This window comes from Xyrauchen texanus, chromosome 37 (genome assembly GCF_025860055.1).
Source record: "Xyrauchen texanus isolate HMW12.3.18 chromosome 37, RBS_HiC_50CHRs, whole genome shotgun sequence".
NCBI lineage: Eukaryota > Metazoa > Chordata > Actinopteri > Cypriniformes > Catostomidae > Xyrauchen > Xyrauchen texanus.
The window spans coordinates 33,867,218-33,998,064 of record NC_068312.1 but is presented as its reverse complement, the minus strand read 5'-3'; the positions used below and the strand labels follow the sequence as shown (position 1 = coordinate 33,998,064).

Sequence of the window (130,847 nt, the reverse complement as noted above, 5' to 3'; positions counted from 1 at the left end):
AAGTTTAGTACATCCACTCATTCTCCAAAACCATGAACAAACCTACACAAGGTAACAGAAAATACACAGATTATATTAATAATACAGGTTCACTTACAATGAAATAGACATGGTTTGTGCCTATCACATTGGGTTTTGTGCCGTGAATTATTGGCTACTGAGAGCACGAAAGTGTTGAATTCAAGAGACATTTAGAAATCAAACACTCAAACTTTAAAGAATATAAATGGAAATTCCGCTGTTGTTTAAGCATTTACAAAATTGTCCTATTTGGTTTATTTCATGTTAATATTTTTTGCATATTTTTGGGCCTATGCAGGTCATGGTTTTAATTAAGAAATTTCAGTGTTAGATTTTAAGGACATTTTTGTTCACTATTTTATAAGAAACAATTCTGGTATGGTGTTGGGTCACCGCTTGATGTAAATCTGGATCCTGAAGCAAAACTGTCCATAAAGATGACACTGCATGAGTGCGTTGCTTTTCTGTAGCAGACATTTTTTTGTTTTCTTTTGTTATTAACAATTTTATTGATTCCAAAGATAAAACATACAACACAAACCACACAAACATGCACTACTGTGGTCACTAACAACTAGGTCATTAAAATAAAAGAAATACAAAAACATTAAAAAACAAGATAAAAAAAAAGAAAAAAAGTCCAGTAGAACCGATGCAAAATCTTACATTTCATCTCTGGATGCAGACTTGATGCTTTTTTGTATCCTAGCCCACACTCCGTCCTCCAATACCAGGTTCAAATCCTTCTCCCATAATCTCTTGAGAGAAGACGAAGCTCCATCCCCCAGACTCTGAATTAATAGGGAGTAATACTGTAACGTTTGGTGTCCTAGGAGTCAAGAGACACAGGAGTAGGAACTTTATTCACAAAGCTGGAGTAGAGCAAACACTGGAGTAGAGCAAACACTGGAGTGACATCAAACATAACAATACATGACTACAGACATAACAATCCAAACGTAACAATCTAAGGACTGACAACAGCCAAGCAAAACTAAAGGGTATATATACACTTGGGACTAAATGAGGGAATGACACACAGTGACTTCTGGTAAATGTAGTGAGGGAGAGAACTTCAAAATAAGAGTCCTTGAACGTGGAGCAGACAGACTATGACATTACCCCCCCTCTTTTAATGGGCGACTCCTGGCGCCCAAAGACAGATGACGGTAGGGAAACGCAGAAGAAAGATCCCAGGAGGATGATCGGGGCCAGGGGGGCGGCTTCAGGGCTGGGAATGGATCAGGAGGCATGGGAGGCGGCCACAGGATAGGGACTGGTTCAGGAGGCCTGGGAGGCGACCGCAGGACAGGGTCTGGAGAGAGAAGGTCAGGACTGGTTCTGGAGGTCTGGGAGGCGGCCGCAGGGCAAGTACTGTTCTGGAGGCCTGGGAGGCGGCCACAGGGCAGGGACTGGCTCAGGTGGCCTGTGTAAGGCGGATGGAACCACAGGAGGAGGAGTCTCTGGGGGCGGAGCCACTGGCAGAATAGACTCTGGGAGCGGAGCCGATGGAGGCGGAGCCATGGAAGACTCTGGGGGCGGAGCCAAGGGAGGCGGAGCCGTGGAAGGCTCTGGGCTTAGAGCCTTGGAGAGCACTGGCAGAAACTGAAGAGAAGGTGCCCTCTTCCTTCTCTTTTGGCCAGCAGGGAGCGTGGTTACGTGGACGATCGAGGCTACAGGTGCTGGCTCGCTGACCATGGCAGGCATGGGCTCTGGCTCGCTGACCGTGGCAGCTACTGCTGATGCGGCAGTGAATCGACCACTGGAAACCTCCAGTGAGGACCCGCCGGAGGCATCCGCTCCTTCAGCGCACTATTCAGACCAGCTCTGAAGAAATAGACCAGAGAGTGGTCCTCATAGTGCACCAAATTAGCAAGATGGAGAAACTCACGCACGTGATCCTCGACTGGACGATCTCCTTGTTCGAGGAGGAGGATTCTCACAGCTGGTATATCCATAGTATTGGTCAGTCCTTCTGTACCGTTTGGTGTCCTAGGAGTCAAGAGACGCAGGAGTAGGAACTTTATTCACAAAGCTGGAGTAAAGCAAACACTGGAGTAGAGCAAACACTGGAGTAGAGCAAACACTGGAGTAGAGCAAACACTGGAGTAGAGCAAACACTGGAGTAGAGCAAACACTGGAGTAGAGCAAACACTGGAGTAGAGCAAACACTGGAGTACAGCAAACACTGGAGTACAGCAAACACTGGAGTACAGCAAACACTGGAGTACAGCAAACACTGGAGTACAGCAAACACTGAAGTACAGCAAACACTGAAGTACAGCAAACACTGGAGTGACATCAAACATAACAATACATGACTACAAACATAACAATCCAAACGTAACAATCCAAGGACTGACAACAGCTAAGCAAAACTAAAGAGTATATATATACTTGGGAAACGAGGAAATGACACACAGGTGGGGATAATGATGGAGTGATTAGGGCTGGTGCCACAGCTGTAAATACCTGAAGAACTGGGATCAAGGAATTTTTAAATGTTGAAACAAATTATCAAAAGATCTCAGTACTCCACTCTCATAAAGTTAATCAAGTGTAGTAACCTCCCTCACAAACCACTTTGACCAGCAGAAAGGGGACTTATTAATATGTAATTTAGGGTTCAGCCCTATGTTTGAGGGAACATTTAAATAAATGTCCGAATTACTCTGGACACTTTTGTCCAAACCACGTTCAAATGCAAGATAACAGGGTGTGACTTAACTTCTCTGGTTAGTTAAATCCTGTGTCCTGGGCCATCCTTCTGCTTGTGAAGTTTCACACTGGTTCCGAAACCCGGTTCAAATTACACCCCATGGAGTCCTCCCAGTTGGCTGAGATCCTCTAGTCCATCGCCGGCCTACATCAGAGCCACAAACAATCCCTGCTTGAGCTGCGCCAAGACCAGGATCACAGGTTTTTGAGATCCTGCAAGCTCAAGCAGAGGAATGACATGCAATCCGGAGCCTTCTCGGCCAGGAAAGAGCCCCGGCCGCGACCCCGGACAACCGCAGCCCCCTGTCCCCACCAACGCTCCTGAAGATGGGGGAGGAAGATGACGTAGGGGCTTTTCTAGACCTGTTTGAGTGGACTGCTGAGATCTGGACCTGGCCGCGTGACCAGTCAGCGGCCAGGCTCCTTCCGCTCTTGTCCGGGGAAGCCCAGCTTGCTGCCCAACAACTGCCGGCAGCTAAACTCCTGGCCTATGTCGACCTGAAAAAGGTCATCCTGCAGCGGGTGGGTCGAAGTCCGGAGCAGTGCCGACAGCTCCTCTGGTCACGGGAGGAAGCTGCCCAGCTCGCGGAGGACCATATGGTGGCATACCCGAGGACTCTTCTTCTCTCTCTCTTACCCCTCCCCCTGTGTGTGCCCCCCTCAATTTACATTTACAATTATTTTCAATAGTACTCAAGCAGTAGCTCAACAGATAGAATGTTGCACTTGTAATATGAAGGACTGGGGTGGGGTGTGAATCCTAAAGACCTAGTTGATTAAAACTCCAATGAGCATGAACTTGCTTTTAGTGCCACAGAGTGGACATTTCACCACAGAACTGCCGCAAAACATGTAATGAATTACATAAAACAATTTAGCAAATATGCCACCACAGTACTATAGTTTTCATGAGATCAGAATGGAAAATGTAAAAATAATGACTGTTATCAAACAAACAGATAGCCCCACCCTAAATGCAAGCCATTGGTTGAGTCAATGTTGCTGTGTCAGGCTGGTCGAGACACTCAAACAAAAATGTTTTGATAGTGCCACAGGGCCAACACAAAAAAATCGGTTAAATTTACCGTAAAATCCCGGCAACAGTGGTTGCCAGAAATGTATCGCAAAAAATACGATGACCATGTTTCAGGTTATACAGGATGTAATGCCTATATTTTATGGCTAGTAAACAATTTAATCAATTAACCTTCTGGAACTATAAAAGTCTGCTTTTCACTTTAAAATGTATTTTTAATCACCATAGTAACTACAAAAAGGTGACCAATGAACTTACTTACTGTAGCTTTACATTCTTTGATGATTAAAATTACAGATATTTTACAGTGAACAAATGGCTTAATTATAGTTGTCTCTATATATTAAGCTGGGATAGAAGTATTTTAGCATTGGTAAGACTACACACTTCAGCTTTAAACAGAAACATATCTGTAATTTAACTGTTTTCAATCTTAAACAGGGATGCTTTGCTCCTCTGAATGAATTAATTTGTGCAATGACCTCTCATTTCATGCAGTACCAGCATTATCAAGGGGAATAAACCAACCTTTTCATCAAATTTGATGTCTGTTCCTTTTTATCATGTCATGCAGTCCAACAGTGAATTATGATTTATTATGACTCTTGGGTTATTTGATTTTGCCAGTAAAATGTTTTGCAGAATTCATGTGACGTCTCCCCTGAAGGTCGAAATGGGAGACTAGTGAAGCATATTCATGAGATAACAGGAGAGAAATGCCACACTTATATAGTGTGTTTAGTCTCGCCTGTGGCTTATTGAAACTTTATTAACCTCGAGAAAGCATTTTAATGTTTACCGCCAATTATTGTTGTCTTTTACATGCTTTTACATTGTTATTGGCACTGACAAAGTCACACCACAGTGACTGTTATGTGCTGTTTATTTGTTTGTTGTTTATCTTTAAAAAGTACCTTGGTAATATCATTTGTTTTTATCGGTACTATGGTGATACTCACATCGTTTTTTGGATGCTATCATGATGGCAATATGCAATGGTATTCTTCAAAGTACATTGGAGTTTTAGGTAAATGGTTACCATAGTAATAACCATAGCAGAGATAAATCACAAATTCGATCTTTTTAATATCTCAAATCTCTTTAATATTTCCAATACAACAATGAGATTCAAAAGAAAGCAAATGGAGCACCTCCTGATCTCAACAAACTGTTAAACTGTGCTCAGATTATCAAAGAGACCAAAAGTTGGCAATCAAAATCAAATTGCCTTGTTGTGTAATTGTTTTATGCATTGAAATACTTTCGAAGAACAGTGAAGGAGGGCCATTTATGTGCGTGCACTTTGCCACTTTTACCTTCACTGCCTCCTGGTGGTTGGAGGAGGACTGTCAAGTAGTGATGCTGGATTTATTTTATAACCTGTCTAGTAGCAAGATGATTTCCATAAAGCTGGGTAGACACATGGCCTTGTGATTGTCATGGTAACACAGATTTAGACATAGATTACTAATCACAGTATAATATTTCAGTCTGGGCTTCATTTATTTATCATGCAAAACAGAAGTGTAGGCGACACTTCCTCTGGCGTCTCATCATAGGCATTGTAAGTGAAATGATCGGTTAACATGTCATGAAACAGGAATGAGTATATGATCGTTTTAAAACTGGCATACATAAGCATAAATCATATTTTTACAGTAATGTAAATGAGTCTGTGAGGGATGGACTTAAATTGTTTACCCAAAAATGTAAATTCACTCATCCTTTACTCACCCTCATGCCATCCCACATGTATATGACTTTCATTCTTCAGCTGAACATAAACAGGTCCATAAAATGCAAACCAACAGGTCCAAAACATTGGAGCTCAAAAAAGCATATAAAGGAAGCATAAAAGTAATACGACTCCATTGGTGTAATCCATGTCTTCAGAAGAGATATGAGAGGTGTAGGTGAAAAACAGATCACTTTTTAAGTCCTTTACTATTAACTTTATTATTAATCTCCACTTTCAAACAGCCATTCTAAGCGCTCTTTTCTAACAGTTATTTTTTTATGTCGATTCTTCAAATTCTTTGTGCATATCGCCACCTACTAGGCAGGGAGGAGAATTTGTAGTAAAAAATGACTTTTTCTTTATCTGTTTCTCACCCACACCTATCATATCATATCTGAACACATGGATTTAACCACTGATGTCATACGGGTTACTTTTATGCTGCTCTTATGTGCTTTTTTGCGCTTCAAAGTTTTGGACCCTGTTTACTTACCTATATTCTAAAAATCATCATTTGTGTTCTGCTGAAGAAGAAAGTCACATCCGGGATGGCGTGACAGTGAGTAAATGATGATGAGAGAATTTTCATTTTTGGGTGAACTATAATGGCATGCACTGTGTAAAGCTGTATAACGCTCCAAGATCACATTTCATTTTCACAACATGTGCTTTCTGGAGTTTGATGTTTGCTTACATTTTTTTTAAAGCTGACATTTTTTTTATTTCTTTTTTAATGTTTTGACTGCAGAATGAACAAAAACACTTCATTTTTGCTACATCAATGTCCAGTCAAAAGGAATTTTTTCAATCAAACCATAAATAAATAAAAAATCCTTAAAGGGTGCCTTTAGTTTAGCCCCATTGTACCCTAATACTAATTTAAATCCTTTGTTCATATGTCAATATGAACCCTCTCAATGCATACTGTATCGCTGATAAACACATATTAGCAAAGCAAAAATATAAAAGTCTATATTCCCTCTGAGAATTTAAAACAATATACATTTTACTTGGTGTATACATTTTTAATGCTGTAATAATACAGTTTGTACTCCAGTACATTTTTGGATGATTTATGTTATATTTAATTTCAGTTTTAAATACAGTCCCAGCATTTTTACTGACTGTCCCTTTAAAAAGATACACAACTTTGCCTCTAAGTGCTTACCACATTTCAACTAAATGGGCACACTTAATTCTGAGGGGGTAAAAGCACAGAACAGTGTACCAGAAATTTTTGCAGGATCTCATAAAACAAGTGTAAATGGTATGACATATTTTGGAACACATAAAAGCTAACACACACCCAGCACACATGTAGATATCAAGCCGTGGCAAACCCCCATGTGAAAATTGATGGCTACATCCTTGAAATTTGCAGAAGCCACTATAAAAAAGTAAGCAGCATGCATGACAATGGCTCTCTCTGATTTTACTGCAGGCCAATCAAGCCCCCTGAGGGGGGCATCTTTTTTTTACCCCAAACCACTGTGCTTGGATTCTCCACTGACTTCACATCTGGCCCCTATAAGCCACTGCAGCTGTTAGTCAAATTATGTGTGCAGTTTGGATGGTCCAAACCGCAGAGCGCAGCCCTCCCCAATAGATGGGGGAAGGGGAGGGGGGCAGGTGGTCTCTCTTGGACTGACTCTGATGAAGGATCTCATTAAACTACCACCAGTCGTCCTTCATTTGCCCTGTTGCTGTAAAGCATTTAATTTCAACCTTACATCTACTGTTTAATGCTCATTTGAAAGTTAGTTCTGTGCACTGTAGGTCTAAACGCAAGACAAACAGGCCAATACCATTCAAATAAGATCTTTGAGCAGATTTACATTGGAAACTTGATTTTTATATTCTCTGAAGATGATGAAATCTCACCGCCATGGTGCTAGGTTGTTGCAGGAGGTTGCCAGGGTGTTGCTATGTGGTTGCTTGTGTGTTCCGGGTGGCTTCTAGGTGGTTGCTTATGGGGGAGGAGCTTGCTCCCAAGTCTCTATGATGTTCTGGTCTCCGGACAAAATGCTAAAATGTTACTATAACAATTATGGGAAAGGAGAAAACGTACCTCTTTCGTACCTCTTTGGTTACAGTGAGCCACTTAGAGTAGAAGTGAATGGGGGGCAATCCTTAAACATTAAACCAATAGCCACAAGTCACAAAATATGTGTGTTAACAAGATTTTAGTGTAATAAAATCGCTTAATAACCTTTCTGTGTAAAGTTATATTGTTGTTGCCATGATGACTTAATCCCGTAAACCCTAAAACCCTAAATCAACCCTAAAAACTATGATTAAAACTAATTTACAGCTCAAGTTACCCATAGGCTTTAACAGAAGTATTAATGTAAGAGCTTTTATAAAATGATAATCTTCACATTTCTGCCTTTAAATCTTAGAAAAAATGGCCTCATTCACTTCCATTGTGTCACGATCGGCCACCGGAGATCGGGTTCACCTGAGTTCTAATCTCCTCCTTACCCACATACCGGGGCTTGATTAAGGTACAGCTGGTCCTCATTCAACTCCCTCTACATAAGCCACGCGCAGTGGCATTCACATTGCGAAGTCTTGTTTGTTCCGGCTACACTACTGAGCGTTCTAACTACTAAACCTGATTCATTCTCTGCCTACGGACCTTGCTTACCCCTCTGACTACGATTGACTGCTACCTACCTACCTGAAACTCTTGCCTGCCTCTTCGTATTGCCACTTGCTGCCTGCCCTGACGTTCTGCCTGCCTCACTACACACTCAGCCTGTCTACGATTGCCCTGCTTACCCACTGCCTTGACCATTGCCTGTTTATCTCTGAGTTCAATAAAGAAACTGCTGATGGATCCCAACTTACCTGAGTCTGTGTTACACATTGTAAGTGTCTCAATGTAACCCGTGTTTTTATTTTTTTTTAAAGGAAATGAGGGATTATTTTTGTGGTATTCAACATTATGCCACAAATGCTGTAAGGTGAGCTTAACTTGTATTGAACCTGAAATATTCCTTTAATTTTAAGTGAAACTATATTATGTATAAAAATACAATACATTTTATTTTACTGTAAAATATTTCCTGAAATAATGTCTTTTTTGAGCATTATAGTTTAAATGGCTTTATACTGTAATTAATGTTGAAACAAGAGAATACATATTCTTTTAGAGTAAAATATTTAGAAAAATGTTCATACTGAAAAGTATGAAAAATATACAGTTACCAAGAACATTGTCAATTTATTTTATCACAGCTGCCTTTTTTGTTTTTACAGTGTATGACTCGAGTCCCTCCTTCAGTGCAAGTCAATGAGATTTTTACCTATTTCATTGAAATTAAATAAGTCAGATAACACAGAAAAGTAATAGCTCACCTTTCCTCAACAAGCACGATTTGAGGCATCATTCATGTGCATAGCACAAACGGTGCGGGACCATTTACGTTCTGTTTAATGTAATATTTAGGGTTAGGGATTTGTTCAAATAACTAACCCTAAGTATGACCAATGATAACAGTGATGCTTGCTTCAACAAGCACTAATAAAGAGCAGGACATGAAATCAGACATTTTGTTACATGCTGTGTTTTGCTGTTTTATCATGCTGGAGTTTTCATGTGCTGTTTCATGGCTTTTTGCCATGCTGCAGAAAACATTTGTAAAACTTCAAAGTGGAGCTCAAACAGTTGCCAAGCAACAATTCTTTTTGTACAGTACCCCAACAGCAGGTTGCACAGCATTGTTGTCAGTGTGGGGTGCCCTCTGGGAATTACTTATTCTGTTTGACAGAATATTCGGAAGAGGAAAAAACTGACTGAATTTAAAATCCATGTTTCAATAGTCTCAACAGCAATCATGAAGATTAGCTTCTACATAGGTTTATTTGCTACATTGCACAACATTATCACACAGGATGTTGCAGGTTTCTAAGAGTTCCAGTACATCAGGATCAGCCGCATTATTTCGACTCACTGACAAACGACATCTCCTATACATTTTTGCATCATCTCCAATGTATTTGCCTTCCCCTGTGGTGGGACCAGAAGTTTTTGCAGCAGCATCGAGGGAGACATGGGTTCAGATTGTACGTTGAATCCAGGAAGTAATCGTGGTCACATAATCAATGACGAGAGCAATTCGGAGGTTGTTTTTTTCCATCTAACATCACATTTTACTCCACTGATGGTTAGGTTTAGGTTTGTGGTTGGGAGGTACAGTAATGCATTCATCTTCAATGTATTACAGCCTGTACAGCTGAAAACAACTCACTTTACAACACGCTTTTGGAGCTCTTCCATGGACACACGATAGGAGAAAGGTGCCATATGCTGTTCCTGGCAGGCTACTCAGACTTACAGGCTCCATGTGATTTGGATTAGGGTGGGGTTAGGGCATCTGCTGCCTGCCAGGAGCAAACCGAGGCCCATTTGTACAATGGGCCAGTGGACATTTCACTTTGAAAATGGAGCTCACACATGCCCATACACCCAGCAACACTTACCGTGTTGGCCACTGGGGGCAGTTTTTCAAATTTCAGTAAGCACAGGCCAATTTTACCTATAGAAAAGTCAACAAACTGTATTCGATTTCCCTCTGAGATCATTCTGAAGTATAACCATGTTTTTTTAGAAACTACTATGGAAATCCATGGTATTCTTTGAAGCACTTTGAAAGTGCCATATAAATAAATACCATGGTATGTGAATATGGTACTCATACAGAGCTGTGGTAGATGCTACAGTTTAATGCTAGTTGTCACACTTTTTACTCCAGTGAAAATGCTCAGAGTAGGTTTGTGTTTGAAAATCAGTTTCTGTATTGGCAGATGAAGTCTTCACTACAAAAAAAGGTATTGAACATTTCCACCATTATAGCCCAGGAAAAAAAGTTAATTTAAACATTTGAGAAGAATCTTTTTTTGAAGTGAAGAACCCAAGTGCAATATTATTAACAAAAAGTGAGATCCAATAACCCTAACTATTAACATGAACTAAACAAAACATAAATGACTTGACTACAACTTGACTATAACTTGACAATAACTTGATTATAACTTGACTATAACTTGACAATAACTAGACTATAACTTGACTATAACTTGATTATAACTTGACTATAACTTGACTATAACTTGATTATAACTTGATTATAACTTGACTATAACTTGACTATAACTTGATTATAACTTGACTATAACTTGACTATAACTTGATTATAACTTGACAATAACTTGACTATAACTTGACTATAACTTGATTATAACTTGATTATAACTTGTCTTGACTATAACTTGACAATAACTTGATTAGAACTTGACTATAACTTGACTATAACGTGACAATAACTTGATTTTAACTTGATTATAACTTGACAATAACTTGATTATAACTTGACTATAACTTGACAATAACTTGATTATAACCTGACTATAACTTGACTATAACTTGACTATAACTTGACTATAACTTGACTCTAACGTGACAATAACTTGATTATAACTTGACTATAACTTGACAATAACTTGATTATAACTTGACTATAACTTGATTATAACTTGACTATAACTTGACTATAACTTGATTATAACTTTATTATAACTTGACTATAACGTGACAATAACTTGATTATAACTTGATTATAACTTGACAATAACTTGATTATAACTTGATTATAACTTGACTATAACTTGACTATAACTTGACTATAACTTGACTATAACTTGATTATAACTTGATTATAACTTGATTATAACTTGACTATAACGTGACAATAACTTGATTAGAACTTGACTATAACTTGATTATAACTTTATTATAACTTGACTATAACGTGACAATAACTTGATTATAACTTGATTATAACTTGACAATAACGTGATTATAACTTGATTATAACTTGACTATAACTTGATTATAACTTGACTATAACTTGACTATAACGATTATAGATTATAACTTGACTATAACGTGACAATAACTTGATTATAACTTGATTATAACTTGACTATAACGTGACAATAACTTGATTAGAACTTGATTAGAACTTGACTATAACTTGATTATAACTTGACTATAACTTGACTATAACTTGATTATAACTTGATTATAACTTGACTATAACGTGACAATAACTTGATTATAACTTGACTATAACTTGACAATAACTTGATTATAACTTGACTATAACTTGATTATAACTTGATTATAACTTGACTATAACTTGATTATAACTTGATTATAACTTGACTATAACTTGACTATAACTTGACATAAGCATGACAACGTTACCAAACATGCAATAGGCCTACTTGACAAACGATAATGGAAAGCATGAGGGTTTAAATACATGGACATGGGAGGACACATGACAAATATAACCAACAAACAGACACAACTGATAATAAGATAATCAACCAATAAACCAATGAAAACAAGACACATGGACATGGAGGGAAAACAGTACATCACATGACCAGGAAACAGGAACTAAACTTTTCAAAATAAAATACATGATATACATGAACACACACATTAAACATTACAGCTATCACGTACCAGATGTCTCTAATTACAATATAAAATATCAAAGGATTTCCTTCTGATATCATTATCGTACCATGGTACCTTTTTGGGGTAGAAAAAATATTTTGCTAAAATTATGCTCAAAAAGATGCAGAACTCAAGAGATGTGTTGGTATGTTGGTCGGAGTTGCAACAATTTTGATGCAAAAAGTGCATTTGCAAATGATTTTGCCTTCTAAACCACAACTCAGCAATCTTTGAAATTCAGCTCACAACACACTCTAGCTTTTCTGTAACTGTCCCACCCGTCATGAGACAGCTATTAGCAGAATGCAGAGACATAATATCCCTTTTGTCGCAAAATTGTTACAGCTGTTTTAAGTGGTCTTTTCAGTGTTCTTGTTAATTGAAACATATGCTGAAAATGGTGTTTTCAACATAGAAGCAACATCGAAGTCTAAATTCAATCGAGTGAAAATGAATAAACGCACAGTTAAGAGGACCGTCATGAGGGAGTATGGGTAACCAGCCCATGTGACTCAGAGAGAAATGATATGTCAGCCACTGTTGCTAAATCTTACGATGTCACAGGTGGTGTATACAACAGTGAGTGTGCCAAGCAAATACACTGCAAACTGCAACAGAGCAAAAATCACTTTCACACAAGAGCACAGCGTACACAATGTCAGCAGAATCCACTCCAGTTATTGATTCCACCAGAATGGACACATATGATTGAAAAGAACAGATGGACACCAATCTTACACAGTCTTACAAATAAAGGTAATTCAACAGCCTAGTCTCATAGAATGAATGTTTCTATAACTACATTTTTGCAAACTGACTTTTACGCGCCACATTCTATGTTTAGCTGCATTTTCCTAGTCAAATTAACACTAACCTCCTGAGACTGAGTGCATTTTCTATTTTCCTTTTTGATTTGTAACTATTAGAACCTAATAAAGATGCAAATAAAAAAAAAAAATAGCAAATTAGCTTTCCTAAAAATGTATGTCCCCATATGAGAGCGGGACTAAGTTGTGAAATCACAACTGTTCTCAGAACAGTTCTAAATGCACCTTATTTTCATCCTAACTTAATTTAAAGCCTCTGAAAGCTTTTGAACCCATTGATTTTCAATGTGATTTAAAAAATGATACATTTTAACACTTGTATTACAGACACACCTACATTTACACACTTATTTCTAAATGATTTGCTTCCACTGTAGTTCACCTGATGGAGTGTTGGACTCTGAATTCAGAAGACCACAGCTCGAGACCTGTGTGTCACAACAGTGTCATAGAAGTGACACGAAATGGCAAAGTTCCTTCAGAAAATGCGCTTTTTCATTTCTCATTTTGTTTTTGGACACTATTGGTTAGGTCCAGGCATTGGTTTAAAGGAAGGATGTATGTTTTGTGTAACTCTCATTTTATTTGAAATTGGTTAGGTTTAGGTTAAAGTATTAGATTAGGGAGGGATGTTTTACTCATTTAAACTACTCATCTAATATTGACCTTAAAACCTTGTCTGATTACGACACAATTTCACTCGCTTTTGGCACCCCCTGCTGGACATTTCACTGTGAAACTTCAGCCAAATGTGTAATGAAGCACTTAATTTAGCTTTTGCTAAAATTTTGTCACGGTCATGTAATGTTCATGAGATCAGATTAGAGAAGAAGATACAAATTTAATATTTGCATGCATGCATAATGGTTTGCAGAAGGGGTCATCGCTGGTAGATCATGCATTTGTTGTTGTTTTTAAACTCTATCCCCTGCCCCCTCTCCAGAGCAACCTGTTCCACTCACACAAACAGGAAACAGTGTGAGTGTGAAACTGGTGTAATGAAGTCATTTGCACTTTTGTCAGTGTGCATGAATACAGATGTCTCTTTCTGGAGACGTGGACATCTGTAAAAGAGAGAGAGAGTTGGCTGTGCCAGGTCTTGGCATTCCACTGTTGAATCTGGATTGGCGCTGGCGCTTTGCTGAGAGCGTCTCAATAGAAACAAGCTGCCTGCTGGAGCTGACTCAAGTATTGCTTAAAGCTTTGAGATCATTGCAAACTCCCCAGGATTAAAAATACTAATAACGTTTTAGTAGAGGGGTTTGCTAAGGCAAATATTACTGTAACTGTCACTCATATTTAGGGTCAGGTACCGAAATAAAACCCTTACACTAAGTATTCAACTTTTGCATGTAACTTGTCCAGCGATTGTGCTACAAACATGAATGATACCTCAAATCACGCATCATGTTTATCTAAACAATATGACTTACTTTTCACTTGGCGAATGAAAAAATTGATAAAAAAACTTACGTTGAAGGAGGGACCCGAGCCCTATCTAGAGACCAGAATGACTTAGAGACCTGGGGATGGACTCCTTTGACTTAAGAAACAAACCAGGACTCCCTGGCAGACTACGCAGTCTACGTAGGGGACCAACTCCCTGGAGGGGCACCATCTTACACTAGGAAGGCACCAGAAAGTCCACCGTCTGCCCTTACTCACACGTTATACATTATTCTAGGACCCGAAAGCAATTGCAGAACACAGATGATCGCTTCGCGCTCATATCATCTGAAACCCCCCCCACCACCCCGCGTCCACCTGGAATTCTGCGTAGAGCATCAGTTTGGCCAGCGGTGGTCCTGCACTCTAGCAACCACATATCAATGCCCTGGCAACCCGATTAAACCCTAGCATCTTGTTGGCGGGTTTTGCATAGGCAAGCATCATTTCACGTTCTTGAAAATATAACATACAAATCTGGTTTCAGATTTGATTGTGACTGTAAACACTATCAAATACGGTTTCAGACAGGTTTAATGCCAGCCTGGTTCCATAGAGTCACATTCTTATACCTAGAATTTTGCTAAATAATTTTTACCTGTCTTGTTGTACATATCACAGCAGTTTCCAGATAAAATGAACACTGGAGATGCTGAACCAGCAATTACTTTTATTTGCACACAAATCATGAGTAAAATGGCAGATTATCAGTTTGTAAACACTTCACTTGTTCCACACATAATGCTATCTTAAGACATCGTTTTGCAAAAATTTTGTCACAGTCAAGTGAATTTAATATAATCAGGCTGTTTCACGTTTATGTTTCTACTTGATGTTTTATAGTATAACAATTATTTTTGTTAAAAGGTTTCAGCATATTTGCTATAACTTAAATAATCTGTGGATAGATGCAAGTAAAAGAATATAGTTCGATCTCTAGTTTTAAAATAAAAAATACTCACATAATCTTTAAGCCCATTTTGTGGCACAAACAACATTTTTTCTGCAACACAAGGGCAGCAGTAACAATGTGCATTGGTATTGGTGTGTGCATGTGTGCCAGTATATATCACACTGCAGTCCCCCTGGGGCCCCAAACCGTAAGATAAGAACTGAATGAGTTTAGAGATCTCAGCATCAACACCAGCTGCTGTTCCAAGAAACACACACACACACACACACACACACACACACACACACATATACATATATACACGCTCATGCTTGTGGTCTCTCTTTCACCCATGCAGCCAACACCCAGAACTCAGCCCACGCCATGCAGCGTTCATGCTCACCACCCGCCCTCCCTCTGAGAGAGAGAGAGAGAGAGAGAGAGAGAGAGAGAGAGAATAGTCTGGCTGCACAGTTTGCAGCTCAGTGTCCCTAGGGGAGTATAATCTGTAGTTAACCAGTTCTGAATACTCTCACTGCATCATAGAAGTCTAACTCTCCCTCAGAGCGGACACTCTTCACCCCTGCAGGGAAAATGGTACGAGAGAAGTGTTTTTTTAATTTAAAGATTTTATAACATGATTATAAAGCATTTATGCCATCTTAATAATGCATTATTACAGTAAGTTCCATTACATTTATTTGAACATATCAAACCTGTACAGTGTTTCCTACAGGAAAAGTATTTGAATTTCTATGCTATAACATGTTATAACATGAATTTCTATGCTATAACATGCTATAACATGAATTTCTATGCTATAACATGTTTATAAATAATTTTTGCCATGTTAATAAAGGATTATGCATAGAGTTAGTAAAACAAAGGGAACCTGTACATTGTTTTCTGGAGAAGAAGTTTTTTTTTATTTAAAACTGTTGTAACATGATTAGAAAGCATTTATGACATGTTAATTAAGCATTGTTAGCGTATAGTTCTATTAAATTTATTAGAAAATAAAATTCACCTGTAGAGAGTTTCCTGGGGGAGTATATGAAGTATTTAGTTTAAATATGTCATTAAATGATTATAAATCATTTATAACATGTAAATAAAGCATTGTAAGAATTACATTAAATTTATCTGAAAAAACCCAAATTGCACCTATAGAGGAGAATTTGAAGCCCATTTTTATAAAGAATTGTATATGCATTATAAATGTATTATACGGCATTCATAATCATGCATCTCATATTACACCTTACAATAAGTTAAATCTTCTCATAAATAATTATAACTACAGTTATAATACATTATAAGACTTCCCCTATTCATAGTTATACTTTAGAGTATAATGCATTATATCATAAGCAACATCCAATTTGAATGCAGCAGAAGTTAATAAAGTTTACCGTATAAGTGCAAAAGTGTCATGCAAAAGCAGCGTAATATAAACAGTCAAAAGTCTTTATGACGTGATCGTATAATGAGTGGTCTTTGCCAGCATTAAGTAAAGTTACAAAGTTACAAAAGTTACAAAAGCTGTATCTTCTCATATACAGCCATAACATAAACTTGTAACATACATACAATATAAGTCAAACTTATTCAATCAAGGTTATTTATAAGATAAGTATCCAAATAAGATGCACATACATTAAAGTTTATTGAGTCCAGTATAGGATCAGTTTTATTTTTTTGATATGTTTACACCCAAGAAGATTTGCTACATTTGTGACATATAGATTTTCTGATATACTCTTAACTTTGTAGCTTTACACGTATTTTTTTCATAATATCTCAAAATGTACATTTAATGGGTGTTATTTTGTATTGTGTTTATGTGTATGTATATAACTTTCATGAATTGTAATGTCTTATAACCACTTAAAAATATCTTATGGATGTTTATAAGAAGACCTTGCTTTTGTCACTTTTGTTAAAGCATATTATATACATTATAACTTCTGCAGATAAAATTAAGTGTGCTTGTGTTATAATGCATTATACTCTAAGGTATAACTATGAACAGGTAATTATTATAATGTATTTGTAAAGGGATCAATGGAAAGGAGGAGGTCGAGAACCGGCTTGACAATATAAATAATAGTTTTAATGATAAACTTAAAAGACAAACACATACATAACGGACATGTCCGTAAACGATCTCTCTCTCGTTGCACCACCGTCTGTCATCGGCCTTTATCCCTCTCGGAGTCTTAATTAGCCTGATAAGGGACCGGGTGTGTGTAATCACAACCCGGCCCAGCCCTCCGCCCTGCCACAGTATTATAAATGTGGTTACAATTATTAATGAGAAGTTATGACATATTATAGTAATTATGAGACTTTAATCATGCATAATAATGCCTTTACAATGCATTAAAAATATGGGCTTCATAGAAAGTGTTACCGAAAACGTTATTACTTATAGGTTGCTGTTTCATAAGATTTCATGGAGTTCTCATTTATGACTCCTTTAAGTATCAAGATTTTCTCAGATGTTTCTCCTAAAATTCCCTATAGGACAAATAAAAATGGACATGAATGAGACAACTGTAGATGAGCAGTAAGGGTCAAAGTTATGTTGATATAGCTCAGATCATTTAGCTTCTAATGAAAAATATTCAAGTACATATTTCGATCTATGACATTACATTGCAGACTTTGATATCTTGGCAGATCTGAGCACAGTTTAAGACATTGTTGAGATCTACTTTCAAACTCTAGAGTAGCAGAAGACAGAGTAAGCAAAAGTTTCTATTTGGTTTCCATTTAATCTCATTGATATTCCTCGTGGGATTTTTCTTTTTGTTTTAGTAGTTGCAATGGTGTTATTGCAACTGGTGTTAATGGTGTGAATTGTTAGATATACACACAACTGAAAATATATTATAAGCATTCATAAATGATTATCTCTATTTAGAACAACATCTATGCGTTATGCAGTCCATTTGTTGCATCAAATTAGGCATGCGGTTAATTCTAGAATAGTTTTTCACACTCTGAACATAACAAAATAATATGAACACAGAACACTAATGAATATGTCAAGACTAAAACACATCCTGACCTGTTGTGAATGAGGCAATATTCTGGCCAGAGTGAGCGGAAATTTGAGTGAGTCAGACACAAAAGCAAATGATGTCAGAGAAATCTGACAAGGTAATAATGAAAAAGGCACACATAATTAAACAGGAAGTGCCTGTGCAGGATTCTCCTGCATTGTGCAAATGAGTGATTTTAGCAGTGCTTGCAAGGCAACATTGTTTTGATATTACTCAAATATTCTAGTTAGGGTTTGTTCTAAACGTCTAGATCAAATGACAGCCTCAGTCACCATTCACATTCGATGCAAAAAAAAAGATGCAATGAAAGTGAATGGTGACTGAGACTAACATACTGCCTAACATCTCCTTTTATGTTTCAGAGAAGGGGTACATGCATAAGGGTTTGGAACAACATGATGGTGAGTAAAATATGACAGAATGTTAATTTTGAGGTGAACTATCCCTTTAAGTGTTGAAAAGTGCCTAAGAAAAGCCCAGTGGTGCGTGTGGACTTGCATGTTGAGCAATGAGACTGTCATATGTAGCTCTGCAGCAGTGGAGTTTTATGACAGATGCCTGCGAGTCCATACATTAGCAGGGTTTCATTTCAATTTAACTTTCACGTCCATGTGTCTTACCTAAACTACTGGGCCTTGAATCCGACGAGCTTCTTAATCAAAACCAGCCCGAACTTTTACAGCAAACATGTCATCTTCTGTCCAAACCTGCACCCTTGATCTCTGTCTTTCTCTCTAATGCGCTCCTTATTTCAGTTTTGGCCCAACTTCTGGAACTTCTGGAAAAATGCACACCCCCCACCCTCCTCAAAGCAGCTCTCTCTAATCTGAGTCCAAAAGAACTCATCAAAAAGCCAGTGGCTGACCCATTTCCCTCCCTCTTCCAAAGACTCTCCAGCACCTTAGTGAGCACATTTACCAATAAACATAATGAAGATGTGGAACCAATATCCACTCTAAAAAATGCTGGTTTAAAGATGACCGTGCTGGGTTATTTGGGAACCCATTTTTGGGAAATAATTGGACAGAACACATGCTGGATTATTTTTTACTCAGTCAAGCACCAACTCTGGTTATACACATAATCCAGTGTGCTGGGTTGTTTTTTGACACAATGATGAGTTATTATATACTAACCACATACTGAAGAATATTAATTTTAAATAATAATAATAATAATAAAGAATATTTATTGATTACAAATAATACCAAAGGGCTTATTTGTAAAAAAATAAATAAATCTAAAACAGACAAATGTAATTAAATAAATACAAATAACAATAAAATAAATGCAGCAGAATAAGACTGATACACTTATGGAGAGTTTTCCCTGCAACATATCTATGTTTAAATAATTTTTTAAAGGGGACATGTCACAGAAAACAGAATTTTTTATTTTTTAAGTCTAAATGTACAGTATCCATACTCCATGTTCACAATGCAAAGCTCCCTTCCCAGTCCACACATACCAATTATGAAAACTAAAGTGAAAACTAAGTGAAAAGCTTGAGAAATAATAATGTAGAACATTTCCACATAGAAGTCTTAAAAGTACAATAGCAAATATAGCCTCTTTAATTTAATTCAGTTTAGTTTAGTTCAGTTTATTGTCCAGCCATGGCTGAAAATTGATCGTTGGTCTCGACAAAACACCAATAATTACATTTACTACTACTACTAATAGCTATTTTCTTTCAAAGGGTCATAAAGAAAGTGGTAGATTGTCATTTTTATAATTATCAGCGATGACTCTCATTAAATATTCATTACTGCAATACAGCAATTTGTTTTACTGTATCACAAAAAATAAGAATAAATATAATTTATTCCACAACATTATTTAAATAAATGTAAATAAATAAATACACATTTAAATACATTTAAATAAATACATATTTAAAAAGTAAAAAGGCAATAAATAAATAGTAATGCAAACCTGAATTGAGTCAACAATATTTTATGGGGGCTAAAAAATGCAATTGAATTGTAAGTGAAAGGCAAATAAATCAATAGTAATTTAAAACTGATTTGAGTCCACAACATTGTAACTGAATTGTAAGTGAAAAGAAAGCAATGTAAAAAAAAATGTAATACTGTAAAAAAATAAAAAATAAGAGTGTGCTTCTTTTAATAATCCACATGAATCAATTCAATATCATTGAAATGTATACTGTATCATTGTTGCATTACGTCAGTTTTGTATGCTTTTGATAAAGCATCTGCTAAACAGGTACATTTAAATGAGTAAAACTGTGGATTAATCAATATAAAAGACAAGACAAAGATTTAAAAACAAAAAAAACAAAAACAGGCAATAATAACATGTCCTCACAGTGTTTTCCCCTGCTGAAAATAAAGTTGCCTGATACTGTAATTCAGTAGGATAAATGGATTGGTCTCCATGGAGACGACTGGCAGGAGTTGTACTGTAGAGGTATCGCAGTCTTCACCCAAACAGATGGGCGGTCAGACAGCAGGGAGCAGATCAATATCCATGTGCTCTGCTGAACACAGGCCTCTCTTGTCTGTTGGATCCAAATCAGCCTGAGGGCCTCCACAGCCTCAAACAACTGAAAGTCTTTGTCTTACTCAGAAGTGTCCATTTTCCTTAGAGTGGACACTCTGGTGAAAGAGATGTCTATGATCCCTGGGTCATGAAGAGACTGGCGGCTGTCTTCGGAGGACACTATATGCTTTTAAAGTCTCACCCTGATTAATAATCTAACTGATGAGTGTAAAGCCATCTTGAAACAACAATGACTGAATCTCATAGAGTGTTAAATGATTCCCTTTATGGGAACTGGTAAATGTACCAACTGTTCTGGTTGCGCTATGTGGCATGCTGTTCTGTAGCTTTTACACTGAGTGTGACTGTGGTGTAAAATTATGACAATAATTCATTTAAAGTTATAGTCTGGGTTTTGTACAACATAATATCAATGGACAGATCAGTTGACATGACGTGAAAGTTGACTTGTCTTGCAGTGTGACATGCTTTAGGACATCCTCCTTTTTTAATTATTATGCATGCATGTTTTATGAGCTCAAATTAAAGGGATAGTTCACCCAAAATGAAAATGATCTAATTATTTACTCACACTTATGCCATCACAGATGTGTGTGACTTTCCTTCATCATTCCTTCATCTGTTGAACTCTCAGCTAATTATTCTCAGAATAATTTCTCAGCTCTTTAGTTCCATACAATGCAAGTGAATGGGTGCCAAAATTTTGAAGCTCCAAAAATCACGTAAGTCATTATAAAGTAATCCATAAGACTCCAGTGGTTAAATCTATATCTTTAGAAGTGATGTGCTATAGGTGTGGGTGAGAAACAAATCACGTTAACCTTTTTTTTCTTGTGTTTTTGGTGATTCACATTCTTCATGCATATTGCCGCCTACTGCGCAGGGAGAAGAATTTAAAGCAAAATCTGACTTAAATATTGATCTGTTTGTCACCCACACCTATCATTTCACTTCTGAATATATGGATTAAAACACTGGAGTAGTCTGGATTACTTTTAAGATGCCTTTTGGAGTGTCAAACTTTTGGCACCCATTCATTTGCCATTGTATGGACTTACAGAGCTAATATTCTTCGTGTTCTACATTTACGTTTACATTTATTCATTTGGCAGACACTTTTATCCAAAGCGACTTACAAAAGAGGAAAACATAAGCGAATCATCTTAAGGAGACAGTGGTACGAAAAGTGCCATATAACAAAGTTTCACTATCATCCGAATAGTATACAAAACAGATTTAAGTGCAACAAGATATGTAAATATTTTTTTTTTTTTTTTTGTTCTGCAGAAGAAAAAAGTCAAACATCTGGAATGGCGGGTGAGTAAATGATGAGAGCATTTTCATTTATGGTTGAACTATCCCTTTAATAGAAAGATTACATGGAATATTTGTACTTTTAAAAGTTAATTTATCACACCTCATTAGCATTTAAAATGAACTCATCAAGGAAAAAGGTGATTACAAATGATTAAATTCTCAAAAAAAGAAATAATGAGCAGTTACAGGACCTAAGACGTACATTCCCTAAATGTATAAAACTTAATTTTGATTAAAAAAAAAAAAAAAAGGTGTTGACATATAAATTCCCTGATAACAACAAGGCATTGCACCAGGATGAACATTAAAATGCTTGGCTTGCTGTACGTTGCAGAAAGGGCGGAGTTATGGCTATTACACTGATCTGACAAAACAATTGAAAATAATTGAGAAACTTCAGTAAAGACAGCACCTTACAAATATGAGTCGAATGCTTTACTATCACCCCAAGCTGTGTGAATATGAGCGTGTTTGATTTGATTGATCAGTTAGCTTCACTGCTGCGTTCCCAATACAATATGACAAATTGAGCGTTTTGTGACGCTACAGCGTTACTCGTTGGAAAATGTAGGTCAACACTGGAAATGCTACATTATTGTGAAAATAGCTTAGCTACTGCCATGCGACAGAAAACTGCACTTAAGTTAGTTGCATTGCATATTTTGGTTAACTACCCAGATAGCACTCGTGCATCTCTGAGGTCACAATCTAATTAACCTCTGATGAAAATCTTAAAAAGATAAAAATTTCTGATTTTTATGTCTTTCAGATGTAAAATCACACATCAAATAGACAGCTTGGTGATTATGAGTGCTTTCAGGGTACTCCTCAACATTCAATGCGAGATGCTACCATTAGCATCTAACTAAATGACATTAGCCTATTTAACTTTTAAGTTCATACGTTGAAGTTAACTTTGAAAAAAGACAAAAGAGAACCACCCAAAGTTCTCCTTTTGTAGCACAAGGGATTGATTGTGCAATATTGGATGCTTTCTTGGAAATATCCATTGGAAATAATACACAATCCATGCCATACTATTTTCAACGTAGGACTATGATTTAGAACACACTTATCCTAATTTCACCCACTATATAGAACAGATAGAATTCAAATTGAGATGTAGCCAGAGACCATGACTGTAGAGTAAAAATCCAATAATAATTTACTTAAACCATAAAATTACACCCACTCTGTGCAATGGTGTGGATAAGAGAGATTTTATGGTAAGATTGTGAGTGCGGGTTTGTTCACTAGCATGCTTGTGTGCCACTGTGTGGGCGTTCTTGGAGAGAGTGTCTATGGGTGAGATGTTGCTACGATATCGCTCCAGGCCGGGGTTGAAAAGCCATGGCAGAAGGTCATTAGATTCTAGTTTCACATTAGCATGCACTGAATGGGATTACCCAGCCAGAGGAGCTCAGAGGAGACCAACACACACACAAACACACACACAAACACACACACACACGTAGCCTACAGGCTTTGCTGCTAACAGAGCAGCCATTAGCTGAACGCTAGCAAACAGCCTAGCTCTCTGTCTGTCTATCTGTCTCTTTTTCATTATTTTTTTTCTCTCTACATGTTCCCTCTTCACTGTCTTTTCTCTTTCTGCCTCACAAACACACACACACACACACACACACACACACACAGTTCTCTGAAGTTGTTGCAGATCTTGAGTCCCTAACGTTAACTTGAGGTAACGTTCACGGCATGACTATTAATGGAGTCTCTGTTGACTGCAACACCTTCAGAGAGAAGCTCCATCAGGTTTAAAACGCACCTACAGGGACATTTTTATATATTAATCATGTTATATTTTGTGCTCTGGACAGCTCTTTTAGAGTGAATAAACAACACCTGTCCAAAGCATGTTTGGGTCATATTTCCCCTCAAAATAATTGAAGGAAATAAATGGGAAATTATATTTAGCTTAAATGTAAGCCTATTTTAGAGCCATTAAAGGGATGGTTTACCCCAGAATGAACATTTTTAATAATTTACTCACTCCGCATGTTGTTCCAAATATACATACCATACTAAATAACATCTTAAAAAAAGACTTTTCATGGCTATATTCTCTGTGCATAGCTTTCGCATTTGCTGTAGCTACAAAAAGCAATAAGTCTTAACCAGGTGATGTATGTATAATATGGTGTAAACAGCAGTAGAGAGTATCACACAGCATTTCTGCATAATTCTGCTGTTATACTGTTAGAATGATTCATCATCAAAGACATGCATCCAGGAACACTGCCAATTGACAGAGCATCTGGGAATACATGCTCTTTGCTTTAAGCACAACTAAAGATTCCATTGATTTTCATGACCGAAATAAAATTGCACCAGAGTTAAGAGGGCAAGCTTTGTAGTTTTATCAATGATGAGTTTTCATGTTTATACAGGTCATCCACACTGAATATAGAACTGAATGCAGAAACATGTTTATGGTTTATTATAAATTCATAGATAAATATGGCATCAAAAAATATTCATACACATTACATCGTCTCTAAATAACTTTATTAGAATGACCCGAGCTGAGTCATATGTCCCGTCCAAGCCGGGAAATTACACCTCAACACTGCCCTCTAATGAAAATAACATTATATCACAACAACAAGACACACTACATTAATCTCATTAACACATAAGCTTGTGATTTAAAGGGGTCATATCATGAGTATGTATAATAAAATAAATCTAGAAGAAATGAAAACCAATGAGATCAATGAAATTGAACACCTAACTGTCTACATTTAGACTTCAGTAACATCTATTTGTTGTCCAGAAAGTATTTCTGAACAAACAATACAATTATTAAAAAAATGGAATCATTTAATTAACACAAGTACTGTATTCTCACACGAGAATTCACACTTGCATCGTCAATTTTTAATTATTTGCATTGCAAAAATCAAGAAATATACGCTATGATAAAATAAATCGATTATAAATTCCTACTGTAAATAAAACAATTCTATTAACAAAATCACTACTCGACAGACAGGATATTAAAAACCCAGTACAAAGAAAATAAATAAACTAATTTAATAACCAGTGAAAAATAGCTGCATTTCTAAAGGATCTTGCAGTGATTGGGAAAAGCTAGCTAGCTCTGATTATTTAAACCTTAAAAGCCATCGCTGTTTCATCTTTCTGTGCGGCTCCATTCGGTCGGTGGATCTCGAGGACCTTTGGGTTTCTTTACACGGCAGTTGAAACCTGAAGCGAAAGACAAACCCATGAAACCCATGACACCAGTGCATAGGTTAAACAGATAAATCATTTAGATGTTAGATTTAGATGGATCTTGGATGAGGATCATATTCAGGAAAACTATATGCACATTTTCTAAACAACACAAAACTTGCTGCCATGATGTTAGGCTGTTACAGTTGCTAAGGAGTTCTGAACGTTCAATAAGTGCCTTTAAAAAAGTAAGCAATTAACATGTGAACTAAAAAGTGCGTTTGGCAACACAAATGCTAGCTCACAGAGTAACTAGAATAATTACAAGAACACTAATTTTCCAAAAGACATAACAATACCCCAATAATGCAATTACTTAATCTATTATATGTGTAAACAGTATATGGGTTACCCACCCAGACTGCCAGGGGCAAACGGGCTGCTGGTGTCCTTGATTGGGTTCGACACATATTCATAATCATCATCTATTAAGGACTGGCTTGCAAGCTTTTCAGCTAAGAGAAAAACACAGTTAGAGATGTTAACAAACAGAGAAAAGTTTGTGTGTGAGATAGAGTGAATCTGAGACAGTGATCTAACACTTCCTGTTTACTGTTTGATCCCGTTTCACACTCGCTGGATCGATAAGGAGTCTCCAAGGAATGTGAAGAGTCCTACACCATCCTAAATCCTTTGTGACTCTGAATTTGAAAGTACTTTATAAGTTATAAGTACATTACATGTAAATTTATATGTTTTGACATAAACATCTTTAGTTTGTTGAATAAATAAAGGTTTGCAAAGCTTAATAACTTGACAATCAGCGTTTATCTCACACAAAACTAAATCAATTATGATTTTTTTTTCATAATTTTTTATTAATTTTATTTAGATAAAAATGACACTATTCAATATGATGGAATTTTGTTATGAAATTAAAACGACAGTATGGATGTGCTTTTATCGTGTGGACGACCCAGGCTCGATTTCGCCTTTTAGTCCCACCTTTTCCCATCCTGTTTTCTGTCTCCACTCTTAAAGGGATAGTTCACCCAAAAATGGAAATTGTCTCATCAGTTACTCACTTTTGCCTGAACCTAACAAACAGCGTTTTAAAATATATATGAGAAGTTAAAAAGACATCCGTACCAAATCAATGCCTAAATCTGACCATTAACGTTTTAAAATGCAGAAGTGAAATGGAAAAACCACATTTTATGAAGCTACCACCCCGTTTGGCGTTACTATGACTCTGTAAAGTGTCAGCTTGTGGTCATGGTGGGACGTGTCCTCCGACACACGAGTACAACCTATCAGATGGGCTACCACGCAAGCTATCTGTGTTGGAATAAATATATACAGTATATGTAGGTGAGTCTGTAATAAAAGCATTAAAATGTGTTGTTTTTCAAAAGATGCATTTGAGTAAAAGTGCATGGTCTAAGTAATAGAGAAAAAAATAAGTATTTAAAAAAGTCATTATTAGCCATTACAGTCATAAATTGAGTAAAAGTGAATAAAACACACAGTTGTTGTTGTGCCTCTAGTGTTCATTTCTCCTGGAAACTGCTTGGAATTGTACCTGGAGACACGTATTTTAACTTGTATTAAACAAGTTATGCAAAAATGTATAAAGTCACGTTTTCACTATGAGACCAGGTTTACAAAGGGGCAAGCCATTAAATATGTCCCACCGCAACTTCCTGTTTGACTAGGACATACATCAACACTGGAAAGAAAACTTTGCATGTCCAGCCAATTCCTGGGGTCTTTAATTGTCTAGTGACTAAAGTGTGACAAGCACATTTTTAAAAGTACAAATATTCCTTGTAGTATTTTGCTTAATATGAGGAGATAAAAATGGCATATATGATATTTATTCAAGAATTACCATGTCAACTACCCAAATAATGTTTAGTCAAAAACTAAGCAAATCAAGTCATCTCTTACCTGGCAATATCTCATAACCTTCATGGACTGTCCTTTTAGGCCCCACCCCTCCTGTCTGATTGGCTGTTGCTCCTTCATTCACAGGTGTGGTTGTATGGGGCATGAATGTTACAGGTCTGTTTTTAGGTTTGACTGTGCTGTAAAGAGCATTGTTGTTGGTTTTCTCTAAATTAGCATTGTCATAGTGATGGACGGTGAATGAAGGGGGGGCCGAGGTGGGCGGCTGTAGTTTGGGTTTGTTGACGACGGCATAAGTGTCGTTCATCCTGATCTGGGGAAGAGGATGAGAAAGCCGAGGCCTGAGAAGGGGATTTCTGTAAAGTCAGACAGAAATTTATACATTAATGAGTTTTCAAAGCAACTAACAATGCACTTATTACAGGAACAATCCCCCTAGTTCCTGGTAAAAATTTTAGCTGGGTTCGAACCTACAACCTTTCGAATAGTATCCCAGATCTTTAACTACAATGCGAACTCTGCTGGGGGAATAAACAAAAAAATGATATAAAACAGCATTCCTGGTCACCACAATATGTTGTGTTTTAAATGCTGGTCCACAATACAGGATCATGGTGTGGTGGTGTAGCAACAAGCCTTTTTGACTAGCTCAACCCGCATTTCCACAAAACCATACTGGTCTAACAGAATTGCTATGCTGATCTACCAGCACTAAGCCAGCACTAAACAGCATAAACCAAACTAGGTCACCATGGGAACTGCATGCTGGTTAAGCTGGTCTGGTACATCAGAATACACCAACACAAGCGGTAATTATTAGATGGCGTTTACTAAGGCAAAAATCACTGTTACTATTGTTCATAGTTAGGCTAAGGGATTTAAACAAACATTTAAATCTAAGAAGTAAATTTAAAGGACTAGTTCACCCAAAAAGGAAAATTCTCTCATCATTTACTCAACCTCATGCTGCCTTTATAAGCTTTTTTAAGCTTCAAAGTTCTGGCCACCAATCCCTTGCATTGAATGGACCAACAAAGCTGAGATATTTTCTACAAATGTTAATTTTGTGTTTGTGAGAAAGAAAGTCATACACATCTGGGATGGCATGAGGGTGAGTAGATGATTTTAATTTTTTGGTAAATTATTACTATAAGTGCGTAACTCGTCCAACACCGTTTGTACTACGGACATGAATGATACTTCACACCTTGTGGCGTGTTGAGTTTAGGTGTGCAACTACAATTCTAAGTGATTGAATTTTCCCCTGGTGGTCATTTAATCTGATCCCAAAAACATTTTACAGAAAAAAAAAACCTGGTTTAAAAACAGCATCTGCATTTTCTTTCAACTTCATGTCATTTATTTACAGCAGCGTCTAATGACCAAATGTCCCCATTTGTCTCTTATAAAATATGTTACTGACCCAAGGGGAAATGCAATAGTAGAACATGATGACTTAAGAATGATAAAATAGCTTGTTTGCTCACTATAATCTCTGCATTGAACTTTACATCTTTTTATCAAGCATATTTACAAAAGTCATATTCATCTGTATGCAAAACAGATGACCAAAGAACAAGTAATAGCTGAAAGCATTATTTGACTCTCTAAAAGCAAATCAAGGCGGCACAAAGATTTCGCCAACTACACAAACCCTTTATCAAGTACCCAAATAAATAGTCAAAGAAGTAAAAAAAGTACACATATATACATATATATATATACACATATATATTATACACACACACACACACACACACACACACACAGTACTGTGCAAAAGTTTTAGGCACTTGTGAAAAATTTCAAAGTGAGGCTTTCTTAAGAAATAATGACATAATAGTTTTCAATTATTACGTAATGTCATGCAAAGTCCAGTAAACATAAAAAAGCTAAATCAATATTTGGTGTGGCCACCTTTGCCTTCAAAACAGCACCAATTTTCCTACTCACACCTGGACACAGTTTTTCTTGGTTGTTGGCAGATAGGATGTTCCAAGCCTCTTGGAGAATTTGCCACAATTCTTTTATTTATTTAGGCTGTCTCAATAACTTCTGTCTCTTTGTGTAATCCCAGACTGACCCGATGTTCAGTGGGGGGCTCTGTGAGGACCATGCAATCTGTTGCAGGGCTCCCTGTTCTTCTATTCTATTCTATTCTTTTCGTTTCTATTTGCAAAAGGAATGTTTGGGAGTATAAAATGACACACTAATGTAGCAGATATAAATAACTTTCTTAAGACAAATGTTTCACAAAAACATCTTTTGTGCCTAAGATTTTTGCACAGTACTGTATATATATATATATGTACACCGATATGCCACAATATTAAAACCACCTGCCTAATATTGTGTAGGTCCCCCTCGTGCTGCCAAAACAGCGGCAACCTGCAGATGCTATTCTTCTCACTACAATTGTACAGAGCGGTTATTTGAGTTACTGTAACTGTTGATTTCCTGGTGTTTTTATACACAAAATTCTCTAGAATTTACTCAGAATGGTGCCAAAAACAAAATAAATCCAGTGAGTGGCAGTTCTGTGGACGGAAATACCTTGTTGATGAGAGAGATCAAAAGAGACTTGTTCGAACTGGCAAAGTCTACAGTAACAGATAATCGCTCTGTACAATTGTGGTGAGAAGATTATCATATCAGAATGAACTCCTTTTGTGTTCCACGGAAGACAGAAATGCATTCAGGTTTGGAACAACATGAGGGTCAGTCCATGAGAACAGAATTGTCATCTTTGGATGCCCTATCCCTTTAAAAAATACATTTTTGAGACTGTAATTTCACTTGGTTTAATATTAACAAAAATATGATGGTACTAGTTGCTTGTCTATGTACATATGCCTCTAAACCTGAAACATTGTAAACACCATATGGAACTAAAACATAAATTTGCATTGGACTTTTTCACGCCACTGGCTGCAAGAATATTTGGCTATACATTTGATGACTCACGAGATTAGCTAACATAAACGCTGATGTAGTAATGAGTCAGACGAGGACAGTTGAATTGCTCTCCGCAGTGTATGAAACAGAACTGACGACCACAGCTTGAATATTGTCAGCGTCCACCTGCGTAACGCACAGTGCAAAAGTTCCCATGTTTTTGCCCTGGTTGTCAATCTTAAATTGGTCTCTGGCTGTGTTCATAGATCACAGACGACCGCAAACATTCAAGAGAGGTTAGAATATGTGGAGCGAGGGTTGTTTGTGGTCATACCTTGTTTTTGGAGGTGCGCTGATGCTGCTTAACGATCCTGATTTCAGCGTTGGCTTTGACGGGAGCGCATTGATGTACAAAGAGCCTGAAGACTTACGTTTTATATATGAAAAACAAGAAGAAGAAAAAACAGAAACAAAATGTGATACACGTACAGTGTGAAAGAACTAAGACAGAGCGTCTGTGTTAATCTGTTAAAGGATGTGTGAGTATTTGCATAGAGGAAGCACAGAGCGAGCCGGTTTCCTGCTAAACTTCTTTTTTTAAAGCTCACAGCTGAAGGTCTGGAGGAAGTAAAATATAACATGATGTGACAACAAAGAGATACAGCTGCAGATTCATTCATTCGTTACAACACTTGCCATAGAGGAACTTTTGGATGCTTTTTCACATGATGAAAACAAGCGGAAATTGCTCCTTTCTCTCAAAGAACAGTCAGCTTCTAAAAATCCCAACACTTAACCACAAGCACTGGAACAGTAGTATGTCGGCCCATAAAAGAACACTATATTATAGTATACCATATGCTATTAAAGATCGTTAAACTTTTAAAGAAACAGTTTGTCCAAAAATGGAGAGATATTTTGTAGAATGTTCAAGTGACTCTGACCCTGACACTGTCAAGCGCCAATAATGACAAAAAAAATGGCATAAAAATAGTCCATACAACTAGATTCTAAGTATCTGAAGCCATGGTAGCTTTGTGTGAGGAACAGACTGAAATGTAAGTTGTTCCCAGAAAATCTTGCCCTTCGCAGAAGCTCTCAAATATCTATTTTGGACTTCGACAGTGTTCGTCCCTATTCACTTTCATTGTATGGAAAAAAACAGCTTGGACATTCTTCATAACATCACCTTTTATGTTCCACAGAAGAAAGAAAGTAATACTGATTTTAAATATTTAGAAAGAATTTTCATTTTTGGGTGAAGTTCTTTGTTTTGTCCTACCTCGGTATTATTTTGCTGAGATTGCAAGACCTTTTGAAACATCTGAGCAACCGTCTGATAGACAAATCCATACTGCTCCTGCATAAATTCACAACAAACATGACATCTGACATCAGGATGTGTAAACACCACAGGAATTCACTGAGTGTGGTGAAATATACAGTATCAGACATGGGAAAATGGATATATCCATTGAGCATCCAGCCTTACTAATGTTTAATTAAATGGGTAGATTGTTTAATTACAGTTCACAAATCCATTATGTACTGTAGATTAAACAAAGGTTCAAGGTTCAATACAAAAATTGAGGTTACAGTGAGACACTTACAATGGATGTTAATGGGGTCAATCAGAAAACATTAAAATACTCACTGTTTAAAATGTATAGCCACAAGACATAAACAATATGCATGTAAACATGATTTTAGAGTGATAAAATCACTTACTAACCTTTTCTGTGTAAAGTTATAGCCAATTTTACAACTTCATTACCACAATACTGGTATTAAAGGGGGACAGTTCAACCAAAAATGAAAATTCTCTTATCATTTACTCACCCTCATGCCATCTCAAATGTGTATGACTTTTTTAATCTGCAGAACACGAATGAAGATTTTTAGAAGAAGATGTCAGCTCTGAAGGTCCATACAGTGCAAGTGAATGGTGGCTAGAACTTTGAAGCTCCAAATAGGAGATAAAGTCAGTATAAATGAAATCCACAAGACTCCACTGGTTTAATCAATGTCCTCTAAAGTGATCCAGTTGGTTTTGGGTGAGAACACACCAAAATCAAACTCCTTTTTCATAGCAAATCTTGCCATTGCAGTCTCTAGGCACGATCATGATTTCAAGCTCGGTTATACTTCCTAGTGCTCGGTGCATGTGCAAGTGCTTGATGGCGCTGTAGGAAAAGTAATCAAGCTTGAAATCATGATCGTACCTAGAGAACTGCTGTCAAAAACAAAGGACTTAAATATTGATCAGTTTCTAACCCACACTTATCATATCGCTTCTGAAAACATGGAGTTAAAGACTGGAGTCTTATGGATGACTTTTATGCTGCCTTTATGTGCTTTTTGGAGCTTCAAAATGTTGGTACATTGTCAGGACCTACAGAGCTTACATTTCCTTCTAAACATCTTTGTGTTCAGCAGAAGAAACAAAAAAGTCATAAACATCAGGGACAGTATGAGGGTGAGTAAATGATGTGAGAATTTTCATTTTTGGGTGAACTATCCCTTTAAGGCCATTATGTGCTTTGCAGAAAAAATACAAATAATGTGTTACCTTGGTCTGCACAGCTGACGGTCTCTGTCTTCTAAGCTCTAACACCAGGTCCAAGACATTAAAATCTTTATTTATTTGCTGAGAGAGAAAAGACATAAGTCTAGAATTAGAGCTACTTGAACACCAAACAGAAATGCCAATAGAAGTCCATTTTTACATTCTCTTAAGAAATGTGAGTGGTCCTTGGCCATTAAAACTCACTGCCATAATGCTAGGTTATTGGATTTTGTTGCCAGAGTGTTGCTTTATGGTTGTTATTGGTTTTGAGCATGTTCCTGTACTATCGCTAGGGTGTTCTGGGTTGTTTTTAGGGTATTGCTAGGTGGTTGTCAGGGTGCTCTGTGTGGTCAAAGTCAAAACAGCCTAACCTCAAGTTTCTATGATACTCTGGTTCCTAGATATGATTTGGATTCCTCTTTTCGTTTAAGTGCATGAGATATTTTTACCCGATTTATTGTCTGGCATGAGAAAATCACACATTGCATGGTGAGATAAGTGCTTAAGTTTAATAGGTTCACAAGTCATGCCATTAGTTGAGCCAGAAGTTGAAATGTCAAGCTGGTCAAACAAACAGAGCAATGTATTGAAAATGTCAAAGAACCACAACTCATTTGTGGTCTCTGCACATTAAGACAGGAGGAAGTACATTGATTAAAATGAAACACTTCACCTTTATGCACTGTTAATAGAGATTTGGGTTGGTTATGGAGTTAATACCTGTGCAAGCAGTAGATCGTTGACATAGTCAATGGCACAGATCACCCCTGTTCTTCCGCAGCCAGCGCTGTTAAAACAAGACAAGCCGGCACAATTCCATATCATGATATGATCCATTCTCTCCTGCATCTCAGTTCAGAGGGTCAATAGGGGAATTATGGGCCATATTGTCAGACAGCACCTCTCTCATAAATATAGAGAGAGGGTAATGAGCGAATCTGGAGTCTGGACGTTAACTGTTTTTTTTCCAGCTTCACATCAGGTGCTGAATATTTAACATCTCTCGCTTCATTTAAATGGTGCCATTAAAATGCATGGAACTGCAGAAACACAGGCTGGCCCCGACTAAACCCCAACAACAAGGACGGACACGACCTGATGAATTTTCATAGGCAGATGGGTCATTTGTCAGAGGCGTAGAAAAAAACAGAGCCAGTCATAGAATGAGAGAGATTGGTGTGTGTTTGTGAGATGCAAAAATAATAATAATTGTCTCAATCAGTATTTCTGTCTCATTTTCCAGTAAATTCATATCTTAAAACAAGAAAAATTTACTTGAGAAGACAACATTTTTAACAGTAATGCTATACTATAAAATATTTCAAGATACAAGCTAATAAGAATTATTGAATTGAAGGGATAGTTCACACAAAAATTACAATTCTGTCAATATAAGCCTCAGTCACCATTCACTTTAATTGTATGGAGAACAAGGTGCAATGAAAGTTTACTGGTGGTGACATTCATTTGTGTTCCACAGAAGAAAGAAAGTCATACAGATTTGGCACAACATGAGCACGAGTATTTGATAACTGAAGTTTAATTTTTTGGTGAACTAAACCATTAAGATTATTTTTCTTACCCCGTTGAGATTGTTTTAGTTTTATGTATTAGATTTATGCATAAAACAAGTGTAATTAAGCTCAAATAAACTTAATTCAAGATATATTCTCTTATACTTGTACACAATTTAGCTTTATAAGTAAATTCTTGTTTCAAAAATGTTAAGATATGTTATTATTTATTTATTAAGATTTATTTGTTAACATTTGTAAATTAGGTATCGTGAAAAATGAATATATTTTTATAGCATTTAAGTACTGTATATATTAGCATATATTTATTTTTAAGCATTTAAATTTCATAACAAAATTCCATCAAATTTAACTGTGTAATGTTTAACAAAAGGAAGTGAATAAAACGTAAAATATTTAGGGTTCATTTTATTTTATTCAAAATTACTCACTTTGAATTTAAATGAACTGTGCTTAAAATAATATTTTTTTGAGTGTTGTAATGTATTAGGGCTGTCGATTTAATGCGATTAATTTGCTAAAAAATTATGCGAAAAAAACATTTATGCAATTAATTACAGTATGTCCCCTGCCCATAAAGGAAGATTCCTGAGAAATTCAAGCTTGAAGTACCACCTGTTTTCTCCAGGGGGCAGTAAGAAAAACTTGCCAATGATTGGCTTATTGTCTGAATATTGATATATATATCATTTTATGTTTATGTTGCAACCCATCATAATATATAATACATATATATATATATATATATATATATATATATATATATATATACATATATATGTGTGTGTGTGTGTGTGTGTGTGTGTGTGTGCATAAAATAAATTGTTATTTGAGAGGCTTTCTCAGCAAATATTTATATATGCAATTCATTTGATTAATTAATTGGTACACCATGTAATTAATTTGATAAAAATGTATAATTGATTGACAGCCCTAATTAGTCTACTGTATGTTGAGATACAAAATTTACTAGGATTAAAAAAGACTGTAAAAGTATTGTTCATGGTTCATTCTTGTTAACTAATGTTTACGAATCAAGTCTTTTTGCAGACCTGCAATGGATTACTATAGGGTCCTTCTTGTTGCCCTGATTTTGCCGTGTCAACTCCATCATGCCCAAAATGCCATCCGGCATGTTTGGAATACCGTGATCCGGCCAGGACGTGTACTGGAAATGAGATACATTGCGAGTTTCCTGTGAGAAAAGAATACAGTTACACGTATGTTCTGTACACTTCACAAAAATGGCATGCATGAAATGAGCTAAAATGGGAAACTTTCACATTGAGGCAGTTCCTCATTTGGAACGGCTTCAGAATAAACATTGCTTTACAGGATATTCAAAATTGAATGCACTGCATTTTTGTGGCTGACACATTTCTCTTTAGAAACACAAATGAAAACTTTTTGAAGTGTGCTTTATAAATAACCATAGACTTGACTACACTCTTAAAGGACTAGTTCATCCCAGAATGACCATTTTTTTATCATTTACTCACCCTTATGTCATTCTAAACCCCTATGATTTAACATTCTTCAAATATCTCTTTTTGTGTATCATGGACATAAGAAGGCATACAGGTTTGGAATGACATGAGGGTGAGTAAATGATGAGAGAATTATAATTCATTAATTTGCAGCACCTTAAATTGAAAAAAAAGAACCTTCTCCTTGAGTTGCTATCGTTCTTTGGAGAATAAAAAAAAATTATTGCTGTTTCAGATTTTTTTACACTCTGGGGTTCTTTAAAGCATTTAAAAAACACTTCAAAAATAACTTTAAAACGTTTTTCAGTGACATCATTCTGTAAATCCCCTTTGGTTCTAATTTTACCCTCTATTTGAGGGAATGTGACAAATATTGAGAATAAATAAATTCCAGTGCCATGATGTCAGGTCCCTTTCATATGTACTTCGAGAGCTGGCACACTGGAGACACCAGGGAACACTTACATCACAATATTTTAACACCAACATCCGAACAACGATTTCCTCATTCGGTCGAGACTCCTTAAACTGCAGAAAAAAATAAAGTAATCATTAAGCAAATGAGTGTGTAAATCATGTGTGCATAAAACTGCTTACAAAACTGGCATGTTTCATGAAGTGATGAGATAACATCAATAGTGGCTGTTGTGAAACATGAATATGTGTGATGCAGTTGAGCCCTAACATTTGAATTACAACACTGTTCATATCAGTTTATGAGGAACACAGCGAACACTTACAGTTGAAATAGTAAAAGGACCAAAAGTGATCGCTTCTGTGGTTGGTGCCCAGTAGACCTCACATTTTTTCTAAAAAACAAAACAAAAACAAAAACAAAATGTGTTTAGGTGAAATCAGTTAAAGAGTTATCACAACTAACATGGTTAAAAGGATAGTTAAAGGGACAGCAAAAATACAAGTTCTATTTCATGTACTTTATGTACAGTATAATTCATGTATATTTTTTAAATGCATATTAAAGCAGAAACCAATAGCCTCAGTCACCATTCACATTCATTGTATGGAAAAAAGGTGTTGTCATTTTGCATAACATCTCCTTTTGTGTTACACAATAGAAAGAAAGTCATACAAGTGAATGATGACAGAACTTTCATTTTTGGGTGAACTATCACTTTAAACGTTAAAAATGGTACATGCACAACATTTTAAGGTGCATGGACCCAACATTAGAGGAAAAATGAAGATTACCTTTCCCATCTCGATTTCTCTACATGCCATGATTATGACCTATCAGGAAGAGACAGACCAAAATCAATGCTTTTCGTCCCACAATAGAATGCTTTAATTTTATAATGTGATATTTAGGCAAATAGCTGAAAGCAATTCAGTGAAAGGGAGGTAACGCATATTATATTATATTTAAAAAAAAAATTATATATACTTCAAAAAACACAGTTCACCTTAACATTGTATTGCCAAATCATATGCCAGAAGTCAACCACAGTGTTGTTTAGAGGGCCTTGAGTGGCGATGTACGTTCTGTTCCCTGTGGCACCCTATTGAAGATACAGTAAGAATTGGTCTTAATTAATAAGAAACCTAAAATAAGTCACTGGAAGAGTTCTTTCTATCTATCATCTATACCTTCATCCATCCATCCCTCACTTGGTCCATCGGTCCATGCAATATTCCATCCATCCATCCATCCATTCATACATCCAAATATGCCACTTCTTTTTCTTTTTTTGTTCTTTTTTATTCCATCCATCCGTCCATCCATCCATCCAAATAAGCCACTTCTTTTTCTTTTTTGTTCTTTTTTATTCCATCCATCCATCCATCCATCCATCCATCCATCTATCTATCTATCATCCAAATAAGCCACTTCTTTTTCTGTTCTTTTTTATTCCATCCATACATCCACCCACCTGTCTGTCTGTCTATCTATCCAAATAAGTCACTGGAACAGTTCTTTATTTCAATTCTATCTGTCCATCCATCCGTCCGTCCGTCCGTCTGTCCATCCATCCATCCACCTATCTATCTATCCAAATAAGTTACTGGAACAGTTCTTCTTTTCGGTTTTGTCCATCCATCCATCCATCCATCCATCCATCCATCCATCCACCCATCAATCCATCTATCTATCATCCAAATAAGCCACTTCTTTTTTTGTTCTTTTTTATTCCATCCATACATCCATCCACCCACCTGTCTATATTTCCATCTATCTATCTATCTATCTATCTATCTATCTATCTATCTATCTATCTATCTATCTATCTATCTATCTATCTATCTATCTATCTATCTATCTATCTATCCAAATAAGTCACTGGAACAGTTCTTTATTTCAATTCTATCTGTCCATCCATCCGTCCGTCCGTCCGTCCGTCCGTCAATCCATCCATCCAAATAAGTAACTGGAACAGTTCTTTTGTCTGCCCATCCATCCATCCATCCATCCATCTATCTAAATAAGCCAATTATTTTTTGTTTATTGTAATTTTTATTCTATCCATCCATCCATCTATCTATCTATCTATCTATCTATCTATCTATCTATCTATCTATCTATCTATCTATCTATCTATCTATCTATCTATCTATCTATCTATCTATCTATCTATCTATCTATCTAAGTTACTGGAACAGTTCTTCTTTTCGGTTTTGTCCATCCATCCATCCATCCATCTATCTATCTATCTAGACTCTGATTTCAGTAATTATCCTAATTTTGACACACTGCCAATTGAGGTTGAACCTGCAGCCTTTGAATTACCAGGTTCTTCATCTACCATCTTGCCAACATGAAATGTATGGTTTAAGGTTAAAAATGTTAAAGTACCTTGATGAAGCTGGCATTGATATAATCAGACTCATATTCAGATGTGGTTGGAGTCAGACAGACTCTGGTTTGATCATCTGTGATAGAGAGGAAAAATATCAGTCTTCTGATTATGATTCTCTCATCAGTGTGACAAACATGATTGCGATACTTCATCTTGGTACATAATTTGGAGACTCAATTATGAACTATTATGACAGTGTTAATGGCATTGTGATGAGAAAAAATATGAAATATAGGAACCATAGGTGGCATATTTTGACAGATTTGCTCAAATATGACACTGAATGAAAAATTGTGACGGAGAATTTCACTGCATCACTGTGTCACACTGAGAGCTACTGTGAGTAACGTATGTTTACAAACTGATGAGGTCTGCACTCTCTGTTAAGATCATTTTTAATTCACAATAGTGCTGTGATCAAAACAAATATAATCTAAATGCACCAGAGATTATTCATTTTATCACTAAATATATTTTGTAATATACAGAGTGTATGTATATATATATATATATATATATATATATATATATATATATATATATATATATATATATATATATATATACGCACATTAGCAAAATACATTTAAACTCAGTTTTTTCCCTGTCAGGTCAGTTAGGATCCATCCATCCATCGTCAACCGCTTATCCTGTTCAGTTAGGATCAATATTTTTTATTTAGAATGTGAAATGTCAAAATAATAGTAGAGAGAATTAAGTTTACATACAATTTGTTAGTATTTGGTAGCATTGCCGTTAAATTGTTTAACTTGGGTTAAATGTTTTGGGTTGCCTTCCACAAGCTTGGGTCAGGTTTGAAGGTCTCCTTGCTCAGACATGGTTTTTCAGTTCTGCCCTCAATGTTTCTATGATTGAGGTCAGGGCTTTGTGATGGCCACCCAATACCTTGACTTTGTTGTCCTTAAGCCATTTTGCCACAACTTTGGGGGTATGCTTGGGGTCAATTTCGACCAAGCTTTAACTTCATGGCTGATGTCTTGAGATGTTGCTTCAATAATCCACATAATTGTCCTTTCTTATGATGCCATCTACTTTGTGAAGTGCACCAGTCTCTCCTGCAGCAAAGCACCCACACAACATGCAAACTTGCAAACTGTGGTCTGGCTTTTTTACGGTAGATTTGGAGCATTGGCTTCCTCCTTGATGAGCAGTCTTTCAGGTTATGTCGATATAGGGCTCATTTTACTGTGGATATAGATACTTGTCTACCTGTTTCCTCCAGCATCTTCACAAGGTCCTTTGCTGTTGTTCTGGGATTGATTTGCACTTTTTGCACCAAACTACGTTCATCTCTAGGAGACAGAATGCATCTCTTTCCTGAGCAGTATGATGGCTGTGTGGTCCCATGGTGTTTATGCTTGCATACTATTGTTTGTACAGATGAACGTAGTACCTTCAGGCATTTGTAAATTGCTCCCAAGGACAAACCAGACTTGCTTTTTTTAGGTCTTGGCTGATTTCTTTCCATGATGTCAAGCAAAGTTAGTGCATGTAAACTTCTGACCCACTGGAATTGTTATATAGTCAATTAAAAGTGAAACAATCTGTCTGTAAACAATTGTTGGAAAAATGACTCATGTCATGCACAAAGCAGATGTCCTAAACGACTTGCCAAAACTATAGTTTGCTATTATTAAATCTGTGGAGTGGTTACAAATTACTTTTAATGACTTCAACCTGTGTACACACACACACACACACACCTAAACAGGTATTAATCAAATATGTATAGTTCTTTAAATTTAGATAAAAAAAAAACTAAAATAAATTTCAAATAAAAATAAAATCATTTAAAATTTCTTTTTTGGCTAATTGCCATAATTTACACTGAATTAATTCAGCAAAATGTTAACATTTAGATTTTTCCTTTCAAAATATGCAAAGATTATAAAGAAAATAAAAAATGTGCTTAATAACCCACACTCTCATTAAAGCTCTGAAAGAAACCTGTTGATAAGACGACATACAGGGCAGAATATCCCTATAGCGGTTTTTCTTCACATTTTCTTTGATTCCTCCTGCCTCAGTGGTCAGTCCATAATCATCTTTCATTAATAAACTTTTCTGTCGTACCAACTGCAGAGAAAGAGAAAACACAAAGTTACCAGACTAAAAACAAGTCTACTTTCTTTGTTTTAAATACAACACTAATTTTTCTTCATGGCAGGGTCAAGGGCGTGAGGTTGCACCACACCCTCTGACCACAAGGTGGCGTCCTGATTCTTTTTTGCCTCAATGTACTGTAGTTGTATTCTAAGTAGCATCTGAAAGCAGAACTTGACAGGAGCTGAATATCTGTGTATAAAAAGCAGGCCTGTGCTATTTGAGGATGGATGTGGTTTGTGAAACATAACAAATCCCCATCAACACTTATAATACAATGACCCAACATACAGATACCACAGGCAAGGTCATAACAAGGTAATCTGGGCCCCCAGACTGTATATTGCTCTGGGACCCTTTCCTATTAAAAAATACAGTTTAGAATTTTTTGTGGGATCCCCTGTACCTTTGGGTCCCTAGAATCGATACCACCTTTCACCCCACTAGCTACGGCCCTGACCACAATTGTAACTAGTCTATATGTGCCAAAGTTTAACCTACAAAACAAGTATAATTTTAAGCCATACAAAACCTCTCAGCACGTTGCCATCAATAGAGCAATTCAGTCATGACAACAATTCATAGGCCAACACAGAAGGCTAATTCGCCATGGGTTCCCTCTTATGGGTTTTAGACAAGTGGTTTTTGATTTATGAGTAAAAATAATGTCTGTGGTGAACAATTAATTAAAGAGAGTTTCACGTTTTGTTCTACAACAAATATTGCACAAAGGGATGCAAGATTATGCATGAATCGGACAGCCGTTGATGTCCTTAAGTAGCAGCCTGCTAGCAACCTACACTTTAAAAGCACACATATATATCTCAAACATGTATTTTGGCACCACTGTGTTGTTAAAAAACCTAAATTGCTATTTAAGGACAACAAATACACAAGGATCCAAGTTCACATACTTGATGGTTTGGACAGCCATTGAAGTCATTAGCAACTTGCTAGCAACCTATGTTTTAAAAGCACACATTTATATATCAAACATGACACCACTGAGTTATTAAAAACTTAAGCTGCTATATAAGGACTATAACTACCACAAGGACGTGAGTTTATGTGCTTCACAAACCTGCCAGACAACTGTAGTCTTTAGCAACTTGCTTGCAACGTTCAATTTTAAAGAACACAATCGTATCTCAAACATGAATTTTGAAGCCACTGTGTTGTTAAAAAGCTGCTACATTTATGTTTATGAAGACTACATGACAAATTTGTAGTGCTTAAGTAACAAATTGTTAATAACTTACATTTTTAAAGTGCACAATGGTTTCAAAATTTACATTTAAGGTATTACTGTGTGTAATTTATGGTGTAGAACAAAACGTGAATGTCTCAAAAGACTGCTACATCTCTTCTGAATTTAGGACAACAATCTGAACAACTCTATACTTGCATACATTGAACATATGAAGGCCATACATGGTTGCAAATGGTCTGTATAGAGAAACAGGTCACGTTTTATGACTAAACCTGCTGTCTGTTTTACTTCCATTATCAAATACCAGAAGAAACACGTGTGCATGTACTATTTTCAGTTTGACATCCTTACCCACTTCTGTTTATTTTTACCACAAGCAATACAGCCTGGGCTGCTGTTTCTTTCCACATATGCTTTAAAACCTACCTCTGAACACTGGCCATTGTTAATAAATGACTGTTGATTAGAAACTCAATGAGGAACTGTTGTTATAAATGCCTTCTTGCTTTCACTTATAAAGCCAACTGGGTAAAAAAGCAACAGACACTTCTGTAAAACTGTGGCATATCCTTAGGGAAAACCGCAGCAGAAAATAATTTTCTGGGAAAGTAATGTTTTAAGATTATTAAGTTCACTTGAACACAGCAAGAGTTAAGTCAAGTCACATCACTTAAAAACACAAATGCACTATATGTCATATGCCTGTATACACTGTATGCAAGGAATGTGATATTCTGCATATAAGTGGCTCCCATTTCTAGACTGGCTTTCTGCAGCATTCTCTGAGAAAATCAACTGTTGTCAACAGTTAAACTTTAGTGGAAATAAAATGCTAAGTTATTTGCCAATAAGTATTTCTAGTTTAATTCAGATGCAGTACATTAAATCCTTGCACATACATTTTTTTTTACTAATCTCCACTTGTGACCAGACCCAACCAGTAGGTGGCTGAATGTGAAAGCGAAAGTCACTTCCACTCCAGAATATTGAAGTGAATGTGTAGATTTAAAGTAAAAAAGTTTCTCACCCAAACATATAATATTGCTTCTGATGATAAGGATTTAACCACTGGAATCATATTGATTAGTTTTATGCTGCCATTATGTCCTTTTTGGGACTTCTGAGTTCTGGTCACCATTCATTTTTATTGTGAGGACAAACAGATTTGGGATATTCTTCTAAAAATCTTTGTTTGTGTTCTGCAGATGAAAGAAAGTCATACACATCTGGGATGGCATGAGGGGGAGTAAATGATGAGAGAATTTAAAAAATTTCATATTTTCATGCCTTAATAAAAAAGTACTGTGACGGTACCAGTGATGGTATCAAAAGGTAATATCATGATATTTTAATATATACCATGGTACTATATCATAACCAGATTCATATAGGCTACTGTGGTATTTCCATGGTACTCCAAGGTACTTCAATGAACACTATGGTGTGGAGTTGCATGGTGCCATGTGAGGCTTGCGCGTGTGAACGGCGAGCTCAGCGCACTTTGCTAGTTTTTAATACTTTTTATATCATAAACCGGTGAGATTCTATACACCTTGATCCATAACTGTTCTATGAAGACAATATTTTAAAGAATTCAAAATCCTCGGGCTCCGAAGACATTAAAAGACACTTACGTGCTCAAGCTGATACCCAAGACAGGGCCGAAGACCAGGGACTCAGTTTGGACGGTGCGGCAAGAGAGATTCAGCGTCAACTGTCAAGCATGTTGGCAATGCTGGCGAAGGTCATAGCTGACTTGGGGGATCTTGCTGTAATACATCAATCGATCACTGCCATAGAGACAAAATTCTCTACGGTGGTTACAAGAGTGTCAGACTTTGAAAAACGTATCGAATATCTGGAGTCATTGGAGAGGGAATTAGCTGCTAACCCGCTAGCAACCAAGATAGACAGAAAGCGTTTGGGAAGACTTAGAGAATCATAGTCTGCGAAACAACGTCCGAATTGCTGGAATTCCTGAGAATGAAGAAGGCTAAGATACGGTGAAATTCTTGGATGAGCTCTTCCAGAGTCTGCTCGAAATAACAAGCTGGAAATCAAAGCGAGCTCACAGGGTTCGGGTTCAGGGAGATCTGCTGAGTGTGACAGGCCCCGATATATTCTGGCCAAATTTCTGAGATCATCCAAGAAAGATCTTGTGTTGTGCAGGGCAAGGCATAAAGGAAGGGTTTATTGGAAGAACCACAACATTTTCTTGTTCCCAGACTTTACGAATTCGACAAGAGAGAAACGTAATAGATTCAAGGAATACAAGAAACTCTAACATCAACGGAAGATCGATTTTGCACTGATGTTCCCGGCCAAACTGAGAATATAGTAGATACTAAGGATGGCTACAAAATATTTACATGCCCACAGCAAGCAATGTCCTTCATAAAGTCAATGGAATGAGTAGGTCATTGTTTGATACTTTCAATGCAGCCGAGTGGACTTGACTCACTGAACATTCACTTGTTTGCCTTCTTTGTTTCTTTTTATGCTGTTTCCACCAAGCGGCTGGAGTATGTTTTGTGGAGTAACACTCCTTTGGGACAGTTTGTGGATGAATCTGAATGTTTTTCGTTCTTACACCTCCTATTGGTTGGAGTTTGTTCTGTGGAATATTTCTTGCAAAACATTGGAGTCATTTTTTTGCACTCATGTAACAGCAGAGTGAGCCTGACTCACTGAACATTCACTTGTCTGTCTGAGGAAACTAGGTGCCTTGTTTGTTTCTTTTTGTGCTGGTTCTTCCTATTGACTGGAGTTTGTTTAATAGATTATATTCTGCTGTGTAATTCTGTCTCACAAAATTTGTATAGAAGCACCAGACTTGAGCAATCCAACAGCAAAGTTGTCGGAGGGACTCTCGTAGGCGTACATGGACTGTTTGAGTTTAGAGGGATTGACACTGGTTGGCGAAGTCGTGCGTAGGGTTAATGCGCAAGTTTTTCTTTTTCAGTTTTTTTTTTTTGTTCTGTGGGATGTTCAGGGTTTGTTTGTTGTTCTAATGTTGGAATGCTGTCTTTATTATTTTGTTTTTGACACACAATCTATTTTTTCTAATATGTCAAAAGGTAAAATGTTAATATGAGTGGACTGTCTCTCTCCACCTGGAATGTGAATGGGTTGGGGCACCCCATAAAAAGAAGGAAGGTTATTTATTTTCTTAAATGTAAGAAATAGTATATTGTGTTTCTTCAAGAAAGGCATCTCTCCACACAGGAAGCTGAAAATTTGGGAAGATATGGGGTGGACATGTTTTCTTTAGTGCTGGCTCAAGTAAGAGCAGGGGAGTCATTACATTGATAAGTAAAAATCTACAATTCAAATGTCTCAAACATATTAATGATAAATTATGAAGAGTCATTATTGTTTTAGCAGAACTTCAGGGGCAAAGATTGAATTTGGCTAATATGTTCGCACCTAACGTTGATGATCAGGGCTTTTTTATGGATCTTCAAAGGATGTTGCAAGCCGCTGGCACCCCTCATGATATAATATTGGGAGGAAACTTTAATATTTTGATGGACTCAGTCCTTGATCATAGTGAAACAAAAGTGTATAAGCCCTCTAGAGCAACATTGATGCTTCACATGATGTGTAAAATATTTTTTTTTATCATTCTATAACATTTATTCTAGAATAGATAATTTTTTTTAATATCTAAATAACTCATTTCATCTGTTGTGGATTACTTAATTCAGAACATTTATTCTCAGATCACACCCTGGTGAGTTTAGAGGTGTTGCCACATACGGAGAAAAATAAATCATATAGTTGGCACTTTAATGTATCCATTTTGCAAAATCCTGAATTCCAACAAATGTTAAGGGCTGAAATCAATGTTTATATGGAGACCAACTGGTCCTCAGTAGCCTCTGTTGACATGGCTTGGGAGGCACTTAAAATGGTTCTTAGGGTTCGGCTCATACAGTTTTCCTCATTCATCAAAAAAATCCAAAGCACAAGAACTCGGAGTTGGAAGGGGATATTAAAAGTGCCGAGGCAGAGCTGAAGCACTTTTAATTATGTATCGGAAGGTGGAATTTTGGCTATTCAGGGCAATACAGTCATACTTTGAGTCGAAGACGAAGCAGGGAAGCTTTTGGCTAGATATATAAAGCAGAGAGAGTCTTTTTCTACCATTCCCTCAGAAATCTGCTGGTGGTGAAATATTTACCTCAGCCACTGATATTAATAATGATTTTAAAGAATTCTATCTTGATCTTTATAGTTCCACATCTTCATCTACTGATGAAAATATTAGAAACTTTGTGGAACCATTAGAACTCCCTAAACTAACAACTGAGCAAAATAATTATCTTGATTCTAAGATAACCTTGGACGAGCTTGGTGAGGTAATTAAGGCCTTGCTTACAGACAAGGCTCCAGGGCCAGTTGGTTTTGCCTCTGAAATTTTTACATCTTATGCTACAGAACTGGCTCCACTTTTGTTAGAAGATTATACAGAATCATTAAAGAATTGAAAGCTTCCTCCAACCATGACACAAGCCGAGATCAGTCTAACTTTAAAAAATAACAAAGTTCCAAGCAAGTGTAAGAGTTACCATCCAACTTCCCGGATCCATCTAGACGTAAAAAATATTGTCAAAAATTCTGGCTACCCGATTAAGTAAAGTTATGACATCTCTTATACATACAGGTCAGGTGGGGTTTATTCGGGGCCACAGCTCTTCTGTAACAATATTATGTGGTCAGTGGTGATTGATCAGACTCTGGTCACGGCCATCTCTCTTGACGCAGAGAAGGCATGTGATATGGTATAATGTGATTATCTTTTTAAGATTTTGGAAATATATCGGTTCGGGAATACTTTTAATGGTTGGATTAAGTTAATTTATAAACACCCGGTAGCGGCAGAACAAAAAATGTATTATTTCAGATTATTTTACTCTGGATAGGGGCACCCGGCAGGGTTGACCTCATTCCCCATTATTGTTCTGACTTGCCCTGGAACCATTAGTAGCCATGATAAGAAAGGAGGATGATGTTCCTGGGGTGATGGTGGGAGGTGTGGCGCATATGCTTCTGCTTTACACAGATCATATTTTATAATTTGTCTCCGTCCCTTCTAGATCTATGCCTTGCTTCCACAGAATTATTCATTCCTTTTCTAAGTTCTCGGGATACTGTTATTTTGTCTAAATCCAAAACTTTGGCTTTGAAAGCGTACTACCTGATAACGGCATTTCAACCGGGTGCCTTTCAGTGGCCCAAACAGGGCATTAAGTATTTGGGTATTTTATTCCCAGCAAATTTGTGTGATTTAGTTAATTGTTAATTTTGACCCTTTAATAAAAAGGTTTTTGAGCGATGTGGGCAGGTGGGCTTCATTACATTTATCGATAATAGGGAAGGTTAAAGTTATTAAAATTAATTGTATTCCAAAATTAAACAACCTGCTACAGTCACTCACTAAAGATGTCCCCCTCTCTTATTTCAAGCAATTTGATAGCATAGTAAAGTCCTTCATTTGGAATGGGAAACATCCCAGATTACATTTCAGTAAGATGCATAGGCCGACTGACAAAGGTGGGCTAGGCCTACCCAAGATTTTGTTTTATTATTATGTGTTCATTCTCAGACATTTGCCGCATTGGTCACTTCCACCTGAGAGAGCCCCTCCCTGGTTTTGAACTGAACAGGAACTTCTTGCCCCTATTTCGCCATTGCAAAGCCTTTCTATCAAACTAACCAGAGAAGTTAAATTACACTCCATTATCTCGCATTTGCACTCGGTATGGACAAAAGTGTCCAGAATGTTTAATTCAGACATTTATTTGAATGTTGCCTTGATCTTATGGCTGAACCCCAAAATATGTATTGATAAATCCCCTTTCTACTGGTCAGAGTGGATTGTGATTTTAGGGAGTAGCATACACCCCCCTACAGAGCTTCAACCTCTCTCAAGAGATTATGGGAGAACGATTTAAACTTGGTATTGGAGGAGGGAGAGTCTGCAACTAGAGATGCAAGGATGCGCCTTCTGCAATTCAAGATTTTACATCAATTCTATTGGACCCCCTCTAGATTATATAGGCTTCATCTTAAAGACACACCCACCTGCTGGTGATGCCACTCAGAGGATGAAGACATAACCCATGTCTTTTGGGGCTGTGTTAAGATCCAGGGGTTTTGGTTGAAGGTTCAGAGTCTTGTGTGTGATGTATTGGGCACTCAGGTTTCATTTTGCCCCAGTCTCTGTATTCTTTGCAATGGGGCGGTCATCGATGTTGAGAATAGACACATAAAGAGTTGGGTCCTTACCAGCGCCATGATCGCCAGACACATTATTTTAAGGGGTTGTAATTCGGCTGGAGCACCCTCATTTCAGGAGTGGTGCTCGGAGATGGGGAGTGTGGTGGCCTGTGAAGAAGGGTCATTTAGAAGACTAGGGAAATTGAATTTGTTTATGGAGAAATGGTGATAATTATTATTATTATTTTATTTTTTTTGTAATTTTGTGTGTGTGTGTGTGTGTGTGTGTGTGTGTGTGTGTGTGTGTGTGTGTGTGCTTATAATCATGTATGACCACTGGGATGTTGTTGGGGGCCAGGGTGGGGTGATAGTCAGGGTTAATTGTTGATTTTGTATATTTATGTTTAGTTTTTTTGTGTTCAGTATGTAAATCAGTTAAAATATTGTTCATCAGAAAAAAGAACACCATGGTGTTATTAACATCACAATAGTGTCCAAAATATCAACTTCAACATATCATTGAACTGACATCAACTATAGATCTGTAATGCATTTACACTGTATTTATTTGAACATTTATGCCACACTTAAAATGTATGAATATCATTGCAGTAGAAAAAAAAAGTATCATTTATTTCAAAGAAAGAATTTCACAAAACCATGTATGTTAGGTTTTAAATTATAAAACTGTTCAAAACAAAAAAATGTATTTTTACATGTTCTGGATGTCAAACGTTAGTGGAACATGTCCATAATTGGTATGATGAACTACACATGTGGTTTCTCTATAAGAAACCTCTGTGAACTTGAGAGGAACCGATTTTATACATCAGTTGTATAAACTTGCCTTTAAGCAAGTTGGTTAAAGTAATTGCAGAAATCAGAAAAGTTGTTTTAAGAACAGCTCTTGCATCATATGTTTGCATATATACCACTTGTTTATATATTTTGCAATGGCACTTCATTCACAAGTCCAAATATGTACTTTACCATGGTACAGAGATTGTATCAGATGGTTATACTATAGTATTTTGGTATAAAGTCATCTATCTTAATCTGATTATCATATTTAAACAGTATTTTATATTGGTAGTTATAAACCATTCCAAGGAACTTTAAATATCCAGAAACATGGTAATTCATGCAAAACATTTTAAGCAAGTGAAATCATATTTGAAATGATCTGTTAAGTATTATATAATGTTTGTTGACTTCTACTTTTTACTTATACTGTTAAGTTATTCTAAAGTTCCCACAACAATATATAAATAAAAATAATGAATGCATTTGTTTATTGTTGAAATGACCCACTCACGTTGAACTCGGAAGAGATGAGTTGATCTGCTCTGCTATCACTGTCGGACAGACACCGGACCCGCTCCACGAACCGCAACAGGTGGGTCTCCATCATTAAACATTCACTCTCAACAGCATCTTCCAGTCTAGTCCCAGTAATATTATGATTCTTGACCTCCGTGTCCTATTCTGAGTGTCTAAACAGTCTCCAAAAGAAATTCATGCAGCTCCTGACAACAACAGCAAGACTGTTTCCGTCTTTGCAAAGCAGTTCAGCCAGCAAAAATGGCACGGAGAAGTTTCTCCCGCTGATCTGAGATCTGTTAACAGCGGTCAGTTACCTTCTCGCATCATTTCCAGCGGCGCGTCACTCGCCAGCCGCAGCCACGCCTACTTTCGTACTCTAGCCAATCCGCTGTCAGAACCTCACCTGTTATTAACATGTGGTTGTTGTGATCGCACGAACCAACAACTTTTATTGTCTCGGTTGTAAACGGCCCAGTATCGGATCGGTTAGTTCAAAGTTCAAAATTCACCCAAAAATTATCTCATCATTTACTCAACCCATGCCATCCCATATGTGTATGATTTTCTTTCTTCTGCAGAACTGAAATTAAGAATTTTTAGATGAATATTTCAGCTCTATAGGTCCTCACAATGTAAGTGAATGGGTTCCAAAATGTTTAAGCTTCAAAATCCACATAAAGACAGCATAAAAGCAATCCATATGACTCCAGTGGTTAAATCCATATCTTTTGACACGATATGATAGGTGTGGGTGAGAAGAAGATACATTTTTAAAGAACTACTCCCAGCACGGTAAGGACGATATGCATGAAGAATGGCCGCTCAGAAAACCGAATCCTCCATTCATTAGCACTAACTACCAGAAAGTTTTATATCTCATTGAAGACAATATTACTCTAGAATAGTTATTTTCTTAATAAAAACTTATAATTGTAAGGATTCATTCCTATAAATAAACTTCAGCAGTCTCTTTAAAAAAATTTTTAAATCCTCATCCAGTAATAATTAATGACTGTTGCTGCGTCCGAAACCGCATAGGCTACTGTCACAGTATGCACTGTATTTGATGAAGGAAGCACTTATTTGCTGGCAAAACCGTACGTTTTTTAGGTATGAATGTGAGTAGTATGAATAGATTTCAGACATACTTCATCCGGGTATGTGGGCATTGTCTCGTGACCTGAATATGCAGTATGACGTAAGAACAACAACCGCAAAAACAATCCGCTCAGGTTTTGTTAAACAAGAACCATTTAAAGGGTAACTAAACCCTAAACCAACTTTTTTTAGTTAATGATCTGTAAGCATGGGGCTTTATTAGTACTGGTCATTGATTCAAGTAATTTTTTTGACATTTGTGTATAAAGTGTTTTAATTCTACAATATATGGTGTAAAAACGTCTGAGTGCTGCCCTCTTCAGGTTGAACGGTGGCTACTGCAGTTGAATTTTCCTATTGGCTGTTGCGGTACTTCGTGACGTAAGCGGTGACAGCTGACGTAAGCAGGTTCCAGCTCACCACGCCAGATTCATGTACATGTCGTCTTGCGACCGTGTGAGGAATAATAATAACATAGAGTCTGACAGCAGCTGTCAATTAATCCGTCACTACGAGTCTCAGGTGCCCCGCCCCCGCTCAGCCCCGCACTCGGTTCGTTCCCTCTATCCCCGCCGGGGTCTGCCCACTTTTCCTGCATTTTCAAATATTTCTAGTGGGTGGAGTCAGACTCTGAGCAGGTGTTTAGTTACCCTTTAAGCAGAGGGAACAATTATCTTGGTATATATAACACTTAGAGTTGAGAAGAGCCTTCCAACTCGCAATTCACCGCCGTTCTTTTAAATCCAGTGTTTTGAACATGATGTCGCCTCAGCTTCTGAGGGATTATGGGATTGTTATGTGTCCAGTCGATCCGCACTTCAGAATCTCTCTGGAAATATTAGGTAATCTGGGTACTTCTTACTGATTCATGAATACTGTGGATTCGGACATACTACTCCATTGTCATACTGTTTTTGGCATACTATATTGTAGGGAAGTATGGATATTCGGCCACAGAATGTGATTCTCGCATCTCAGCCAGCTCTGGAAAAAAGCAACAAGTATCATGTGACAGCGCCATCTACGCGTTGTTTCGGTAGCGGTCAGGACCTCTGGACAATAATTTGCACCTGATTAATGATACTGATGAACTTTCCACCATCATTTACTCAACCTCATCATCCAAAATCAGTATTACTTTTATCATCCTTGAAACACAAAATTGAGGGACGAGATGATCGTGTTTGAGGCTGTTTGTGGCTCCGAAAGCACACACAATAGCACCATTAAAGTCGTCCATAACACTCGTGCTTTAGATTTAAATTCTTCTGAAGCCATATGATAGTGTTTTGTGAGGCACAGACCAAAATTTAAGTGTTACTTCACCTCGTCACTCATTTGAAACTGGCGCGCACGCAAGAATGACCTTGTTCACATGAGAGCACCTGACATCAACGCTTTGGGCTGTTGAGAGCTGCGTGCGGTGGATGCAGTGCGGTGCCAGGCAAAAGTTTAAACAAGGTAGAAGAAAAGGAAAAAGAAAATAAAAAAAATGTGTCTGAACAAATACTTTTCGTGAATCAAGTCACTGGAATGCGGGGCCTGGGTAGCTCAGCGAGTGAAGACGCTGACTACCAGCCCCGGAGTTGTGAGTTCGAATCCAGGGTGTGCTGAGTGACTCTAGCCAGGTCTCCTAAGACCAAATGGCGTGGTTGCTAGGGAGGGTAGAGTCACATGGGGTAACCTCCTCATGTTACACTACATGGTTCACTCTCGATGGGGAGCCTCCAGACGCGCTATGTCTCTGCGTTAACGTGCTCAACAAGCCACGTGATAAGACGCATGGATTGAATACTCGGACACGAAGGCAACTGAGATTCGTCCTCCGCCTCCCGGATTGAGTCACCACGAGGACTTAGAGTGCGTTGGGAATTGGGCATTCCATATTGGGGAGAAAATAAAAATAAAAAAGTCTTTGGGATGAACACCCTAATGTTAAGTCCCTTCCAGAGGTTGAAAACCCCTGATCTACAGAACATATCCAGCTTTGTGAGACTTCATTTCTACATTTGTAATATAATCTGTCAAATGTTCATGCACTCATAACTTGAAGGCATTTCTGTATACACTTGAAGTGGAGTGGTAGTGGCTAAAGCACAGGGCTGTTAATCAGAAGGTCATTGGTTCGAACCCCACGGCCACCACTATTGTGTCCTTGAGCAAGGCACTTAACTTAACAAGGCACTTAACTCCAGGTTAAGTTCAGGATTGTCCCTGTAATAAGTGCACTGTAAGTCGCTTTGGATAAAAGCGTCTGCCAAATGCATAAATGTAAATGTGAGTGCAGTTAAGGTGACATGAGTGAGACCAATGTCAACCCATTTGGACATATTACACAGTTTGTAACCACTCTGATCCCCAGACCTTATGTGATACATTGGGTATTCCACACTCACAGAGTCACAGAGGTCCATAGAAAATGTCACAGAATGGAAAACAAAGAGCATAATTCTGGAAACAGAGGACATTCATAGAGGGAAATGAGACAGAGACAACATTCTCAGGAGCAAGAATAAAGGAAGTAGGTAGTTTCAACAAGACAACAAACAATCGTTCAACAAATACCTCAGAAGTTTCTGTTGAGTTTTCATGTAGTTCAGCCCAGCAGCCCAAACCTAATATGCAGAAAAAAGACCCCTTGACTAATTGTTCTGTAGAAATTCCAGGTTTGTACCATTGGAATGAAGATATGATGGCAGACAATGGGAGACAACAAAGTAAGCATGTGTTTTTGCTGAACAAGGCTGGTAAGCCCATCTACTGCTCAAATAATGAACTCCATAATAGTTGGATTAAATAAAGGGTATTAAATGGGTGTTTGCTGCACTTTTGGCTCAGTAAATTGTCTTATGTTTTTTAAAAAAAAATTTTACCATTCATTAAACAAGTTGTGAATTAAGAATTACTAGTCAAATACTTGTCTGGAAAATTGCTAAATTTGTTCCAACTGAGACTTTAGCAAGCCGTGACAGTTCAAATGCAAATGTATTCCCACCAAATCTGTTATTGAGATACAGCGTTTATTATTTTATTACTTAAAAACATTGCAGTTCTGCTACTCTGGGTCTCTGAAGGTTAATTGAAACAGGACTGTTGACATTGTAACTAAAATGTTTCCAAATTAATCAATATCAAATATAATCAAAATTGAATTATATTGAGAGCTTGTGAATCAGAATTCAATCAGGGTGTCGACAGCCATTCGATAGAATTTTTATTTTATTTGATCAATTTCTCCCTGTCAAGGGGGTGCTATGCATGAAGGATGTGAATCACCAAAAACACAACAAGAAGAATGTGAAATTGGAGACTGACTGAAGGGAGGAGAATTTATAGTAAAAAGGACTTAAATATTGATCTGTTTCATTTTGGGGGGAACTATTCCTTTAAACAAACAATGCATTAGACATTTGACTCATTAGCAGAGGCTTAGCACTTTTTGTTTATCTGAATCAGTGGCTTAAGCCATCAAAGACTCCAGATGGCTCTTGATTCCTGATGAATGTCGACCTATTAGCTAGGATTTCCACTGGATTGGGCTAATCACATGCCTGGAATATTTCAAATCTAGCCGGTCACCAATTCTGAGGTGCCTTTTATGTGAAAAATGCATGCAAATAAGCCTGATTAGATCAAAATGATGGCTGAAACCAGAGAAGCATCAAGAACCACAGGATGTTTGAAAAGAGTAGTGTTTGGCTTTGAGCCGCTTTATTAAAACGCCATAAACCGATGGGGCATGGGTAGCTCAGCGAGTATTGACTACCACCCCTGGAGTCGCGATTTTGAATCCAGGGTTTGCTGAGTGACTCCAGCCATGTCTCCCACAGAGCCCGGTACTCAACATCATTGAGTTAGTCTGGGATCCCATAAAGACACAGAAGCAATTAAGGCAGAAGAACTGTGGCAAATTCTCAAAGAAGCATCCTATATCCAGGTGTACCTAGGAGAATTTGTGCTGTTTTGAAGTAAAAAAATTGGCCCGGTTGCTAGGGAGGTTAGAGTCACGTGGGGTAACCTCCTCGTGGTCATGATTAGTAGTTCTCGCTCTCATTGGGGTGTGTGTTAAGTTGTGCGTGGATCGTGGAGAATAGCATAAGCCTCCACATGCTGTGAATCCCCGTGGTGTCATGCACAACGACTCCCGTGATAAGATGCGTGGATTGACTCTCTCAGAAGCAGAGGCAACTGAGACTTGTCCTCCACCACCCGGGCTGAGGTGAGTAACCGCACCACCATAAGGACCTAGTAAGTTGTGGGAATTGGACATGCCAAATTGGGGAGAAAAGGGGATAAAAAATAAAAAAAAACACCATACATGATATGTTTTTTTTCATGATGGTTTGTGTTGACAGATGTTTACACATGACACGTCAGTTGGTGTACACCACGAACATGCATGTACTGTACATGATGTCCTCAAGGCTTTTCTTTTAACCCTTTACACAGCCCAGAAATGGAGAGGCCATACAAAAGCCAGGAGGAGAGAATATGCTTGATGGTTCTGTATCACAACATGCCCAGCCTCATCCACAGCACGTCATGGCCCTTTAAATTAATGTACCATTCAACAAACAAAGAAACTCTGCTGGTGTGGGTATGTGCCATTTCATCGTTAAGCCAGAAATATGCTATTCAATTGTAGAGTAAGTTTCAAGCCTTAGGGCTATACACATTTCTACAGTTACACTAACTTAAAGTTACTCAGCAAGATATTGTGTAAACTGTTGCTCTCAATAGTTGACTGTAGAAGAAGTCAATTTACTAATCTCTCCCTCTTGATCAGTAGGTCATAAGCAAGTTTAAGATGTACGCCTGCTGGTCACTAAGAAATCAGCTGTTACTCAAGTCACTAAACTGCTACGGTGGATTAAAATGGAAGAAGAACATCTCTTTATCTGTTCCCACCCAAAACACCCCACCACACAACCAGGCAGAAGTTCTGCTGAAAGGGGCAGATCATACAGACAGGAAGCATCAGACTGTGGCTTTCTAGCTCCCTTCATAGCCTCCTGCAACCATAACCTCATAATGTTACTTATCAACAAAGCAGTTAATGTTTCAGTTCTGTGTTTTATGGTTTTGAGCTTCATAGCGTACGTGTCAATATTTCATAATATGTAAATCATCCTGCATTTTTGTCAATGTGTGGATTTTTGTGTGGATTTTTTTTTATTATAAATTTGTATTAATGTTTGGGAGATGCATATGACAGCAGCGAACATATATTCCTTTATTGTGTGCTTGCATTCTACCTGTTTAGGTAACTGTCACAAGTCCAATACAGTTACTGTATGTACAAACAAGTATACTGCACAGTAGGGGAGACCGGGGCTAGTTGTCACACAGGGAAGTTGTCACTATTCAATCGACTAGTTAACTATAACTAACATAGCCGGAAGTCGAATTAGTCGCTCACCGGGGCTAGTTGTCACATAGGGAAGTTGTCACTATTCAGCAGTGTGACAACATGCTCCAGCATGTCACACATGGTCAACATGTGTTCAATGAACTGTATCTTTTTTATTGGGCAATAATGGTGGATATGTTTGTTCGATTAGAGCACAAGTGAAAACTGTTGCATAGCGAGGATATCTTCAAAAACAACGCCATAAATAGTTTTCATTTATCAATTAACGTCATACAAAGTCCAGTAAAGATAGTCAGTATTTGGTGTGACAACCTTTGACTTCAAAACAGCACAAATTCTCCTAGGTACACCTGGATATAGGATGCTTCTTTGAGAATTTGCCACAGTTCTTCTGCCTTAATTGCTTCTGTGTCTTTATGGGATCCCAGACTAACTCAATGATGTTGAGTACCGGGCTCTGTGGGGGTCTTACCATCTGTTGTAGGGCACCTTCTTCTTCTTCTACTCAATTCTATTTGCAATGGGAACATTGAAATGTAAAACTGATATTTCCTACTGATACACTAAAAACAGGATATATAAAATAACCATTTTAAGACAAATATTTTGTGAAAAATATAATGCGCCTTAGATTTTGCACAGTACTTTATATATATTTGTGGTTAGGTTGATAACATTTAAAAAAAATGCCGAATCTTAAATCAGAATCAGCTTGAATTTGTATGCACGCTACTTTAAATTATGATGCATTGAACTGGCAACTTCCAGGTAAAATAGTACCAAATCATGTTACTAAACATGTTACTAACCCCTAGTGAGCTGTCTACAGAGACAGCATTTATTTTTTATTTTTGTATATTTTTATCCCCCTTACTCCCAATTTGGAATGCCCAATTCCCACTTCTTAGTAGGTGCTTGTGGCGGCGCGGTTACTCACCTCAATCTGGGACAAGTGTCAGTTGCCTCCGTTTATGAGAAAGTCAATCCACGCATCTTATCACATGTCTCGTTGTGCATGACACCACGGAGACTCACAGCATGGGAGGCTTATGCTACTCTCCACAATCCACACAAGTTACCTTGCACCCCATTGTGAGCGATAACGCTTATGAGACATGGCTGGAGTCACTCAGCACACCCTTGATTCGAACTGGTGGTAGTCAGCGTCAATACTCACTGAGCTACCCAGGCTCCTTGCACCACCTTCTTAAGGCAAGACTTAACTCTCCTTAAAGTAATGCGTAGTCGCATAATATGACGTTTACCTGTATTGATCCAATAAACAGCCTTCAAATTTGTACACAGAAGTGTTAAATAGCCTTGAATTTCAGTTTGATCTTGTTCAATATTGCTTGAAACTGTCGTAATAATAAACAAGATTTAATTAATGATATCCTGTATTTAAATTATGTAAATAACTATATTCAATAACTGTATCTAAAATGAATAAGGGACAATAAATACTTATACAATATAAATTTATTCATTTTAATATCTATTTCATATATGTTGAAAAGCGCTCCGTTAGATCGGTTTCATGCTGAAGAGGTACGTTTTTTACATAATGTTATCTCCCGTAAATGTAAATGAGTGTAAATGCCAACACCATCACATATGTTGAAAGGACTGAAGCCTGTCAACCAAAACATAAGCACATTGATGTTATTAAGTGAGTCTTCTTTTTACTCCGTTACTCCTGGTCGGAGGTTTCCGTAAATATTTAGTTTATACGTAGGGTTACGTCCTACTTAAATGTAATGGTGCAATGCTCAAATATTGTGACTTAATGCCCATTTAGGCCACAACTAGTCTAAGCTGTAATGTATGTATAGCTGGTGCAACCGGCCCCTGGTCAGATGGATCCTTCAAGAGGACACTGCACAACCCCTCCCTGTCAGACAAACTTACTGGATGCCACCACTTACTCGACTCTAGCCACCCCTTTGCCACCCCTGGCAAAAAATCCTGTACACGCCCCTGAGGTAGTCCTATCTCATCTGCCCAAATAGTATGCACTATGTCAGTGCGCCATCTGCAGGACAGGTGCGGAACTAACACACGGATGCGTGTCTGTCAACAAGCCAAGTTGCTCAGATGAGAAGATGGGAGAAACCAGAAAGTTGCAGCTTTAAGCCTCATATTATCAGAATGGCACGTCGTTTGGCCACACAGAGCTGTTAGAAAATACAGTAATTGAGGGGACAGTGTTACTTTATTCCTTCTAGCAGTGTTTTGCTATGGTTGAAGATGGCGCAAGCACTGTCAGAAGAGGAGTTCCACCGCATGCAGGTACATATCTCTTGATTCACGCTTTTAATAGGTCTCTTATTTAACCTGTAATAAAGACACGAGACTATTGATGTGATTTGAAACGATTTTGAGTGGGAATATGTGTAAACCTGGCTTTATCGGGGCTGTATGCATGTTCATCCTGTGAGGCGGAGGGAGGAGGCTGTTAGCTTTAGCTGGTAGCATGCCAAGTTCACTGTTAACATGCTGGAAAATTGTTTTATGGACAACTACAACGGGTTTCTTGAATTAATTATCTGATTTAGTCAATAAAATTACTTTCTGGCGAAATTACACAAAATAAAGTGTCTATTTAACGAGCCTGTGATACATGTTTACATGCTAGCGTGCTAACCTGTTATTTATGGTCATTAGTCACCGTTAGCACAGTACGTTAAAATCCTAACTAAAGGTCTGTTTTAAAATATAAATGTATGAATTAAAATGTTTTAAGTTATGTGTCCAGGCAGTGATGCCAATATCAGGCTCTTGGATGTAGCCTTTGTCTTGTTTTGCACTAGCATGCTCTTGTTTACAAGCTAAAATGCATCTAATATTCAGTTTCATAGCAACCAGTTTGCTAGATTAAATGTTTCCATTACGTAATCAAACCCATAACATGTTACGAATCTACATATTAACTGGCCTTAAGGGAGTCATATGACGCTACCATCATGTTATATTATGTTATATTGTTGGGTACCATTGCCCACAATAATCTGTATTGAACAAATCAAAGTTTTAACCTTTTTATTTAAATTTATGTCAATTTAGGCTCAGCTCTTAGAGCTCAGAACGCAAAACTACCAATTATCTGATGAGCTGCGAAAAAATACAGCAGGTAAGTCGAGACTGTTAAATTCAACCTTTATTTATTTATTTATTTATTTTATTTTTCTCCCCAATTTGGAATGCCTAATTCCCTATGTGCTCTAAGTCCTTGTGGTGTAGTGACTCGCCTCAGTCCGGGAGGCGGAGGACGAATCTCAGTTGCCTCTGCTTCTGAGAGCGTCAATCCGTGCATCTTATCACACGGCTTGTTGAGCACATTACCGCGGAGACGTAGCGCGTGTGGAGGTTTCACGCTATTCTCCGCAGCATCCACGCACAACTCACCACGTGCCCCACCAAGAGCGAACCATATTATAGTGACCACGAGGAGGTTACCCCATGTGACTCTACCCTCCTTAGCAAAAGGGGCAATTTGGTTGCTTAGGAGACCTGGCTGGACTCACTCAGCATGCCCTGTATTCAAACTTGCGACTCCAGGTGTGCTAGTCAGCGTCTTTACTCGCTGAGCTACCCAGGCTCCCAAACTAAACCTTTATTAATTCAAAACACGGGATAACACGGGTGTTTTATTTATTTTTTAACCCAGCAGATTGTTACCCAGCAGTTCCTCATAACCACACTTCTGGTTAGATAAAAGATAATTTATGTGTTTTGCCAAAATAGTGCATATCTGTACTTTTTTTTATTTTTACATTGTCTGTGCTTATTTGGGATTAAAATTGGCTTAATTCCGCAGAATGGATTTAAATATGGTAAATTGTGTTAAACGGAGCTGAGAATACTACACATAAACACAGGCATTGAAAGACAAATACACTGTATAGCATCAAATAAAGTGAGTTATTATCTTGTTTCTAGATATTATCTGTTTTAACTGTTTTTCAGAGCTCAACAGTGTCCGTCAGAAGATCTCGACCTTGGAGAAAGATTACATCAAAGCACAGAAGGTGAAGACTTTCATCAGTTTTTCACTCATTGCCATGAGATAAAGGTCAGGTCTTGCTGCAGGCCTCTGTTAAAGGCCTTATTCTTTTTCTTTGTATGCTGTTTTCTTGCCTTGTTTTTTAATGAGCTCTGAGTAATTGACTGTGCAGGCGACTGCATGTCAGTTTTTGTGCCCCATTTGCACACTTTTCTACAGTGACTGAACCAGTCGGTTGATTAAGTAATTTCCTGGTCTTGCACTTAGTTAAAAAATTCTTCCTCTAATTGGGCATGAAGAGTGATTGCACTGTGATGCAAAATCACTTACACTGATCATGTTGTAATGCTCAAAATATAGGATAGTACAAAATGTCCATGACGCAGCATTGCCTGAAACACTCAAGAATGTGTTGCAATGATGCACTGATCCCTCAACTCCAGGGTTTTTCAACAATAGGCCAGTTGTCAGATATTTAAAACACGTACGGTGCATATAAAGTCCATTAGGGACCATTACTTCTGTTTTGCATTGTTTTGAAGATTTTGAACAAACTGAAAGCCCAAAAAAAAAAATTTATTAAAGAAGAAATGTGTAATAATCTGCAGTATTTCTTCGTATAAACATATAGTGGTGTATTCAAATATATATAACTCCATTTGTGAAATAATTTATTTCAAAAGAGATAAAAATGTAAATGAATAAAAATGTAAATAAATAATATTATAAATAATTTGCCAATGTAATTAATACATTTTAAGAATAAGTTATAGTAGCTTTCAAATCTATAGAAAGACTCAAAAATTGGATTTCTTTTAATAATTGAGGTACCTGGGTTGGCTGTGGGTCTGTATGGGGTGTTCATGGATCTTTAAATGTTGGGAACCCATGTCTTAGCTTAAAATTGCTTTCAATGTGCAGGTGACTGACAACATGGAGGCAATTGAAGTGTCATGGTTTTGTACTTGTTGCCATAGGGAAGGAAGTTGTCCATTTGCTAGTAAAATCTGCTTTTTTCTGGGGATACTGCCTTTTAGCAGTATTTTATTGCTTTTAAATTGTACTTGATTTGACTTCAGTTGTGATGTTTTTTTTTTTTCTTCTTTCTGTTTTTACCCTCAGGCTTTGAATAAGAGCAAGAAAGCCCAGGTGAGTTTTCTACAGTAAATGAAAATAAATGTGTTTCTTTTCTCATCAACAAATTGTGGTTTGTTTGGGCATTCAAAAAGTGATTCAAAATTAATTTATCTTCGAAGAATCTTAGGTTTTCTTTTCATGGAAAAATGTTTAGTTACATTTTGCTGTTCATCATCACTGTGTCTTCATCTTAGTTTTAGAAATTAGGGTATTTTCTAATGTAAATGTTTCTAAGTAAAATTTTTATCATCCTGATTGAAATCCAGGAATTAATTTTTGTGCCAGATAAATGCTCTGATACTGCAAAAATAATTTATTTCATCTGATAGATATACAGTGCATCTGGAAAGTATTCACAGCACTTCACTTTTTCCATATTTTGTTATGTTACAGCCTTATTCCAAAATGGATTCAATTAATTATTTTCCTCTTAATTCTAAAAACAAAATCCCATAATGACAATGTGAAAGAAATTTGTTTGAAATCTTTGCAAATGTATTAAAAATAAAAACAAAAAACATGTACTGTACATAATTATTCACAGCCTATGCTCAATACTTTGTTGAAGCATCTTTGGCACCAATTACTGCCTCAAGTATTTTTGTGTATGATGCTACATGCTTGGCACACCTATTTTTGGGCAGTTTCTCCCATTCTTCTTTGCAGGACCTCTCAAGCTCCATCAGGTTGTATTGGGTGCCTCGGTGCACAGGCCTTTTCAGATCTCTCCAGAGATGTTCAGTCAGGTTCAAGTCTGGGCTCTAGCTGAGCCACTCAAGGACATTCACAGAGTTGTCCCGTAGCCACTCCTTTGTTATCTTGGCTGTGTGCTTAGGGTCGTTGTCCTGTTGGAAGATGAACCTTCGCCCCAGTCTGAGGTCCAGAGTGCTCTGGAGCAGCTTTTCATCAAGGATGTCTCTGTACATTGCTGCATTCATCTTTCCCTCGATCCTGACTAGTCTCCCAGTTCCTGCCACTGAAAAACATCCCCACAGCGTGATGCTGCCACCACCACCATGCTTCACTGTAGGGATGGTATTGGCCAGGTGATGAGGTTTCCTCCAGAAACGACGCTTGCCATTCAGGCCAAAGAGATTAATCTTTGTTTCATCAGACCAGAGGATTTTGTTTCTCATGGTCTGAGAGTCCTTCAGGTGCCTTGTGGCAAACTCCAGGCGGGCTGTCATGTGCCTTTTACTGAGGAGTGGCTTCCGTCTGGCCACTCTACCATACATGCCTGATTGGTGGAGTGCTGCAGATATGGTTGTTCTTCTGGAAGTTTCTCCTCTCTCCACCGAGAAATGCTGGAGCTCTGTCAGAGTGACCATCAGGTTCTTCGTCACCTCCCTGACTAAGTTCCTTCTCCCCCGATCACTCAGTTTGGCCGGGCAGCCAGCTCTAGGAAGAGTCCCGGTGTTTCCAAACTTCTTCCATTTACGGAAGATGGAGACCACGCTGCTCATTGGGACCTTCAATGCTGCAGAAATTTTTCTGTACCCTTCCCCAGATCTGTGTCTCAATACAATCCTGTCTCGGAGGTCTACAGACAATTCCTTGCACTTCATGGCTTGGTTTGTGCTCTGACTTGCACTGTTAACTGTGGGACTTTGTATAGACAGGTGTGTGCCTTTCCAAATCATGTCCAATCAACTGAATTTACCACAGGTGGACTCCAGTCAAGTTGTAGAAACATCTCAAGGATTATCAGTGTAAAGAGGATGCACCTGACCTCAATTTTGAGTGTCATGTCAAAGACTGTGAATATTTCTGTACATGTGATTTCTTTTTAATTTTTAATACATTTGCAAATATTTCAAACAAACTTCTTTCAAGTTGTCATTATGGGATATTGTTTGTAGAATTGAGGAAAATGAATATAATCCATTTTAGAATAAGGCTGTAACATAACAAAATGTGGAAAAAGTGAAGCGCTGTGAATATTTTCCGGATTCACTGTATATTTATAAAGAGATTGCACCTTTAAATAGCTTCAATGTAGTTGGGTACTTTTTCTGGTAGCTACTAGCTTGTAGTGTAGTTAAAGGAATAGTTCACCCAAAAATTATTTACTCTCATAATTTACTCACCCTTATACCATCTCTTACTCATATGACTTTCTTTCTTCTGTGGAACACAAATGAAGACATTTTCATAGGTTTATTCTCTTTATATCTATATAATGCAACAACATGGAGTCCAAAACATCCAAGCTCAGAAAGGCAGCATGAATGTAGTAATCCATAAGACTGGAATGTCTTCGGAAATTATATGATAGATTTTGGGTGAGAACAGACCAAAACCCATTTTCACTCAAAATCTTGACATCTGCGGTCTCCTTGGCACGTTTATGATTTGAAGATCTATAACACTTCCTCGCACTAGAAGCATGTGTATACAGTGCTTGCACATGTCAGAGTTACATTTCTGTCTGTACTCGCTGAAAACCGATCATATTGCTTCAAAAGACTTTGAATAAACCAGGTACTAAAAATTAAATGTTTTTCGTTTCAGATCGTTCTGAGAAAACATTGTATTTGTTTTCCGTTTCAGAATTTCTGCAGCCTCATTTGCAAGTGTTAATCCGTTAGAACAAAATACAAGAATGGTTAATAGCTTTCTTTTTAAAATGACAGTTCTCTGTGCTAAGGGGTTGGTGAAATACCAATTGCATTATTGCCAGTTCTTGCAAGAGAAACAAGCAACCTGGTATGGAAAAACAAGCCAATTGCCTCACCAAAAATAACTGAAAATAAGCAATATTTGTTTTCCCTGTGTGTTGGATTTGCCAGCATAGAAATCAAAACAAGCACAGATTTAATTAACAGTTAAGAATAATTTTAATTGCAGATCTGCTTCTCGGTCAAAACCCAGCAGCATCAATTCTGTATTAATGCATCACACCTAACAATAATTCAGTGAAGACTTGGAAATAACTGAGAAATACACTGATGAGCCAAAATATTATGACCACCCATAGGTGAAGTGAATAACATTGATCATCTCCTAACAAGGCCACATGTAAAGGACTGGGTAGATGGTAAACAAACAATGAGTTCTCGTAATCAATGTGTTGAATGCAGGAGAAGTTGGCAGGAGTAAAGACCTGAATGACTTTAACAGGGGCCAAATTTTTATGGCCAGACGACTGGGTCAGAGCATCTCTGAAATGGCAAGGCTTGTGGGCTGCTTATGGTCAGCATTGGTGAGCACCTGGGTGCCCAACACCCTGTCAAACCGGTGACAGGCTGTTGGATGCCCTAGGCTCATCGATGCACAAGGGCAACAAAGGCTATCCCGTCTGGTCCAAAACCGACTGGAGGTCTACTGTGGCACAAGTCACAGAAAGGTTTAATGATGGTTAAGGGATGAATACACAACACACAGTGCATCGCACCCTGCTGCCTATGGGGTTGCGTATTCGCAAACCAGTCAGAGTACCCATGACGACCCCTGTCCACTGTTGAAAGTGCCTACAATGGGCATTTAAGCGTCAGAACTTGACCTTAGAGCAGTGGAAGAAGGTCGTCTGGTCTGATGAGTCCCATTTTCTTTTACATCACATGGACGGCCTTGTACAGGTGTGCCATTTACCTGGGGAAGTGATGGCACCAGGATGCATTGTGGGAAGACAATGAGCAGGAATGTGATGTGCTGGGCAGCTGGGAAACCCTGGATTAAACCACTCTGGTCGTTTGGATTACCTTTATGATGCCTTTATGTCCTTTTTTGAGCTTGGATGTGTTGTATGGATGTGACTGCATCATATATCTTTAAAAATATCTCTTGTGTTCCACAGAATAAAGATACCGGTAGTCATTAAGGGTGAGTTATAATTTTTGGGTGAACTATTCCTTTAACTACTTAAGCTACTTTAAGAGTAGCTTAAATCTTGCGAAGGTACAGTTTCAAAGTCACGTCCTCAACACTAAATCCAGACCACTATGGAAAACAGGGTTTCCATTAGATGGTAAATACAGTTTTTTGACCGCTTAAATGTCCCAATGTTCCAAAAATGTAAAAATTAACCAAAAACTATTTTGGTTATTTTAATATTTCTTTGTAAACTAAAAGATATGTGGCAAATAGCAGTTTAGCTTTTGGCTTTGACCTCTGTTTTTGTTTTGAACTTTTTTTTTTTTTTTTTTAATTAGACAGATTCTATGACTGTCGTTTTTCTTTAATGGAAAAGCAGCTATAATGAACAAACATTTATTGTTCATTTGACTTGATTGTGCCATTACTATATGACATGCGCAGTTTATTGCATTAAAGGGCAAAATTACTGGATTTTTTCAAATTTGTCCGGTAAACTTTATAATTCCCGCACACGTTGGCTATCATCAACATTTCTTAACAGAAACTCAGATGGACAAAATAATCACAATGATTGATAACCATATCATACAATATCTCTTTTTCAGGAGGTAGATGCCTTACTCAGTGAGAACAAGATGCTGCAGGGCAAGTTACACAGTCAGGAAGATGATTTCAGACTGCAGAACAGCACCCTAATGCAAGAACTGTCCAAGGTGCTGACAACACACAAAGATCCCCCATTTAGCCTTAACAGACTGTAGGGGCAAGTGCTGTTAGTGAGCACCTATTGACAACACATACACACATACACCCAGGTGCATATAAACTACCATGAGATATACAGTTGTAAGTGCCATGGGTACAAAGGATGTTTTAAATAAATGTTTCAGGTTTGATACAAGTTATGCTTGAGTGCATTTGTTGCATCCATGTTATGTTTTCTGTTACTGTAGAAATAATCTCTCAACTCATCTCTCAGTTTGAAAAAGCAAACAAAAATGCTTGCAGCAATTCAAATATTAGTGATGCGCTATTAACCATCTCACATATGGCTTTCGACTCTGGTCTTTCTCCTGGAAGGGATGCCTTGGGAGATCCCAGTTAGAAAGGAATGGGACGGGACCTCAAGACGAGTCAACTAATGTCCCGTTCCATATTGCGCTGCACATGCTGGCGCTCCTCCTGCCAACAAGACCAGAAAGGGATGTTATGTACCTATACCTATCTTTTTGGGATCATTGTAAAAATTATGTCAGTAACACGCAACCAGAAGTTTATCCTGCTAGAAAAGGTGTCCAACCACTAAATGCTGATTTAGACAACATCACAGCTTACATTTTTTTTAGTATGAAAGTATTAATATAGTTGCTTAAAAAGTATAAGCAGCTTTGCTCCTGTAAATATATTCAAGTAAGCATAATTTTTGGTTTACAGTTATTTTAGCAAACTGAGAGATGAGTCTAAATTTTTGGTGTGGTAATTGTGTGGCTAATTGACAACATCAACTGCATCAATCCTTTAACTATGATGATTGCCATTTTAGGGCCTGTTACGTGTTTTTACATGAGAATAACAACAGTTTTATTTTTGTTTGCCATGTGGTGGTGAAGTTATGTTCCCAGATCGAGCAGTTAGAACTAGAGAATCAGGGGCTGAAGGAGGGTCAGGGTTTGGAAAGACCTGTCTACAGCCCCACTTCTGGTCCAATAGATGCTGAGCTCCTGCGGTTACAGGCTGAAAACTCTGCCCTGCAGAAGAAATTAACAGGTAAGAGGAACTAATTTCTGAGAAATTTGGACATACAGTCTTCACTAATTAATTTTCTTACAGAAACATATAGATATTGACTTAGTGTTTTGTGTCTTATGTATGCAGCTCATCAAGAACGTCCAGATGTTAATGATGGTAAAGCAGTGCTCGTTGATGGATCAGCCGACACTAATGGTGTCCAATCCGATGCCAGTGGACACAGTGAGGAGACTGCAGCCCTGGACAATGACCAGCTTGACCAGGTAAAAGATAATGGGTTTGAATCTTACTGTGGGTATGCAATGGTGAACCACACAGTGGAGGTTCATTGTACAGTAAGTGAATAAATATAAAGTCTTTGTTCTTTGTGTGAAAATAATGCTTTAAAAAAATGCATGCCTTAGCAAACACTACTAATAAGTTACTTTCTAACAGTTTTAATGTTTTGAAGAATTGACCATGAAGCTCTACCTATACAGCTTTCTAAAAATGCAATGTGGACACACACGTGCACATCAAGAGCACGTGTGTGTCAGGAGGTCAGGAGATACCTACATTTGTATTACTCAAGTCTGAAGAAATATAAAGACCTCTTTAAAAATTGTCCGGCATCTTATAGCAGTCGTAGTGCACATGCACCAACCACCTGTGTATGCGCTCTGTCAAATGAAGTATACTGTGACAGGCTCGCATTTGATTGAACGCAGATGCTGAGCATCTGTATCAAAAGTATACTTGGGGGTTAAGCATTGTCATGTGCTTGTCCTTCGGACAAGTGAATTGGAGGAAAAAAGTAACTTGTGTGAAGATAAAAAAAAAAGCCTTCATCACCATAATTTACAGCTAGTAGGGATCACATTAAGATACGATCAGTACAGAAAGGTAGTTCAGTCATTACTCACCCTCATGTCTATTTCAATTTCACTCTACTGTGGAACACTAAATATGATTTTCGGCAGAATTTTAGTCTTAGTCAATATTTACTGTCATGGCATCTTTTTTCCATACAATAAAAGTGAATTGTGACTGAAACTAACATTCTCCCTATCATCTCTTTATTAGTTCCATGGACGATAGAGTTAAGTCAGACAGGTTTGGAACAACATGAATGCTAGTAATGATTCTAGAATTTTCAGTAACACTTTAAAATAAGGTTCATTATTGCATTAACATTAGTTAATGTATTAGGTATCATGAACTAACAATGAACAATATATTTTTTCTGTATTTATCTTTGTTAATGTTAGTTACTAAAAATATTAAAATACTAAAAACATTTGTTCATTGTTTGTTCATGTTGGCTCATAGTGCACTAACTAATGTTAACATATACAACTTTTTTTATAAAAATCTTATTTTTTTATATATGCTGGAATTAACATTTAACCAACATTGTTAGTTCATGTTAACTGTTTGTGTTAACTAACGTCAACAAGTGGAACCTTATTGTAAAGTGTTTTCGTATTTAAATTTTTGAGTAAATTATCTCTTTAAGAGTACGAAGACATAATTTACCCCAAAATGAAACGGGTTAATTTTCTCTTCAAGAGTACATATTGACAAAATGCAGTGAAAATGTTAACCGATAAAATCACGAGGAAACCCTGCTGCCAAATCTGTTATGATGTATATTGAAAACAGATATGTATATTAAAGATAGATCATATATTTTCATTTTATATTTTATTAATGTTATAGTATTAATATAATTTTTTATGTATACTGTTACTTAATTAAATTGATTCACATAGCAGAGAAAAAACCTCAGATGCAAACTTCAGATGGAGCTCTAGAAAGATGAGAAAAGTAACAGATCTTCAGTATGATGCATAAGTATGTTTTAAGCGTTTCTCTTCTCTCTACAGATGGTAGCATTACACAAAGCATTTTTGAAATTTCTGCCTTTCTAGCTCTATTATGAGGGAGCACCACGATGTAACTAGACAAAGTTAGAATGCTCCAACGTTGTGCGCTTGCGATGAAGACAGCTTTGTTCATTATAAACAGGAGCTCACTTACAGTGACGTGGTACAACACCATTCGCATGGCCTATTAACAGGTTTATATCTGTAGCATCTGAAGTCAGTAAATATGCGCTTCCCCACTGCGGGCGCTCACGAGCTGCTGAAAACTGCACGAGAGAAGGAGAAATTGGGAGAGAGAGGGACGCAATGGAGGGAATTCCCTGCATTTTGAACATGAAACGTATGGGAATGATTAATATTGTGCTCAATACCTGCACTTCCATGCTGAATTTCAGGCCCCCCGGGTTATTTTTTTGTTATTGAGGTTTTAATCAGGCCACTTGTCCAGCCGGGCAAGTAAAATTCTCTTCAACTTGCCCCTTCAAAAATCAAATTGTCCCAGGCAGACAAGCGTCAGTGTCGAGCTATCTATACACTAACTAGTGTACTCTTAAAAGTGAATACGTTTAGCAGATGTACGCATTAAAGTCTCTCTCTCTCCAAAAATGGACCAAAAATATTGACGTCTCAAACAGCACAACACTGATTTTATTTTTCCAATCTACTGCTCTCTAGAATGACAGTGTCCTAGCAAGTAGCTAATTACAGTTCATGGCTGTGACAAAGTAAAGCTTTTTGGCGATTTAAAAAAAGGGGGGATGATCGCTTTGAAATGTCCCAGAGTAAGTCAACAGAGGAAAGAAAACTGCTCATCAAGCAATTTCATGTGGTTTTAGGGTCTTTTACCATAGGCTCCATCATATATCTCCATGTATTGTATGAAGAGAGCTGTATCGAAGGAGTCTCAGCAGTAAAGACGCTGACTACCACTCCTGGAGTTTGCATGTTCGAATCCCAGGGTGTGCTGAATGACTCCAGCCAGGTCTCCTAAGCAACCAAATTGCCCCGTGGCTAGGGAGTGTAGAGTCACATGGTGTAACCTCCTCGTGGTCACTATAATGTGGTTCTTACTCTCGGTGGGGTGCATGGTGAGTTGTGAGCATATGCCACGGTGGATGTCTCTGCGGTAATGCGCTCAACAAGCCACAAGATAAGATGCGCGGATTGACAGTCTCAGACGCGGAGGCAACTGAGATTCATCCTCCGCCACCCGGTTTGAGGTGGTTCACTATGCCACCACGAGGACTTAGAGCACATTGGGAATTGGGCATTCAAAACTGGGGAGAAAAGGGGAGAAAAATAAGAGAGCTGTATCCTACTGAATCAAGAATTTAAAATAAGTCATTTTTGTTAATCGCATCTTTCCCTCACAAATAATTTTAAAATCAGCTACAATAATTGAGTAAAAAAGCTTGTTAAAATGGGATAAATTGTGGGGTTTTTTTTTGTGTGTCTTTTTTGTGTCTGAAGGCTGAGGGGCAGAGCACTAAACCGGAACAGCAACATAATGACCTGAGCGGTGAGTACATCTTTCTGACAACTTATAACATTGTGAACTTTTTCAAACTCACTGAAGAGGTGAGTACAACCAATTAAGTTTGTTCTGTTTCCTTAAACAGCAGCATTAAAGGGACACTACATATGTTTTCTTGTTTCATTTTTTATAATGAGAAATTAATAAAAGACCTATTATTTAGCCAGTACATAGTCTTTGTTCATTACTACAGAGTCACTAAAGCAAACCTTCAATAATGTTCAATTCAAAGCTGTCATGTTTGATATTGCAGGAACTTTCAGTCTTCTGGCATTTGTTGTTGTAAACCACAGATGTCAATATTTCCAGAATTCCGTAGTGTTCCTTTAATTGCACAATGTTATGTGCTTGACTGAGCATCATTTGAGCACTGCTCAATAGAGCTGTTGGAAAAAATCATTTCCGCGATTCATACTCAAACGAATCGATTCTGAGTTCAGTTTCATTCACAGCAGAGCAGTAGTGTGTGCCAAAGACAGACGTGGAAACAAAGATGTGAGTTAAGTGCACACACTAAGTGCACAAACACGACTGTTTTTAGACCAGCTGTATCAAACACTTGACCATTTGTGCCCAAATGAAACTACGATCTCAAAATTCTTTCACAAACCCACACACATAGCAACGGGAGAGTTTATTCGTGATAAGAAGCCAACAAACAACAAAAAAGATGGGCTCGCACCCATAATTGCACTGATTTGCACAAAACGGGGAAAACACAGAGGAAAATAATGACGAGGCAGCGGTTCGGGAGATGTTGGTGATGTTTTAATTTAATTATTTTTTTCTCCCCCTGATGCCTTTCTCTACTCTTGCACTCTCTCCATTTCATTGGCTTTAGTCATAAAGTGCAAACAGATAGAACTTAAATTAAAATGAATAGCATGGCATAGATTAATTTGAAATACTATTAAATTATTTACAATGCTTAAGCAAAAATACAAATAATAAAATAATCAGTTGAAGTAATGAAATATTCAGTGTGTTTTGATGGAGAACCAATATTTGTTTTGTGCTTTTAAGAGATTTTTTTTATAAGGTTTTAAAGAAAGAAACTGAAAAACTGAGATACCATTTATTTAATCTTGTGGATTGTCCATGTTTTGTTCACAGATCATACTGAATGTAAAAGACTAGTTTATTAAAACCACTGTTGAATAAAAACAAAAACAAGAAATGGGAAAAAATTGTGTAAAAAATTCATTTTGAAGAAAAAGAAAGATATTGAAGGACAAGATGCATCTTAATAATCACATCGTTACCCTTTGAATTGTCATCGAATCGTGAGGCCAGTGAAGATTCACAACTCTACTACTCAAACTCAAGATGATTTGGGGGTGGGTGTCATGTTTTTTTTAATAACTTTTAACTTTGGGTTTCAGAGGTGGTGTTAAAGCTTCAAACAGAGATGGAGGAGAAATGTTTACTGAGGGAACAGCTTCAGGCACTAGAGGTAAAAACACAAGTGTTACCCTTTAAATGCTCACTCCAGCAGAAATCCGACAAAAGGACAGTACTGAACACTAGGACTCATTTTCACTTACTGTGGGTGCTATTTTGGTCACATTCAGTATCACCTTGCACCCCAGAATAATTCATATCTATGTTTAATTGTATGTGATTTCTAATTTAAAGGGAGAGTTTACCGCAAAATGAAAATTATTTAATCATTTACTTAAAGTTTTAAAGAATGTTCATGCTTTTCTTTTCCATACTATGAAAGGAGATTGAACGGCTAACAATGCTGTCAATTTCATTGTATGGAGAAGGTTTGATGGAAGAATCAACATCTTAAGATATTTTATAATTAATTGTTTAATTTATCGATTTCTCAAATGATTAGTAATTGGAACAAATGAGTACCTATGCACAAGACCTTTCTTGGTGTAATTAAAATTCCTCTTGGTTATTCAGGGGTGTGTTAAATTGTGGGGTATTATGTATTTTCAGACATCCAAGAAGACAGAAATCACAAAAATACAAGAAGAGAACGCTAAAGTAAGTGTGACATCTTTTAGTGCGTATCTGCTCATTAAAATTTCACTAATGGCAGTATTTTGAAATGAAAATTTAAATAAATGAATACATGCTCCTGCATGTATGAATTATTGCATATCGCATTGCCGGATAGCGTAATATTTATTTAATCGGTTGTGATTTCCTTCTTTCACCCCCATGCAAAACAAGCTGAAATCCATTATATTAGCTATGCTGATGAAAGTGGTTAGGAAATGTTTTTAATTGCTGTAGCTCACTCTGCTTGCTCTGTAATGTTATGCTGCTTTGGTTACAAACCGCGCATTAATATCGAACGGTGATTAAAACAGACCGAAACTACCCGTGCATTCAAAGGTTTGAACTGCATGCATTCCAGACAATTAGAACAGACCATTGTGTAACGCTATTTAATACCATTTCTTTAACTATACTTACTGTAATCACTATAATGTAATATCTATACATTTCTCTGGTTTTTTGAATAGTTGTCTGACAAATTGAAGAAAAAGCAAGAGAGGTAAGTTCTTTACACTGTTTTTGTCCATAATGTTACATACATTATCTAACTTTGTCCCATCATGCTTTTCTTTTTGGCCCAAAATTTGCTTAATCGGTTCAAAGGCACGCACTCTAATCCAGAAAGTTTGCAGCTCTATTTTCAGGCTTAATTAGCTTTTTCTTGTCTTTTCTCATTGTCATATTGGATTTCCTGAACCAACACAAGGGGCCATCAGACCAAACGTATATTGTGCTAAAAATCACTAGACACAGCACAAAAAAAAAAGAACAGAACTCTGGTTTCCCGAGACACATTTATTTTTTTTAAACTTTATAAAACTTCCCACTGCTCTTAAAAACAGTGCTGCTGCGCAAGATGCTGAAAAAACAGAAAGAGGCAGCACAAATGTCAAAGATGTCCATCTAGTGCATGTTTAACAAGAAAAACTATTGGAATACGGCTTTTGATGCAAAGTGCAGCACTACTGTAGTCAGCGGTGTTTGTGCTGAACTGCCCCTAAGACTGCAGCTTTCAGAGATTTATTCAGGAAGACTATGACAGAGTGAATTTGCGCTCAACCTGCTGAAATATAAAAGAACGAATCAAAGTTACAGACAGTGCTAATGGATGATGTTCCATTTTAAATGCATTACCTCCTCGAGTACAAGATAAATGACTGCCATCCCCTCTGATCCTCATCATAGTCCTTCAGCCAATCAGAACTTTCTTTGTGATATCATCAGTGTCCCATCGCGGATGCCGTGGTAACTGAGCTGTGGCTTAGAGACAGTCACTGTGTCAAAGTAATGAGTCTGAACGTGAACTTGTTGTTCTGGCACTTGCAGCAGACTGCTGCATCAGCACTGAATGCCTCTGCTCTGCATCCCTCAGGCCAACACGGGACCTGTTTTCCCTGATCAGTAGATACTAGCTGTTATTTATCATTGCTGTGGGGGTTTTTCTTTTGTGGCCAAGGAGGATTCAAGTCTCTTTATGCATGTTTTACAGCTTCCAGCGGCTACAAGTTGAGAAGGAAGCACTTTACAATGACAGCAGGTGAGGGTGACAAACTAGCAGATTTATTGTGTAATAGATTTCAACAGCGATAGATTTCAACATCTCCTTTTGTTTTTTTTTTTTTTTTTTTTTTTGCAGCTTGGTTTCTGGAAATATTTTACCCCATTGATTTTCTCCATAGGAAGTTTTTTAGCACATTGATTTTCTCCATAGTGATTTCAAACATCAAAACATTTGAGTCATTTTAAAAAACAAACACAGGTAAAAACAATGCAAGCACTAAGCAAGTTTTTTTCTGAGAAAAAATGAAAGCATTGAGAAAATCTAAATCAAAACTCTTTTTGAGATTTTGATTGTCATTTTTACTTTTGGAACCCTTCTCTTGTTTTCTATTATACTGCATCTTTTCACATGACGTGATCCCCAATAACATTTATTCTGGCTTAACATGTGGTTTTATTTCGGTATTCATAAAGCCACGTCTGGAAATATGCAGTGATGGGAATAACGGCGTTATAAATAACGCCGTTACTAACGGCATTACTTTTTCCAGTAACGAGTAATCTAATTGATTACTCTTCTCATCTTAATAACGCCGTTACCGTTACTGCCAAAAAATGTGGCGCGTTACTATAACTGATGAAGCTGTTTTTTTTTTTTCATCAGACCAACTAGATCTCTGAGCGAGAGGCAAATACTTTTTTTAGTGTTCTTACTTGGTTAGTGGGCAGAGCACGAGACAAGCCCATAAATGCTGACGATTGGCTGAGGTAGAGTAAAATGTCATTGTAAGCCAATCAGAGGTAAGAGTTGGGCGGGTGTTCGAAAGCACGCATAGTAGTGATGGGCATTCGGCTCTTTTGACTCAGCTCACTGAAAAGAGCCGACTCTTTTGGCTCACAAACGGCTCTTTAAATGACTTTGACTATAATATTTCAATTTTTATTACATAATTATTTAATTTCTATAGGCTAAATTTGTAAAAATTGAGTCGGCTCTTCAGATATGCGAGCCAGCTACCGACGTTCACCTAAAAGAGCCGGCTCTTAGAGTCGGCTCATTCGCGAATCGCGAACGACCCATCAAAAGCTCATTCGCGAACGAGTCGATCCATCACCACTAACGCTCATTCGCGAACGACCCATCATCACTAACGGCTAACGCTCATGAATTGCGTATACAGTATGTCTAAAGTTGTGTTGCATCTTTTTACATTTGCAGTTTTGCACTAAAAAGAGTGTATTTTTTTTGTTTTAATCATTTTTGGTACATTGCTTAAAGAGCATAATTTAATTTAGATTTATTTGTTGGCTGGCTGCAGCCTCTTGAAGTAAGATTGTCAATGGCCAGAGTACGAGATTTATTTTTATGGAGCTGTATTTTTTATTTTTTATGTATTACCTACCTGTATATGTATATCCTTCGTTTTGCTATACATTGCACTTTCCAGTTACATTGAAAGCACCTAATATTGTTACACAGTTCTACTTGAAGTACAGCATTTTTTCAGTAATTTTTGTTTGTTTTATTTGCACTACAAAGAGTGTATATATTTGTTATTTCTTTTTGGTATATTGCTTAACAAGCTTAATTTAATTTTGCCCAGTTGTGTCCTGTTGAGGGGCAATAAATATCAAAAGTTCCAAAACATCTATTCTGTTATTTGCATTGATCCACTATATAAACATAATATCTACATACATGGCATTTGATTGGAGGCTAGTCTCACTTTGTTCCACAGCAACATTTTTTTTAGATGTGTGTACAATGTTTCATGTTTCTGTTAATAATGTATTGTATTAAGTGTCCATTTCATTATAATATTCAGATTTATCATAAATAATTGAACATGCACATGTATTTTAAGTTCCGTTAAAGAGGGGTAGAGGTGGGGTCACATTTGAGCATTTAAAATTTAATTTTACTTGAAAGTAACGCAATAATTACGTTCTTAAGTAACTAGTTACTTTTAAAATTTGTATCTGAGTAACTAATTTTGTTACTTTTTGGAAGAAGTAACTAGTAACTGTAACTAATTACTTTTTAAAAGTAACTTGCCCAACACTGGAAATAAGCCTACCAAATATTAGTCACATCAAAACCCTGATAGCATTTGACATATTTGTTTCCACAGGACTAAAATAGATGAGATCCAACAGCGGAAAGAGGAGGAGCTTAAATCCGTAAACCTCCGTGTGCAAAAATTGCAGGCAGATTTAATGGCTGCCAACCAGGTGAGATCCGCCACAGTCCACACTGCCAAATTCCATAATATTAGAGCCCATTTGTTGTAGATATCGTTGGACGATCAGTGTATAGCCTCTAAGGGAGTATGATGATAAGCATTTGCCAACCCCTGGGAGTACAACAGGCACTGATGCCTGCCTGCAGAGATTAATGGACCTTAGACACTGTGTTTCATCCATCGCTGTCATACTAAAAATGCATTGAATGTTCCTGCCAGACTTTTTTTGTGTGTGATTTCAGAATGTCGCTGAAATGAAGGAGCAGTTGCTGAGTAAACAGAAAGAGCATGAAATGGCTGTCCATGCACTTAAAGATCAGGTAGTCATTGTCTCCTCCCTCTACTGTTTTTAATTGTCCATCACACAGATTAATAGTTGTGGAAAATGTTCATTTAGCATTTTTTATGTTCTTTAATGTTTATTCCATCACAGATGGTCATTAGCACATTTCCAGAGAATGAATCTGCTATTTACACATCTGTTTGTTCGCTATTTATTATATGACAATTAATCTGCATAAATGTATTGTAGTTTTTATGAGAATAAGTGAAACGGATTAAATAAAATTATTCTGGGTTCTAATTGTTGTATGATTTAACTATAAAAGGCACATGTGGCTGTTGTTAGCAGTGTGGAACATATATTTTAAAGTCGTTCTTATAAGATCAAATGGGTGTCACGGTCTTGTCACTCTGTCAGACTGGGTTTTTGTCTGACAAGGCCGTGGCATTATTGTCCCATGTCTGTCTTGTGTTTCATTGTCTGTCTTTGTGTGGTTCAAGGTTTTGGTTGTATTCCCTGCTATGCGCTCTTCGGTTTGTCTTGTTTCATGTCAGGAGTATGGTGTCTGGGTCCTGACCTCCTCTCTGGTTCGGTTTTGGTTGTTGTCGGGAACCGGACACTCATACTCCTTGTCTGTCTGTTATTGACGTTGGTGCATCGTGCTTATATCATCTTGGCAGCAGGCACTCATGTAGTTTATGTCTGTCTCTCGCGAACACTGGTGCGCCTCGCATTGCATGCCCAGGTCACAAGCTGTCTTCGTGTTGTGCTGAGGTTCAGTCAGTTCGGTCTAAGGTGTCAGGTCTGTGTGTGGCCGAACTCACGCACAGGTGTCCTTGTCTTGTTTTTGTCACCTGTTGTGTTCATTGCGTGGTGTTTGCCTCGCATTGTACGCTCAGGTTTTGTTTGGTGTGAGAATGCGTGGCATCGCTTAGTTTGGCGTTACTACGCATTCTCTCGTCTTGTTTGTCGGTTGGGGATGTGTGCTTATGCATGCAGGTGTTTGTTGTCTTGTGAGAGCACGTAGCTTTGTTTTGTTTTGTCTCTGTCTTATGTCATACCCCACATCCTTGTTTGCTTATTATTAGTTAATTTGCCTCACCTTTTCCCTATGAACCCGTTTTATTTCTCTCCTTATTTTAGGATCCTCATGTTTACTGTCCAGGGCCAGTTCGTATTGTTTCTAGTCTTGTGTGTTTCCAGTCAGTCTGTTTGTTGGTTGGTTCATGTCGGTCCTGTCTTTGATTCTTTCCACTCAGTCCGGACAGTCCTGTTTCCCTCATCCCTACATTCTTTTTAACAGTAGGATGCAGTTTTTCTCCCCAATTTGGAATGCCCAATTCCCAATGCACTCTAAGTTCTCTTGGTGGTGTAGTGACTCGCCTCAATCCGGCTGGCATAGGACGAATCTCAGTAGCCTCCATGTCTGAGACCGTCAATCCGTGCATCTTATCATGTTGCTTGTTGAGCGCGTTACCACGGAGACATTGCACGTGTGGAGGCTACAAGCTATTCTCCGCGGCATCCACACGCAACTCACCACACGACCCACCGAGATCAAACCACATTATAGCGACCATAAAGAGGTTACCCCTTGTGACTACCCTCCCTAGCAGCTGGGCCAATTTGGTTGCTTAGGAGACCTGGCTGGAGTTACTCAGCACACCCTGGATTTGAACTCGTGACTGCTGGGGTGGGAGTCAGCGTCTTTACTCGCTGAGCTACCCAGGCCCCCGGTAGGATGCAGTTTTATGATTATTGGGCTATTTCAAAATGTATTTTTACTTAGTCGATTCTCTCCCATCTTAAAGGGTAAGTTCACCCTCAAAAAAAGATTCTGGCATAATGTACTCCCCCCTCATGTCCTTTAAAACCCTTATGATTTTGTGTAGAACACACAGGAAGAGGTTTTGCAGAATGTCTCTTGTGCTCTTTTCCATACAAGCTCCAAAAAGCTTCCAAAAATGACAAAACAACCATACTACTTGTGTGCTATATTCCAAATCACCTGAAGATAATTTTAATCTTTGTGTGAACAGTTCCTTTTATATGAACTGCAAAGTCTTTCTGCTAATAGCAAACTCTCTTTTTGCTTAAAGAGAAGTTAAAGAAGTTTCTAATTACCCAGAGAGCAGCCTGTTAAATTGAGCATTTATGAAAGATGGTGCTGAGGATCAGCCAAACAATTAAGGATTAGTGGTGCTCAGTGCAGGTTGCTGTGGGGCACACATGCTCTGCCGGGGCCCCTGAGGGAAGGGCCAGTTTTGAAACTGCTGACAGCCCTACTGCAGGTCCTGCCACCACAAATGTCTTGCACTTCCTCTATGAGGTCACAAATCTTAATTATGCGGTTGTCTCTAATGAGCAGCAAACAGATAAGGACAAAACTTTGCTGAGCTGTTTTTCCATTCCTTCCTTTTTGGTGCAGAACCGCTTCACCGGGTCTCTGAAAGCTGTCTTCTGTTGGCACTGTTTGTTCCACTTGGAGTTTCTAACTTGGCCTGTTTTTTTTCTCTCCTCTTTTGACTTATTTTTGGGCTTTCTTCTCTCTTTATCGTATCCTGGTTTTGTTTACCTCCTCCACATTATTCTTTTGTTCCTCCTGATGTATTCTTCCTGTGTTAATCTTTTCCAAAACTCACCACACAATCCCACACTCTAAATGAACACACCTGTCTTCATTCATCCCTCATATTAACACTTTCTTTCTTTCTTTTGGCCTTTCTTTCTTTCATTTGTTCTTTTGGTCTTTCTTTCGTTTGTTCTTTCTTTAATTTGTATGTTCTTCTTTTTGTTTTTTGTGTCTGTGTTCATTTGTTCATTCTATTATTCAATTGTCTTTCTTTCTTCCACTGTTCCTTTTTCCATTCTCTCTCCCTCTCTCCCCCCTCTGGTGGTCTTGGGTGGTTTTGGGCGGAGCTGCAGGTAGCGTGTCAGAGCGCTGTCAGTCAGGAGCAGGTGGAGGGTATGCTGAGTGAGAACGATGCTCTCAGGACAAACCTAGCGGCCCTAGAACAGGTACCTGTCCTTGATTCAGTACCCAGTACCTAAATCGTCTTCATTAATGATCATGTCTGGTTTAACACACAAACTCTTTTTAACAAGGACTGTTAATACATACAGTATGTGTATTCCTAAGGAATTCAACCCATGACCATGACGTTGCTAGTGCCGCTCTCTTCCAGTTAAGGAACTCATAAGCTGCTAACTAACAATGCCACCTCTATCATACAGAAGGCGCCACCCTCATTGCACTCATTGATTAGCAGTTATTAACGATTGTGATAACAGAATATTGATATTTACATAAATACAAATAATTAAATGTGTATATTAATCTTGCATGAAGGGTTATATTTAGCATCAAAGCACTCATGTGTGCCTTATGCTGATATTGGATTCTGCATTTTGCTGAATTGCATTTCTCAGCTGTTGACAGCCAATACACATTCTCTTATTTTCTGATTTTTCTTCTCTTTTCCTTGTCTTTCTTACTCATCCAATAAGCCTGAATGAAATTTTGCTTGGTTCTGTCATACACAATGTTTTTTTTTTTTAACAGATACAATCCGTGAAGACTCAGGAACTGAATTTGCTGAGAGAGCAAAATATGGTGCTCAACGCTGAGCTTCAGCAGAGACGAGCTGAGCAGGAGGTTTTCCTGGCACAGAGAGATGACTTCAATTCTCAGCTACAGGTCAGTTTCTGTGTGTCCATTGGGTTTAAAGACAGCATTGTCATTTACAACTTTTGTATTGTATATTTGAGTAAAACACAATATTCAGTGAGAAATAATGTAGGGATTTTATTCAGGGGTATTTGACTGGATGGAACATGTTAGGTAGGCTACTGTATTATTAGTAAGTTTTATCTTCCCCCCGCCTACACGTCCTTGGTTAAATCAACAGAAAAGTCAAGTTATTTAAGTGTAGCCTAGACCACGGAACCTGTAACAGTCTTTACTTTTTGTATTTGAGAATTTTAACATTTACATATTTGCCCCATTCAATTCCATTATAAGTGTACCCTCAAGTTTTGCTTTTTTTTAAAGAAAAGGAGGGACGAGTCCAAATTAATTTTTATGGTAATCTATATTATGCCACAAATGGTGTTGATCAATCTTAACTTATATTGAACCCAGAATATTCCTTTAAGGGAATAATTTGCATGAATAAGTTACATGTAATGACTGATCCCTTGCAGTTAGTTTCAAATAATTTGTACAAACTTATAGAGGCAGAACCTTTACCTTAACAAAGAGATGCCAATATTACTTGAACATCATGAAAGTTTTCACTGATAATCATCAGTTCCATGTGTCCTGTTAGCTTTAACATTATTTCATTATTTCAAACCATTATCTAAAGTAAAACACAAGGATGATGTTTCGCTGGATAATGACGAGGCACTTTCAAGTGTTGCTTTGTATTAATATTTCAGTATAAGAAAGGTACACATTTTTAAGGCTGTGTTAATACGTCTAAGATATTGTTTTTGCATAAACTATAGACATTCTTGACACTAAGTCTTCTGTTTCTCTCTACTGCTCAGGAGTCAAACCGAGCCAATAGTCGACTATTGGAGCAACTCACAGAACTGGGTCTGGAGAAAGACAAACTACAGCAGGAGTTAGAGGAGGCCAGAAAGGTGAGGATCTCACTAACACACACACCCACACCCAACATTTTCTCTCAGAATTCAATAGATGAACTGCAGCAGGAAAAATGTTGACACTGACATTTGACGCACTCATCATTTGTGTCTTCATCACCTGAGCTCCTTTTGTGTGAGACTGTTCAGTTTGCATCAGTTAATATTCTGATCTTTCGACCATTATAATTACTAAGTTAATTTAAAAGCCACAATCAGATTATTACACAAATGAGCTTTGGAAGATTCACCTTAGGACTTTAGATTTATGAGGCCATATTCTACACTTTGAAGCATTACATTTTTTTCCCTGAAGTCTACTTATAATTTTAGTCAAGGTTTCTTGCACCAGAAAAGAAAATTAGTCCTCATTTTCCATTTTTTTCTCTGATCCTTTGTATTTAATGTGGAGTATTTGCTAATGTCTGTAAATGTGGGTGTTAATATTTGAATGTGCTCATAAGGGCTGCACGATTTAGGGAAAATGTCATTGCGATTATTGAGGCTAATATTGCGATATGCAATTGTGATATAATAAACAAATGGTATCATGAGTCAACTTGCTTGGTTATCAAGGAAAATGCACAAATAGATTACTTATAATGCTGAAATTTGTATTTCTCAACTCAAACATACAAACTAGCAACAACAACAACTATAAATGGACTGTGTTTTCAAATTAAAATAATATTTTTACTGAATATTACACCTAAATAAAACCAAACAATAAATAAGAATATACAAGTTTTCATGAAAATAAGATTGTCCAAACAAACAAAGACATTTAAGCAGGATGTAACATATACTTTGTATAAACCCTTTTGAAAAGGAAACTGGATATAAAAGTGCGGTTCACTCAAAACACTAAAACGGTTGTTGTTGTTTTTTTTTAAATGACCAACTGGTATTTCCAAATCCTCTTTCTTAAAAGTTCTACTTATCGCTGGTATCTCTTGTCCAGTGTGTGGATTATTTTCTGAAATCTCACTTTTCTACTGTTCTCTGCTGTTTCTGGTGCTGATATAAAATTGTCGTGTTGCCACGTGATGTAGCAACTTTAATTTTGCACAGTACCTCTCTTTGCTCAGTGTCGGTTATTTTAAAGCCAAAATATCGCCATATAACCAGGGTTTTTCCTGGCTCCAAATGAGGTGGAGGTGGAGGTGGTACCAAACTGATAAAAAAGTGACGTTAAAAATACGTTGGCTTTGCATTAATACACTCCTAATGACCTGGCTACTGAATACTAGTGTTAATTTTGTCAGCTGTTTTTTTATTTAATCTTAGTCTTAATCCTGTATCAAATGTGCTTTTTAGTTTTTATCATATTTAGTCAACCTTATCCTATTTCTATTTATTGTTTTTAGTCGTTTTGTTTGACAAAGTCTGAGCATTCTTTATGTAGTTTTAATCACTGAACATTGTAAACATATTAGCCATATATATATATATATTTTTTATTATTGTTGTAATTTTAGTGTTATATTTCACACAAGATTGATCTTATCATGATGCTCTTATGATGATGACGTTGCAAGCTGCAGACAGTGGGGGTGAGAGACGAGCATCTCCGTGTTAGAGTGCGCATCAGCCGGCGGCTGATCTCTCTAACCGGTCTCGACTCCCGCTCTGTTTTGTGCTCAAAAAGGGGGTGCGTATCAACAGGTCAAATGACATCAAGCGACTACTCGACAATGGAATTTTTTTATTATTATTGCAGAGATTTGCAGTTACAAATGACAATCCAATGCAACGCTTGTTAGTGTTTTCCATGAAGACACCAACCAGAGTTTTGTAGACAGCCGGAGGCGGCACGGAATTTGATGGTGGCGGCCGCCTAGTAATTCTCTATGCAGGAAAAACCCTGATTCCATGTGTTCAGCAATTTCTTTCTTCTCAAATTACATAATGTCAATGCAATTCAATATTTTATGTCCATTTATTTATTTGGTTATTATCTGTGTAGTAAGTCGGATTATGTACAGTCAGCATGTTGTTATCGCATAAATAAACCCCTTCGTGTCAGGGTCCTGATCCCACTGTCTGGGTTTCTTGTGCGAAAACAGCCAGCTGACTGTACATTATCCCTAACATAGTTGGCCCATATTATTTGTTCACTATATAAATGAAAGATATGTGTTTATAGCTTAAATTTATCATGAAAAAAAATTCTAAAACAAACTAAAATGTGCTTTCAATATTGGTGCATAACAGCGATAATGTCTGTATAGTGCAAGTTTACGTAGGAAAATAATAAAAATACAGCATGAACGGACACAAAACATTCAAAGTGAACAGCACCTAAGACAACTGACAGCCTCATGTGGGCCAATGAAAATGTCAAGCGAACCACCAGTTGAATAGGCCTGTTCTATATAGTGATTCTTGAAGTTTATCTCCAGAATACTTTTGTTCTCCCAGACTGCAGATAAGCGAAAGGTGATGCTTGATGAACTTGCCATTGAGACGGCACAGGAGAAGTCTCGACACAAAGAGGAACTGAGTGATGTGCGTCTCCACCATGAGAAGGATGTGCTGAGCATCAGGGCACGCTACGAGAAGGAGCTCCGCGGCCTCCATGAGGAGAAGAACCGCACAGAGGAGGAGATCCGATCACAGCTACGAGATGAGAGAGTAAGGGAGTGGGGTTGAAGAAAACTAAGGGTTATTGATCCATCATTTGCTAGAGAAGGTGGATGGATCATAGAAGAGGCTGTAGTGGTGTAGCCACTGAGATTGTTTCAGTTTGGTTCACTTTAAAGTTTGTTTTGATCATTCACATTTAAGCCCAATTTCTTGCAAACCGCTCTCAGAGTCTTTAACCAAACCAATTGTGAAAACGCCCTCAGTCACTGGACTACTACTTACAAATGCCTCTCTTTTTTTCAGGCTCATACCAAAGAGTTGGAAGGTCTTCAGCCATATGTGGAGGAATTGAAAGCTCAGGTTCTGTCTATGGAGGGAACAAAGGGCTGGTTTGAACGTAGACTCAAAGAAGCAGAGGTAGAGTGTGTTGTCACTGCATAACACTGCAGGAGATAGACAGTATTTGTTGTTTAAAGGGATAATTCACCCAATCATTTGCTCACCCTCATTTCATCCCAGATGTGAATGACTTTCTGTATTCTGCAGAACACAAAAAAGATTTTTAGAAAAACATCTGTGCTCTGTTGGTCAATACAATGAAAGTGAATGGTGATCAGACATTTGTAGCTCCAAAAATCACAAAAGAAAACATAAAAATAATCCATATGACTGTTTAAATCCATATCTTCAGGTGTGGGTGAGAAACAGAACCGTATTTGTCCTTTTTTACTCTAAATCTCCACCTTAACTTTCACTTTCTGATATGAAAGTGAAACTAAACAGTCACCACTTGTGACTTTCAGATGTAAAAGTGAAAATGGAGATTTTGAGAAAAAACGACTTACATTTTTTATCGGTTTCTCACCCACACGTTATAACACTGTCATATGAATTACTTCTCTGTTTCCTTAATTTGATTTTTGGATAAAGGTCTGATCACCATTCATTTGAATTGTGAGGACCTACAGAGCTGAAATAATCTTCTAAAAATATTTTTTGCATTCTGCTGAAGAATGGAAGTCATGCACATCTGGGATGACATGAGGGGGAGCAAATGATGAGAGAATTTTCATTTTTGGGTGAACTATCCCTTTAAGTATAGGTACATTAGAATCTTTCTGACCACTTGATGTCAGTGTTGTTTTTGTGTGTGTCTGTTCCAGACTTTGAGGTTTTTTAGTGGCTTTAATTTTAGATTTCAAATTTTAGATTGCATTAATTTAAATCTGTCACTCACAATTCTGGGTGAAAAATCTGATGCTGAAGTTTGACATTTTTGTGTGTGCTGAGAAGGAAACCATGGAAAAGAACAATCTGGACCATTCAGAGGAGGTCCAGCAACTACAGAGAGAACACACACTCCAGCTGGAGGTACATTTGGAGTGTATGAGTGTGCAACAATTAAAACACATTTGGTGCATGGTGATAACAGATGACGTTATGAGTGGTAAAGCTATATTTATCTTCTTCAGTCCCTGGTGTACGTCAGCACATCTTGAGGACTTGCGTTTATGATGCATTTATTATTTTTATACATATTCGTGTCTTAGAAACCCTTCCACTGGTGGGCTTTATTCTATTATGTCTCACTGAATTGATGTATATTTGTTGGACATAATTTACACACTAATGTATAGCTGCAAAGACAACATAAATTGCCATTTGCAAGCATTGTGAATTGTGCACAATGATACAAGGCACATTAATTAAAGATAATGTGCGTTTTTTTCCGCTTTCATAATACATATCCTGTCCCAGCATAATAAACAGAGATAACTATAAATAAGCAATTTGTTCTTTAAGGAAGTAATGGCAAACTTTGATATCATATTGTCTTTTAACTATTCAGAATTGTACTATCCATCCATGGTTTAAGTACTTTAGGTTATACATTGATAATATTTGAGTTACGTGTGCAGCCTGTGCACTTTTTAACCCTGGATCTTTAATCTTCAATCAATAAGGCTAAAGTTGCAGAGGTGGAGGCAGTCAAACAGCAAGTGAAGGAGATGGAGAAAGAGAGAGAACATCTCAACAACACAATCAGCAAACTCAAACAGGTATAAGAGCAGAATGGATTTATCTGTTATGCTCTGCTGGCTTCGGTGGAGCATTTGGTCTGTAGTGTGATGAGAAACCATGTGTTTTAAGATGCTAAAAAAGGCAATGCTCAGATGGAGGATATTATGGGAGTGTTATTGCTGGAGCTCACCAGTAATTTGAAATGTGACTCAAGACCGATGCGTGACTCAATAGAGTAATGAGATTTTTCTGTGTGTGTGAGAGCGTGCGCACACAATCTGGATTTGTAGCACTCGCATGTGTTGCCAGCAGCTCCTTGGGGATGTAGTATTTTTAGAACAACAAAATTGGTGTTTCATGGTCTAGTCCAACAATTACAGAATGTATTAGGACCAAGCTTTCTTCTAATGGTATGTTTGTGTGTTTAATAAAAAGTGTTTTTACATAATGGTTGTTATTGTATAATAAAACGAAGAAAAAAACTTTTGTTCAAAACATACATTTTGGTCAAAATTAAAATTACTAGTGATGCACGGATTCAAAATTAGTGTGCCGATACAATATCCGATTATTTTGAACAATATCTGCTACTACCGATACCGAGAGTACGGGGGTTTTATGCTACTTTGTTTCTAATCACGAATGATTAATTATACAGCTTCGAAAGAAAAGTTATTTTTTAATCATCTGAAAGGTCTTGCAACTTAGTCCGAAGCGACTTCTTTACATAATTTATAGCTAATTAATGTTGGCCAGTAAACAGAAAGAACACCAAAACAAATATGCTTACAAATGAGCATATGGAAAGATATTTTGCACCAAATTTCAAGTACAACCAGTTTAAATATTCAGTCCCATCAAATTTTTTTTTAACAAACTCTAGACTGCTGTCAAACGCTACTCCTCACTTTCACAAAAAATGAAGTTTCATTACACTTGTAGTAAAAACACTCAGATAATAAATGCATAACAAAGAGTGTTGGAAATATCCATAGACAGTCGCTAATGTTAATGAATGGATTACAACAGGCATATTGTTTTACTCGCAGACTAAAAGCTGTTTATTTGTTTGCAACATAGTTACATGCATTATAAACAGATGTTTTTTCATTGAACATAAACAGAATATGAAAAACTGTTATGCACAATTACATACGGCAAATGCTCCCGATTAAAACAAGTCCAAATACCGCAGGAAACAATTCATGGATCCTGAAGTAAACTTTTTTTCTCTCCCCTTTTTCTCCCCAATTTGGAATGCCCAATTCCCAATGCACTCGAAGTCCTTGTGGTGGCGTAGTGACTCTCCTCAATCCGTTTGGCGGAGGATGAATTTCAGTTACCTCTGTGTCTGAGACCGTCGACCCGCACATCTTATCACATGGCTTGTTGAGCGTGTTACTGCGGAGACATTGTGCGTGTGGTGGCTTCACACCATCCACCATGGCATCCATGCACAACTCACCATGCTCCCCACCAAGCGCAAACCATATTATAGCGATCACAAGGAGGTTACCCCATGTGACTCTACCCTTCCTAGCAACCAGGCAATTTGGTTGCCCAGGAGACCTGGCTGGAGTCAATCAGCACACCCTGGGATTCGAACTCTCGAACTCCAGGGGTGATAGTCAGTGTCTTTACCCGAAAGTTGAGATGCTGCTCCCGGGTCCTATTGCTTGCCCCTTGCTACCTCTGTCAGTGCAACTTCAACCCCATTTACACCTGGTATAAAGACACCCGATCACTGTTCTGGTGAGATAACATCACTGTTTTAAATGTGTCTCCTCTGAGCACTTGTGTTCAGATTTTGAGGGTAGGATCTCTGATTTCATGACGATATATATTAATCATTGTCACTGTGTTACTGTATCATTAATGGGCAACAAAATCATAAAAGACAAAGAAAGCCCAATAAAATCAGGCACGCTGTTTCTCCCTGTTGCTGCTAAAATGTAACAAACGCAACATTTTGAGCAAAATGATCTATTATTTTAGTGGATTTCCTGTATTAACCTGGGCTTCAGATGTGTTTGCGCTTGTCATCTGTGTCCCTGCATGCTGATATCAGACAAACTTAAGAAAATTTGAAAAGTTCTCGTGTATGTTTTTGCGTCTTGAAATTTTCCGTTCGGATAGTCATTTACTTTTTAAGTCACATGCAACCGGCAAACTTTTAAACATGTTTTAGCTGTGCATATGATTGAGAGGTGAGCTTCACTGCTGTCCAGGACCATTTCAGGCCAGATTAGCATTTACACATCAAATTCAGTGTGGTCAAATGCATTTTTGACTCCCTTTGTTGATGTTTTTTTTTTTTTTAAATTGACGCGTTTTTCCGCTCCCTTTTGAATAACAGGAAATAATCGTGCCTGATCATCAGATGTTTTTATACAATCGGCCCATGTCCAGTAGCACACACATTACTTTTATCATCCATAATGTTGACTGGGCAATATGTCAGTGCATCACACATTTTTGTTATCTAAAATAAAATAATACACAGTAAATGTAAATCTAAAATTGAACAAAACATGAATCAGTGGTTTAAAAAAAATAGGAAAGCTCTCTGAGTTGTTTGACCTGTTTTTCTGTTGGAGACATCCAGCCTCGAGATGTCACATGCCATAATTGCCAAGTTTCAAAATGTATTTTGTTTTAATTTAAATTGAAGTTAGTAAATATATATGCTACCTGAAATGTTTGAAAGTGGCATGAAAACAAAGGCCTATTTAAAAATCCTAAACTCTAATAATCTATTTGTATTTATTCCAGGAGCTTAAAGACACAGTGGATGGCCAGAAAATCTTGGAGAAAAAAGGCAGTTCGGCAGTAAGTAGCTCCATAGTCTCTCACAGCCAGGAGAAAGAGATAAGTCAGGGCTTTCACTTTTTTCCATTTCCCAGAAAGTGAATTAAAAGAGTCCCAAGCGATCACCAGCACACCTGAAACCAGATCTTTCAATGATGAGGGTCGATCAACTTTCGTTAACGCTCTTTCCCCTGGCCTTGTCACTGATGGAATCTCATTTGACATCAAATCAATTTCCAGCCCCAGAAGCTGTTCAGCATTTTAGCTCAATAAATAAGGATTTTTGATCACTAAAATTAAGTTTTTGCTGTATGTTTTTTTTCCTTGGCACTGTTTACCAGTCATGTGAATCCTCCTTTTCTTTCCCTTCTGCAGCTGAAAGACTTGAAGAGACAACTTCATCTGGAGAGAAAGAGAGCTGATAAACTCCAGGAGCGCCTGCAAGAGATTCTAACCAACACTAAGACCAGGACAGGTGAACAACTCCTTATAATTTTAAACATTGCCCCCCCATCCCTAAATAAAGCAGTTGTAAGTTAAGAATAGGGAATAAGGCCATTAAAAGTGGTTAACTACCCTGATTCAGGTGTTCAGGTGATTTAAATGTTATAAGCTCTGCAGTGGCTTTTACATCACACATGGGTGGCTCATTCAGTCAATGAGTGTAAATCGTTTATGAATTTTCCAAGAAGGCAAATTACAGGCAAAGTTTTTTTTTTTATTATTATATTTTTTTTTTATATACCTCAAATTCAAAAGGTTCTCCATTATAAAGTTGTGGAAATGGGATTTATAATTTTAAGGCATTATTTCAATGCATGTGTTATCACCTGTTTTGGGGTGTTATAACATAGAAATAACATGTATGTGGGTTCCTGTATCATGCTAGCAATGGCAAGATCATGTGTTCGATTCCCAGGGAACACTCAAAACTGATCAAATGTATTCATTAAATGCACTAATTTGCTTTGGATAAAAACATCTGCCAAATGCGTAAATGTAAACATGGAGTTGCCTCGGTCAGTTTCATTGTCACAGATTTTGTGCTTTTTTGAGGTAAAGCCAACATCCTGTTTTAATGTATATCGGGAGACCATTCAGCACATACATTTAGTCTTCGAATGAATAAAAATTATTTTGCCTTTATAATATTATATAATACCACAGGTCTGTTGAATGCTTGATTCTTTTTGGTTGACAGATGTTCTAAGGTTTGCAATTATTTTCCAATAATTGCACAGCTATGAAGTTTTTCCAGGTCTTGACTGCATTACAGTACCATATCACATCGGCAAATTATTTAAGTTATTTCAAACAACCACAGCAAGATAACCAACTAAAACTAAGACATTGGTTTAGTAAATTGGATAAGAAGGACAAACATGTTCAGTAATATAGCCGAAATGCGCCATTGCACTCCTCAATCTCGTCTCACCCACACCAACACTCACACACTCTGACACACATATTGTACATACATGCACACATACACACAAACTTTGACACACATAGAGACTTGTGTCACGACCAACAAACAGAGCCTTGATGTCGACGAACCTTGATCAATACAACAGTTTCTGTATTATCCAAAAAAACTTTTAATATCTGTGGAAAGCACCCCCATGGGGACCCGGGGTAGAATAGGTTCCTAGCACCCCCTGGCTGTTCGTATAGGCGACAAATGTGGCAACATGTTGGCCATAAGTTGCGACCTGTGTCTGTGGAGGAAGAGGTCCTGGCATTTGAGGAATGCGGTAAGTGGCGACTTCCCCAGGTCCAGCACAGTGCTTTGGCTGTAGCTTTATATAGACAGGCGGTTGGAAGGACACAATCCAATCAAAAGGCTAGTGTGCCCTGTGTAGTTATTAACAATTAAACTGGCCATAATGTCTCTCTTCCCTGAAGGCGATGGCGGATATCCTTGGTGGATATCTGCTGGAGATCCACAGCTCTGTGCATCCCCTTGTTTGGACTTCGAGGAGGGTGGAGAGCAAGGACGATGAAACAAAAATAAAAATCACACATGGCGAATAAACAAACCTCCAAAAGACAAATATTAGAACAGAATTCAGATGATGATTTAGACGCTGGAAGTCTAAATAAAAAAAAAAATACTTCTCCAAAAAAAATTTAACTGGCAGAGATTTATCCTTTTATAATCTCTATCAGCTGAAATGACACTTAAAAAATGATCTCCCTTTTGCAATTTAAAAAGGAATCTTAGGGATAGCAGGAACCGTCAAAGACATGAAATAGTTGAAGTTGTGTCAAATTCTGGTGGAATGCTTAAAGTTCATGCTGACAAACTGATGCATGCAAGTATTTTGCCTGGTGTTCCCATGAAAGCCTCTTTGCTCCCATACTTAAACAACAGTAAAGGAATAATTAGAACTAGAGAACTACAGGATATGGATGAGGCTGAAATAGCCTTAGAGCTAACACAACAAAGTGTTATAAGTGTGAAGAGGATTACGATAAAAGAAGGAGACCAAATAATAAAGGCGATGTATATTATGACATTCAACAAACCCCAACCACCAGAATGGATCCGATTAGGATATTTGAGGGTCCCTGTTGACATCTTTCCTAATTCTCTGAGATGCTTCAACTGTCAGAGGTTTGGTCATAGCTCTGCTGGATGCAAGAATAAACCTATTTGTTGCAATTGTGGAAAGGAAGGGCAAACCATCAAAAGGCAGAAATTGCACAGGTGACCATCCAGCCTCATCAAAAGACTGACCTACATGGATCAAAGAAAAATAAATTCAAAAAGTAAAATGCCTAAAAAACTGTTGAGAACCTCCCTAATTTAAAATTTGAGAAATCCCTTGCCTCTGTAGTATTACCGGCCAAGCATACAGTTGAGTGCCAGACAAATGTGACCTGGTTAACAAAAGACAAACCATAACTAATCAGTATTAAAAACTTGATTTCATCAAAAAAGAAGATGCAAAGCACCCAAAATTCACATCAAAAACAAATTGAAACTAGTTAATACCAAAGTTCAATAGCGGATCATTATCTGACTTCAAAAGGAAAGAAGACACAGCAGTGTGCAAGAGCACAGCAACAAAAGGTTTGTCAGAAGAACAGATCACAGAAAGCTGAAAAGATATAGACATGGTGGAGACCATAGACCCCTGCGGTTGTATCATTCAGTGGATCTCTCAAGGTGTTAATTTTGCAGAAATCCAACGACTAGTCATGTTACTCAGCTCTCTTGCTTTTTGCCTCTAAGAAACACACTTAACACCAAACAGCAGTATCTCCGAAACCGTTTGTACGTTTTAATGCTTATGGACCAAATATACAACGTCCTTGTGGTGGAGTAACCATCGTAGTTCGACATGGTATAATTCACAGTTCGATCACATTAGACACTAATCTACAGTCAATAGCGCTTCTGTTAACTCTACATCAGGTCATTACTCAGTGTTCTATTTATATACATCCAGACGTTTCTGTGACACTCCAAAATCTAAACAAGCTAGTTGACCAACTATCAACCCCTATATACTCAAGGAGATTTTAATGGTCACAGCCCATTATGCAGAGGAAACTGCACTAATGTGAAGATTAAAAAACATAACAATGAGCTGTGACTCCTCAGTGATGGCTCAAACACTTACTTGCACCCAGGACATGGAACATTAATTTCCTCTACAGGATCAGATATCCAACATAAAACCCCAATAATGCAACCCTAAAAAAAGCCAACCTTTTCAGACCCAATGTTATGATAAATGTAATATAGTGCTTCAAGACTACCAAGACATAGTAAGAAGTTTCACTGATATTCTTATCAAAATGACAAATTAAACTGTCACTAAGACATCATCAAAGCCAAGTCACAGGACTATTAGTTTGACGATAACTGTAAAAAAGCCATTAAAGCTCAGAAAAAAGCAGAGAGGACCATCAACAAACACCCAACAAAAGAGAATCTAGTAAGACTATATTTAAAAATATTTGGTGGTGGTGGTGTAGTGGCTAAAGCACAGGGCTGTTAATCAGAAGGTCACAGGTTCTAACCCCATGCCCACCACCATTGTGTCCTTGAGCAAGGCACTTAACTCCAGGTTGTTCCAGGGGGATTGTCCCTGTAATAATTGCACTGTAAGTCGCTTTGGATAAAAGCGTCTGCCAAATGCATAAATGTAAATGTAAAATGTAAATATATTGAATTATTGTTATATGAGGGGCTTTCTCAGCAAATATTTGTAAATGCGTTTAATTGCGATTAATTAATCGGGACACCATGTAATTAATTTGTTTACATTTTTTAATCGTTTGACAGCCCTACTAAAAATATGTTGATCAAAAGCAAGTAGAATTATTAAAGATTCAAAGAGACAGAGCTGGAGAAAATTTATCTAGTCAGCAAACACACCACCCAAAATTATCTGGGACCTAATCTGATAAAAAACAAAGGAGAGGAGCCTCAAATACGACACAACAAACATCAGGGTACCCTCTTAACTACGAATCAAGAAATAAACAATATATTAGCGAAGTCATTCAAAAAGAACTCCTCATTAGAAAACTGTCGACCGGAATTCAATAAAATACGAATACAGCTGGAGCAGAATCCATTGAATTTCAACTCTAATAATACAGAACCATATAATCAACCCTTTATCATGGAGGAAATCTCAAGTGCTCTCAAATGCTCTCATAATACTGCAGTTGGACCATTATGAGTTTCTGAAAATTTGCTGCCCCTTACAGTGTTATTACTCTATCTGAAAAAGTTTATATAATTTAGAGAACAGGAAATATTCCACCATCATGGCAAGAAGCAATAATTATTTCCATCCCCAAACCAGGCAAGGACCACTCTGATGCAAACAACTACGGCCCAATAGCTTTGACTAGCTGTCTCTGCAAAACCATGGAGAGAATGGTCAACAACCGTCTGGTGTTGATTCTGGAATCAGGGTATAAGATCAGTGATTAGCAGTGAGGCTTTAGATGGGGCAAAAGCACCGTAGATCATCTCATCAGATTGGAATAATTTGTTCGGTACAGCTTTAAGAAAGAACACGGTAGCTGTTTTCTTTGATCTGGAGACTGCTTACGTTACCACCTGGAGATATGGTATTCTCAAAGTTCTACATGAAATTGGGCTCAGAGGCAACCTACTCATTTTTATCTCCAACTTCTGTCTAATAGACATTTTCTTGTCCTAATAGGAACTACTTTATCAAACCTGAACGCACAAGAGCTAGAGGTTCCACAAGGAAGGATTCTCTCAGTCGCCCTTTTCAGTATCAAAATCAACAGTATAATTAAGGTTATAGATCCACATATCTTTCGAAGTCTATATGTTGACAACCTATGCATTGGCTACAGAGGGAAAAATGTAAATATAATTGAGCTACAGCTATGCATATACAAGATAAACGACAATTAAAAACGAATTCAGATTTTCCAAATCAAGACTGTGTGTATGCACTTCTGCCTTCTCTACATCTTGACCCAGAACTGCATATGGAGGGAGAACCCATCAAAGTAGTTAAAGAACTTCTTTTCCTAGGTCTTGTGTGTGACAATAAATTTTGTTTTATCACACATATGAAAGTCTTGAGGAAAGGATTTTTTAAAACAATGGATATTTTAAAAGTTCTGGCAAAAACAAAATGTGGTGTGGAATCTATAGAGTACTAGTTAGATCCTGATTGTACTACAGGAGCATCGTGTATGACATGGCAAGTAAGTCATGCACTGATACTAGATACGATGCACTGATACTAGATACGATGCATCATCAGGGAACATGTCTGGCGTTAGGAGCTATCAGGACCACCCCTGTTCAAAGACACCATACAGAAGCCGGGGGACCCTCTCTTCAGACAGCTTTCTGAAACTGGCCCCTACAGTATGCTTATAAACTCAATGCAAACCAAAACAACCCAGCCTCCAACCTTTATGTCTTTATCCCACTTCATGGAACCGTATTCATGGATGGATCAAAAATAGATAACAGCGTGTCGGCAGCATTAGTGATAGGAGATCAGCACTATGACATTCGAATCCTGGGTCAAGCCCTTCTTTAAATATGAGGCTCAAACACTGCTCCTAGCCCTGGAAAATAGAAGAGTCAAGAACAGAATTTCTTAATCGCCACAGACTCCATGTTTTGCCTCCAAGTACTTGAATCCATAAAGAATGATCACCCAATAATTGTAAACATTTTAACCAATCTAGCTGTATTGTAGAAGAAAATCTTCAAAATACTCTTCTGCTGGGTCCCAGGACATATTGGTCTGGCTGGCAACGAAAGAGCGCACACGGGCGTTAAGGAGGCCCTCATCCTGGTAATCTTTGAATGTCAAATGCCACCCTCCGACCTTAGATCATTAATAAGCACATATATCTCTAGCAAGTGGCAGATGGAATGGGATGAATGCAACAATAATAACCTATATGAAATAAACCCCAGTATAAGAAGATTCTCTTCAAACTTCAAGTCTAAGCATGATCAAGTCATTTTCACTAGGTGCTGTCTGGGTCATTCAAGACTCACGCATGGGTTTTTGCTGATTGGTGAAGATCCTCCATTATGCATTCCCTATCAAACCTACTGAACTGTAACACCTTTGAAACTATCTGAAAGCTATTTTATTCAGAGACATACTTGATGTAAATATTTAGAAAGGTATCACCTGAATGTATTTTAGATTTTTTGTCTTGTATGAATCTCAATGTCTTGCATAGCTTTGCAAATTGTACATCTTTATTGTTTATCCTGTGCTTTCCATGTGAATAACCTTGTTGCTGACATGGCGTTAAATGTTAATAAACAAAGTGTAGAAAGCACCCTGGTGCTTTACCTCTCACTCGTTCTCTTACATGGACACAAACACACATACACAGGAGCAACAAACAGAGCCTACATGTCAGAGCACACCTGCAACTCACTGTGGTTGTAAACATTTGATTAGCAACGGAAAAGGTTTAAACAAAAGTGATGACATGACCACGTTGCTTTTGAGAAGTATACTTAAAATGACATCTTGGCTATTTGATGGAATGTAACTCCTACCTTGAGCAATGGCAAACACAGGTAATTCCACACATGCAATCACTCTGTTTTGCTAGCTTGCTCGCTCATACATGCGCATGTACACACACTAGCTTGTTATTCCAGTAAGTGCTTAACAGAAGCGTTACTGGTTCTAAAGTGACATTTTTTAACTAGCAAAGAGATCTTGGGCTGTTTAAACACACTGAATCCGTGGCGGAAGAATGTAGTTCCACTCACAAGAGCATTTTAAGGATAAAATCCAGAAAATATCTTTAGATTAAAACCTGAACGATATCTTAAAGTTGATACCCGTGGTATAAGCATAATAGTTGACTCCAGCCTATTGAATTATTGAAAAATAATGCATATCCGAGGTGTAACAGCCGCAACTTGAAGCAACCTCGGGGTATGCATTATTTTTCAATATTTAAACTTTCTGTAGTGAATTATTCCTATTTTATTATATTAAATTGAATTGTATTGTATTACAGTATATTATATTGTATTATATTGATTTATATTGTATTATATTGTTTTTATTCTTCTGTTCAATTCCTCAAACTTTTAAATTATTTATTTCTGTGGCAATGCTACTTTATGGCTTTGTTCATTATGACAACTAAATACTTAAAGCTACACTGTTTCTTTTTTTTGTTAAAAAAAATAACAACATGTTATTTATGAGAGTGTGCAACAAATATTTGGTTAATATGTCCGATTATGGGTTGTGAATGCCATTTCATGTAGACTTTTGGTTGTTTTTATACAAATTTATCAGTTAAGTGAGAAAAGTCGGAGCTTTAAAAATTCCTAATTAAAGTGCTCATTTGACAAAGACATAAACAGTTTTACTTCGCTATGACTTGTAAGGTAATTTCACCGATCTCGCTCTTGCACGAAAAAAATTAATAAAGCTAGATGCAGTACAACGAATTACAACAGAGCCACAGGTCTTGAGCTGTGTTTCTAAATGTTGAAGTTCTTTTTAACTTGACACGCCATCTAAAAAAATCAGTGCTCCTGTGCGAGACACTGAAAAAAACACTGCAAAATGCTTGAACATCTGTCTACTGCATGTTTACTAAAAATGTGTTTGGTGCCTTCTGGAATCCAGTTATACATTATACATTTTGTTAATGTATAATATTGCAACGTGAATTCACTGATTCATAATCAACAAATAATATAAACTTATCAAATAATACTAACTTCAAAGAAATTTCTTGGGTACATTGGGTCTTTGTGCCTTAAAAAACATTAACTCCTGTGGGAATGAACCCAACACACTGTGAAGAGGCAAAGGCGTGGCTGTAAATATTTAATAGAGGCCCCTTCTAAAATTGTGCTACCGATCCATGCATATGTGCATTTGTTCTCAGAATGTTTAGAATCAGACATTTTAAAGTAGGAAGGTTTATCTTTGTTAAGTGTCCAGAGGGGTTGGAAAACGCGCACACACACACACACACACACACACACACACAAAGAGAGCTGCACCATGTGTTTTTTCAGATTAGCCCAACCTGTGAGAAGAGTCAGACAATAATTTTTGTACAATATATTTAGATTTCCTTAATGATTTCTGTTCAGTATCATGTTCTTTCTTTAAAAAAACAACAACATTTACTTGGGCAGCATTACTTTTACTATTCACACTTAGGTTAAGGGATTACAACAATTTGCAAACCCAACAAACGTGACTTAACCTTTGCACTCGTCCCACACTGTTGTGCTATGGACATGAATGGCACCTCAAATCTTATGGTTTGTTGAGGAGTTGTGCTGGTACTTTTCTACTTGTCTCCACTACTTGAAGAATTGTGTTGTTATAATGCTCCTCTCCTGTATATTTGCAGGTCTGGAGGAGCTGGTGTTGTCAGAGATCAGTTCCCCGAGCCGTACGCCGCAGACGGGTGACAGCAGCAGCATTTCTTCCTTCAGCTACAGAGAGATCATGAAAGATGGGGCATCAGCTCCCAGCACTAATAAGGTAGAGCCATCCACTAGGGCTCATGTAAAGTACACTAAGGCACTCGCTGTAGTTGACATCCTTTTATCATTCTTCCAGAGCTGCACTGCATTTATATCCTCCAGAACTCTCTTGAACAGTGTAAATTCCCAAAAATACACTGTGCCTGTGAATAAACAAGGGAGCAAATATAGAATATTTGTTGTGGCATGCTTGGAGAATCTTGAAGGACAGGTGTGTCGGTTAGTGCAGGAAAGTGATTTTCTTAAAACAGAAATTTCATAACATGTTCTTCCTTTGACATTTGACAAATTATTGATACTGATGGTGTATCAATAGCGGCAATAATCACTCTTACTATTGCTCATGTTTTTGGATTTGGGATTTGAACAAACCCATAACTGTAAATAGATTTTGTTAAAGTTGCACTCCGTAATTTTTTTCCCCATTATAAAAGATTTTCTCCTAAAGAAGTGAATTGTAATTTTTAAACATATGTATTAAATCATGAGCACTCACTTGAGATGAGGACTCTTCATATCAGTAACCTTATAAAAGATGATTTATTCTACATTGGGTGGGAGCACCCTTATGGGCATAACCAGCTGTATACTACTTGCTTAATCTCAGTAACCTTCTTGTTATTAGACACTTCTCTTGGATTAAATGAATCATGGCTGATTGTGAAAAGTGAATTTTTATAATGGCATCTTTAACTGAAAACGATGCTGCATCCACACCACTAGTTGTCACTGTAAGTCTAAAATGACACTAGCAAAAAGTTACTGAGTGCACCTTTTAAGCTATGGACAGTTGTGGAGCTGACCAATAAAGTTATAGCAATCAGCAGTTGGAATGCCTACTAGCGATACGGAGTACAGAGACTAGTGACATCCAATGACAAAGTCGCTGATCTTGAAGTAATCTTCACAGAGTGACGTGACTGGCTAGGTCCACACAGGCAGACAAAATCAAATCTTTTTGTGTATCTGACTCAAATCTGCTTAGGTTTGTGTAGTCTGAACAGGACAACAGCACCTAAAATTCAATTTTTGCAAGCCTGATTGGATCAGTCTGAGCAGTCAGATCAAATTTCACTGGGTTTTATTTTCCCATTTTTCTTTTTTTTTGTCATTTGTTGTGTATGATGGGTTGTTACATCAGGTGTTGCGACAAGAAAACATATTGCATTCCAACCATTATAAATTCTGCTTTCACATGGCACTTTAAAGGGAAAACATGGTGGCAGTGACGTATGATCATTTTAAACAGAAATTTAAATATAAATGACTTAAAAGTGAGTTCAAAAGGACCGTTTTATTACACCTTTCAGCTCACCTAAATTTCTGCGAAAATACGGGTCATCCCAGCTAAAAAGGGACAGTTGTAAACCCTAGCAGCAACAAACATTACATGTCACCTCTTGTATTTTAAGGCGTTTTCTGTGATGAATGTTTTAATATTTTGATAGTGCCCTTATATGAAAAACATAAACAATGGCAAAATATCTGTTGCTGCTAAACTCTAATGCATGGTGAACATGCGCAAGTTTGCATTGTTACTATGGAAAATAATGTGGAGTAAAAATGACTGCAGTCTGAACAGAAAAAAAATCAGATCTACCCTTGCATAACTTGCAGTTTGTCTAATAAATTTAATTTGAGAAAAAAATCTCATTATTTTTTCCAGCAATACGAACAAAGCCAATAGTTTGTGAGTGAAACTAATGTACTTGTATGAGTTATTACTCATGACTATTCAATCGGTATGATGTTAATACGCTATTCCCATTATGATTTTTGTGATCACATTTCATAAACTGTCACAAATGACGCTGTAATAAGTGTCTGTGAATGAGATATGCATGTCCAAAATGTAGCACACATACATAACACACACAAACCACCGCTGCACTTGCAGTCTGGCTGCTAGCATAAATATTACACCATGTATACAGAGATTAGGGTTTGTTTTGTGTGTTTTGTTGTTTAATGTTCGTTACATGCTGTTACATTGTCGGCTCATTTTGGTTTAATGGATTGTTACGTCTGTTAGCCATTCATCAGGATTACTTTAATTACTCGTATAAATGGGCACAATACAATTTATGCAAGTGAATTGCCATTTATTTCTCATTCAAATCAGCATACATCTGTAATATATGCAAATTTCTGGGTCATGTTACACCTGGCATACCTTAAATAGCGGCAGATCCAGGTTAAAAGATTAAATATTAAAATGTTATGGTATCTGCCCAGAAATTCCATATACGGGCGTCCTTAGAACAAAGTAATTTGTAAGACACATTGTTGTATTTAAGCAGAATTATTCTAATCCTTCAGTAAGAGAAGCTCATTTATTAAGCCAGAGGGAAAATGAGACTCATGGGAATGGAGAGCGTACACACACGGGACGGTTGAGATGGTCTTTGGGATGAGCTGACCTTCATTTGATTGGATCTTCTACAGCTCTTTGAAATGCCCTAAAAATAAAACAAACCTATGCTTGACCAAGGAATAGAATATTGCTGTTGTTACATTTTCATCGTATTTACTTGAGTTATGCATTCTGACATGTTACTTAGCTTCCCTTAGTTATGCTCCCCTATTTTAACTTAAATGTCTGTGCAGATGCAAGTTGTAATATGTGTATTTAAACATAATAAATGGAAACATTAATTTTTCTTCAGTAATTTTGTAGATGAGAATTACACTGCACCAGCAGCATAAACAAGAATGGACATTTTGGTTAAGATATTGTGTAGATGTTTAAACAAGATTACACTTTTCTCTTTGCACAGTCCAACACCAGTAGTCCTCAGTCACAGCGACCTGCTGACCTTTCTGACGATGAGGTCAGCGAGCTCTTCCAAAGACTTGCAGAGGTCCAACAGGAGAAGTGGATGCTGGAGGAGAAGGTATGATGTTTGAGAATGTTAACCAGTCATAACAATCTCTTGTTACTAAGAAAAGTTACATCTGGTGGACACGTTTCGGTTTGCAGTGCATATACTGCAGCAAGCATTGACCCGAACATTTCCTCTGTGTGCACCACAGGGGGTTGTTAAGTGCTGAATTGTGTCTTTGAATCATGAAATATGCATGCATGTATTGATTTTTTCACCTTTTAATCGATCCGTCTTGTTCAGTAACTATTGGAATGGAAATATGTAGTTAGTGCATTGACAAGTTACATCACTCATTCTGTGTTAAAAGTGGCGCGATACTGTAAGCCCAAGCATGCCAATGCCAGTCACAATACACTTGATATGTCATAAATCATCTGGATTTCTAACACAATATACCTTGGTGGAAAATTCCTGCTTTTTAAGCTGTCATAGAAGAGTATTTTAGCATCTAAAAAAATGGTACACTTCAACTTTAAAATAAGCATTTAAAAATGAACAGGTTTGGACACCGTCAACCAGACATCATTGTTTAGTCTGTTGGCAGGGATCTCATTGTTCACACCTGTGACTTTCCGTATCAGGTTCATTGTACTTTTGTATCGTTGTGGCGTGTGGCAGAGTTTACTGCCGATCTTATCTGTGTGTTCTGTGTTCAGGTGAAACACTTGGAGGTCAGCTGCGCATCAATGGCCGATGATATCTGTAAAAAGAGCGCCATTATTGAGACATACGTCATGGACAGCAGGAGAGGTAAGCGACACTCTCTCTTATTGTTCTTGGCCTCAGGAGTACTCGCTGTCTCAAAACAAACAACATAAATGTTTACAGATCAGGTCAGCTGATAGCTGCAGCCGTTCTTGCAGGAAAACTGACAGCTGCAAAAGCATAAAATGTGTCACAAATAATGGGTCATATTTCACCTAGGATTGGGATGTATATAAGATCTGTATTCATGTTATTATAGAGAAAATAAGACAGAACTCAATTTTCTTTATTCTGTCAGTTGTGATATAATATTCTTTGGATATATTTTATCCTTTTTTTTTATCAGAAAGAAATGTCTTTTAGTTGTGTTAGACATGACAATTGTTTCACTCTGTAATACAGAATTTGCAGGAAAAAGATAGAGATGTGCTAAACTACCAATTTAAAACAAGTCAGTGCATTGTCTGAGCTATTAGTTGACTAGTCAGTGTTAAGGAACCCATGTATAATTAGGGTGCATTATGTCCATGTTACCCAATTAGATGTGATGTGCGCAACCATTTAACAGGATAAATAATGGATAGTCAACAAGTAAATAGGCTAAATAACTATATAACCTCTTATCCCACAAAACTATTAAAATACTAAAAGTAAGAAACCCAAAAAGCTCAAATAAAGAGCATCTCAAAACAGCTTTTGCGCATCCCAGACACATGTGACGTGCTTCAAATAACCGGAGCGCGTGAAGTCATATGGCGACTGGCTCCACAATCAGAAATGCACAACTGTTAGATTATAAATATTGTGGGAGCACGACATGTAGTTCATGGCATCCAAATGTTTGATGAATCTTTATACTGCTAAATTATTGATTAAATCAGTGTCAGAAAGAATCTGCAGAATGACTCCTGATAAATACTTTCCATAGCACCTCACAAATAATCCTGTGTTATGCATAGTAACAGGAACAAGAGGATTTGATGTCTGACAGTTAGAAAATGGTGCTTTGATGGCTGCAACAGCGGTGCATTAAATGACTGAATGTAAAGAATTAAAGAGACAAAAATTCTTAGAGAGAAAACGTGTTCGTGTGAAACTCTGAACAACTAAAGTTTTGTAAATTTAGCTATCTATCTTTGTATTAGCATTAAGCTAAACATGTATTTTTTTTGTCCCAAGAATCTTTTTTACCCCACCCCTAAAGATTAATATATATATATACGTGAACCTGCTGAGTTGCGTTCACAATGCACGTTAAGCTTGAACTGCTCTGTGGAAATAAAGCAAACTAAACACAGAGCCCCTCCTGATGGTTTTAGGTAATTTGCAGCATTTTCATAGACGATGCTATTCTTGCAAACTGATTTCAGACTACTGAAACAAGAGAAGAAAGAGTGAGAACTCTATGCATGTGCATAGTAAGACATAGTGAGACGTAGACCTCCGAACACACAGAATCCGACATTCTTCAAAATATAATAAAGTGTGTTTCTTTAACGGAGCGTCTTTGTGTCTAACAGCATTTCTTGTCATTTGTCACTTCGAGACATCTTGCAGGTCACGTGCCACAGTTTCAGGTAGATGAGCAAAATTACCCGACACTGCGAATTATATACTCGTATTGTATGGACGACAGGTGCTAATTTCATACCCTGTGCTTCTAAATATTTTTGCAGAATTCCTAGCTCCATGGTTTTGCAATTTCTCAATATTGTCAATCATCTTCTGTCAACGACTGTCACAATCGGCATTAGGATATTTGTCAGATGATTACATTTTCTTGTCGCCCAGCCCTAATTTCACCCCTAAATCAAATTAAATAAATAATACATTTTGCATAAAGAAAATAATGCCATTTGTAAAGTTCTCTGTACCAGAGATGTTCACAAGTCTTTCATCTGAAGTCCGAGTCAAGTCTGAAGTCTATTAAAATGTGACTCGAGTGCAACTCGTGACTGAATCTCTTACTAGAGTCCCCATCTCTGCTCTGTACTATGATGTAAGTAGACATCATGGTTTACGGGATTTGTTGTACTGAATTAATGTTGATTTTAATTTTTTTATTTTAAATGAAATTAAATGGATTTAATCTCATTATTTAATTAAAAGAATGAGGTTTTTGGCATTATAGTAATGAGAATTTGAGGGGTAAATTTGAATAAAGAGATAATTGCCATCATTTACTCACCCTTATGTTGTTCCAAAGTCTTATGGCAGTTTTTCTTCTGTGAAACACAAAAAAGAGATGTTTGGCAGAATGTTAGGAACCGACAGCCTCAGTCACCATGCACTTTAAATAAATGGAAAAAAGAGCAGCATCACCATTCTTAAAATTTCTAAGTATATGTTTATAGTAAGTTTATATGTCCCATTTATATAAGATATTCAAACATTTACAAATATGTATCTAAACTAACACGTTTATTATATATATATATATATATATATATATATATATATATATATATATATATATATATATATATATATATATATATATATATATATATATTTTTTTTTTTTTTTTTTCACATTTTAGAATATTAGTGAAGTCATCAAAACTATGGAATAAATTAAATGGAACTATGGGAATTATGTTGTGACTAAACAAAATCCAAAATAAATCAAAACTGTGTTATATTTTAGCATCTTCAAAGTAGTCACACTTTGCTTAGAATTTGCAGGCATGAACTCTTGACATTTTCTCAACCAACTTCTTGAGGTAGATTTGGTCATCAATTTCAAAAAGTTTTTTTTTATTATGAAATAAATTAATATGGTGGCACAATTATATTTTTGTCTACAAAACTAATTTCAAACATTTAAACATACGCCTTCAGATCAAAAGATTTTTACGATTATGAGAAATGTTTCTGTCAAGTGTTTCAAAACTTTCGACCGGGATTGTATATAAATGTTTATATACAGTTAATTACACCATTCACATTGGTTCACGAAAGTGAGTTTTCACTGTTGAACTGAATATTTCTATTGAACAGAATGCTGTTGTTATTAAAATTATTATTGGAAATGTATTTTTGCGATAATGTGTATACAATTCAAGACAGTGCCTTCCATGAGCTTGAAGATTTTTAAAGGAATAGTTTGTCTCCTTTCACATAACACAGTCAAATGGGTTTGGAACAACACGAGGGTGAGGAAATGATGATAGCATTTCCATTTTTGGTTAATTTTATCACTTTAGTTGTTATAAGTCAGAATGCCAGAAATCGTAATCATCGAAAAATAGGTTTCAATATTCATATGCAAAATATGATTTAGTCAAATTTGTTTACATTTATGCATTTGGCAGACGCTTTTATCCAAAGCAACTTACAGTGCCACTTATTACAGGGACAATCCCTGAACTTAACCTGGAGTTAAGTGCCTTACTCAAGGACACAGTGGTGGTGGCTGTGGGGATCGAACCAGTGACCTTCTGATTAACAGTTATGTGCTTTAGCCCACTACACCACCATCCACGATTTGAAATGAGATTTGAAATATGTCCAGGACATTTATTTTGTGAGATTCACCCCCTTAACTCAATATATTCATTGGAATGGCTACAAAATACTTTATTTCAGATTAATGTTGGTCTTTTAGATATTAGATGTAGGAATATCACTTTTCGAGAAATTAGAGATTTGCTTGACCTGGTCAATATTTTATGTGAACATGGTATGCCTTTCATCATAAAATTTCTTGGCATGCCCTCTGCTAATATGCCGCTATCTCTAGAGCTCCAGATGTTTAACAAAAAAATGGGCAGGGGTGGGAGGTATTTGGATTGATGCAGACAACTTGCATAATATTATTTTTTTATGGCGCTTTTTGTTTTTTGGCTCTCTATTTTTATATCTGAAGTTGTCTCTCTGCACTCCATACTTATATAATCTTCCACTAAATGTTTTATTGGTCCTATTTTTAATGCTGCTATTTTGGTGCCACTGTATTGTTCTCAGGTGCTCTTGAAAAAAGCAATGGCTAATAAATGTAAATGTTGCTGGATTTAAAAAAATAATAAAAATTGACTGCTGAAAGCTGTAGATTCCCATGAATTTCTCTGCTTTTCCATCCTAATTTTAAATGACCTTCTTGAAATCTGTATGAGCTCTATTACAGAGTAAATGAGCATTACTGTAATAAAAGAATAGTGATACATTTAGCCATTAAGCAGATACTTTTATTCAAAAGAAATCTTTTGGAAATTTGGAACTGAACAAGCAATTTTTTAGCACCCTTGGTACCACAAGTATTTTTCAAAATAAGTATAATTTGAAATCATTAACAAGGAATTAAAAGTTAACAGTAAAGGAATTGTTTGTTGGTGGTTTTTTTTACTTGCAATTACAGTAAATCTGGTTGATCTTCCAGGTAACTGCAAGTTCTTTGGTAATCAATATTATGCCACAAATATTGTCAATAAAGCTTAACTTACATCGTCATATAAACAGTAAAATTTTTCAATTTTGTTTCACTAGAAATATCACAAGTTCATTTTGAACTGTGTTACTGAAGCACTGACTCTTTCTTCGTGCTTTTCCAGTAAAAGTTACTTTTCCAGTGGATGGAACACAGATCTGACACGGCATGACCCATTTTTAGAATTGGAAACTTTCAGAGCAACTGTTTGACAGTTTGGTTTGCTGGTGTGCATGAAAACAATACAATTGGCAGGGCTTGTCTCACAGAATGCTGGTCTTCTGTGCATTGGCTCGCTTCACTCAAAGAATCTTATTATATAGGATTTCAATCTCAAAGGAACATAACACTGGCACATTTCAACTGCTATAGAACCTGAGTTCACCTTTAGAAACTCTGGTTTAATGTAAAAGTTAGACTATACTGCAGTTGAATAGTTGATTTTAAGTTGTATATTTAGCATATTTTGTAAACTATTGGTTGGTGTATGGCAGTAATATACTATATGCCAAGATTTATTTATTTGAAAAGCCAGTAGATTGCAGTTTACATCTTAGCTGGATTGATTTGCATGTTTTGGGACTTTCTAGAGCGCATTAGAATGGACACAATTCTCTGTAGTGCAGGCTTAGTTGTCAATATTTTTAGTCAATTTTTCCAGAAGAGAGATACTTACAATTTTAAATGTGTATATTTGCTGGAAGTAACATTTTGCCAACATTTAGGATGTATAGATGACTAAAGTCCACTTAACTGTAATTTAGATTTTTTGGGGGGAATTTAGGGGAACATTGTTTGAGCCTATAAACTGTACAAGTATACATAAGTTGCATTTGCTTGTTTAGGCAACCAATTACATCTTTGGTATAATTATTAGGATTATCGTTTCAATTTTTTTTGCCCCATTTAAAGCAAGGCTGCTCTTGTGTTTCTTGCGTTTTCCTGAGAACAGAGTAAAGATTGTAAAGTTACATCTTCCTGTCCTCCCTCCATGTTTTCTGTTGTTTTAATTTCATGACTGACTGATTTAACATTTAATGGCAGAATAGATTCTATTCAGGCTGGTGTCACCCAATTGTAAATATTGTGCAATAAAAGTTTAAGATGTCTGCTACTTTGAGGTATTGAGAGAGCTTACAAAACAGCCCCCCAAAAAAAAAAAAACAGTGGAGAGATGACTATTGAGAAGGACTCTTAGTGTCTGTCCATGACACTCACTCACTCACTCTCTCTCTCTCTCTCTCTCTCTCTCTCTCTCTTTTATGTCCTGCAAGGCATCTTTATAATGGAAAATATGTTAAAACAATCCCATTTAAAGATGGTCCACCTTCACATGTTCTTCAATACTCTCAAAAATTGCATTTAGTTTTTGGTATAGAAAGGATACTAGTAGTGATACTGAATCAGCTGTTGTCTTCCTTGGTCAAATAGTACTGACCAATTTCAAGGTTTTCTGTATGAATATAATTCCAGACCGCCTTAAGACAATTGTGGATAGATCTGGGCAGATGTACAATGGAGAGCGAGGGAGTAGGGATGGAGACACTCTATTGAAAAAAAATCTTCTGCAGGATTGCAGAAGGTAGCAATGCTAGATGAGAGCTGACATTAGCAGGATGTAAATGATTCAGAATGCCGACATGCCTCAGTGAACCCAACGCTCATCCTCAATAATGCAGCAGAAAGGCTTAGCACCCCTCTTGTCTCCTCTCCTCTGTCCTCTTCCCCCGCCTTTAGCTTCATCCTTACACCAGTGCTGTTCCCCATAAATTCATGCCAGTGATATAACAAATTAAACAGTGCAACATTTCGTCGGGAGATGTAGCCGTTTGAATCAGTGGCAATTTCCGTTGACGCCATTGTATTGAGGAAATGGTAAGTCAGGAAACGGCTTAGCGGAGGCATAATGAGCCAGACATACATGCTATCTTGGCATATTGTTGACTTTTCACCTGCCAGAACATTTTGCAACGTTCTCCCATTCAAATAGGGGATTGCGTAGAACAGTGGTTCTCAATCTTGGTCCTGAAGTACCCCAGAATTGCACATTTTGGATGTCTGCCTTATCTGGGACATCCAGTTCAAATCATGGAGCCTCTACTAATTAGTTGTTGAGTGGAATCAGGTGGGTTAAGGAAGAGAGACTTCCGATGTACGCTCACTGCAGAGCTCCTTTACCACGGTTTGTTTGCTGCGATTCACCTATTGGTGGATGTTTTCTCTTCAGGATCATGGATAGAATAGTTGTTATCCAGGAATTCCTCCAATAAACACACCTTTTTAATTGAAAAAGCACAGACTGTTGGCTTCTACAGAAGCATGTACCATCTATTAACAACCTTACGGTAGGTGTGTCTTTAAAATTTATCATTAAAAATCAATTTCTCTATATAAAAATTAATAGGATTATTTTAACCACTTTTGCAGGCTATACTGATAACCTTTGTCGTTGAATATTCTGCAGATCCCAAAATGTGCGTTTTGGCTCAACAGTTTCCCCATCATTAATGTTGTGACAATGCATCAATCAATCAATCAATCAATCAATCAATCAATCAATCAATCGCGTCGGAAACCCCTGTGCAGTATTCCACATGACAAACTGTTTGATGTTGTTTTTCTAATGGATTGAGCACATGCATGCTGTAATGTACCCCCAGGATCATTCTGTTTGGGTCTGCATTCATTAAGACAAATGCTGAAAATGCCATGAAAAAGCAGCAGTAGGCAATTATGTATAAATGTGTTTTTGAAGAGCTCTTCGTGTGTGAGTGAGACTTGTGATGTTAGACAGCTGTAGGATGGTGGATCTGTCACGAACAGTCTCTCAGCATGGTAGAGTTGAGAGGGTGGTGCAGCCTCCACTAATCAGCCATTCAGCAACATGGCGCAGTCATGTGCAGACAGACTTCTCTCTGGCTAAGCGCTACTCCCTGTTGGAAAAGGTCAGCTGGGGTGAGACGCCCAGGAAAACACAAGCACTGCAGCAGTCTGGAAACCCTCTGGCCTCCTCCTTGTACCCTGTTTTAGGCCTCTACTGAAGCGTGAAGTAACCTAACCTTTCCGTGTACTCCACCCCTTCCTGCTGCATCATTTAAGGGAGAAACTATCCTTGTCATGTGCCCTGTAGCTCCAGAACCCACTGAGATAATGGGAAAGAATGCTGGTCTTTGCAGAAATGCTAAATCTTCGTTCTGTAAGCAGATTATACCACCGAGGGTGTTAAAAGGAAAGTTCACCCAAACATTTTAATTCTGGGTTAATTTACTCACCTCATGTTGGTCAAACCAGTAGGACTTTAGTTCTAATGCGGAACACAAAAGGAAAAAATTTGTGAATATTCTGATCCAACTTTTCAATACAGTGGATGTTGATAGGCTTTCTACAGTAGACATACAATAGTTTTTGATGAAAAACAACCCAAAATGTAAGCCATTTTTCAGTGGAAATTTTGATGTCCGTTGCACATTAATGAACATTATGAGAGAAGCTTGTTCAACGTTGGCATTTGTGTTCACATTATTGCATTGTTTTAAGAGCTATACATTGGCTTTTCAATACAATGACTCACTTTCAAGCTTAAAAATCACTCAGAAGTATCAAAAAAGTAGTACATGCGACTTGTGTCTCATATTCCAAATCTTCTGAAGGCAAACAATAGGTTTTGTAAGAAACAGCACATAATTTAGGTAATTGTTTTAGTGGAAACCTTGACATATTTTGCACGTTCATGAGTGTTATGAGAGAAGCTTGTTCACAATAGGCATTCGTATTCACACAAGAACTGGAGTTGCTTTTAGCACTAAACAAGGTAAGATCTCTTATGAACCCATTTTATCCCCTAAATATAAAACATATTCTGTGTCATAAATGTATTCAAATATTTTATTTGACCAATTAATTAACATAAGTTCTCAATTTGAAAAATTTGATTGAAAATATATTACCTCCTGCCCATAAACTTAAATCATCAACTGGGTTTTTCCTGGGTCAAAAATGGTCTTTGGTGGTGGCTGACATACATGGGTGCATTTCCTGAGCAATGACGTAACACTGCTTAACCACCATAGTACGATGCATCATTGGAGAAATTAACTAGCTAGACTCTACTGTTTCCCAGAACTGTGGTAATAATTTCACACATCCGTCGTTCGAACCACCTTGGATTAACAACATAAAGCTGTCGTTAATGACGATAGGCAGTAGGTGGAGGAATAACTTCCCTGAAAATTGAATTACAATAGCTAATTTACACTTACACCAGAAAGACGTTTAATGTGAGAAAGCTACTGAAGACACAAAATTGGTGTGCACAGTGTAGTGAGACAGATGAACTGGGCTGCAGTAGATTTGTTTCCCTCTACATCAGACTTCGGGGTTCCCCCGATGCACAAACAAACATGCACACTCAAATGGGCACGTTCCATTCAGAAGATATCATCCCTATGCACTATTCCGTGCTTAAGCCAAAGGATGTGGGGCTCCAAAATGACAGTAATATAGAACTCACTTTTTAAGCCATTTCTATTATGATTGTTCTCCCTCCCTCCAGAGGGTGATTTACCCCATTTGGAACACAACTAAAAACACCACTTGTGCATTAACATGGACACAGAAGCCATATTCTCCAACAGAAACTGCTTGTGTTAAAGAATTCTCTCATAACAGTATTTAATCCCTTAAACATTTGCATTCATCTGTATGAATTGTTTCAGAATGCCACTTTCTGCAAAACCCCGAAGATTTTTTTTTAATGCATGTAAACAAAGTCTTGAAAGAATGAAAGATGTATATGGAAGAAAATTTATAGAAGTCAAATGATGTCCACAAAGCAAACTAACATGAACTATGCTTCTAACCACAGTTAAAGGGCTGTAGTCCCAACCACACAACTTTATGAATGTTCAATGCTTTGAGAAACACCAAATCGTTGAACTATGTTGGTAACGATGGAACTTACGACCATAGTTGGCTAATAATGCTTTTGGGAAACGCACCCCAGGTTCATCAAGATGCAGATGTAAAATGAGTTTTTTGTTTTTTACTTAATTGCAATTAATATTTAAGATATGTTGTTGCATTTCATGTTTGTAATGAATATTATTTATTTTTGATCATCTGAGCATCTAGAAACATCTGAATTCAAAAGAGTTCAAACTAGCTTAACACCTTATTTCTATAGGGCTCGTTATAATATTCATGAGAAAACCACTTTACTGATTTGGGACTGTGCTTCTATAGTAAATATGTTTGTTTCTTCTCCATAACAGATATTGATTTTCTTTTATCAGACCCTTAATCATTTAGGAATCATTGTGATAGGAATATCTGAAGCCAAACCAGGCCAGTTTGTTTCCCAATATCAATCTTCATTAGGACAGGAAATATATCATTACACATGACATTCTTCAGAATTTATAAAGGTCCAGACATTTAATCTACTTTGTAGCCTACTTTCCCTCATTTTTACCATAATTAAAACCATGGATTTTTCCTCTGTTGTTTGTTAGTTAGGTAGTCTTTAAAAAAAATTAACTGTTTATTTGTAATGAAAAAATAATAGCCTAAACACATTTAAAAAAAAGTTCACTGTCATAAATGCTAGCAAGTGTGTTTATGAGTAGATGGGAAAAGTCTTGTAATTGATGCTGGTGCTGGTGTTTTCTCTTTCCCTCATCAGTGCTGTTCTCAATGTCAGTTCTGTTGCCATTTTAAATGGTTAAATTGCTCCATAGCGCTTTAATAGAGACAATTCTAATGTACAATTCAAATGGTTTGCAAGAGGTTTGTTTTGAGCCATGATATTGAGCCCATTTAAAGCCCAGTTTAATCCTGCTACTTCGGTGGCCTGAAATTTCACTTCGGTGGCCAGCTAAAAAAAACCTGGAAAAAACCTGATCAAGTCATATTTTGTGATTTTTTTGTATTATTATTATTATTATAGGCTTTGCATATAATATTTAGAACTGTATCAGATGTCATAAATAAAAGCAGAAAGGTTCAGGGGCATTTTCTGCCCCTACATTTTAGATTTAAGGGGCAGTTTTGCTTCGAGCCCCCTTAATCTCTGAGCCTGGTCCCTATCAACTGTCACTGTATTGAAAAGACCCTAAATTTGTCCTTTTATGTTCATCATAAGAAAAAAAAGTCATTTAGTTTTGGAACAACAAGAGGGTGAGTAAATTATAAATACAGGAATTGTTATAAATGGTGAACTGTTTCTTTAATTTTTTGCTTACTGAGGTTTGAGAACAAATATGAGAATTATTTGTTCTCATGTTGAACATGTGAACAAATTTGTTGAACGTGCTTTTGTGGCAATACAAAAGCACATGTTCAGTTTCAGATCTATAACTTCTAGTAACACATGGCTGCAAACAGGAAGGAAACTTGTTATGGAGATGAAAAAGCCTGTTTGCCCCTGGTGATGTTCTCAGTTAAGCGCTGTCACTCTGGTGAGTGATGACTGCAAGGTTGCAGCCGGTGTGTAGGCTGCACCAGCTTGACTGATTCAAGAGTGCTGACTCTTGCACGGGCCTGAGGAGATTCACAATGAGGATTGAAAGAAGTGCCATCATTGTCGTCCCTGTGGACTTGGGAGTTCAGTTGCATGGTATTTTGTGGTTATCTTTGCATTGAAGCCTTGAGCCAAAGCCTAAAGGGGACATTCTTCAAGTCCAAGCTCTTGATAGCGTGATACTCCTTGCAACATCGCAATCTTTTCTCTTTTCTCAAATTTAGTAGGGATTCACTTTCGATCTTATCCCCTATTAAGTTGGTTCCAGTGTGTTTTCTGTGGTAGTAACCTCAGCACTGTTCTGATGTAGTCAGGCAGAGCATGTGATTAGGGATCCCCTGAGTTGGGAGTCTGGAACATCTGCTGCATGTCATCAGTGCGCCCCCACCCAACCTTCATTTGATTCCTCTCTGTGACTTGGCCTTTCAGGTTAACATCCCCTGCTGGTCCTACAACGGCATTCCGACTGCAGTAGTTTCTGGCTCAGTTCCAAGCTTCTGAAAGCCATCGTTCCAGCATTTTCCTGCCATTAGAGCAGGGAGTCCTCGTTGTAAATCTGCTTTGTGGATTTATCAGAGTGTCTGTGCAGAGAGCTCGCCCCCACGCTCCAGCAGATTAGAGTAAATGCCACTGATCAATATGGAAGAAATACTGGTTACAGACAGGTGTGCATTTTTCCATTTGCATTGTCAATAGCACAGACGGTGATGTAGCCATCACAGGATTTGCTTGGTCATTGTTCCCTCGAAGAGTTAGATACATTAACTTTGGCTTGATTTATTTGCACTGTGAGTGAAAAATACCATGGTGAAAGGAGGCTCTACAACATTTCAAGATGCAGTCTGTGATTTGCCTACTGCAGATGTTAATAGAATTGTAATGAACCAATGCATTGGTTGTAATGGGCTATTTGCCTGCTATGCCTAAATAGGGCTTGCAGTATTGTAAATGAAGTGGTTATTGGTACCTATCTGCACATTTAAATTGTTTTGTAAAAATAGAAAGGAAATGGCACAAGAACAGGTTCTGTAATGGTATGCATGGAGTGTACACTTCACGGACTGTGATGATGCATTTTCTTGGAGAAGAAAAGAACAACTTATTTTGCTTATGAAGAAGTGTGCAATTATGGACAATGAGGCAGAAATCTGAACTAAACTTTCTTAATTTAAAGTGCACATTTGTAGTGCACATTTACTGTAGTAAAACCATGGTAAATTTGTATAAAGGGATGTATAAAGCTATTGCTTTTTTGAGGGAATGCAAACTATTGCGAAGGAATTATTTCTGAATATAAATCTTTTTAGGGGCTCTGTAGTAATGTGATTTTCAGAACTTCTCTATCAACCCCCCTTTTCTGTGGGAGCAAGTGGAAGCATGAAAATAATATTCTCTATTATCTCCCATTTACCTCTGTATGCCAGCAGCTACATTTACCCTGCTATAGTTTACTTCCATGTTCCAAACCCGGATATGTGAAAAGGTTGCATTGCACCCAATATTCTTTCCTCTGTGATCTCATCCATTTTAAGTGTCAAAGCTCGGAATGTTCTCTGCGCATTGTCTTCATTTTATGGTTCTGTGGCGAGCTGACAACATTAATTATGTCATAGTACAGATAAAGAGCAAAGGGTGCATTTGGCACCTCATGGTGTTTACTGTCATGCTTCAGGGGTGAGGAAAATGTCATTCATGGCCTTCAGCACTTGAAGCCATGCATTCAAAGGTTGAACAGGCCTCTGTGTAGTGAAGTTAACATCTCAATTAACTATGATGCATCACGTTCTACTTCATTTTCATGGCTCTGAGCTATGGGACCAGCTCCCCGCGACCAGCAATGTTAACATACTGAGCCAATCTTTAATATGAGTGAAATTCTTCTGTTAGCCTCACAAATACTCTACTCTTACACCAATCTAATAAGGTTAAAGAGGCGTGAGATTGCTAGCACTTAGCTTGATATACTGTAACAATGCATTAAGCTCTTCATCTGAACTCCGACATGGCCTGTCATGAGAACAAGCTCCCCGTCTGTTGAACAACTTAAAAGGATAGTTCACTAAAAAACATTCTGTCATCATTTACTCACCCTCATGTTGTTCCAAAAAGAATATTTAAGACAGAGGGTCAGGGACTGAGGCTAACATGTATCATCAACCACTCATACCTGTATATCCTTAAGAAGAATTTGATAAGGGATTGGTAGAGGTTTTGCTCTATTTATAGAGATTTATTTTATCCAAACTGCATAGAAACTCACACAGGTCCATTTCCCTCGTCTACCATCATCAGATCTGAGGTGTAAGATGTTATTTGACAGCACTGTTTAGGAACACACTGCTGAGCTGAACTTGAATGTCTCCACTCACCCAGATAGAGTGAAAACCAGGAAAGAAGCAGCCCGATCGAACTCATTACTTTTGCCCTTGACACGCGGAGGCTTCCCAGCTCGATTCTGTGCTCTCCCTTAGAGGAAAAACTCCACTGAACTATCTGACAGTTCACCCAAAACCTCACAGCATGTTAGCCGTTCTTTAAAGGGATAGCTCTCCCCAAAATGGTAAAAGTCACTTAACCTTCAAATGAGATGTTAGACATTGTTATTCTGAGTCAGTATACATTTTCACACAGTTTTTATTTTATTAAAAAATATATATTTTGAAAGATGTTCTTTAATATTTCAGCATGTCATATTCTTCAATTTAAGACAATTTTTCTTAGGCATACATTTTATTTGGCGAAAATAAGCTTTTAGTTGACAATAGTGTGCAAAATGGCAAACAAACGTGTATTAAACAGTTACAGACCAAAGGTTTAACATATATTCAGCTACTTGGTTATTTAAACATGTATCAAGCATGTTATAGATTCGTATGTTTAATATGTAGAATTAAACAAAATGAGAAAACTGTCCTGTAAACCTGAGCTCCAGAAATAAAAGTATTCAATGAATAATTGAGATTATATTAATATACATATAATCAAATCACTTCGTCACACGACCATATGCACAAGTGCAACAGTGGGTCTTATATGCAGTTCCGAGCAACATGGCAGTCATGACAGTGACGAGATATACCAATTTACAATAAACAAATTTACACAACAGTTTACGTATCTAATGTACACATAATATAATAATATAATATACAATAATATTGTATAATGTACAGTAAACAATACACACAATGTAGAATACACATACAATAAAAATAAAAGTATCTAAAAAAAAATACACATACTATTATATAACGTTGTATCAGTTACGTTTAGAACTTACTATGTCATGAAAACCTCATGTTTTAACAGTTTTGTATATTTGTATTTGGATTAAGCGTAGCGCGTTTTTAAGGAAACAGTGTATTTGCAATGCAAGTTTTACATTACGACTAGCGTGTTAGTTCAGGTTCTCCTGTTCATTCGCTTCATTGTCTGTGGAGATATAAGTTGTAATGTCACATTTATGTTGATTAATTTTACGTATTTAGGATGCGTTTGAGGGAAGTTCGTTGTACAGGTTTCAAGTGAGGAAACATACTTTGACTGGATTATTTGAATCAATTCTTTCTAAATTGTATTTAAATATATAAACGGTGTTAATGCACTAATATCTTGCAGTATATTTTCGTCAAAAGCGTTATAATTAAAACTTGTCATGATGTGTCTTTTTTTGACTCGTCTTAATTATTGTTGACAAAAAAAATAAATAACTTTGGCAACAAACGTTTTCATCAGTAAATTCAAACTGATGAAATTAACACTTTTTTTCTTGACTGAGGCTGTCAATTCCACCTTCCCTTTGGCGCTCCACAGAAGAAAACAACATGAGGGTGAGTAAATGAAAACAGAATTTAATTGTTACATGAGCTCTCCCTTTAAGGAGGCGTCCCATTGTGCAGATACAGTAGAGTCCCTGCTGTATCTCTTTCGTCGAACCCCTTCCGCTCTATCCCCTATTAATCATCAATTAAGCAACATGCTTCTTTTTTTAACAAGCCACCTCGTCCAGTTACAACCCCTCACCGATTACCTCTGCCTCTGGCACTCTCCTGGTTGTATGTTACAGTCTTGAACTCTGTCAACAGACTCAGTTTGACTAGCGTTACTGTCAATCTCCCTCAGGCCTTGACCAGGGTGTATGTTGTGGTTCAGGGTTGAGTGTCTGCAGTAGAATTCTAGAACTCATTCTCAGCAGACGTAAGTGCTCTCATGAATGCAGCGGAGCACGGTGGTGTGTATTTGCCAACTCGGGAGCTGCAATAGGAATCATCTACTTTATTCATGGGTGTTGAGGCATTACTGGGAAAAACGTGATTCAAAGAAAAGTGCAAGATAGAGCATGGATGCTTTTTGGCACCCATAATAACAGTGTTTACTATGCATGTGTGAACTACTTGGAATCTTTTTCAAGCACACAACGGCACTTTCTATTTGGTAAATCTTTTGATTCAAGCTGTTTGGGTGCCTTCCGTGTGAATCAATTATCATTGTGATGTAAATGTGATATTTTTCATGATAATCAAGCTTGTAATAATCAGCAATGTTCCACTCCTGATAAACTTTTAGTAACTTTTAGCCATCATGAATAGAAATAGCTAATGCAGTAACTCAGAAATCTCTTTCTGTACACAGCAGAAACATCATTGTGAGAGCAAAACACGAGCCTCCTCGAGACACTCAAGCCCCAGAGATGCAGTATGTATGATGCCATCTTTAAATAATAACTTTTTCTGTTCTCTCTCACTCTCTTTTTCTCTCAGATGTATCAGGAGGATTTGGCTTGGCCCATGGTGCTCAGGGAGAACGTGGGGTTTTGAGCTCTGTGCTTAGGGACTTGATGAAACCTGGAGACGAAAACCTGCGTGAGATGAATAAAAAACTGCAGAACATGCTGGAAGAGCAACTGACAAAGAACATGCATCTACAGAAGGTAAAGGGAAGGAAAGAGCAGGTGTTTGGGATAGGGAAAACAAACCAATAATCTATTTGGGCTACTTAACCTTCATTTGAAAGGTTGAATTAGTTGGCCCGGGTGGAATCTGTGCCCACAGTGTAGATTTACTAAGAATTCAAACTTCCCTCGTTTATTAAATCTCCTTGGTTTTCATTCCAATTATGGTGCTTTTAAGTCTGCACGGTATTGATATTCCTTAAACACTCTGGACAGGGTTTCTTCTAAACCCCTAACACAAAATATTAAACTTCTCCAATTCATTCATTCCGATTCGCTTAAAGTGCAAACTAATTTCTGTTTTAGGTGTGGTATCGGTTTTTGTGAACTTGTTTAAAAAAAAAAATAATAATAAATAAACATAGACTTGCATTTATAGAATATCCACTATTCAAAAATCTACTTTGCAAAAATACTAATTTGTGATTGTCTTAAATGCATCTGTTTAACCATCTATAGCTGCCTTACACTTAAAGGGATTGTTCACCCAAAAATGAAAACTTTACCCACCTTTCTTCACCAGAACACATTTGAAGAAAGATCGAACTATATCTCTGCTCAGTAGGTCCTTAAAATGCGAGTGAATGGAGGTTTCTCTTTTGATGCTCAAAATCACAGACAGTCACCATAAACGTAATCCATACGACTCCAGATGTTAGATTAATGCCTTCTAAAGTGATACGGTCACTTTTGGTGCTTTTTTAACTATAATCCAATGCTTTGGGTAAGGTTCACGAGGGTGGAGTCCAAACGGTCTCTCGTGACGTAATCTCACATTCTACACTCAGTTGAGACATCAAGGATGAGCACACAAATGCACCATTGTGGGTAAAGAAATGGATAAATACAGATCAAAACCAACCAAGGTACTGTACAGCGTTCCTCCTCACTTGTAAACAGCGCTGCTCATCCAGCTGTGACTCACGTGCATCAGTTCTCGCTTTTCAAGTGCCAATGCGATTAATTCACATGCGCATACCGCTGCTGACGTATGATTTAGAGTTAAGAAAAGTACTAAAATATTTATCTTTTTCACAACAAAAGCGATAGTGTCACTTTAGAAGACATTAATGTAACCTCTGGTGTCCTATGGATGACATTTATGCTGACTGTCTGTAATTTTTAGAGCTTCAAATGATAAATCGCCATTCACTTGCATTTTAAAGACCTACTGAGCTAAGATATTTTTCTGTTTTTCTTCAAATGTGTTCTGGTGTAGAAAGAAAGTCATACACACCTGGGATGTCATGAGGGTGAGTAAATAATGAAAGAATTTAAATTTTCGGGTGAACTATCTCTTTAAAAGATGTCGCTCTGTGTGCTGATTCTCATGCACAGCCGAAAGAAATCAAGACACGTGACATGTCATGACATTATCAAAGTGGCTCTGATGTGCCCTTTCGTTTATTCAAAACCAAAGCATACCTCAAATTCGAAAACTATTCAAGCACTGATTCAGTAAATGCAAATGTAGTTGCATTTTGTAAGAGGTTTCAACAGTTTTGCTTAAATAAAAGATATAAATATCTTGCTCTAGCCCTCTCAGCTTTATTTAAATGAATAGTTCACCCAAAAATTAAAACAAATTTACTCACCCAAACCTATATAACTTTCTTCTGCAGAACACAAAAATACATATTTGAAAATGTTGCGATCGCTGATTTTCATACAATAGTCAACTGCTGTTGTATGGAAATCAGTGATTCTTTAAAATATATACTTTTGTGTTTCGCAGAAGAAAGTGAGTCTATGGATTTTGAACTAAATGAGGAAATGATGGCAGAATGTTCATTTTTGGGTGAACATTCATTCTACAGAATTCCACAGATTGTTCACCACAATTAGCACAAAAAATGTGGCAAAAAAAAAAAAAAGATTGCATATTCCACGTGAGTCTTATTAACCCTTAGACATGTCCTTGGCATATCCTTGATCATTTCAAAAATGTAAACTCGCATTTGATGCTTCATGCACAATAAACGTCTTATTCGTATTGAGCAGTGACTCATACAGGTGAGTGGAGGTGAATGACCATAAAGACAGCACTGACTCTTTACAGAGCTGCTGTTTTCCACTCTGACGGAGAATGATCAGGTGGCTACCATTCATCGATGCATATGTGTGTAGGTGGCTGGTTGTCATGCGGTCCTGAGACTCCATTGAGAAGTCTTATTCATCAGCAGGCAGAGGGTGGGTGTGTTTTTAAAGCTAAAATGTTTCGGGAATACAGAGTGCACGTGAGGCAACCTTCACTGTGATGTGGTTGATGGGATTACAGCATCACACAGATTGACTAATGACAATTAACCTCTCACACCCCTCTTGATATTTTCAGAGCCGTTAATGGATGGTTCGTTCCCGCAGCAAAGATTCCCTCTAACCTCACTGTCTACCTTCATTTACTCTCCCTCATGTTTTTTTAATCCCATATGATTTCTACTCTGAAACACAAAACGATATGATAGGCAGAATATTAAATCTTTTTTCCATATAATAAAAGTGAATGTTGACTGAGACTAACATCCTGCCTACATCATCTTTTGTGTTCCACGGAAGTAAAAAAAAAAGCAAAAAAAAAAAAAAACTTTTGGATGACACACTGCTAATATCTACATCTCTGTGAGTTACCGGAACCCCAAATATAAAAACAAAAAAAACAAAACACTCCACACACGAGACAAGTAGCTATTGCAATATACACTCATCGACCACTTTATTTAGTACACCTGTACACCGACTTATTCATGTGATTATCTAATCATGTGGCAGCAGTACAATGTATAAAACCATGCCAATCACTAGATGTTTTTTGCCACCATTCTGAGTAAACTCTAGAGACTGTTACGCGTGAAAATACCTTTAGATCCGCAGTTACAGAAATACTCAAACCAGCTGGCACCAACAATCATGCCGTGGTCGAAATCACTGAGATCAAATTTTTTTGCCCCATTTTGATAGTTGATGTGAACATTAACTGAAGCTCCTGACCCATATCGGCATGATTTTATGCATTGCACTGCTGTCACACGATTGGCTGATTAGATAATCGCATGAATAAGTAGGTGTACAAGTGTACCTAATAAAGTGGTCGGTGAGTGTATGTTGAGACTAGTTGTCCATTCTATTCACACAGCACAGAATTACTGAACCCACTCTTGAAATGTGGACATTACAGTTACATTTGTGCATTTGGCAGACGCTTTTATCCAAAGCGACTTACAGTGCACTTATTACAGGGACAATCCCCCCGGAGCAACCTGGAGTTAAGTGCCTTGCTCAAGGACACATTGGTGGTGGCGGCTGTGGGGATTGAACAGCGACCTTCTGATTAACAGTTATGTGGTTTAGCCCACTACGCCACCACCACTCCATGGACATGAGTCCTTAATGTTCAAGAAAGTTATAATCGAGCTACAATGGGTATTGCAGAGTCGAGCTACATTCTTTATCTGTCTGTCCAAGTGTACAGCACATGACATAATACATAATCAAAGGGAAGGAAGGACGTCAAATACACCTGGTTAAATACATGCCATTCTGTCTTTAGGAGCATGTGTAGAACACCAAAGCCAATTGTGGTCCTATAATCACATTATCTAGGTCTGTTAGTCCGACAGAATAGGAGTGGTACGTTGGGAGACTAAAGCGGTTACATGGCATTTGTAATTAGACAAAGAACTAATTATTGTTTTAATTTGACAGAAATCAAACTTTGAAAATGCATGTACATGTTCTGTGGGAACATAACCATATTTAGAACTCTAAAACAAGACTAACAACCAAATTCTGCTGCTGTGTGAACGTAGCCAAAATCCCTTTCAAGGCAAGTCCGACCACTCTGCGGCCATCTTTGGAACACTCCCGAGGAGCTATTTTCTAAGGATTCAAGTGGCATAAAAATACAGCTGCTATCTACTTGAATGGGGAAAGACCAAAATCTTCAAAACAGTTGGTCAAGATTACGATAAAAAAACTAACATTAGCGGTGAAATCTGACAAAAATGGTATTAAAATGTTTTCATTATTTAGGTCTGATTATGATAAAAAAAAAAAATTCAGGCTTGTCCTAATGCGCATTCATGTTTTCATGTTGACTGCCAGGCAATGTCTGTATCTAAAAGATGATTGGCTCTCTTATTTGTAAGGCGGGACTCCCTTTTCTACATTCACCAAATTGGCCGTTCCAGTTTCTCCCATTCATTTTAAAACAAGTGGTCTGTCTAAGTCTAGACAGTCTTTGACGTAGCCGGTATGAATGTGTTTGCTTGTTACTGCATGCAAGGAATTGAAAAATAAAATCTACTCTTGCGTGTACATGAATAAAATTCTTACTGAGGTGGGGTTTGATCTATTGGAGTCAGTCTGGATCATTGGCGGAGAGCTACATGTATGTACAGTGCATCCGGAAAGTTTTCACAGCGCTTCACTTTTTCCACATTTTGTTATGTTACAGCCTTATTCTAAAATTTATTAAATTCATCATTTTCCTCAAAATTCTACAAACAATACTCAATAAAATCACATGTACATAAGTATTCACAGCCTTTGCCATGACACTCAAAATTGAGATCAGTTGCATCCTGTTTCCACTGATCATCCTTGAGATGTTTCTACAACTTGATTAGAGTCCACCTGTGGTACATTCAGTTGATTGGACATGATTTGGAAAGGCACACACCTGTCTATATAAGGTCCCACAATAATTGTCTGTAGACCTCTGAGACAGTATTGTATCGAGGCACAGATCTGGGGAAGGGTACAGAAAAATGTCTGCAGCATTGAAGGTCCCAATGAGCACAGTGGCCTCCATCATCCGTAAATGGAAGTTGGAACCACCAGGACTCTTCCTAGAGCTGGCTGCCTGGCCAAACTGAGCAATCAGGGTTGTTGTTGTGGCCCAGGGGGAGTTGTAGGTTACACAAACAACCATCTATAACCTTGGCAGAGGCTAACGATGCAGAGTAAGACCAAGGTGGAGTGACAGAATTTGTCCGTGAAAAGGTTGCATTGCAGTGAACATTCTAAGTTCACGTCTTTTATTATCTACAGGATCATTTAAAGGGTCAAGGATAATGTTTGCTTTGTGTATTTATATAAAACAGATGGCTTTTAAATCTTATTCGATCCTTTTATAGTCGTTTTCAAATAGCCCTTTATTCATACACCTGTGGCAGTTGAATTATTATATATATTATATATATTATCGCACCAAGTTGCTTGGCAGCAGCATCTAGCCTAAAGTTAGACGATGGGACTTGATGGTCGAAATATAATTTGGTTATCAATAAATGTAATTAGTGAAGATTGTCTTTTATTCCTTTGGCTATATTATTATAAAATATACTATTATTATTGTATTTTATCATTTATGACATAAAATATATGTAATAATATTATTAATACAATATTATTTAACATTATTAATTAATATAATTTAATACAAATTATATGATATTATATCATGATTAATGTTTTGCCTTCATGCTTTGAATTACAGGCGCCTAGCCTAAATGCTGAATGCACTGCATGAATATTTGCAGGTTGAGTTCTCATGGCTTGTGGATGGTGTTTGATATACAGCAACACAATGGAAAACAGTCTGCAGGCTGCCACAGCAGTTAGCCCAAATGATGTGTCGAGCTCGTTAACATCCGATTAAGCACTCATTTCTCTTGCAGACAAGATGAAAAAAATCTCTTGCTGCTTAAACATCGATGAACTCAATCTAGCATGTTCACAAACCTCCTTTCTGTCGCTCTCTCTAATGATTCGCAACTGTCAAGTGCAACTGGGTTTTAAATGTCCTACACAAACGTCGAGTTTCAAGATGAAATTCCTCAACAAAGGACAGAAAAGCGATTTCTGGGGCTCTTTAAGTTTATATAATTCAATCAATGCCGACTGCCGATTTAAAGGGATAGTTCACCCAAAAATAAAAATTCTCCCATCATTTATACACCTTTATGCCATCACAGTTGTGTATGACTTGCTTTCTTCTGCTGAACACTAACAAAGATTTTTAGAAATATATCTCAGATCTGTACAATGCAAGTGAATGATTTGTAGCTCCAGAAATCACATAACAGAAACATAGAAGTAATCCATTAGACTCCAGTGTTTAAATCCATATCTTCAGAAGCAAAACAATAGGTGTGCAGTGTTTCCCACAGGATTTTGTGTGACTGTGGTGGGGGAATCTCTGACCCTCTGGGGGGGGGGGGGTCCCCCGGGGCATGCTCCCCTGTAAGAAAATGTTTTACATTTTTATTATATAGTTTATCTTTTGGATTCTTTGTATAGATGCAGATTATTATGTCTCATTTAGCAGCACTCAGGGTGACGATTAAACACTAGCTGTGATGTATGTGTGCGGTATGCGGTCCCGTGAAAGTTTCAACAAGGATTTTGATATTGAATGCACAACGTGGAGGAGATGAGGCGGAGATGCTTACACTGTTACTATAGAGATGATACAATGGCAGCTGTGCATTTGGATAAGTGCATTTCAAGCATTTGTTTTGCCGCTGTCAAACATGATGAAAGCGATGGGACTGACTGGGATTGAGAAATGCTTTGCCGAAGCAGTGGCACAAAACACAATGTTAGATCTTTTATGTTATTATCAGTTGTGTAAAAATATTTTCGGTTCATTATGAAACTGTTGTGGGCTTCCTTACAGTCAATGTAATTAATGAGAAACACTGGGTGAGAAACGGATCGATATTTAAGTCCCTTTTTAAATAAGCAGAAACTGTAAATCTCCACTTTTACTTTTACATATGAAAGTCACATGTGGTTCCTGTTTAGTTTCACTTTCCCGTCTGAAAGTTTAAGTAGAGATTTACAGTAAAAAAGACTAATATTTATCTTTTTCCTCACCCACATCAATCATATCGCTTCTGAAGATATGGATTTAAACACTGGAGACGTATGTATAACTTTTGTTTCCTTTATGTGATTTTTGGAGCTACAAAGGTCTGATCACCATGCACTTGCATTGTATGGACCTGCAGAGCTCAGATATTCTTCTGAATATCTTAGAAAATCCTACACATCTGGGATAATGATGGAGAATTTTCATTTTTGGGTGAAATATCCGCTTAATGCCGACTGATTTGCCAGAACTACAGAGCAAAATGACATCTGTCTACTGTTGTGGATTTTAGACATCTTTCTAATCCAGCTATACCAGCATGCAACTTCCTCATGAATATTTACTGGCAGTTGGGCCGGCCAGCCCAGAAACAAACGGCCCACTTAATATTTGATGTCTTTTTTACTTTTTATTTATCACGTGGTGCATGCAATGATACCGCTGTGTGTATGTGTGTGTTTTGGGCATGAGTGCGTAAAAATGTGATATTGCAGTTGAACTCCGGCCTGACTACCCTAATCCATTCTATTCAAAGCGTTCTTCTTTTTAAAATTTTGCATGGGTTTTAGTTGTATTGCCTGTTATTATATTTTAACCTGATTTTGACATGAAAATGGTAATAAGCCACTGTCACATAAAACACCTTAAAGAGCAGTAAAAGTGCCGGATTGCCTTTTTTGGTAATTGTAGCACATTTGTTGTTCACACATGCAGTGGCTTTCCATCTTTTATCTATTTTGCTACCGTTCACACATCAGCCCCAGAATGCCTTAAAACTGTGAAAAATGTGATTGGCATTTCCCTTAGGTCCTGTGTATACCTCGTTCCCGAAGGAGGCTAGATATTTTATCAAAAGTTACGGAATCACTTACTGTTCCTGTAAGCTGTCAACAAATTTGAAGTGAAGCCATTTAGTTTTGCTATCGGTCCAATTTGACGGCATTTTTAACTTTCAAGTCACATGTATTTCAACTTAATGCGTGACAGTAGAGGTCGACCGATAGTGGATTTTGCCTAGAGTGATATTTAAGGTTGTGGAAAAGGCCCCCCAAAAAAATTTGTCTTTCCTTAGAATGACAGGCACAGACATAGAGGATACAATAACTGAGAATTAATTCTGTCCCAGCTATAGTTCATTGTTCAACAAACTAGAACTATTCTAAAATGTAAAACAATTATTTACAATGATGGTATGCACATCGTCGCCGCCGTTCGCTGTTTGTCAATGCCTCCCATCTATGAAATTCAAATTCTGAAGCACAAATTCTGCAACGCCACAGAGCACAACTTGCATAGTTTTCCATTAAATTCAACCTAAATCATAATCAAAAGACATTGATTTGCCAGTTAAGCTTTTTATAACCTTTATATTCACCAGATGAAGGGTTTTGTATGTATAAACATATATATATATATAGATATATATATATATCTATATATATATCACCTGATCATGTTTAATGAGGAAAAACATTTATTATTATTCTTCACAATATGAAGTTGGAGAATGTATATGCCTATGGGGGATGTTTCCCTAGACACATTTTACTTTGCATGCCCTAAATTCAAATTAAAGCACTTCATTAACTGATCAAAATATGTATTGAAGTGAGGATAAAAAATATGGATAAATCTTTTGGCAATGATGAAAGAATTAGATACAGTAAATCCCCAGATTTGTACAGATTCCGAACAGTTCCAAAAAGCAACACTTGATACCGATTAATTGGTAAAACCAATATATCCGTCTACTTATAGACTGCATTTGTGGCACGTTGCAGATGGTAATTTGGACTCGTCCCTCAGTTTGTAAAAAGAATGCAAAAGGGTAATTTACAGAAAATAGTAGGTTCACTTACAGTGGAAGCCTAGTAGGCAAGCAGGAAGAAAAATGCACTATGAATGAACATATAAAATATAGATCAACCACACTGTTTCGATATTGCAACCATTGAATGTGTTAACAGGAGACCTGTGTGATTGAATTTGATACCAACCAGGGCAGGAAATTAACTTTTTTGCCCACCAGCCAGAGTGGCGGGTGAATTTTACCAGTTACTTTGATTATTTTTATTTATTTTTTACCATCCATTTTCATTTTACTTAAATATATATACACAGTATATATGTATATGATATTTTAAAAATAAAATATAACACATTGTACCAGGCCATTATTATCATAATGATAATTTTGAAACATTCAAATAGAGGTTAAAGAGAAGACAAGCACAGAAGAGAAACTTGTTCAAGAACCATATCTGAGGTTGAACTGAATTATAATACGGATGCCAAAGCACCAATAAACCTCTGAACACACACATTTTTTGTCTGTTCTTCAAAATATTATCAAGTGTGCTTCTTCAAACACACGTCTGAGTCTAACGGCATTTCTTGTCATTTGTCACTCCGAGACGTCTTACAGGTCGCCATTCTTAGGCAAAATTGCCTAAAGTGGCTTAACATAAAATAGAAAAAAGAAATGAAAAAAACCCTCCTATCTGCTTGCTTTTTCAATGTGTGTATTTATTTTGTACATTTTTTTTTTTACTTTATTTAGCAAATGCTTTTATCCAAAGCGATTTACATGGCATTTTATGTATACATTTCATAATGTTGTGTGTTCCTTGGGAATCAAACCCAGGACCTTGAAATCATAGTCTCTGTCTGTCTGTTAATAAAATAATTTGTCTTTTTAGCCTGTTTAGATTATTCTATTCAGAATACTCTCATCTGTGAGTTTTGTTAGAATCCACGCTGATGCCTGAACTCTTGGTTTTTTGTTCTGCAGCACCTGGAAGTTTTGTCTCAGGAGATCGTTTGTTTGAGTAAAGACACCAGCCCTCCGGAAAGCTCCAAAGCAACGGGCTAAAACTGAACACATCCACCCAATGATTCAATACCCTTCTATCTCATCTCTTCACGGCTACAAGGAGGAAACCACACCCACCTTTTACAAAGACATGACCTCCTGCTGAAATCTCAGATGAACAATGAGAATAGAAGGTCAAACAGAGTGTGTCCATCTGTGATTTACATACTACTGAATGTAACTTAACACTTTGTATGTTTCTTTGTTCGTGACGGGAAATAACTGGTCAAAAGGGGCCATCTTACCGCCCCTTGCTGCTTGACATCCTTGAGCCGGATGCTCGGGACAGTGGCGTGACCTTTGTGGTCCAAACGGGCCTCTCTACCAACCACTAATTCCCCCGTTCAGGACAGTCATTTGTTGGTGTCTTCAAATTGCTCACTGTTGTGTTGCCTGTTTTGTATATTTGTTTCACTGAAGAAGCTGCTTCTGTGTGTGAATGTATGTATATGGGACATAGAAGAGATCTGATCATCAACAGTGTATTTATTTGTGCAAGAAAATCCCAATATCGTAGTGTCTCCTAGTATCTCTACAGAATGCTGCTCCTTTCCATAGTGCATTTTAAAATCAGGAGGGAAAAAAAGGTTTCTACAAACTAGTACTGCTGGGTTCATTACATCAACAAATTTGAAAAGTTTTCTGGTTAGAAAGAGTCTGCTTTTAATTGCTGTGATAATTATCTGAGCATTTTATGGGGCTCTCAAAATGTTCCAGTGATGGAAAGCGGCTCCCTGGACTTCGCTCGTTAAGCAGCAATCTTTCCGCAGCTTAACGACTCCGTTTGACACCTCTCTATCTGTCTTCTGAATTGAAAACACTGTTGAGAAATGCAGCAATTTCTCGCAGTGCCCACTTGACATGCTCGATTCCTGTGGCAAAGCTAGCCATCTGTTTTAGTGTCCAACACCAGTTTTGGCCATATGTATTAACGCCTTTGTCCTGATTTTCGTTTCGAGAATGTTGCAACATCATTCCGCTTTTAAAAATGTATTTTTGCTTTGTAAACATTTTGAATTCTGACACAGAATTCCAGAATAGAGCTGACAGAAATTTAAGCATTTAACAACAATTAACATTAGTTGTTGGGACACTACAATCTGAGCTTAGCTCCACAATATGCCACTGTTTTTGGGTTACGTGAAGAGGAGGTTGTTGAATATACATAAGTTATTTTGCGTCAGTACTCCGGATCAGCTCAAGTTTTTGTGTAACCGCATGCATTGAAATCGAGCACTCTTTTGTCTTGATTTTTCCAATCGTTAACCAACATACAATGGACATTAGTTGTTGTTGCCGCAATGATGGCCTGAGGAATAGACATACAGTCCGTTCAATTAGTTGCACCATTATGTAACTTGGTTTCGATTTAGTAAACAAAATCTTAAGAAATCTTTTTGCCACAAAAATGTATTTCGACTTGTCTCTCCTCTTTAAAGAAAGCAAATGTTGCAATGAGGCACTTACAATGGAAGTGAGTGGGGGTCAATCTGTAAACATTCAAATTTCAATTTCCGTTTAAAACATATTGACACAAGACATGAACAATATGCATGTAAACATCATTTTAGAGCGATAAAATTGCTTTCTAACCTTATCTGTTTAAAGTTCTATCCAATTTTACAATTTGGTTGCCATGACGATGCAATGCCGTAAACCTTAAATGACCATAAAAACAATGATTTAAACAACTTGCAGCTCAAATCATGCACAAGTTTAGAAGAATTAATGTGCAGTATGTGCTTTTATACATTATAAACTTCACATTTCTGACTTTAAACCCTCCAAACATTGGACTCATTCACTTCAATTGTAAGTGCCTCAGTGTAACCTCGATTTCTGCCCTTTTAAAAGAAAAGGGAAGAGGAATCGAAATAAGTAAATAAATGCAAGTTGTGCGAAGTAGTTTTACATTCAATTCAATGCAGCAATTTACATAAGAATGGTTTAACAAACAATTTACACATAAATATGTAAATTCTGCTCTTTCATGAACAAGGCCCATTGAACAGAATGTACTAGTCCTCACAGCTTTGTTTTCATGACTACGGTCCATTTTAAATGCAATGAATTATGACCAAACTGCTATGAAAAATGATTGTTTGCTTAGTCCGTTCTGATTGAACAGAACATAGTAAATATTCCAGATTGAAATTTTTAGGAATATGAGATTATGGATCCAGCATCCGCTTTGATAACGGTTCTGTGTTAAGACGTATATTTATATTCATCTTAGAAAATTAAGTTTTATGATTTGTGAGATGTGCTCGGTTACCATTGTGTTTATTTCAAGCCTTTGTATAGTTATTGCAATTCTTCACATTTTATTACGACAACGGTTTGTTTTTGATGTTAACAGCACATGAACGCAACGTTCATGCATGGTGCGCTAAATACCTGTCAAATCCATCACTCTGGCTTCTGAAGGAAATCCTGACTAATTGCTTTCCCATAATCCATCCTCACCCATAATTTATGCCGTGTAGATGTAGTCAAACGATATTCTTTGATTATCGCTTTTGAGGAAACTGACAAATCTGTAATAAATCACTCGCATCATTGCACTCAAAAGGATGAAGGATGTTTGCCTTTGAAGCTCAGATTGTTTCATAGATTTTTCTAATCTCTTTCAAATTAACTCTATTTAGAATCATTGTTTAATTATCACTTACATGAAAACAAATGATATTGTTAATCTCCATTCTCCCACTGCTTGCTATAAGCTTAATATTTATTTGTGCATTTATCCGCTGTCATGTTCCATAACAAGATGCAGTGATAATAAAGAATGGCTGGAAGATCTGAATATGAGTGGAAGATTTTTATTTTTTATTTAGTGTTTTTGTTTTTATTAAATACAAAAGGCTAGATAATAAGCTTTTACCAATTATAGGAAATAAGAACAGATTTGAAAATAAAGTGTTAAGCATTGATCATGTCAAGATGCTCTCAAGGGTGAACTTGAACTTCAGCCTTCATGTCCCGATCACAAACTCTCCTCAAATGTGGGTCCCGACAGTGTTTTTGGTGTACACAGAAATACATCACATTACAGTAGTTAAATGGTTCGCCAGTGTCATTTTATGTTGACTGTAAGTGTTGACATTTCCTCCAAAGGCCATATTTGTACACACACTTATACTATATCAATACTGAGTGTTTCGGTCTAATACACGCACAAATGATAATCTCTCTGAAGACTAGTCATGTATACTGCACTATCAATTATGCCATTAAGGGCATATAAACAAGTTACATGAATGATTGAACAGCTGTTTAATGTGAGCAGTTTGAATACTGCTGTCATTGTCTTCGTCACTCTTGAGTGAATAAGTCCTGATCGCCAACTTCAAGTTTTCTGCATTAGGTTTCACACTTTTAATGCATGGAATACTTGTTAAATAGACAATTTTGACTTCTTTGAAAAGACTTGAATGTTCTAAGTTGGAACTTGGGTTGTTGGAAATTGGTTTTAGTTTACAATTCACTAAAATGAATCAGAGTTTCCAGTATTTCATTTAAAGAGCCCATATTATGCTCATTTACAGGTTCATAATTTTATTTTGTGGGTCTATTAGAATAAGTTTACATGCTTTAATGTTCAAAAAACATATTCTTTTTCTCATACTGTACATTACCATCTGTCTGAAATCTGCTCTGATTGGTCAACTGGCCCGACTATTGTGATTGGTCAACCGCTTAAGAGCATGTGTCGCAAATGTAACACCCCTTACCATAACCGAGTTTCAGCTGCCAGGCATTATGCAAATGTATTACATAGTGATGTAGCTATGTCACAAGTAATGGCTAGACTGCAAACCAGGCGTTTCAGGCAGTTCAGGTGCAGTGTTTACTGTGGGAGAGAGTAAACTTTGCAACTTTGCAGGACTTTACATGCACAAACAGTTATATTACAAACGAAAGGAAAGCATAATAGAGCCTCCTTAAGAGAGAGAGAGAGTGGAGATGTTTGATTAACTCTTTGCTAAAAGCTGCTTTCGATAGTGTTGAAAATATAGTGATCTAGTATTTAATCACACTACATCGCTACTCACTGGAAAAAGTAAAGAACTGAGCTACTCGCAAGCTACTATAAAATGTAGTTAAGTTAATATAATCACTACTTTTAGGTTGTTATTCCCAAACTTTGTCAACATGGTAACAATGGGAATTGACATGTTGCTACAGAAAGTTTGTTCCCTGAAAATAACCCAATTATGGTTGACAATGACAATATTGTTGTGCAAGCAACCTCCGAGACACGGGCTCTGGTCCCATTGGAACCAGGAAGTAATTGCGTTCCCATAAACAAAGTCAGCACAATTTTGAGGTTGCATTTTTTGCTCAAAAGTTAGATTAGAAGTTCGGCAGTGTGATCAGTCTTATTTAATTGAAGTATTAAAAAAAAACACGTCTCCCGTTGCCAAAAACGGTTATAACTGAAATTATGTACTTTATTTTATTTAATGACATAAAAAGTGATGAACTTCTGCAAGGTCACTGAAGCTCACATTTACAC

The 130,847-nt window shown here is 37.3% G+C and overlaps 2 protein-coding genes and 1 long non-coding RNA gene across 6 annotated transcripts; 2 read left to right on the top strand and 1 right to left on the bottom strand.

Moving 5' to 3' along the window:
* Positions 1-24,612: 24,612 nt before the first annotated feature.
* LOC127631021 (tyrosine-protein phosphatase non-receptor type 18-like) lies at positions 24,613-49,660 on the bottom strand. Of its 2 annotated transcripts, XM_052108961.1 has the most exons (16): positions 49,392-49,517; positions 47,942-48,244; positions 40,509-40,617; positions 38,517-38,593; positions 37,129-37,224; positions 36,917-36,955; positions 36,448-36,516; positions 36,173-36,235; positions 35,273-35,415; positions 33,406-33,472; positions 32,689-32,766; positions 31,402-31,479; positions 30,454-30,545; positions 27,267-27,580; positions 25,733-25,831; positions 24,613-25,349 (listed from the first exon to the last, which is right to left on the bottom strand). In XM_052108961.1, exons 2-16 carry the CDS (start codon positions 47,972-47,974, stop codon positions 25,276-25,278), a joined length of 1,431 nt encoding a protein of 476 aa, XP_051964921.1. In that variant the 5' UTR covers positions 47,975-48,244; positions 49,392-49,517; the 3' UTR covers positions 24,613-25,275. The 2 variants fall into 2 exon arrangements, with proteins under 2 accessions (XP_051964921.1, XP_051964920.1); XM_052108960.1 differs by lacking the exon at positions 47,942-48,244 and having other exon boundaries at positions 49,392-49,660.
* A 3,440-nt stretch (positions 49,661-53,100) lies between these two features.
* LOC127630468 (uncharacterized) lies at positions 53,101-55,711 on the top strand. Its single transcript, XR_007968874.1, has 3 exons — positions 53,101-53,214; positions 54,947-55,094; positions 55,287-55,711. It is a non-coding gene; the product is annotated as an uncharacterized LOC127630468 (long non-coding RNA).
* Positions 55,712-57,865: 2,154 nt separating this feature from the next.
* Positions 57,866-129,134, top strand: gripap1 (GRIP1 associated protein 1). 3 transcript variants are annotated; one of them, XM_052109205.1, is made up of 28 exons: positions 57,866-58,157; positions 58,932-58,998; positions 59,835-59,896; positions 60,994-61,020; positions 65,430-65,537; positions 66,435-66,591; positions 66,700-66,836; positions 69,909-69,957; positions 71,355-71,425; positions 71,923-71,970; positions 72,456-72,487; positions 73,478-73,525; positions 75,621-75,720; positions 75,974-76,051; positions 78,940-79,032; positions 79,577-79,711; positions 80,566-80,661; positions 83,086-83,298; positions 83,554-83,667; positions 84,544-84,621; positions 85,215-85,310; positions 88,045-88,101; positions 88,456-88,555; positions 96,964-97,097; positions 99,877-99,993; positions 100,641-100,734; positions 116,392-116,561; positions 126,248-129,134. In XM_052109205.1, exons 1-28 carry the CDS (start codon positions 58,116-58,118, stop codon positions 126,326-126,328), a joined length of 2,604 nt encoding a protein of 867 aa, XP_051965165.1. In that variant the 5' UTR covers positions 57,866-58,115; the 3' UTR covers positions 126,329-129,134. The 3 variants fall into 3 exon arrangements, with proteins under 3 accessions (XP_051965165.1, XP_051965166.1, XP_051965167.1); XM_052109206.1 differs by lacking the exon at positions 58,932-58,998; XM_052109207.1 differs by lacking the exon at positions 78,940-79,032.
* Positions 129,135-130,847: the final 1,713 nt, after the last annotated feature.

Bases quoted from the DNA above. Each gene is read 5' to 3' on its own strand.
- LOC127631021 (XM_052108960.1), bottom strand. From the start codon at position 49,487: ATGATGGAGACCCACCTGTTGCGGTTCGTGGAGCGGGTCCGGTGTCTG. The intron at 36,236-36,447 runs GTAAGTGTTCGC...TTTTTTCTGCAG, and splicing joins GTCCTTTTACTATTTCAACT to TTTAAGGAGTCTCGACCGAA. The intron at 25,832-27,266 runs GTAAGAGATGAC...TTTTTCTCTTAG, and splicing joins AGGTTATGAGATATTGCCAG to CTGAAAAGCTTGCAAGCCAG.
- gripap1 (XM_052109205.1), top strand. From the start codon at position 58,116: ATGGCGCAAGCACTGTCAGAAGAGGAGTTCCACCGCATGCAG. The intron at 83,299-83,553 runs GTAAGGGAGTGG...TCTTTTTTTCAG, and splicing joins CACAGCTACGAGATGAGAGA to GCTCATACCAAAGAGTTGGA. The intron at 83,668-84,543 runs GTAGAGTGTGTT...TGTGCTGAGAAG, and splicing joins GTAGACTCAAAGAAGCAGAG to GAAACCATGGAAAAGAACAA.